General features: G+C 38.9%; 5 protein-coding genes, 2 long non-coding RNA genes and 1 other non-coding gene across 14 annotated transcripts; 5 read left to right on the forward strand and 3 right to left on the reverse strand.

The window, feature by feature from the left end:
• The first annotated feature begins 2,183 nt into the window (after positions 1-2,183).
• On the forward strand, positions 2,184-32,305 carry tex2 (testis expressed 2). 2 transcript variants are annotated; one of them, XM_058375922.1, is made up of 13 exons: positions 2,184-2,401; positions 5,900-5,988; positions 14,542-16,165; positions 18,161-18,361; positions 18,567-18,876; positions 19,398-19,633; positions 20,944-21,087; positions 21,174-21,273; positions 23,670-23,790; positions 25,818-25,922; positions 26,494-26,703; positions 28,749-28,869; positions 29,754-32,305. In XM_058375922.1, exons 3-13 carry the CDS (start codon positions 14,567-14,569, stop codon positions 29,907-29,909), a joined length of 3,303 nt encoding a protein of 1,100 aa, XP_058231905.1. In that variant the 5' UTR covers positions 2,184-2,401; positions 5,900-5,988; positions 14,542-14,566; the 3' UTR covers positions 29,910-32,305. The 2 variants fall into 2 exon arrangements, with proteins under 2 accessions (XP_058231905.1, XP_058231913.1); XM_058375930.1 differs by lacking the exon at positions 2,184-2,401 and adding an exon at positions 2,423-2,612.
• Positions 5,836-23,674, reverse strand: LOC131344035 (uncharacterized). The gene is made up of 3 exons (XR_009203275.1): positions 23,364-23,674; positions 22,387-22,503; positions 5,836-6,100 (listed from the first exon to the last, which is right to left on the reverse strand). It is a non-coding gene; the product is annotated as an uncharacterized LOC131344035 (long non-coding RNA).
• Positions 32,306-32,353: 48 nt separating the features above from the next.
• Positions 32,354-32,489, reverse strand: LOC131344830 (small nucleolar RNA SNORA50). The gene has a single exon (XR_009203396.1). It is a non-coding gene; the product is annotated as a small nucleolar RNA SNORA50 (small nucleolar RNA).
• Positions 32,490-32,520: 31 nt separating this feature from the next.
• On the reverse strand, positions 32,521-33,334 carry LOC131344026 (uncharacterized). 3 transcript variants are annotated; one of them, XR_009203274.1, is made up of 4 exons: positions 33,127-33,334; positions 32,937-33,001; positions 32,714-32,797; positions 32,521-32,604 (listed from the first exon to the last, which is right to left on the reverse strand). It is a non-coding gene; the product is annotated as an uncharacterized LOC131344026 (long non-coding RNA). The 3 variants fall into 3 exon arrangements; XR_009203273.1 differs by having other exon boundaries at positions 32,703-32,797; XR_009203272.1 differs by having other exon boundaries at positions 32,521-32,797; positions 33,127-33,327.
• Positions 33,335-33,418: 84 nt separating this feature from the next.
• LOC131344014 (serine/threonine-protein kinase/endoribonuclease IRE1-like) lies at positions 33,419-58,364 on the forward strand. Its single transcript, XM_058375940.1, has 22 exons — positions 33,419-33,654; positions 39,460-39,580; positions 42,047-42,080; positions 42,242-42,314; positions 42,599-42,671; positions 43,924-44,046; positions 44,691-44,792; positions 46,090-46,351; positions 47,817-47,895; positions 48,922-49,087; positions 50,035-50,150; positions 50,355-50,543; positions 52,375-52,633; positions 52,803-52,893; positions 53,002-53,191; positions 53,645-53,744; positions 54,115-54,314; positions 55,821-55,968; positions 56,131-56,258; positions 56,678-56,801; positions 56,938-57,005; positions 57,184-58,364. The coding sequence occupies exons 1-22, from the start codon at positions 33,580-33,582 to the stop codon at positions 57,571-57,573; spliced, it is 3,111 nt and encodes a 1,036-aa protein (XP_058231923.1). The 5' UTR covers positions 33,419-33,579; the 3' UTR covers positions 57,574-58,364.
• Positions 58,365-60,832: 2,468 nt separating this feature from the next.
• samd9l (sterile alpha motif domain containing 9 like) lies at positions 60,833-71,609 on the forward strand. 3 transcript variants are annotated; one of them, XM_058413214.1, is made up of 4 exons: positions 60,833-61,013; positions 61,092-61,190; positions 65,862-65,912; positions 66,004-71,609. In XM_058413214.1, the coding sequence occupies exons 3-4, from the start codon at positions 65,909-65,911 to the stop codon at positions 70,587-70,589; spliced, it is 4,590 nt and encodes a 1,529-aa protein (XP_058269197.1). In that variant the 5' UTR covers positions 60,833-61,013; positions 61,092-61,190; positions 65,862-65,908; the 3' UTR covers positions 70,590-71,609. The 3 variants fall into 3 exon arrangements, with proteins under 3 accessions (XP_058269197.1, XP_058269186.1, XP_058269189.1); XM_058413203.1 differs by having other exon boundaries at positions 60,834-61,013; positions 66,001-71,609; XM_058413206.1 differs by having other exon boundaries at positions 60,834-61,190; positions 66,001-71,609.
• Positions 71,610-73,519: 1,910 nt separating this feature from the next.
• On the forward strand, positions 73,520-91,492 carry LOC131361954 (transcription factor MafG-like). 2 transcript variants are annotated; one of them, XM_058403610.1, is made up of 3 exons: positions 73,520-73,823; positions 84,461-84,533; positions 84,657-91,492. In XM_058403610.1, the coding sequence occupies exons 1-3, from the start codon at positions 73,732-73,734 to the stop codon at positions 85,098-85,100; spliced, it is 609 nt and encodes a 202-aa protein (XP_058259593.1). In that variant the 5' UTR covers positions 73,520-73,731; the 3' UTR covers positions 85,101-91,492. The 2 variants fall into 2 exon arrangements, with proteins under 2 accessions (XP_058259593.1, XP_058259602.1); XM_058403619.1 differs by lacking the exon at positions 73,520-73,823 and adding an exon at positions 73,908-74,274.
• A 4,477-nt stretch (positions 91,493-95,969) lies between these two features.
• LOC131344429 (ethanolamine-phosphate cytidylyltransferase-like) lies at positions 95,970-111,710 on the forward strand. Its single transcript, XM_058376735.1, has 13 exons — positions 95,970-96,312; positions 101,431-101,519; positions 102,016-102,177; positions 103,133-103,203; positions 103,450-103,530; positions 103,630-103,671; positions 107,110-107,248; positions 107,354-107,436; positions 108,103-108,180; positions 108,306-108,371; positions 108,488-108,553; positions 109,795-109,883; positions 111,493-111,710. The coding sequence occupies exons 1-13, from the start codon at positions 96,191-96,193 to the stop codon at positions 111,605-111,607; spliced, it is 1,203 nt and encodes a 400-aa protein (XP_058232718.1). The 5' UTR covers positions 95,970-96,190; the 3' UTR covers positions 111,608-111,710.
• The last annotated feature ends 23,395 nt before the right edge of the window (positions 111,711-135,105 follow it).

Consider the following 135,105-nt stretch of genomic DNA (forward strand, 5'->3'; position numbering starts at 1 on the left):
ACAAAATATGGGTGATGGATAAAAATGGTTCATAATTTAATCATTTAAAGATGACATTAATTGTATGGGGCTCCAAAGTTCTGATAATGTAGATGAGTTCATTTTCCTTACATTTCCTTACTTCATTGCTTGCATAAAAAAGTGATGAAATTTTGACAGTGTTTAGGAGCTGTTGATCTATGTTGTGCAAGTTCTCGAAGGTGCAAGAGTGCTCAAAACTCAACAAGCATGTGTACTCTGAGTCTTCATTTCTGAGAGCTTTCTTCCAAAACTACATACAGGCACAATGTCAGGATTGTGTGATCTCCCTGAACAACTCACTGATCATTCACGGCACATGAAGCAACCGTGTCCTTTTCCTCTCACGTTGCTAATCTCACCCCGTAATGTCTCTTTCTCCTTTACAAATTTTTTATCCACCAAGGCCATTCTAGAATCTAGATCTAGAATCTAGCTTTATGACTTGTTTTCAACCTTCCCAAGTTCTTCCACACCACCACATGGCAACACTTCCTCTACTGGCTTCCTGTAGCTGCCTGCATTGGATTTTAAACACTGATGCTTGTCTACAAAGCCAAAAATGGCCCACTTACTGCAAAGCACTTGTCACACCCCACACTGTACCACACTAAACTACTCAACTGATCCCACCATCTCTCAGGGTACGAGGAAGACCTACTTCAAGACTCTTCCCTGTTCTGGCACCTTGGTGGTGAAATGAACTTCCCCTAAATGCCTGAAAGCTAAAGACAAACCTCTTCCTGAAATACATAAACAAATAAATTGTGTTGTTTTTGTGCTTTTTAATTAGAATTACTTCCCAATATAGTTTTTAGACTTATAGTATCCTTATCCTGAGGCCTCATAAACCAGTATCAAGATATATTTAGTGAGAGCGAGTGAGAGAAACACTGTAAGTTGCTCTGAATAAGGACGTCTGCCAAATGCCATGAATGTAAATGTAAATGTAAATTTAAGACATGGCCCTCTCTTAGACAGTGCATATATACACTGTGTTTGATGGGTGTGGCTTTGGAAGGAACACTAAAAGCTGTGTCCTCTTTTTTAGTACTGTACGTGGTTTTAATGCTTCTGCATTACTGTTCTATTCTATACTATTCGAAACTGTAACAGAAAGTGGCTATCAAGTTGTTAATTGGTTGATGTTATTTTGTTTGGTATGAATTTTTAATCACAGTATCTGAAATATTCTGTTACTGATTGATAACTGTGGCTGTTCTAATCTGAGAGATCTAAAGGTTTATGTAAGTGTGTATCCAGTATCTTCTTATATTACTCTGTAACTTGACTCTGTACAGTAGGCAGTTTCAGGACAGAATTGGGTACTAGTTTGTTCAGACTATCCATTAGGAAAATGTATGTAAGATAGAACGTGAAGTAGGAATTCATCCAGGTACATGCCTTTAAAAGTGTTAAAAGCACCAGCATGCTTTTTACAAACTTCCACTCCACTTCACGTCTACGTATACTGTACTGTAAAAACCAGTCACTAATCACGTCATCCCCATATGTTACACATTCTATTGCTGCTTTCACTATTCACCTAACTGTATAGTGTATTGTACAAACATTATTGTATTCTGATGTTGTTATTTAAACTACTTTGCACTCTTACAACATACTCTGTATAGTGTGCTCTTTATGTAATTCTTCTGTGTAGCATTGTCTGTACACTAAATGTACAGTGTCGTTATTTACTGTATGTCTGTGCTTCTGAGGGTCGCCAGCAGCCGGTAACAAATTTCTTGTGTGTGCAAAACATACTTTGCCAACAAACCTGATTCTGATTGTGATTAGAGGCCGGTCCATTATAAGGCACCATATGCACACATTCAATCACATCCTCCTGCCTACTGGAAAGCTCTTACACAAAGATAAATACATGAATAGTTCTCGATCTCAATGTTATGTTGAATGTTTTGTGTTTTTCTGTTGAATGCTTCTGTGTCTTAAAATCACGTAAATAAAAACAAAAACAAAAAAAAATTTATTCTGTTTACAGAGATTTGATTTCAAATGTTAACATTAAGAAAAGACCTTGATTTTTCCGTACTCCTGACAGCAGGGGGCACTGTAACTGCGCTTCATTCACCAAAATAAAACACACGCCCTGCGCACTTAATCGAGTGTCGAGCGTGTGAACACTGGTGCACTCGCATCCTCGAGCTCTGTTTCGATTAGCTTTGCCTTACAGGAACCAATCCGTTTATTCTGTCGGACTTTGCTTCCTCGAGCTGCTGTCATTTCGTTTCTGGACACAGAAATGTTTCGCCACGACGCGCGATTAATCACGGAAGAAGAATCGGATGTCACAGGAGTGAACGAGACGACATGACGAGTTTTTTATGAAACGCAAAAGACGAGATGAAGACATCGAATGGTGAGATCGCTCTCACGCCCAGTGGTCAGGCGCACATAGGAAATTCATCCATCCATCTATACATCCATCCATCCATCCATCTATCTCTCTATCCATCCATCCCTTCCTTTATCCATCGATCCTCTTCCAAGGTGGTCGTTACGAGTCTGATTAATCGGCTGAATCAGAAACGACGTGTTTGATTTCCAATATCGCCGCATGGTTTATCCGGGTAATTTATTATTCCTCTTTAAGGAAAAAAAAAAAAATACAATGCGGATCATGTCTCTGGTTGTTGAAATCAAAGCTCGAGCGCTACCTCCGACCTTTAAATAAATTATTTAACAAGAACACCAGTCTCCCATGCAAACACACATTAATACATGGTACGGATGTTGGTGTTATTGTTATTATGTCCTGCAGCGATGCATTGGGTATACATGATTACAATTAAACATTACTGGGATCCTTTTGGTCAAATAAACAGCAAGCTGATCTATTTCCTGTGATTAAATGTGAGTCTTCTGTAGGCCCTGATTTTTTTTTTTTTTCTGATTGTAATCCATGCCTCTTTTTTATTTATTTATTTATTTTTATTTATGCACAGACCCATTTAGACGTTCAGCTGCCCGTCCAGATAGAAATGATCATAAATATAACATTTGATTATTTACTTATTCATTTCAATGCAGTGATTTAAAGCAGTGGACTATGTGTGGTCCGTAAATTTTTAATCACTGTGATCGTCATTATCGAAGTTAGATTTGTTATTGAGTTATTAGCCTCTTTGACTGTTCGCTTTAATTGAATGGGTTTAATCCAGACCTCTAAAGTATCCTATAAATAATGTGAACTTGGGCTGAATTTGTGCTGCTGGATTGATGGGATATACACGGCGTCCCAAAAGTCTCCATACAAAGGGGAAATGATTAATTTTTTAGCAAAATGTAACTTTAATTACAAAAAATATCATCTAGACGATTGTCATTTCTTTGTAAACACACCTGTAGTTGTCTCTCCCAATTTCGGAAGCAGTGCTGTGTGTGATGCGCTTGCCCAGTTTCCTCGCAAAGTCCATCGCAACCTTGCGACACCTTTCTTTACCAGCCATAAGAATGATTTCAGTAAATTGTTTATTTGTCAAAAGCATACTTACAGTCTATGTGAGAAAATATATAATAATAGAAATTATGAATTTTGTAGAAGACATTTTGTCTTAATTTCGATATGTATGAAGATTTGTGGGTCTCTGGCTGCAAAAAGTTTGAGCCTCTGATTTAGAAGATCATATTCCGGTGCTAATTGCACACGTTAGGAAGTGTATTCATTATTCAAGGTTTCTAAAGCTGTTATTAATGCTGATGATACAACAACACTATGTTCATTATTCATAGCTCTAGCCAGACTGACGTGCTACTTCCTGAAGTTGCTTAAAGTGTTGTTTTCAGAGTGATTTCTCTGAGGATCATGTTGTAAAACATGGTGCTTCTATCCTAACGGTGCTGTTTATCCTAACAGTCCTATGAGACCTCAGAACAAGATCGTAGAAAATGTGGTCATTTTTTAGTTCCACGATGCCTCATTCAACTCATGCATGACTTAGTAATTAGCTGATTTGGAGAATGAAGAGTGTGATCAAGCAAATTACCAAGTGCAGTGGTTTTCTAAAGGTCTGAGAACCACCGATTTATCCAGTCTGTGAAGAGACCTAAATAAAGTTCTGCCTAAGGTGACATAAATAAATCCAGTGCAATGCTTCTACTTTTAGTAGAGCGTAGCTGTTTTTCTGCCATCATCACACACATGCACATTGCTAAATAAAAATGTATATCTGAATCATTCACTGAATCAGTTAAGCATTGGCATGATTCAATACACATATAAACTAGGAACACAAAACTAAATACTGAGCTAATTAATAGCTACTTATACTTACAAGCAGCCCCAGAACTTTGTAGTATGGCTTGTACTTGTTTATTTGATATTCTGGTCCATGTTGATGTGATTGCATCAGATAATTCCTGCAGATTTGCCAACTGCCCATTCATGTTGCAGATCACTTATTCTACCACATCCCAAAGGTACAATATTAGAATCAGATAGGGTGACTAGGGAAGGCTATTGAACTACGCTGTCATGTCACTGTCCTGTTCATGGAACCAGATAGAGATGACTTATGCTTATATCTATAACAGCCTCCTCTCCTATAGGAAGGTCTTTTACAAGATTGTGGAGTGTGTCTGTGGAAATCTGTGCCCACTCGGTCAGGAAAAAAAACCAGTTGTGAGGTAAGGCACTGAATGTAGGCCGGCCTTGCATCTGATGCTCCAGTTTGCCCCAAACATATTCAGTGAAGTTATTGTTTAGGCTCTGTGTAGGCCACAGATGTTCCACCACAACAAACTTGTCAAACCATGTCTTTATGTTCCTTGCTTTGTGCACAGGGACATTGTTATGCTGGAACAGAAAGTTCATTGAAACCAAGAAGCCTAGCCCAAACCCTGAAAAACAGACCATTATCCTTTCTCCACCAACCTTTAGTGTTGGAACTATGAAGTGAATTCCAGTAGGTAGTGTTTTCATGTTCTCATTTTATGCTGATGTTGCTTTCAGAGTCAGTTGGTACTCTGTAGTGAGGGATGCAACAGAGGATAGGTGATTCTATTATGTGCTTCAGCACTTGGTGTCTCTTGGTGGTTCTGAGTGTGTGGTCTACTGCTTCATGGCTGAGCTGGTGTTGCTGTTGGATGCTTCCATTTGCACAATAATGGCATTTCACAACATTTCTTGAACTGATTGTGGCAAATGTGGTGTCCTATGAGAGTGCCATGTTTAAATTCCCTAAGTTTTTTATTACGACCCATTCTGCTGCCACTGTTTACAGATGGAGGTTGTATGGCTATGTGCTTGATTTTATGCACCTGTTCGCAATGGGGGTGGGTGAAACTCGATAACTAGCAAGGGTGTCCGCATACTTTTCTCCATATAGTGTAGTTTTTGACATTGAAACGAAGCTCAGCTGGTATCGAGAGGCCCAACTTGTTGACATCAAATTCTGACCCTACAATCTGCATGTAGCAGCAGAAACTGAGTCAGTGCAGGCAACATTTTTTCATCCATCGCTGTCCAGCTGTCCAGTTTTGTTGAGCTTGTGCCCACTGCAGCCACAGATTCCTATTCTTGGCTGACAGGAGCCATCTCACATTGCTGTTAATGCTGGAATAGTGTTTCAGTAAGCTTTAAGAATTCTAGCTGTTTAAATTTGATTAAATACTTACTGTATATGAAACAATAAAGAAGTATGAAGAACTGTTATTTCGCAATTTGTAGTAATTGGCATTTATTTATAATCATTTTATTTTAATGTACTTTGAAACGTTGAAACAGTTGCATCCCCATAAGAATGTACCAAAAGCTGTATTTAATGTCTTGACATGTATATGTGCTTGCGTATGTAGGTTCAGTGTTTAAGTGTATTTGGTTGCAATCTTTACGTTATTGTATTTTGCTGCTTTACAGGTTGGTGGAAACCATGAGGGATGACACACTGTTGTGGCCCAATGCGGACACAGTTGCAGGGGCAGATTGAATGCTGCTGAAGTCTCAAGGTGAGTGTCCAAGGCAGCAATCTGAACTCTGTATTGATCTGGTGCCTGACTGACCACACATCGCCGGACTGATATGCTGAGGTTTGAGTGACTTCTGTTGCTGCGCTTCCTGCTGTTGTGCCATAAAGATATATTAGTGGTCTTGCAATTATACTGCATACCACACACACAAACACACACAAACATGCACAGTCTCTGAAGCACTTTGCTTGCACAGCTGATGAAGGGCTTTTGTCTGAAATGTGTCCTCAAAACCTTTTACTGCATCTGCTATTATTAGTGAGGTACCCTGCAGTTTGTTATATATATGTATGTGTGTGTGTGTGTGTGTGTGTGTGTGTGTGTGTGTGGTATGTATATATTTACAGGAAGAGTGAGAGAGGTTGTTGGGTTTCTAGATATTTGGACAGTGACATAATTTTCCTTCTTTACACAGTCACAATGGATTTAAAATAAAGCAATCATGATGTAAACTAGTCAGCTTTGATAATATTGCATTAATCATTCAGGAATTACAGACATGTTTTACATAATCCTCCATTTTCACAGGCTCAAAAGAAATTGAACAAACTGACTTAATTATAAAATAGGATGCAAATCCTTTATATGGGCAGTCAATGAAGTCTGGAACTAGTGGACATCAGAGAGGATTGAATTTCCTCCCCGACTTTTCAGTTGCTCATTGTTGGTCTTTCAGCCTCTAGTTTCTTCATTTCACCACAGTTGCACTGTGGCAAATTTACACAAATTGTGTCACTGTCCAAATATATTTTGAGTATGTCAGAGTTTCATTGTGTTGGCCTACTATGGTGATTTTCCAACAATTATTTTTCATTTATTAGAGAACGACGCCTCACACTTTTAACCATTTATAGTTAAATCCATGAAATTTTAGGACATTATTACTTTTAAGAAAATGTTTAGCACTTTGCATTTTTCATTTCCTCAGTAACCTGACAAGCAGTCAGAGAGATAGAATAGTTATAATTATATGTAATCAATCTCTGGTTATCTCTGGTGATATGCAACATCCCCCATGTAAAACACCTCCCAGCTTCCCTTTATCACAACAATAGAATTCTGTATTTGTGCATCGGGATTTGAACAAATAAAGTTGCAGCACATTAAAAATGGAAGCATTGTTTACTGCGAATATTAATAATATATGAAATTATTTATTGAACTCTTTCATCAAATGGCCTTCATTTTATAAATAAACAGTAATCTTAATCATTAAGCTATTGTTCTATTGTTTAGTAATCCTAATCATTAAACTAACAGCCAGATCATCACCTATTATGCAGCTTAGCAGAGATGTACTTCTAATGGACTAGGCCCACGTTTTGTGGTGGAAGAATTGTTTATTACAAATATTATTAATAATAAATGTAATTATTTATTCCATACTATTCCATTCATTACGTACATAGTAGCAAAAGGCACTCGAGGACATGCTTTACAGGGCTTTATAACAGCTAAGGGGTATTCAGGCACTTTGCTTTGCCTTGTTTGTAAGAATTTTTTAAATGTCTGCCTGATCTTTTCATCTGCCTGATCTATTCATATGCCACTATTCTGCATTTACTGACAGGTGATGGTTTTGTTGGATTTAGTGACAGTACTGTGATTTAGTCAGTGCATTGTCTTTGTCTTCCATTTGAGCACTCAGATCGTTTCTCATTTGCTATAGGAAACCCTAGCCGGTTTATTACTAGTAATTAGCCGAGATGTCGGGACCATGGAGCTGGAAATTCACCTTGGAGAGTGGATTAACCTTGTGTCCTTAGCCTTTTTTAGTTGCCTGCTCAGAAGCAGTAGTACATTGGCCTTACTAGTTAAATTACATTTTCGAGTCTTTTATAGGGATGCCTGTGGGGTTCTAGTGGAGTTTTCTCATTTATAATATGTCACAGAGTGAGAAGGGTTATTTCATTGATTTAATAAGGACAGTGAAGGACTTAGTGTCCTTTCAGGAGATGAAAATGACGCACTGGATTGATCTAGCTTGCTATTCTTGTTTTGTTTTTTTGTTTTTTAAACTGTTGGCCTATACAAGTTCCAGTAGTATACCACAAAAGATGTGATCTAAGGTTTTTCATATGGAATTCTCTCTTTTGCCGAATAGACAAACAAAACAAAAGCTGAATGAAAATCTTGGCTGTTCAGATGTTTGCTAGATCTGCATCACAAAAGTGCCTGAATGAAAGCAGTTGTTTCCATAGTTTCTTCACCAGGGTCATAAAATGGTCAAAAAAGAAATATCGATGAGAATGAAAAACATACTGGCTTAAAGGTAGTCCACAGTTGCAGTAACCTGGCAACCCTGTGATATTATTATTATTATTATTATTATTATTATTATTATTATTATTATTGAGAATAGCCTTCTGTTTAGATATATGATGTTTTAAATATGTAATTTGAAAGTATAGAAAAAGACTTCTAGTGTTTGCAAACCAAATAGATGATTAAGTTTCCATGCATTTGGGGGTTAGTAATTTGCATTTTGGTTTGCCTGTATGGCCATAAATCTCAGCACACTAGGTGTACCGATATCCTTCATGGAACGAGGCTATAAATAAACCATACTGCTTTTTATTTCTTCTATGTGGAGTGTGCTACTAATATATGTGCTTACAATTTCAATGAGAATTTCCTAGAATAGTTCAAAGCTTCCTGGTTAAGGGCATTACACTATTGAACCATACCTGAGCACAGCTCCCCAGGCAGCTATTAAAGAGCTCTCACAGCTATGATGAATGCTTAACTATCAACATCCGCCTCCTATACTGATTGCTAAATATGCCTTTTTCATTGTACCCATGTATAATAGGCCTACTAATGGATGATGATCTGCAGGGAGTTAAATATGCTCTCATGGCACAGTTATGACTAGAAACTGAGTTGAATTGCATTAGTGAACTGCATAGTTTGAGATGATTTGCCAGATCATGCTCAGGTTGGCGAGTATTGTTCTTTCATGCCTCCATCTTTGCATAGAAGAAGCGTAGATACTGCATTGGGCTTAAATTAGTGTCAGCCATGGTGCTTAATGGTGTGGAGGCCACTTTCCAAATTGTTCCCATTAAGGTGAGCAGCCACAGAGATTTTTGCAAAAAAAAAAGCAGATACACCGTAGTCTTGATGTTAGAATATTTGAAGAAATTTCATGGCTCATGGAAATTTATGCTAGAGTTAGGGGGAATTGTTTACAAGAACATTCACAGTGCATACAAGGCTGTAGGCTGCCCCCACCTTGGCTGCTCGGACCTTGTGTCTGTCATGCTAATCCCAGCCTATAGACCACCTCTGAAACGTGCCAGATTGCTTTAGAAACAGGTGAGAACCTGGTTGGAGGGAGCCAGCTAAGCACTTCAGGACTGCTTTGAACACACAGAATGCCATATGTTCAGAGAGGCTTCTATATACCACCACAGATTTGGAGGATTACACAGTATCAGTGACTGGCTCCCTCAGCAAGAACATAGATGATGTGACTTCCTTCAAGACCATCACCACATGTGAAAGCCAGAAACTGTGGATGACTATTGAAATGTGCTTGCTGAAACCCAAGACACTGACTACATGTCTTATGACAAGACAGTCCTCTGCACAACAAGAGCCAATCGCTGTAGCATAACTATGAAGGAAGAAATTCAATGGTCACTTTCTAAATACCCAGAACACAAAACACATGTGGGAAGGCAGTAAGGACCTCACAGACTCCTAGATGCACTGAACAATTTCTACTCACAGTTCAAAACGCAGAAAAACAATGTGAGTAGGGGCAACCACTGCAGCTTGCAGATGTCCACAAACATCTTCCCTTTGAGAGCTCTTTGAGTTAAGCAGTTGTGTGCTTTAAGATGACTAGCATCACCCCTGAGCTGAAGAAATCAGCTGTGTCTTGCCTGCATATCTACTGGCCAGTTGCACTCCACATCTTTTATTATTATATGTTTTAAGCAGCTAGTCATGAAACAGATAAAGAGCAGTCCTCCCACTACACTAGATCCATTTCAGTACGCCTACCACCTCAACCTCTCAACAGAAGACACCATATTTGTTACCATACACCCTTCTCTGAACAATTTAAACAAAAAGGACAAAACATACTGTACATAGACATCAGTGTAGCATACAAGCAATCATTCCTAAGAAAATGGTCACAAAGCTGAGCCTGCTGAGTCTGAACACCTCCCTTTGCTACTGGCTGGGAAACCCCAGTCTGTCAGGATCAGCAACTCTACCTCCAGCACCACCATACTGAACATTGGTGCTCCTCAGGGCGGTGTGCTCAGTCCACTGCTGTTTACAGTGCTGACTCATGATGGTGCTTCAAAATCCAGTCCAGATCACATTATCAAGTTTGCTGATGACACTACAATTGTGGGCAACAATGATTCATCAGACAGAGAGGAGATGAACCAAACCAGCTTTTAGAATTGTGTCGAGACAATAATCACTTAATGCCGGTAAGAGTAAAGAGGTGATTGTTGACTTCAGAAGGACCCGTTTAGACCACTCTGCACTGAACATCAGTGGAACACATGTGAAGAGAGTCAAAAGTTTCTTGGTGTGCACATGACAGAGGACCCCTCCTGGACTCTCAACATTCCCTGCCTAGCCAAGAAGACCCATCAGCACCTCCATTTCCTAGCTAGGCTAAAAAGAGCCAACATCCACTGCCCATCCTTACCACCTTCTACAGAGGGACAGTAGAGAGCTTCCTGACCTGCTGTCATAACATGTGGTAACTGGAACTGCACCACTGAATCTGACCACAAGACCCTACAGCAGATTGTAAGAACAGCTGAAAAGATCATTGGGGTCTCTCTACTACAAACAATTCACACCTCTCCACTATAACATTGTTACAGAGATAAAAGAGATAGCACAATTAAAACTTTTGTGATAGCAAAACACCACATACAATTACTACAATATAATTATCTGCAAATTCTTAAAGCCCAAAGTGTCTATTTTCATATGAGCTATTAACCTCTACTGTGGACAGTTACATCTAAAGCAAATTCAGTGGCAGACCATATCTTTTTGTTATCTAAAATCATGACCAGGTCTTTCACATGTGGATGCACATGTACTATGTGTAAAATATTGAAGCTTTGTGTGAGGGTGGTTGATGTTTCAACACTAATCCTGAGCAGTTCATATCAAAATGTTGGAAATATTATGAATGCATAATTTAGTAATAATTTGATGTAGGTCAGGCTCTGTTGTCTGTTTATCAGGCTTTGCATGAATTGTCTTTTAAATTGATATTTCATAGAAAAGGAGACAGAGGGAGAAGGCTAGTGCCTGTGGTTTGTTTATCCTGCTCCTCTGATTATCTGCGTCATCATTCTGTTGATCTTTTTCATGCTGATTTATTCTTTCCAATTTTTTTTAACTCGCCCACGTTTTCTGATTAAGGTGCTAGCCTCTCTGCATGGCCACTTTATCTTCTTTCTATAGCCCAATTCTATTCTTAGCATATGCTGAATCACAGGTATCAGTATCTATTTACTGCATCTCACTCCACAGAAATGGAGACTTCCTATGCAGATTTTGTTTTTGTGGTGTATTTCTCCTATAGAACTCCATCTGCTTACATGTAGAACAACTCACTCATACTCCTGTGGGTGTGTATGTGGGTGTTATTGTGCTGCTTTAGTGCCTGTAGTAACTGCTCCTGTGGACAGTCTATCTGCCCAACTGTGTCTACCTCCCACACACACACACACACACCGTGGATTCTGTGGGCCAGTGGCCTAGGTACTCTATACCTCTATGTAGATCTATTTCTCCTACAGCTTTTGTCATTTCGAATGTGAAATGCACCCTTGTTATTTCTACAGACATCACTGAACAATTTTTGAATTGATTTCTAGGCCCATGTGACAATTTCTTCTTGATAAATCACATTGGTGATCTTTGAATTGCTGTAAAATGGCTTTACAGCAGTTTACCTGCTCCTAAAGGAATTCTGATCAACCCCAGCACTGACATACAGAAAACAGGGCCAATTCTGCATGGATATTAGATATTATTTTCCAACAAAATGTAAAAAGAAAGAAAGGATCTGTTCATGATCTAAAACATTGAGCTCATCGCTCAAGCACTGTAGATGGTAGTGTCATGGCTTGGGCTTGCATGACTGCTTCTGGAAAAGGCACGCTAATCTTTATTGATGATGTAATTCATGATGATAGCCGTAGAATGAATCCAGAATCCAGAACATTCTGTCTGCTAATTTACAGAGGAAGAAGCAACTTCTTTGTGTAGTAAGACTGACCTAAATCACGTTCCCTGTTGCCTTAACCCCTAATCATAAGCAGGTAATGGCAATGAGACTACCAGCAGCTTTATGTTTCTTCTTGTAAATTTCACTGAGGACTTTATATGGACTGTGCACCCTGAATATGTAATGAAGATGTAGCCTTGCATCTTCATATTCTGCATTCAACAACCTTTGCCATCAAACAAGCCTTGACTGGGTGGATATGGTCCTGGTATGGGAACCTCAGCACTTTCAAGCAAAAAAAGTTGTGCTGATGCTGGTATGAACAGTTCAGTATATAACTGAAGTTGGCTTCCAACCTTCCAATCTTACTTTCTTAAGGAAACCCAAACCATGGTTCTCACTGCTGCCATCTGGCAGACAATACCAGTGCATCAGGTCCAGGTTCAGTGCATAAGAATGTGCTTGCATGTATTCCTAGAAACTTTATAAACAGTCCCACTCACGCCTTCACCATCCCACTCAGTTCTCACTCCACACATTGACCAGACATTTTTTCTGCACCTTATTGGCAATGCCATCACACTATTCACTGGATGCTACCACCTGACATCTTTTGTATTACACAGGGTTATATGGTTATTTTGTTTGAATTATGTATAGTGTGCAGTGTGCAACACATGGTATATAAATGTATAAATGTTCACTTTATTAGGAGCACCTGTAAACCTGAACATTTATGTGGTTACACAACCTGCCAATCATGTGGCAGCATTAAAAATACATAAAACCATGCAGATTCAGGATAAGAGGCTTCAGTTCATGTCAACACCAGAATGGGAAAAAGTTTTTGAGCCAGATGGGCTGGTTTGAGTATTTCAAAAACTGAAGATCGCCTGGGATTTTCTCTAGGGTTTACACAGAAACATACCATACTTTTTTATTTTTTCTGTCTCATGTTCGATGTGAACATTTAACTGAAGCTTTTGCCCTGTATCTTTATGATGATCACATGAATGGCTGATTAGATAACTGCATAAATATAATATTCTAATAAAGTGCATAGCCAGTCTGTGTATATATGTATGTATGTATGTATGTATGTATGTGTGCATAATACATCTCAGCACTTATACAATTCAATCCATCTTTAATTAAACTGAATGGTGGTGGTGTTCTTTTGGCTGCTCCCTGTTCGGGGTCGCCACAGCAGATCATTTGGTCTGCATGTTTCAGTTTGAAACAGGTTTTACTCCGGATGTCCTTCCTGATGCAACCTTCCCATTTAATCTGGGCTTGGGACCGACACTGAGAGTTATCTCTTCAGTGGCTGGGTTAGCGCCCTGCCCGGAAATCGAACCTGTGCCTCGAACCTGTGGCCTGTGGACCACCAGGAGCACTTTTAATTTAAACTGAATGACGATTAAATATTGAATTTAATGAGATTTCCACTTTAGGAGAAACTTTACCGGTTTCTTTGTAACACAACAAGTTGCATTTTTTTGTTTTATTTTAAAAGAGAGAAAAATGAGGTGAATGACTATGGCCAATCTTCCAGATCAGTTTTCCATTTTGAACCATTTCTTTTCCTTTTTTCCTCTTTTCCAATTTTCTATCATTTGATAGTATCTCTTTCACACATTGACAACAAAATAGCTCCTGTTTCATTTAATCTTATCTTATCTTAGATATCCAAGAAAACCCTATTGAATTTAATGAAAAAAATCTCAGAAATATTATCATAAACTGTATTTGCTTTTTTTGTCTAATGTCCATTTCAACAAAATAAGGTTTCATTAATGCTGTAGATTTGGGTTAGTCAAAAATGTGAGTTCAGGACTAGATTACAGAATAGGCTACAACTATAACTAGACTACGACTAACTTGTGGCACTTTAATACTATTACATGATTGTTGTGTGTAACTAGGCCTTCTTGGGTTCCCTTTATTCAGTTTTTCAGGCATACTGTGTCTAGTGTTGAGAACAGTAGATCACACAGCCATCTATTCTGATTAACTGTGATGGATGAGAGGCTCAGGGTTCACCATTTGGAGTCTTGGCCTCAGTGCCTCTTCCAGCTTTTTGTTCATTAGGTTGGCGAAAATGTTTTCTTGTCATTTTCAGTGTTGTAGTTTTGGGCTTTGTCTATTATGGGGTCTGTTAATTAAGAAAATTGGCTTGCTGTTTTGAGCTCCGTATAAATCACTGTGTAAGATTGTAAGATTGTTAGCTTGCTACAGCTGGTGGTATTTGTGATACCTGCCAGGACTTTAAATTTGTTTTCAAATGGCTATTTTTCTTTTGTCCACAGGCTCTGAGCCTTCTGGAGTGCTGCCATGACCAGTCAGGGAGGCAGCAATGTGGACACACCCAGCCACCTGCCTTCCTCGCCATCCTCATTCCTCCGGTCGTCCTCAGGTCCAAAACTACATGTGCAGCGCTCACTCTCCCGTGACACAATCACCATCCATTTCTCAACCCAGGGCAAGGAGGAGGAAGAAGAGGATGAAGAGCTCTACAAATTGGCCATGTCCACATCTGCTGTGGATGTTGATGATCAGGGCATAGTCACAGCTTTGGAGGCCAGCGAGGAGTTGCTGTTCGAAGGAACAGGTACGGGTTCAAGGGTGCCCTCTGCGTCTTCTACTATAACATCATCTTCTGCAGTCACCCATACGCAAAGCTCAGCTTTAGCCATCCAACCAACATTCACCAGCCTTGGCTCCTCCTCCGTTTATAGCCCTGCTAGCTCCTCCTGGCCCTCAGAGCACTGGTCCCAACTCCCACCACCTGCCACTTATTCTGCCTCTTCCACTTCATCACCAGTCAAGTCCACAGCTGTGCACTCAAAGCCATTCCTCAGCCTTGTGAGGTCTCTCTCCACTGAAGTGGAGCCTCGTGAAGGCATCCCTTCAGCCACTGCCCCACAGACTATGCGACACCGACATCTGATGAAGACTCTAGTCAAGTCTTTGTCCACTGACACGGCCCGTCCTGAACAGGAAGCCCCATCACACCGGCCTCTTGATTCCCGTCGCAACCTGCACCTTTTCAAACCTTTTACCCAACCTCGTGTCCCAACCAATGCCAGTGGTGACTCCAAAACAGCGCCATCTTCTCCCATTGCTTCACCCGATGGGCGTTCATTCTTCAAGGTACAGGAAGTTGAAGCACGTATTGAAGATACCAAGCGGCGCCTCTCCGAGGTAATGTGTGAACCCCTACAGCTGCTTAGCAAGATTATTGGTGAAGAAGGAGGAAGTACTGCTAGTGGAGGTTCAGTGACTGGAACATCATGGGGGCCCCAACATCCCAAAAGTCTCTCATCTAGCGCCTCAGAGCTCTGTAGTCTTACAGCCCTCAATGGCCACTTGGAAAGCAAAACTGACTATTGCATCAAAGAGGAAGATGACTTGGAGGGAGAAAGTCCACCAGGGATAGCCACCAATGTTCCGGTTATACCCAAGTCACCTTCACTAGGCCTTGACAGGTGCTTTATGTCAGTCCTGGCCAGGCAGGAAGATGAAGAGTTCTGTGAGCTTTACAGTGAAGATTTCGAGCTCTGCACAGACACGGAAGCAGATGGTGACTTTGGCACCTCCACCCAACTCCAACGGGGTAGCACAGCATGCAGTGAAGAACCAACTGAGGGGGGTGAGGAGGAAGAAGATGAGGACGAGGAAGAGGTCCCTCCGACCATACCACATAATGGACTTCTCCTGCTCATTTCTGTTGTGTATGGCTACTTTGTTTTGCCGTTGCCCACGTACATAGGTGGTGTTTTGCTTGGAGTAGCTGCAGGCTTCATGCTAGCAATACTGGTGGTGTGGTTGTCAGCTCCTCGTGGTTCTTCTTGGGGTCCTCACTTCAGACGATGTAAGAGAGAACGCTGGAATGGGGTTCCACTAGACATCAAAGAGCCAATCATCTATAAGGTAGGTCCTGGTACTATATTGTGTCTGATTTTACCTTCAGGATGTTAACAGCACAATGAATAAAGGCTAAATTTTGCCTGCCCAAAAGAAGTGTGACTGTCAACTGTGGCAGATTCCAAGACACTCCAAAAAACTGTACCAGCTAATTTTCTTATAAAACTGCAAATTTTACCAGAGACAACTAAATTGAAAAAAATAATAATAATGTTGCCACAACAAATACTGAATGTCTTTAGTTTAATACTTTTTACTTTGTTTAAGCACAGAAATGTTTAATTTCCTTAATTTTGAAGGTGTCTGTGCTTTGAATCATTTGTTTGCATTTGTCTAGTTGTGTTTATTATGTGAAAGTAAAATGGAAATAAAAATATTCTTAGTTGATAATTTGTAAATTATACTCTTACTGAGAAAAGGGGAAGAGTTGTACAGTCTGATTTACCAGTGGGAGAAAAGGTCTCCTGTGGTGTATGGTGTTTGAGGACTGTTTCCATGATGCTGAGGAGTTTCTGCACCATCCTCCTCTCACTCTCAGTTGCTCTGGCAAATCCAGGATGTGGTTTTGGGTGTTTGCCATTTGAAGCCCTGTTCATGACGGTTGTATGGCAGTTGTACTGGTTGTAGTGTATGCAGTAGTATTCTTGATGCTTTCTACCACTGGGAAAAGGTAGCAAGCAGACAACAATGTCTCTGTCAGTGCTATTACCTTTTTTTTCAACCTTGCATTTATCTTCATATGTAATACTTCCCTTTCTTTTTGTTCATTGCTCCTCCAGAGCCTAATGACCATTTCTACAGAAATGATGCAATGCTGATAATGTACATTATTCAGCACTGGTGTCATGTCATGTGTCTCTCCTAATGGCTTTCTTTTCAAGTTTGTGAGCTGTTTTGTTTGGGAAGTGACTCAAAAATACTACTCTCTTATTGTGTTTATACTGATATAATAATCCTAACAATTAGTATCCTTACCATTGATCTTCATTATTATCAGATTTGTTTTGTAATTCAATTCTGAATCGACTTTTAAACATCTGGTCTATTTTCACTTCCATTTCCACACTTCCCTGCTTCCAACTGCTGCCAGTGGAAATTAGCTCTAGCTTCATCTCTGCATTTAAAGAGTGATGCTGCAGTACTTTAATACTTTAGTATTTCCAGCTTTCTCACCTCCTCATCTGTATACTCTGCTCAAACAGATTAGGGTCCAAAACTGTCAGCCTTAATGCTAATACCACCATCAACACCACCATGCTATTCATATATTCAATTATTATATTTTTAATTTTATATTTCTATATCTTGATCTTTTTCTTTAGCTGCATTTACTGTGCTTGGTCACAATGCAAATTTTCCCATTGTGTGACGAATAAAGTATCTTATCTTATCTTATCTTATCTTATCTTATCTTATCTTATCTTATCTTATCTTATCTTATCTTATCTTATCTTATCTTATCTCATCTTATCTCATCTTATCTCATCTTATCTCTCATGATGTTGCATATCTCTTCTCTTTTGTTTTGTGTACGTTTTACATGATTTACATGTTTTTTCCCCCTTTTATTGCCACTCGAACTGTTCTACTTTCACTTCAACAGTTGACTGTAAATTGACTAAAAAGGTTCATCCATTAAACAGTCATTAAGATCAGTAAAGGTGCAATATGTTAGTTTGACGTTAACTCTAGAATAGTGTAGTAATGTCAGTACAATGTTTCAGCACTGAAGTGGTATCTAACACAACAGCAATTCAAGTAAATGAAGGCTTAAAAAGGGAAAAGGCATATGCCTGAAAATCAGAACTACCTTTTTAACATATTAGTGTCTAATCTGATTTCCGAAAAGAAATGAGGAAATAGAGATTTATGCACTATTTTCTATTAACAGCCTCATCTAAATGCACAAATCTGATCTCATTTCAACAGTCTAAACATAAACAAAGTCAATTCCTAGATGTTGACTAAACTCCATTTTTTTGTGATCTTTGCTACGTCAAGGGTTGGATGAACGAGATTTACAGCTACGACCCAGAGACGTACCACGCGACCCTAACCCATTCAGTATATGTGCGTCTTGAAGGCTCTGTGCTGCGTCTGTCCAAACCCAACCGCAATATTCCCCGCCGTGCCACCTTCAGTGAACCCAAACCTGACATCACGTACATCAGCCAGAAGATCTACGACCTGACCAACAGCAAGGTGGGACACCAGTGTCACATTCTGTGCAGCTAATGGCCCTGGTCCTTCCTTTTAAAAGAAACCATATTAAGAACTTTCATTTGTTATTCAGATGAAGCAAATAATATAACATTAGCACCATATATTATCCCAGCTGCTTGTTCTTCACATACAAACACACTACTGATATGATGGTAAGAAAAACTAATTGCACTTGTTCCCACAGATCTACCTGGTGCCCCACAGCCTGGCCAGAAAACGTGTGTGGAACAAAAAGTATCCCATTTGCATTGAGCTGGCCAAACAGGATGACTTCATGTCGAAGAGAGACCAAACTGAAGCGGAGGAAGAGAAAATCCTGGCTTCAGGTGAAAGGACTGAGGGGGTAGGGGGTAGCGAGGAAACAAAGCGCTCCACAGAGCCTGTCCTGTACCTGTTCGGGAGGACAGGAAGAGAGAAAGAAGAATGGTTCAGGAGAATGCTGCTAGCCTCCAGGCTCAAAGCTGAGATCAAGAAACCCACTGACCTGCTTGCATGTAAGACTGGAGCTTGAGTGAATGTTCACAATCATGCTTAGGGCCGATTTTAAAAATTTGGGGCAACAACTTCATCTAAAAACAATTAAACAAGATACTGCATACTCTTTAACTATTGTTACTTGCTAGTTAGAAGGAAGAAATCAAGTAAATCAAATGTATTAACATTTACAAATGCACCTTTATATTTTAGGTTTAATTTTTGGCTGATCGCCACATCTTGAAAATTAGCCGTGTAAAATGCAGTTTCTGTTATTTTTCACACCACAAGGACCTTGGAGTCTTCTCTGTAAACAAATTGCAAATTACAGTAAAATATGTTTTTTCAGTTTCTGTTTTAATAATCCTAAGCAACTGCTTATACCACTTATAGAAAGAAACGGCCCTGATAATGCTGAAGTAATATATCAAGCTACAATATTGTTGATTAATTCTATAGACGTAATGGAGTATTCTCTGTTCTTTTCCATTATGCTTGTCTGGATTATATACATAAGTTTTGATGTTCTCTTCATCCACAGCTTGCCTCCCTTCCTACAGCAGTGGGAGCAGCCAAGCAGGCGCTTTGTCTCACAGCTGCAGCAGTAGTCAGGGCAGTCTAGATGACGTGCTACAGTCTAAACCACGGCAGAAAGATGTCAAACAAAAAGTACTGGACTACAACGTCTACATGGCTAAATATATCAGCCACTCTTCAGGGAGTCCAAATCCCAGCCCTCTTCACAGTACTGACAGCAGTCCGAGGAACGTAACGAAGGTACTGATTACCTCGTACTACAATTTCATTTCAGTGTTCAATTAATCCAAATGATTGCATTTTTTTTTTTTTTTTTTTTTTAGCATTTATGGGTTCTGTCTTGTTCACAAACGCAATCCAAGCTTGCAAGCCAGTCATACAACTGCAGAAATATATTCTTTCTAACATGAAGTCTAGACGTTTTCTATTCCTGTTTTGAATTTTATTTGGTTCCTGTAGCGTTTTCATTGGGTTTAGGAAAGAGGAAACTGGAGGCTGGTTTGGGAAACTCAAAATGCGCTTTACTTTTTACTTCACTTTTCAGTGTGTGCTTGCTCACTCGCGCTGCTTTCTCTCTCTTTCTCTTTCTCTCTCTCTCTCTCTCCCTCTCTCTCTCTCTGTCTCGCTCTCTCTCTTTTCCCCTCTCCCTGGCTCTCATCTCTCCCTCTTTTATCCGTCCTCAGCTCACTACAACAGAGAGCAGTCACTAAAATAATTTTGGGTTAACCTTACCACTCACTTCTCTAGGCTCCGCCCTCTGTTGACAAACTGGCGCTCGACCACACCCCCGTTTGCACAGTTGCTACATACTATTAAAGATGGAAATAAATCTGACATGCTTTATCTTTGTCACAAAAACCTGCGTTTTTAACAGGGGTGTGTATGCATTTTATATTGACTGTATGTACATATCTTTTCTTGGTAGTTATCAAACAAACATTAACTAAAGCCTGGATCTGGTGCTCCTTAGTTCTCTGTTAAAGACCTTGGCCCAAACCAGCTCATTCGAATATATATAATTTACACAATCCTGAACATTCTTTACAGACAGTCCCTCCAGCATGTCTAAATTCTGTGATCGCAAAAGTGAACACAAATTCAAGCAAACTCTCTGATATCCAGAGGAGCTTGCAATATTTCAAAATTCATATCACAACACACATTCAGCCAATCTTCGATCCACATGTGTGAAACATGAGTACAGGCATCATAGAAAGCAATTACATGCGTCTTCACTAGTAAAAGTTTTAAAGAAGTATCCTGTGCTTGCAATGTTGCCAATTCAAGTCGTTTTCACAAAAAAGCACAAACTAAAACAAGTTGTAAGCTGCATCACACTTTTTTGGCTGCATTTTTAGCTGCAACAATCAACAGAATACTCTGCAAACTCCTGAAGGGACTGTACAGTGACACCATTGTAGTAGAGATGACTCACTGCCCAAAGCTTTCAGTATTATTTATTCAGTTCGTGATGTGATATTTTAATGTGTCAACTAATCTAGTTTGTTCTGCAAGCACTGTTCAGGATCTCTGTCTGGGCTTGTTTCCAGTTCCCAGCAGTTCCAGGCACAGAGGCTGAGTCTGAGGCCTGGGTCAACGCCCTACTGGGCCGCATCTTCTGGGACTTCCTCAGGGAGAAGTACTGGGCTGATATGGTCTCCAAAAAGATCCAAATGAAGCTGAGTAAGATCCGGGTATGTTTTTCAAAAGTTATTCCTGATTTTCTTTAGCCATTTAAATGATTTGATGGTATTTTAAAACTGGTATTTTAACATTAAAGCTGCCATACTTTATGAATGAGCTGACACTGACTGAACTGGACATGGGTATGGCCATTCCCAAGATTCTTAAGGCCTCCAAACCATCAGTGGACCATCAAGGTAAGCTTTTCATTTGAGCTTGATTCCACTCTAGATAAATTTGTATGGATTGTACGGTTTGTACGGTTCATATTAATGCAGCTTTTCATGTTCCTGACCAACTGCAATGTGCAAAGATCATACTAATCTATCATGTACAGGTATTTGGTACATGAGAATCAATAGGTTTATTTCCCTAGTGCCAGAACAATTAATTAATGCTGATATCAAGAAGGTTAAACTAATGTATATGAGCAATCTAGTTTTTTTGGTAGTTTTAACTAAGGAAGAGAGCATATTTAAAGACATAACTGCTAACTGCAATTTAGGGGGCCAAGCACTTTCTGTCCCCACTCATTAGCGATGGAAAAAGACCACTGGGACCAGCAGTGTTGGCTCTAACATTTAAAGGGATATTTATAGGGATATAAGGATATTTAAAGGGAAAAAACATCAAGCAGAAGCTGAGACATCTCACCTTAAGGTTACATCCTTTCATTATCTACAAATTTGGTTAGAATGCATCACAATGTTTACCAGGGATCCACAAAGATTGGTTGAAATATGTCATAAGTTTGCAGAGATATTCCCCTAACTTCCTATTTGGCAGCTTCATAGTCACATTTATTTGTGTTTTATGGACAAACCATTCATTATATCAAAAATCTGAGTAACACATTTTGTTCAGGTCTGTCTCAAATCGCAAATCTGTTGGAATCTTTAAGAGAATTAATTACAAACAAGATTTTGTATTTGATATTTGAGACATATTTATGAATTACAGCATCACCTAGAGGTGACATTAGAAAAGGTTTTTGAAATTGCTTTGATGAGGTCCTTCATGGATTCACCAAATCTTGTCTAGATAAAGCATAGGTTTGCTGAGATATGCACTCATGCCTCACTTCCTGTTTGGCAGCTTTGCCATTAAGTTTTTAATGGGCAGACCATACCGTATATTAAAAATCAACAGCATTGCTTGATATTTACATTTGTCCAACTTTGTTTGAAGGTAGCTGAGACTGTCCTCTGTGGCAATCATTTCATAAAGTACAAAGCATACTATGCGCAGTCATACGCTACCAGAAGAAGAAAAAGAAAAACATACAATCAGTATAGGGTGCCTATACTCACCTTTGGTCCTCGGCCCTCTAATAAGCTGATGGTGGCATTTCAGCTGTTCATGCAGGGTTGTTCTTCATCTGCATTTTGCATCTGCTTTGCCAGCAACTCCCTTTAAATCAGTTGTCACTATTAAAACAATATATTTGAACAGTGCATTAATGTCTGCCTTTCAGATTCATGCTGTTGAACAAGTACTTATTGGCTATTTAGTTACTTGGGATTAGATTATTTTAGTATATGTGGAATTATTTCTATTTTAACTTTAAAACCAGATAAAATAGAGAATCTGAGGATGACAGTAAATAAGAACATTTTGTATTGCAGTCTAAATCTATACTGCTGTATGACTCATACAACCTTGGTTAAATGAAATCATTCTGAAAAGTAGCCCTTAACAGTGTCCTTTATGGCTGGATTAGACTGTGACCGTGTCCTGCAGTGGGCACTTCCCACCTATACAGAGAATGTGAGAGGCTGTAGCTATGCTCCTGCTGGGCTGGTGAATTTATCTCTCGCTGTCCATGAAACAGCCCACAGAGATCAAAGAATCCATTCTGACTGGCTCAGAGCTGACATTTTACAGGCTCAGGGGGGTGAAGCATTGCCACAGTTAGAACAGACCCAGGGGAGCACCAGTGTGATGTCTCAATAGCATAGCCTCTACTTGTAGCTGCAAGAATAAATGTAGTAGAGTAGCAGGCCGAGCTTGTATCTTCAATAGCTTTATCAATCAATATGCATCGACTGTAGTCTTCTTATTTACATTTATAGCATTTGGCAGACGTCCTTATACAGAGCAAGTTTCAGAAATAGAGAAGTATTTCTATACATCCTGTTTCACTATGTCACAGACTAAGTATACCTAAGCACACAGACAACACTTTTTTTTTTTTTTCAAATTAAAGTTATAGTTTCAGGACATACATCAGGAAGAGGTAGGTCTTTAGATGTTGTTTGAAGACCCAGTGACTCAGCTCACCACTTACCTGAAAAGAGAAGAGTCGTGATGCATGCCTTTCTTTGTACCATTGCTGCACTGCTGATACTTGTGATGATACAGTCACATGGCAAAAATGTTTTAAGTGGCACAAGAGAAGATAATAGCGTTTGCCCTATAAGCAGGAGCTCATGATCATCATTGATAATCTCTCTGACATTACTCTCTCCTTTGACAATCACTGTGACAGTGATTGTCACAGATGATCACAGATGCAACAGAGCCGGTGGGATGGAAATTACAAAAGAAATTGCAGCATGGGTGCACTTGGTGATTATTTGTCATTCCCCTGTAGGTCTATGGTTTGACTTGGAGATCTCTTACACTGGATCTTTCCTGATGACTCTGGAGACGAAGATGAATCTGGCCAGGCTTGGGAAGGAGGGAGAGAGCATTGGAGAACAAGGAAAAGAGGGGTAAGGAACATGGAAAGGCATGTAAAAAAAATCACATATATTGTAGATGTTATGTGACTATACAGTTAGCACTGAATATGTGGGGAAAATAAACAAAAAGTACTCATATGTTTAAAAGGGTCAATACTATGAAATTATTATTAATTATTTTTATTTTAGACAATATTATGAAAATCTGCTTTTCATATCTTAGCTTTTGATATTGTGTGTGTGTGTGTGTTTCCTTCTCCCTAGTTTTACACACCCTTCAAAATAGACAAGGCCTTAATAAATCATACCATAAATCATACAAATCTACCGCATTAGTCTGCCTTAATCTAAATGTTTTGCATTTACCTAATGTTTTTGTTCATGTATCTTTATTGCCTTTCTCTCTCCTTTTTCTTTCCTGCCCCGTATGGACATGATGGATCTGTTCCTCTGATGGTGAGTCAAGCCTGGGCTCTGCCCCTCTCCTGATATCTCAGTTTTCAAAATGATTCAGCAACAATTAATAATATAAGCTATAACCATGACAAAGATGGTGTAACACTGTACCCTGAAATGCTTGGAAATCAGCAGTGAAATATGTAGCAGCCCTGGATTATATACTGTCTATTTGCTTATTATCCATGCTTCTGCTGTACAGCCTGGGATAATATAGCTGCAAGCTACTGAACAGAAGGTCCAGATGTGTGCACTAATCAAGCATATTTAGCAAATGGATCCAGAGCCAGAAAAGGAAATGGCAAATAAAATACATACACTATATTGCCAAAAGTATTCGCTCACCTGCCTTGACTCGCATATGAACTTGACATCCCATTCCTAATCCATAGGGTTCAATATGACGTTGGTCCACCCTTTGCAGCTATAACAGCTTCAACTCTTCTGGGAAGGCTGTCCACAAGGTTTAGGAGTGTGTTTATGGGTGTTTATTTTTGACCATTCTTCCAGAAGCGCATTTGTGAGGTCACACCCTGATGTTGTACGAGAAGGCCTGGCTCTCAGTCTCCGCTCTAATTCATCCCAAAGGTGTTCTGTCGGGTTGAGGTCAGGACTCTGTGCAGGCCAGTCAAGTTCATCCACACCAGACTCTGTCATCCATGTCTTTATGGACCTTGCTTTGTGCACTGGTGCACAGTCATGTTGGAAGAGGAAGGGGCCAGCTCCAAACTGTTCCCACAAAGTTGGGAGCATGGAATTGTCCAAAATGTCTTGGTATGCTGAAGCATTCAGAGTTCCTTTCACTGGAACTAAGGGGCCAAGCCCAGCTCCTGAAAAACAACCCCACACCATAATCCCCCCTCCACCAAACTTTACACTTGGCACAATGCAGTCAGACAAGTACCGTTCTCCTGGCAACCACCAAACCCAGACTCGTCCATCAGATTGCCAGATGGAGAAGCGCGATTCGTCACTCCAGAGAACGCGTCTCCACTGCTCTAGAGTCCAGTGGCGGCGTGCTTTACACCACTGCATCCGACGCTTTGCATTGCACTTGGTGATGTATGGCTTGGATGCAGCTGATCGGCCATGGAAACCCATTCCATGAAGCTCTCTGCGCACTGTTCTTGAGCTAATCTGAAGGCCACATGAAGTTTGGAGGTCTGTAGCGATTGACTCTGCAGAAAGTTGGCGATCTCTTCGCACTATGCACCTCAGCATCCGCTGACCCCGCTCCGTCAGTTTACGTGGCCTACCACTTCGTGGCTGAGTTGCTGTCGTTCCCAAACACTTCCACGTTCTTATAATACAGCTGACAGTTGACTGTGGAATATTTAGGAGCGAGGAAATTTCACGACTGGATTTGTTGCACAGGTGGCATCCTATCACAGTTCCACGCTGGAATTCACTGAGCTCCTGAGAGCGACCCATTCTTTCACAAATGTTTCTAAAAACAGTCTGCATGCCTAGGTGCTTGATTTTATACACCTGTGGCCATGGAAGTGATTGGAACACCTGATTCTGATTATTTGGATGGGTGAGCGAATACTTTTGGCAATATAGTGTATATTTGTGTGTGTGTGTGTGTGTGTTAGGCCCAGACCACGTACATACTGCCTGGCCGACAGCGATGAGGAATCCTCCAGTGCCGGATCATCTGATGAGGAGGATCCAGCAGAAGTTCCTGAAATGCCAGGGACAGAGGGGTGAGTGTGAACGTAGTTCTGATGTAACGGGCATTACTGTTTTCTCTTCGAAATAAACTACTTGAAATTAATATTAGATGTTAATCACAACCTCCTTGTGCTTTGCACTGACCTCCTTTATTTAGCAACCTTATATTATATTATCATATGATATATATGAAAAAAAGTAACATGGATAATTGCTGTTTGTACCACTAGAAAATAACTGATTCTGGGGTGCAGTAGCAGATCTATGGTTAAAATTCTATGTTAGTAACCAGAAAGTCATAGAGTGATGGAGATGTACTATTCAGCGTTTTTCAGCTAAAGTATATTACATTTCCAATATATATAGATCTTAATTGTCTGTCTCTTTGTCTCATGCTAACATGAACATCCCTCTACTCACCTTTTCTATTTTACAAATATAATAATTTATGCAACTGAATCTTATATCCAACATTATATTGCCATTAAACCCCATGGCCAGGCAGAACGCAGGCACTAGTGACCCTACAGCTTGCTCAACTTCTGCTGTAAAACCTTAGTGATTAACCTAACAGTCTATATTCTTGCTCACATTATATTGCAGGTTCGTCGGAGGACACCGGCCGAGCAAGATCATGCGCTTTGTAGACAAGATCACAAAGTCAAAGTATTTTCAGAAGGCCACCGAGACGGAGTTCATAAAGAAGAAGATGGAGGAGATGTCCAACACTCCTCTTCTCCTCACTGTGGAAGTGCAAGAGTGCAGGGGCATGCTGGCCATCAACATTCCACCTCCCCCTACAGACAGAATATGGTACAGTCTGCATTAATGCAGTTGGGGTTTCTCTTCTTTGTTTGTTTTTTGTTTTTCACAAAATATACCCCTTCCTCTTAACATTTTCTGTGTCCACCCTCTGCAGGTTGTCTATGGTACTTAAAGACCAACCATTAAATCTGTCTCAGTCAAAGTAACCTATTAGTGGAGAAATGCAAAAAGGTTTTATAAGCATTTCAAGCAAGAAATGTCTTTTTTAATTAATTTCTCAAATGAAATATTATTTTAAAATGATTTATATTACATTAAATATGTTTAGGTTATTTTGACATGAGTAAGTTCTAAACAAATTTTAGTATTATTTTAATTTCCTCCATTTTCAATGCACTTAAATCTCTGTATACTTGGTGCATCAACTGACATTAGTAGAATCACTAAGTCATAATTACCTATAAATACAATATACACTTATTAATAGGTTTGAACAGAATATGGACTTCTCTTTGAAGACTAAACACAGTCAGCTCCAGAATTATTGACACCCATGTTAAAGAAAGTTTATGAAAAAAAATCATTTTATTTATTTATTTTTTTGATTTGCTTAATTTCCTCATGAAATTGTGAGAGCAACCTAACCTACTTAGAAAAAATACACTAATCAAAATTATTTTCAACAAAGACATGCACCATAAATACTGGCACCCCGCACATAAACAAAATATTTTGTGCAACCAGAATAAAAGCAGATGACAGAGCTGTCTCCTATAATGCTTGATGTATATAGAAGAATACAGAGACTCCCCAATGCACCTTCTCTCCAGATCCTCCAGGGTCATACTGTATATCTTCTATTGTGTTGCTATACTTCATCTCACCTCACAGGTTTTCCTTGAGGTTTGGGGTATCAGGAGACTGGAATAGCCATGAGTCAGTAGTCATTTATCTATTTTTTGTGTGTGTATTTTGGTTTTAGGTCTTTGTCCTGCTAGAAAATCCAGCTGTGAACCATTGTAGCTTCCTAGCAGAGACAGACAGATTTTCATTTAAAATCTAGTGGTACTTTATGCAGTCCATAATGCCTTGCAAAGTTTCCAGGGCCTTTGGAGAGAAAGCAGCCTCACAACATCACTGATCTTTTTCAGTGGGGATTGATTTCTTTACTGGATAATAATCCTTCTTTTCAAGCCAATCCCACCTTCAGTATTTGTTGCCAGAAAGCTCTGTTTTTGTCACGTCTGACCAAGTTCCACAAATGTCTAACAAACTCTAAGTGATTCATCTTGAGCTTAGAAGAAAAGGCTTTCTTCATTTCATCTTTCAAATACTCTGTTGGCATGGATGTGGCTCTATTAGTATATTTGTTGACCCCAAAATGCCACCATCATTTACAAATCTCCAGCCATCATCTTGGAGCCAGGTTTTTGCTGCTCTGTCTATCCTTTTCTCTCTCTCTCTGTGCGTGTGTGTGTGTGTGTGTGCAATGGGCAATGGGGATATGGGCATTTTCAGCTGTGTAGCATGTATATTGCCCGATTGATCAGGTTTAACATATTTTTGTCTCATTTCATTTATGTGTTCTCTAATCTTTTTCTTGTTTTTATTGGACTAAAGGAATCAATCTTTGTCATCTCAATCTAAATGTCATCTCATATTTATACCCCAGTGACAGAAGTCGTTGATGAGTGCTGAGTTAGTAGAAACTTTATAAAAACTTGAACATACAAAAAGTAAAATCTAAACGACATGTTTTTGTTATAAAATAACAATAAAAATAAAATCAAATATAAAAAAGTAATATTTCTTGATATTGTAGTAAATTGAAGGGTGTAATTTTTTTTTATAATCTCTTATTATAATTTCTCATATTTTAAATTAGATTAAACTAATTACTATTTATTTATTTATTCAATCATTCATTCTAGAGCTGACTGTGTTATGTAGCATGCGGAGTAACAGTTACACTGCATGACTAGTTTGAACATGACTAGTTTTCTACATTGTATTTTCAAAGACCTTTCACAATGTCTATACACTTTTGGCATGTTTCTGGATAGTGAGTCTAACAGGTGCCCTTTTCTCTGCAGGTACGGCTTCAGGAGGCCTCCTCATCTCGAGCTGAAAGCCCGACCTAAACTTGGTGAGAGAGAGGTCACTTTCGCCCATGTTACTGACTGGATCGAGAAGAAACTGGATCAGGAGTTTCAGGTACTGCCAGGACCAATGCATTTCACTTTTTTAGGTGTGGCTAAACTATCCATCCATTCTCTACATCATTTATCCTACTGGGTCACAGGGAACCTGGAGGTACAAGGCAGGGTACCCCCTGGACCAGACTATCGCAGGGCACAATCACACACACACACACACACACACCCATTCACACACTACAGGCAATTTAGAGATGCTAATCAATTTAGAGTGTCTGGAGAAATATGAGTTATGGGAAGAACATACAAACTCCACACACACACACAACAGGGGCAGGAATTGAACCCCCAACCCTAGAGGTGTGAGGCAAATGTGCTCTGCACCAAGCTGATGATTTTTGTTGTATTCTATTGCTATGACAGACTGGATTATCAGGTTAATGTACAAAATTTAGTTGTAATTGTTTTAAATTTCATTGGTTTCAAATAAAAACAAGACTCTGGGATATATATTACTTAGCAAAAAAATAATTTATATAAATGCATTTATTGTTAAAAAAAGAAATAGGGGAGATATCAGGGTCAATTCAACTTGGTAAAACGACAGAATACTATTCCCAGGAATAATTGGAGATTGACTACCATGGCATGAAATGGGTGAGATTTAAATCTGCACCACATCCAGCCAGTAGAGGGCCTCAGAGACATTTTTAGAATTCCTGGTACAACATTCACCCATACATACAGCCATTGGTCTTTACTGAATTAGATTTTCTCTAGATACATATATACGAGTTGTTCCTTGTATCTATTAAAAGATATAATAACGTTTCAGTTTTCTCTCATTACATTTAGTTCTATAGTGCAAAATTTTGCTGTTCACTTAGCAACATGGAATTTACAATATGTCTTACAAAAATTCTCCTTCTGTTACTTTCACAGAAAATATTTGTCATGCCAAATATGGACGACGTGTGGTTACCCATCATGCACTCAGCCATGGACACACGGTCCAGCGTGAACTTAGCTACTGTGACGACCGATGCCTTGAAAGATGCGGCTCCTTTGGACCTTGAACAAACTGCGGATGACTTTTGAAGGCTGATAAAACTGTCATATGAGACTTTGGGGAGTCAGCCAAGGGCACTTGCTAGATTATGTTCTTAACTGAAGGTTAGCTGGAAATATATGAGTGTGTCTAAAGGCATAGTAGTAAACTAATGCATTTGTATTAGACCTTGAACTGAGTCGAGTTCTGCTGAATAATGCTTTACGAGCAGAGGCAGTTCTGGCAGTGTTTGATACATTTTTGGTAATTAAAACATACAACCTTGGATTAAAGTCAGCTATGGCTACAGCAAACGTCTGGGTTGAAGAACTCGCATACGACCACATTATTAGGAACACCTGCCCATTCAGGCTACTATTCAGTCAGACAGTCAAGTGGCAACAGCGCAAAAACATAAAATCATACAGATACAGGTCAAGAGCTTATTTTTAGCTTCAAACCAAATATCGGACTAGTGGAAAATATGATGAAGTGACTTTGAGAGTGGCAGGATTGCTGGCACTAGGCTAGTTTGAGAATTTCTGAAACTGCAGATTTCCTGGGATTTTCACAAATACTGGTCTTGCACTAGGTTAGACAGAATGAATAAATGTATGAACAAACGAATGAACAAAAGAATATCCAGTGGGCTGCATATCTGTGGTCAGAAATGTGTTGTTGATGAGAGAGGTCAGAAATGAATGGCCAGACTGGTTTGAGCTGGCAAAAAAGTGAAATATTAAATATCCACTCTGGTAATAAGCAGAAAAGCATCTCAGAACTCACAACACATCACACTTTAAGGTGGCTGGGTACAAAACCAGAAGGCTACATTGGGCTCCACTCCTGTCAGCTAAGAACTGAAACTCTCCAGTTTTGGTTATCTGAAGCTCATGCCTTTCATCTGGATGATTTTCTGAGTTGTGCTGCTGCCATGTGATTGGTCGATTGAATAATTGCATGAATGTACAAGTGTTCCTAATTAAGTGTCTGGTGAGTGTATGTGTTTGCAGCTAAAAGCTACTTTTGTGTGATAGGTAGTATCCTACTGAAGGTTTCAGGTGTGTCAGAAGCTTTTTACCTCAATCCTTTGCAAGCCAGTGTGAAAGACCAACTGAGATATTCCCATGCCACTTCTTTTAAATCATGCCCCTGCTAGTGGCTTTTGATAGGATTATCTTATCAATGGTCCTAATTGAGTTTGTGCCACTTTCAGCATTCTTTCAATAATGTAAACTAGTGTGTTTTGTGTATGCCATGAATATCAATTGCTTTGTGCAAATGTGCTTTCTCAAGGATAACCAATACCATACAGATGCCAACCCTCACAACTCTCTTTGCTGCCCGAGTCATCTGTGTCTATACGATTATGCAATTAGATCAGTTTCACTGTGTTCAAGAACACCAGCTAATACCCCATCTGCCCCAGAATTGGCGCTACCCAAGCTGGCTATTCGAGTACACACCTACAAGATGCTTTCTGTAGATTTTGACTTCTTAATCTTTCTGGAACTGGCTAGAAGATGAAATACACAGTACTGTCTTTGCCATGGACATGTATGCCATTGTGCAATATGGAGAAGCCATCTGAATGTATAAGTCATTGCCGGATCATCTCGGTTTATGAGTTTTATTATGTATGATAATGTAATTTCAAGATTTACAAAACATTTGTTTTTTTAATGTTGTGTCAGTTTGTGTTGACAGAAACTGTGTTGTTTTATCCAGATAGTAGTTGTAACTATGCTTTAATGATGTGATTGATCATGTAAAGCAGAGATGTCCAATCTCACCTACAGAAGCCTTGTATGACTGCAGGTTTCCATTCCAACCGAGCACAAGCCACACCTCACCTTCTTTAGGCTATTGCTATTGATATGAATCAATGACTAAATGTGGCTTCTGTTTGGGTGGACTGAAAGCCTACAGCGACACTGCCTATTTGCTAATATGACTGAAGGACAGACCAAGGGTTTTTAACACATTGCTAGTCCTGGATGCCAACTGTAATGCAAGATTGTGTTGCTTCAAACACACCTGATCAAGCTTATCTAACCCAGCATTATTGGTTAGCAGCACCGAGTATGAAACAAAATGGGAATCCTTGAACCACAATGGCAACATGCAAAACAACTGGACTGGTAGTCAACGTTATCTACTGATCAACACACCTGTGGTTTAGTTGTTTTTCTCAGTGATCATAATTCATTACAAAGATGTCAAAGTACTCTTGTCTATTTCTGGTAACTTAACACCATACCATGATATTTCTGTGCAATTGTTCGTAAAAACCAGGCTAATGTTAAATGATCTGTGTGCTTCTCTATGCCAACTGCTCATCATACCTTTTGCACTTTGTGAAAATGATTGCCGTTTTAAGTGATTGTTCAGCCATACTGTGACAATGGTAACGTGTGAGGATGTATAAATGCTTTTGGTAAAATGACTTTGTGTCATTTTTTATTGCAGTATTACTTTCTTTATTTTAAGGAAAAGGTGTGGTTTGTTTTTAAAAGAGCAACTTGGGTTGGGATGCCAAGAAGCCCCAGTTATAACAAGCCTTTAATTTTGCACTGTTGCTTGGCCTATGGAGCCATGAGGAGGGCTTCAAAGGTTCAAAGACAGTGCTACCAAACAAGATAAAGGACAGGAGGCAAAGTGTATGGTCGTGTACTTTAAGGTTTATTGTAGAAGCATCAAATTCACCGTCGACAATTCTTCCTTTGTCTACAAGGTCATTCAACCCTACAAAAGACCCCCCCCCCAAAAAAAAGTAGTTACATTTAGACACATTTCGCTTAGAAAAATCACAGTTGTACAAAATGTAATTCAATCTGACTGACTTTGGTCTTACTGTTAAGCAGAAGGCTTCATTTCGATCAATCCAGAGCAGATGTGCAGATTTCTTACTGTCTTCCTTCAAGGCTTCACATCTTTCCTGAAGTGAAGAAGGCAATCGAATATAAAAACGGTGAGAAAATCTTAAATTACAACAAATATACGTGTAAATACTATCTACTAAAATTGGTTCACAACATTTTTACAAAAAAAAACAAAAAAACCCCATAAAGGCTTACCCTATTCCTCGGAAATCATGTACTGCGCATGCGCCGTGCAGCAAATTTTACATTTCCATCCAAACCTGCAAAGAAAAGACAAGATGGTAAACGTTGTACATTAAATAAATCACAAAATGTTGTAAATAAATAAATACTCCCAGACTTTCCCCTGAAATTCGCAAGCTACAAAGAGATATGATCTACGTACTCTGTCCACGTGTCCTCGCGTGCATCAGGTCATTTCAGGAACATAATCTGACGGGAGGTTCGCATTTCCAGACACTGACTTAGAAACGCAATCTGTGCACAAAAATGTAATCATTTCTTTCATTTAGAGCGAAAGAAAAAAAAAAAAGCGACCACGTGTAGAATCGTCCGCACGTTTGGCCCACACACACGTGCAGCGCGAGAGCCTACTGAAACTAACTTCCCGGTGTAAGCGGAACTTACGTCAACGTTTGGTGCGCATGCGTACTGTCGGGGGGGGAAATGTTTTCGGATTTAGCCGTCACAGCTGGCGAGGAGTAAACCGAGCGGCATGGAATGGATATTCCGTCTTTATAGTTAGCTTCGGAGTAATCTATACATATATATATATTAATATTAAACCGTCGAAGTGTTGAGTTAGTTACATGTGAACTGGGTGTTTGTGTTGTGGACGATGGGCTGGGGTGTGTGTAGCAGGGCCCTTGTGTGGTGCATTTCTACAGCGCTGTTCAGTAGCCTGCTATTAGTGGTAAGTAACCTGGTGTTAATGTGTTTAATTCTGTTTCCAGAGATACATACTAGTGTACTCAGGAGTATGCTAAATATTATGCTAGCAGCCCCTTTCTTAACACGTGTGTTAGTTTATTATAGGGGGGACAAAAAAGTTCTAGATGTAGCCGTGGTTTATAAGCTAAGTAGTTATTCTCGAGTTTTGTTTTTTTAGAATCGGAAAGAATATAAACTGTTTATTTTTATTCAAAGCTCTAAATCCTTTTAAAGAGTATAGGCTTCTTAACGATAACGAGGGAAGAGTTGGAAAGATTGCAATTGTGTGTTAAGGTTAGGAGCAGCTGCATGATTGCTAGCCTCCTAATATCAGTCTGATCACTGTGAATAGCTTTTCTTTTGATAGATAGATTGACAGACAGATTGTTTGTTTGTTTGTTTGTCCCAATGGGAAATGTACAACTTCCAGCAGTATCCACAAGCAAAGGTGATAAATAAAAGAAAATAGAGATATAACAAAAAAATAAAAAATACTAGAATTTAAGGGAACAAAGAATATAACACATAAGATCAAATAAAAATCTAACAAAAAAAAAATACTAAATACAAGAAACTGAAAGTTTTAAGAGATAACAAGTAATGTGATGCGCAAAAACTAGGATTTAAAGGCGCCAGGGATAATGAGGTAATGCGCAATATCCGGGTATGTGCAAAAAAACAAAAACAAAATGCGTATATATAAAAGGTTATATTGTGAAAAAGCTTCATATGAGATGTTGAGATGTTAGGAAGTCTCAGTAAGGTGTGTTGATGAAGGCAAATCTATCTATACGTTAGCTGGAGAACTTGTTTAACGGCTAACGCTCACAACAGCGCGCCTGGCTCACCTGATGTGTCACTGTTCAGGTACACTACAGGAAATATTCTGCTTAATGCGTGATGTTAGTAACTAATATAAATGTATTTCAGGCTGGACGATGAACATTTAAATGGCTATTGTATGTCACTGAATCATTTTCCAGTGATTGTCATGCCAATTAATCAGACCCTGACTAACTACCACTGCTTTGTCATTCAGAGATAATGAATTCATCACATCATTGATTAACATCCAAAAAAAAAAGTTATTACTGGGGAAAAATCTCACTCTTCTTGTATGCTATTCATGTTGTGTAGAGTAGTAATGCTAGTTTAAGGTGTCTGATATTCTTCAGAGATCATAGCCTTTACCTGTTCCCGATTCCAAAGGTCACATTTGTTCAGTAAGAATTGAGATTTGATGATAATAGTTCTCTAAGGCTTGCTGTCTGATGGGTTTAGCACAACATTTTCCATTTTCTGTTGATTTTTAGAGAACATCACTTACAATCAAATCCAATCACCGTAATATCTCTCTCTCTCTCTCTATCTCTCTCTCTCTCTCTCTCTCTCTCTCTCTCTCTCTCTCTCTCTCTCTCTCTCTCTCTCTCTCTCTCTCTCTCTCTCTCTCTCTTCTCCCAAACTCTCTAGAGGTATTTATTTATTTTTCTCTCATAGTTTTTGGGTCTACATATCCTCTTAGATGGAAATGGTCATTGCAAATCAATACCAGGGTCTTCTCATCTTTATCCTATGCTGAAACATGTCTTTGCTGATGGTAGGAGCCTCTTCCAAGATGACCTACACACACACACACACACACACACACACCCACCCCCACCCTTTCCTGCTTCCCCAAATCCAAAGGGCACGAGAGCTCACTAAACAGTTTGATGAGTTATGGGAATGATGTAAATCAAAATCAAAAGATTTCAACACACCAGGATTATTGGACTGATGTCTCAGTGTCTCATCGTCAAAGCATCCACTGAGTGAATTTTTCTTGGAATGCCTCACAGATGCACTGCAGCTCATGTGAAGCTGTTCAGGAACACCTTTCAAAGACACTTTGTATCTAGGTTGTGGTTGTTACTTGAGATGCCAGTGATACAAGTTTCCAGAAGAAATAAGTACAACGAAAAAAAAAATTCAGGAGTCACAGAGCAGGCAGTCAAGCGAGATGGTTGTCTTCCTGCTCTCAGCCACATTAGCCACTGACTTACACAAACCAAGAAAGAGTGCTGACCGGTTTGTTCCTTGATGTTCACTTGCTTTTAAATATAGAAGGTTGAAAAATAAAACTGAGACAGATATTGAGATCATAGTGCAAATAAAGATCTTTAGATTTGGCATCATTTCACTATGACAGCAGCAAATGAATAGTTTAGTGGTTGAAAAACCATTTTCATTTTGTAAAAAAATCCTTTCCTAGCTTGTAAGATGGCTCAGAGTATTAGAGTTAGTACACTGTCATGGTGGGATCACAGGCAGATGTTAGGTTTGTTCACAGACCAGAAGCTTTATGTGCCTAAACTATAGTCGCGTATATTAGTGGAGAAGATTTCATGTAGCCTGCATTTTACTAGTGGTGGAAAAACTGACCGTTCCAGGTTCCCCTGAATATGCAACATTTTGTTGTGTGGAACAGCTCAGCACATGGCTTTGCATAAGAAATGACTTGCTCATACCCGCGAGCACATGGCTGCTGTTCTGTAAACAGGCTTCAGAGGTCTCTGTGCCAGTCTTATCACAGGTTATCAAGTCTGTGTAGACTAAGTGTGCAGAGTCAGAGTCTGGTAGTAGTATAGGTATATAAATATTGTTCAAGGATATGAGACTGTTTAATTCTGCATATCCTGTGCTTTTGGTTTTATGTGCTCTTTTTCTCTCTCACTTTTTTCCTCTCATTTCTCCCTTCCATCTGTTCAATCTGATGGCCGTTGTAGTTCTAAGCCTCAGTGATTATCTCGAAGTGTGATAACAAAAACACAGTTTGCATCTTTGTCGAAATGTTGAAGTGTCTAAACAAACATTTACCACAACTACCAGAAGTATGCGTAGTTTATTGCGAATTATGAACAGTTACAGAGACCATAACTGATTTTAGAAATAAAATTTAATACCTGCTGGTTTGTAGGTTTAACCATGGCTTCACAGTTTAACATTTTTCACTTCCCATTTTTGGGCTGCTTGCGAAATGGCTTTGTAACGTGGTGTTGTGCTTGGATCACTGTGGATCAGTCAGGCTGAGAAAAAGAAAATACTAAGAGGGATCCATGCTTGGCTAAGTCTTAAATATCGGGACAGGGATTGCTAATTACAAGCTCCATAAAGTCTCCAGCACCTAAGCATTGTGCCAAATTAGTGGGTGTGTGTACCATATCAAGAGCCTGTTTCAGTATAGTATAAAAATTAGTCAGAAAGTGTTCCATGCTATCTAGCGTGTACAGCATTATGCAATGAAGTTACGCAAAGTCTACCCGAAAAAAAAAATAAAAACACTTGACAGTGTGGATATCATCAGAGTGAGGCCCTCAGGGTTGACACCAATATGAATTGTACAGAACTAAACACATACATTTGCAGTCTCCCGATGCCGATGTGAGACGTGGAACCCACAGCTGCTTCTCTGTCATTCAGAAAGTGAGACTTTGTATTTTTCACTAGGGAAGGAGTGAATAAATTATGATCTCTCTGCAAAGTGTCCTTGCGTCAGTGTGAGGCGAGTAGAGTGGCAGAGTTTGCAGGTGTGTGTAACACCAAATCCAGAGAAGTGGAACAAAGCATGTTTTCTTCTTTCACCAGCTACACAAATAGCCATACATGAATGAGCTGACTGTTTTCTACCCGTTTGTTTATTATATTTTTTATACCACAGTGTTTTTCAATTCTTGAATCTGATTGGTCAGAGGTCACAGGTTTGTTTTAACCCACTCTTCGTAGTACATTATGGATTCCAGAAGGAATTAAATGGGGGATGCTCCATATACCCTGATTTAAAAAATCATCATATTGCTGAAACCATGAGGTTTTCAGTGAGGAAATGTTTATTTAGCATTTTTAGAAGGAGTCTCCAGTGTCAATGCTTTATACAGTTATTCATGTCTTGGCAGCAGGACAAGCAGCATATTTGTCTTATTAACTTCAAGAGAGAAAAAATAGAGATTGTGCTGAAGGAATGACTGGAAGTAGTTTCTTTTGCAGATGTGCTGCAGAATTAAATAGAACTATAAACCAAGTATGATGTCATTCTTAATAAATAAGCGATAGTACTATGTATGAAGTAGGGACACTGAGCCAGAGAGACTGTTGTTTGCTCTTGTTCCAGGTTCAATGAGGAACTTGGTCCTTTGACTCATAAATAGTATTTTTTATTTTTTTTTTTACTGTTGATCATATACCAGACTTTTTGGCTTCTCTTAGGTGGTTTTCACACTGCATGGTGCTAGTATGCTATCTTCTAAGATAAATGTGTTATTTTTAGTTTGCATGATGGTTGGTTACTAGAGAAACTGCTACAATATTCAAGTGATGTGATGCAAGTGTATGAGGTCAGTCCCCCTGACCAGTCCCCAGATGTTTTTTTTTTTGGTGTGTTTTATGTTTCTTAAAGGCTAATTGAGGATGAGTCAGCTTCAGATTCTAGTTTATTTCCCTGTAAAAGAGAATTTTATCACAGCTGTAGTCTCCATACCTGCTGCTTTTCCATCACAAAACCTCTCCTCATCTTCTTCACATGTAAGTCCAAGGTCAGTCGCAGGTGGATATTAGGAAGTGGAGATTGGGGGACTGGGAACATTGTGCAGTTGTACCACTCCACCCTTCTGCTGATCCTCGGTGCCAAAAACAAGAATGAATCAGGCGTATCAGTTAACACAGGCATTTAATATGTGCCCAACTCCCTTTGTCTGGCCCAAACCTGGGCTGTTAAGGCTGCCTGATACACGTAATACAGGCTATATTTTTTTTTCCTCTTTCGTTCATTTCGTTATCCTTTCTGTTTTCCTTTCCTGTACTCGACTGATTAAAGACTGACGTTTTCATAGTTTTTCTCTTACATCTTTCTTCATCTAGTCAACTCTTTCTCTCGCATGCTTCTTGTATCTAACAGATGTACAGATATTCCAAATGTACTCCCTCATGTCTTTTCTTTTGCCCATGTCCAGTTTCCCCCATGAGGGACCACTTGGAAGGCTTGACATCCACATGGACCTAAAAGCTCCTCAGCCCACACAGCACATGGGCTACAAAAACTCCCAAACTGATTTCATCATCTCCTTCTCTTTCATTTTAGTACTTTAATCTGAACTATTGCTACATGGTTGTTAATAACTGCTACAATCCATCTTAAGTCACCACACTTTGGGCTTGGTGCAGGGTGAAAACTGTCAGTCTAGTCTAGTTTGTGCAACTAATTCCCAGTGCTGTTTTGGAGAGCTCTTCCATAGAGTGTTGAATGACCTGCTATGTCATCGAGTAGAGGCTTTCACATGCCAACTTGTGTTTTCTAATCTTAAAGAATAACATTCTAGCTGTAATATATCTCTGGATTGTACAGTGTTTAAGTTTGACTTATATTTATAGATTCAGTCTGTTCAGTCTCTGCTAGTCCCAGTATTGTGCATGGCTCCATCTGACCATTGTAATTCAAAATGCTTTTAGATTCATTTTTATGTAGCATTTTTAAATCAGGTTACTCCTGAAAGTAAAATATGGAGAAAACCGTTTTACAAATGGTAAGCTAAATACATGCTCAACTGAGTAGACTTTTTTTAAATGTCTGTTTCACTGCGGCACACCAACCTTAACCTCATTTGCTTCCTTTCTCAACGTGGCTGTTGAGAAAGAAAGTTGAAGGTAAAGCCTAAACCAAATTTCTTTGCCTGAATTAAACCAAAGCAACATCCGATGGATTTCCCCACATATGTTTAATTAATAAATCCATGTTTTTCTGTTCTCTGTTGTGCAGGGCCACTGCAGTCGCAGCAGCGTCTCCCTGCCCGAGAGTTTACTCTTTGTTTCCACTCTGGATGGAAACCTGCATGCCGTCTGCAAACGCTCAGGTTCTATTAAATGGACACTTAAGGAAGGTAAGCACACCCTGACCAATAAGAATGAAAGTCTTTTCCTGCCCCCTGCTTTAATAATGTACACAATCATTTGCATTACCCAGAACACATGTGTAGGCAGTTGGAGATGGAGGAGGGTAAACCAGAAAGCAGAAGTTTTGGGTGGAACCCTGAACCACTGATTGGTTATAGGAACAATGTATTCGGGTTGTTAGTTCATGTTTTGCCAACTAGTCAGCTTCCTAACTACTTAGATCAATTGTATAAATGACTAAACTGCGTAGAATGATTAGTCAAGATTAAGATTAGTTTTTGTCTTCCAGTGTTTGTTGAGACCCAAATGCAGTAACTTAACTATTAGAGATTGATTTTTGGCTTTGTTCGCCTCTCAGTAGTGCCAGCTTTGGCAAGCTTTCTGCAACACATTGAAAAAATATTTGTTCAAGAAATGTAAGGTGTACTCTGAATGCCGACTGTTCCAGGAATAATGGACAGCGGCATATTTCCAGCAAGTGGGTTTTCCCAGGAAAATGCCGTGTTTGAAGGCCCTATGAAGCCAGTCAAGCTAATTGAACTTCTCAAAAAGCATCAGCCTTTAAATGAAATTAATTATAGTAATTTGTTTGTACTGTTTTTTTTTCTCGTAAACATACGGCATTAGAAGAATATTACAAATCTGATTGGTCTAAGGTAGCCGTATGATTCTAATGCTCTCATTAATACCAATATGAAGAAACCTATAAAATGAATCATTTTGTTACATGTTACTAATGACACATGATTGGATTTATTGGAGTGGTCTGTTCATTGTGAGTCTGGATTGATTATTAGTAGTGCAATCAAACGACAGGTCCTCAGTGTTTGTTTTTTTTTAAATCAGTTTTGACATAAAACTCAATTTGAACATAGCTGCTATTTGTTCTTATGTATAAAACACTAGCACATATGTAAAGCACATAGCACAATGAGTCCAGAGTTTAAATGTATATCAGGAACTTTCAAGCAAAAGCATTAGCTTTTTAGAATCTTCTCCGTCCTACACATTTTAATCACTGCGGTTTTAATTTACCTACAGTTTTACTGTCTAAACCTTCTAACTTTCATCAATAACTCAGCTGTAATCTCCTGCTTCAAGATAGTGCTTTGAATCCTTGTCCTGATTGTTGTTGATTGACATGGAGGACCTATCTTTTTATTATGATAGCTACTAGGACGTTAAAGGAAAACGCCTTTGCTCCTCCATCTTAACCAGCAGGCAGCTGAGATGCTTTGGTTCCTGAAATACAGCTGCTTATCATTCATGTATTATGTATGTGTTTTTATCTGGGTTGAAAAGTCATGGGTGAGCACTTTCAGCTAAGAGCAGCAGTTTCTAGTGCATTTACTGCAGCAGTGAATTTTCCCAAGGCTCTTTGCTGCAGCACCGCCATCACGTTTGATCACGTTCTCCTCTCGCACATGTTCACTGGTAATTATTAACCCAGGCAGTTGGACACAAACAGCATGCTGCCATCAAGGTCAGGCAGTGCACATTCGTCATGCCCACTTCCTTTCACTCTGTAAACATTTTTACCATGCATTAAAAGTGTACCTATGGCCAAGAGACCCAGCTAGCATACGTTAATTCTTTTTCAGTTATATGGTGTGGCTCAGTTGTTGTTTTAGACACTTGCAGTGGATCAGAGCATCTTGGAAACCAGATGCACTAGCTGAGCAGGTTAAAGAGGCAGGAGCAGGTAGTAATAATAATACTGGAACCCCCAGACACGCAGGCCAGACGTGATAGCAGGGCCTTGTGTGTTTGCGTTATCACCAGTCAGTGTTTGTGCAGTAGTAGCAGTGTGTACACGTGTCATTAGCATGTGTACACTTCCTCACCCAGCTACTTATGCATATGATTTGATGTATGTGTGTATTTTATGTAGGTAATTCCTAGTCACATTTCTCTGTGCTTCTGGCAAAGAAGGACATCCTGATTCTGTTATTAGCATTCAGAAATTTAGCTATTTGTCTCTGACTCTCTTTCTGTCCTTCTCTTTAAAATTGGTCACTGTATGTTTGAAGAATAGCAAGGTTTGGAAAAAAGTAGGTGTTTCTCCCTCTCTGTCTGTCTGTTCGTCTCTGTCTGGGCAGGTAGAGTCAACTGGGTCTCTCTCTCTCTCTTTCCCTCTCTCTCTCTCTCTCTCTCTCTCTCTCTCTCTCTCATATCAATCTCTAGCCCACTCCATCTTTATGCTTGAGTGTAGATTCCTATAAAAGTGAATAATAAAGAGTGCAAATATTTATGGTTAGTTAAGCTCAGCAGGAATTCCAACCAGTTAAAGATCTAATTCTCCCAGATGTATTAGTCTAACTTCAGGATGAGAGCAAAGTGTCAGTGTAAGGAACTCAGCAGAGTACAGTGTTCAGTACCTGCTGATCTGGGCACTATTATGATTGTACAATTTACACATAACTGACAAATAGCTATGTCCTTTCCCCATGCAGATCCTGTTCTTCAGGTCCCAACCCATGTGGCTGAGTAAGTACTCATCTGCTCTGTTTGTATTTTCGTTCAAGTAAGAATACAGGAACTCTGCTAAAGGAAGTTGCTGAGTTAGCACGATTCTTCCTGGGTGCAATATCATGAACGATCATTTCCGCAGATTAAAAAAAAAATCTGCCTTTTTTTTTTTTTTGCAGACCTGCGTTTCTGCCTGACCCCAATGATGGAAGCCTGTACTCACTAGGAGGAAAAAACAACGAGGGACTGACGGTGAGCAAAGGAGAGAGAGCATTTACAGAAAAATAATGCTTCCTTTTTCTGAGGAAAGCTCACATCTATAGTCACAAAATGTTACTTTAAGTGTAGGGGCTTTCAGGGAGTTCTGGTTTGCTTATGTAGTTTCACAAGCTGAAATTAAACTGTGATTCTGTCATTGATTTTATGTGGAAGCCACAAGCAAGCCAGAAACCACGTCACTGGACAGAGTTTTGCATAAATGTTGGAGGGGGCTGTTTGTGTGACCTCATCAACAATATGGTTCCTTGTCATTACAGAAACTGCCCTTCACCATTCCTGAGCTGGTCCAGGCTTCCCCCTGTCGAAGTTCTGATGGAATCCTGTACATGGGTGAGATTAACACTTTTGGTTTCTAAATGCAATTGACTACACTGGTGTGTCAGATTTTGTGCCATTAACTAAAATTCCTACATTGACCTATGTTTTAATTAGAAAGAAAGGAAGTTAGATCACATTTGTTTAGCACAATCCTGTTACATATAGCCCAAGGCTATCAATATTTACCAGAAGAGATGTAAGGTGACATGCATAAATAATTGTTTTGTTTGTTTTTTTTTGCTTGTGACAGTGGGTTTTCCCCCAGCTATATAACAGTATTTGAGTTTATCCCTTTTTGACCACATACTGCTCCCTTGTCTTCTCACTCCTGTCCCCAACATTTGCTTCTCAACCCTTTTATCATTTGTTTTAACATATTCATCTGGCATACAGTGTCCCTCAATGGCTTCAGACATTTTCTACTGTTCTACACACAAACCATGGTTAGAATAAACAGCCATTAATCATATCTGAAAGGCGGGCTAGTTCTAAGCTGTCTTAACTGTTCTTAATCATAATCTCTTAGTTCAACGTAGGCTAGACAAATCACTTCCCACCCCTCATTGTGCTTGTCTATGAGAGAGATCCAATCCACAATACATAGTGGATGTCTTAGGGATATACCTCCTCATGTACCCTTAACCCCTCACAGGGGATGTAGGTATAGTTCTCAGCAGATTAAGCCACCACCCAACAAACACAGTGAATTCTCAAAGGGTTAATGATACAATCTGTTTTCTCCTCACTATCATTCTGATATATACGCATGGTTTGTCTGTATTGCTTCCTTCGTTTCTTTTCACAGCTTAGACAATTTTACTAAGTTGAAAGTTATTTTTAGAGTTAACACACTGGGATGTATTATTGTCCAGATGAGTTGGCGCTGTGGTGGAAAATGCATACAAATTATGTATTAAAATCACACACTCTTTAACAAAGGAAAATAAGGTCATATGTCCTGAGGTAATGCTGTATGACGTTTTTCTGCATTTAAATGTGAATTTTACACCAGTGAACTTTACCAAGAGAGTGGGCAAGCAGCTGTGAAAAGCAGTTAAAATAGAAAATTACTCTGAATAGAGAAGTAGTACGCATGTATTCGTACGCACGTCTGCCCGTGTTACTTGAGTTGACTGCTATTTTGCTACATATTGCTCTAAAATAAATCCCAAATGTTTTTGGAGAGTACTCTGTAGCTAATGCTGTGGCACAAGCTGAACATCATGTCCTCACATGTGCACGCTGCATGTTTTTGTTCTTCCAGGTAAGAAACAGGACGTGTGGTATGTGGTAGATCTGCTGACAGGAGAAAAGCAGCAAACTCTCACCTCCTCTTTTGCTGAGACATTGTGCGCCTCATCCTCTCTGCTTTACCTCGGTCGCACAGGTGAGATCAGGGTCAGATATCCTGTCATACAATTTTTACATTATTACAGCTTTACAGTAATGAGAATGTATATATACTGAAGCTACATGGAAGAAATCTTGATAGCCAACTATCATCTTTGGGTGCCACTGGTTAGGGGGATTATAAATCATGAATGAGTAAATGATCATAAATCATTACAGTTGAACAGTAAAGGCAGACAGTGCTGTGTTGAATAGATGTTTGGTATAAGTATATTTTCTTAATGCTTACAGCAGCAGTTGCTGCATACAATATCTAAGTGAGATTATCCACTCAAGCAAGTTAAGGTTTTGGTGGAGTTAAGATCTTTAGAGTTTGTGCACCTGTTGTATAAATGTAGTTACGAAAGGGATTATCAGGTTGTCCCAGTGCCAGACTGTAACATTAGACCTTAATAACCAGCACACAACAGAATGCTTTGCAGTACAGAGATGGTATATCCATTAATTTTGTCTTATTATTATACAGCACTGCATTGCTTAGCCAAAGCACTACTTATCTAAAATATCTGATCTTGATAAAGAATCTGTTTTTAATAAAGCCAGATTTTTTCTGATGAATCTGTGACTGAATGTATGCATTGACTGGATTGTTGGCTATATTTATTTTTTATTTTTTTTTAGAGTACACTATCACCATGTATGACACCAAGAGCCGAGAGCTGCGGTGGAATGCCACTTACTCAGATTATGCATCCACCCTTCCTGACGATGACACCAAATACAGTGAGCCACATACTTTTGCATTCTGTTAGCTGTTAGGTTGGCATGTATAATATGATATCGGGTTCTGGTTTGACATCTCCTGGTTTGATAACCCTGGTGGATAGGGAGGGGAATGGGGACACAGACGGCAGGGGGAAGGAGAGAGCCTACACAGCTGGTCCTCTTTTATTAATGGGTGCTTTTCAGAGCACACAAACACACATGATATAGAGTGAAACAAAATCAATCACAGAGTCCTGCTGTTCAATTTCAGCCTTAGTCTGGGCAGGTAGAGTCAGCTGGGTCTCTCTCTCTCTCTCTCTCTCTCTAGCATCTGGCAACCTACAGAGAAGGGAATAAAGCACAAAAATAGGCTGCCATAAACCTCACACAGGCGAGACACTCACTTACTCATTACCTGCTCTTTCTCTGCGACTCCTTTGCTGTTTCACAGTCAGCAAATGATCACCACCTGCTCCCACAGTGATGTACAATATGGCCAAAAAACCTAGCACAATATATTTTTCTACATTTTTTATAAACCAAATTCTTGTTCTGTTTAAAATGTTGAAAAATAAAATAGTATTAGAAATAAATAGAATATTAAAATATTATTATTCAGATTATTTATAATTCAAAAATGATTGATTCATGAATTATTATATATTATATATAAAAAAGTTTTTAAATTATTATATATAAAAAGGTTTTCAAGCCTGCACATATAATAAATGTTTTAATTGTTCTACTGAGCAGGTGAATGCTTCTGTATGCTGCCCAGATTTAGATGTGCCTAGCATTAACTAGTTAACCGATGCATTAATAAAGAGACTAGGAGAAGTTTATGTACATCAAAATCCACCTCATCTTTTTACAAACAACCTTGGCTAGTATTTTGGCAATGAGCTGTGGTTTTCTCTCTGTCTTTCTAGTATCTTTATGTAATCACCCATCTTTTCATGCTAATTAATCTGCGTAGTTCTGTGGAAATGTATGGGTGTTACCACAGACCTGCATTTCCTACCTAATCAGTCAGTGAAAATATGAACCTTTTCTTAAGTTGATTGACTGTTTCATGTTAATAAATTCATTGTAATCGCTGTATATTCCCTGACAGAATGATGCAATGTGATATTGATACTGTACAGTATGTGCTTGTTTTTTTTTTTTTAAAAAATATGTTTAATTCTATTTTCACTTTATTATTGCATAATGTTATATAAATGTATTTCTGAAGAATTGGAAAACTTTGTAATCTTATTGTAGCATAATAAAATAACATACTGTAAGTAATCCATTTCTAAAATATTTTCTACAGAGATGGCTCACTTTGTTTCGAATGGAGATGGCCTGGTGGTGACTGTAGACACCGAGTCTGGCGCAGTGCAGTGGGTGCAGAACTACGACTCCCCCGTGGTGGCTATGTACATGTGGCAGCGTGAGGGCCTGCGCAAGGTACCACACACCAACGTAGCCGTGGAGACACTGCGCTACCTCACCTTCACCTCAGGCCAGATGGGACGTATCACACAGTGGAAGTATCCTTTCCCTCGAGAGAGGAAGCTTGAGGACAAACTCATGTAAGCTTCTTTTTGGAATCTTTCCTGGTTCCTAATTGATTTGAGTGGAAAACGCACACATTTTCCTTGGAAAGGCTTAATCATTTAGTACTGTTCAGTGGTGACCTATTTTTCTTTGTGGTATTGGGTATAGGAATGTATAAAGTGTTTTGCATTTCAGTAGTAACGACCAAATCACTACAGGACTCTGCAGTTACGGAAACATAATAAATGATGAGTTGATGTTCTGCATTAACACCACCAAGCTGATTATTTTACAAGAACATCATTTTTTTTTATTCCTCTTATACCAAGGCAGTTTGCCAGCAGTTATGTTTTTAATTAATTGATAAACAACAGCTCATATCTTTGATCATATTTAACATAATCCACAGTTCATGTACAGGATCATTCCCACAGGTAGTTCCTAGTATCGCATATAACAGCTATAAACAGTCTTTCCCTTACTAGAGTCTGTTTATTACATATCAAGAAAACAGAAAACCTGCAAGGACTCCTTATAGTCTCCCTAGAGAAAACTTTATATCATCTGTGATTAATGTTTTCAGTGGGTTTAATGCTTTATTTTGTTATGTTCTTATCAATTTATTATTAGTCTTATATTAATCTATTATTAGGAGTGTCAGCTGAACAAGTCTCTGTGAATAAACTGTTGCTACAGAATTATGAAGATATGCATTAATATACACTACCGCTCAAAGTTTTGGGATCACTTGCATATTTCAGCTACGGAGGAAGACTCCATCAGTTAATCCATCTTGTAGGAGATGTTCCAGGAAGCATGGGGTGAAATCTCATCAGCTTATCTTGAAAAATTGACAGCTAGAATGCCCAGGCTGTAATTGCTGCAAAAAGTGTTTTTTTTTTTTTTGATGATGGCAAAGTTTGAAGAAAACATTCATCATTTCTAACTCTGACATGTCAGTATGTCCTGTTCTTTTGCTATATTTTCTATTCAGACTAATTTTGTGTGTGTTTCCTTGGAAACAATACAATTTTTGAGTGATCCCAAACTTTTGAGCGGTAGTGTATTTCTGATTTGATGATCAGATTGAACTGGCATAAGATAATCTAAATGCCTGTGGCTGTGAAATGTCCTTGGAAGTCTTTAGTAATGTGGGAAATGTTGAAATATTGAAGCTGATTGGATGTGTGGTCTAGTCTTCAAGACATTTCGACACTTTGCATTGAATGGATGATGCGCGTGCCACAAGTCCCATCTTGAATCTTTTAATAGCCGTTAGAGTACATAAATTGTTGCTCAATATTAGGTGGTTAATGTTCGTATGTGGCAACATCCGCATTACACATGCATCCCAGCAAAGTTTTACATACTGATTTTCATTGAGTGTGCTTATAGCATGCTTATATGAATAAACAAGTCTCTGAGTTCATTGCTCATAGTTTGAAAAGAATCCTGGAATCTAAATGGGATTTTTATTTATTTATTTGTTTGTTTTAACAGGTCCACACTCTATGTGGGAAGGTACTCAACAAGCCTCTACGCATCGCCCTCTCTGGTGCATGATGGAGTTACTGTAGTGGTGAGTAAAACGTATCAGGATTTAGGGAAGTGTTTGGTTGGCTGGTGGTCGAGCTGAGCACTGTGACTCAGTGGAGCAGTGAAATTCTGTTCTAAACATTCAACAGCAAATGAAGGGAGTGAACATTTCTTATTGTTCACTTGTGCCTGCTTATCTCACATAGTCAGAGTGACTGTGTCCTCACTGCTCTGGGTCAGTAGTTTGGCTCCAGAGTACATGGACTTGCGATGAGGCAGATAGAAGTCTGTGTTTAGATTGCAGCCCATGAAAAACAATCACTGAATTTTCTAATTCCAGTACAGCTGAAGAGTAGTGTTCTTGACTGAATGCAGTGAGATGCCTGACTAACTACCAGCTGGGTTTTATTTATTGTATTTTTGCACTTGTTAAACTGTTGGTTAGAATCACATTGGCTATTAGGATCTCTGTGTGTAAACACCTCCATACTTCTTTTTTTAGTCCAACAAGGAACAGCCCAATACTGCTGTTTCTTACATTCCCATTACCTAATCATGATCTTGCTCACATTAAGACACAAGTAATGTCGTTAGTCCAGCAGGTTAATGTACAATAAAGAGTTTAAATCCTGTAGAAAAGGTTGTACTGTTTTTTGTTTTTTCTGTCTTTTTCAATCAAATGTGTTTTTATGAAGTGACGTGCCGCAGCATGCTTCATACCACAGTTCAGATAGCCAATAAAATTGTTTGCCAACTAATTTTCTTATACATTTTTTGATTATTTTGATTACTGTCACATTGTTTTCTTAGAGAGGAAATTGACTAGTTGCTATACTGATCATGATGCTTTCTGCACTGAGAACATCCTTCATTTTGCCTAGTGAAGAATTGCAGCATTGCCTTGTTGCTACTTTAGTAAAAAAAAAACAAAAAAAAAAAAACTAAGGTTCAGGTAGTTATCTTTCTCAGCACTTAAGAAGTAAAGGGATATAGCATACTATGTACAAACACCTTTGCTGATAATAACAATAACATTCCCATCAGCATCATATTTGTGTGTGTTCCTCAGCCACGTGGTAGCACTTTTCCAATGTTGGAGGGTCCCAGTAGCCAGGAGGGCAATATGGAGGAGGACCAAGAGTGTGTCATCACTCCCAGCACCAGTGTTAAATTCAATGCTGCCCTGAAGGAGCGGAACCGTGTCAACTACATGAGGGACTACCTCCTACTTATAGGTATCTTCTATACTTATTGTTGTGGTTTATCAGTATTATCATATATCATATGGCAAAACATTTAGAAAGCAAGACGCCATCTTGTTCAGTGATCGAAAATCCTATTAGCTGGCTAACTCGCTACATGTTCACTAGACAAGATTTTATGGAGGTCCATGTTCTTCCTCACTTTATAGCTTGAATGCACCAAGATCAATAAAGATATAATTCAAAGATCTTAAATCACAGTTTTTCTGCTCATTCCTCTGTGAGTAGTCAAGTTAATATTATGTGAATGCAGTCTTATGCCATGTTCACACATACAGCAACTCGCAGCATTAAAGCATACATTTTCGACTTCCGGTGACATGAGGTACAGCGGCCATCGGTGACTAGATGTGTGCGTGTTTAGCAACAACAAAGTTGAGTGGAGTGAAGACAGGAGGGTGCTTGTGATCTGTGGCAAAGAGCACACACTGCTTCTCCTTCATCTCTCATGATATGATGCATATACACACTGGTGAAATTTGTGTACAGAAGACAACAGGTTTGTGAATGCTAGTTAAACCACCTGCTGATAAATGTTACTATGGCAGACAGTAGTGCGAATGCCTACTGGGGGCTTCATTGTACAGCATCTGGTGACTTGCAGCGATAAAATCACTGTATGTGTGAATGTAGCATTATCATTTAATTGGTCTCTGATCGTTTACCCCGGGAGGCACATTTGCAGAGAACAGTGTAGCCATACTGCCCTCTGGTGGACATAAATGAGGGTTATCTGTGCTTGCTCGTTTTTTTTCTTGATTGTTTTGTTATAACGTAAGATATGTGCCTATAATGATTGCATATGAACAGCACTGAAAATGTTAGCTATGTATGTTTTATTCAAATTTCTAGTCAAATTTGGATTTGAGTTCCCTGTTTTGCTTTGCTTTTTTTTAACAAATATGTTTTCTGTTTTGTAGGTCATCATGAGACTCCACCTGAGGCTCATAAGAAGATTCTGGAAAGATTTCCGGACAGTTTTCCTCGTCAGCACAGCAATGTTATCCCTCCTGCTACAGAGCAAACTATTGAGGAGGTGAGGCCGTGAGGTTGTTCATTCAATGAGCTTTTTTCAAAAAAAAAAAAACAAAAAAAAACAAACCCTGCATGCAGTAGCAAAATCATTAGAATTGTACTTCTCATGGTAATGTGCATAAAAATAGTTGGCAGTAAAGTTGTCAGGCATTTCCGTGTGCACTCACTGATTCATGGTTTCTCATTTTTCTTTTCCCTGAAACAGAAGGTGAATGAAAGCGGGATGGAGGATAGCAGCCCCTTGCCCCCTCCTATCCGTTCTCTTCAGGAGAAACATCCACGTCCATCTCGCTCTGAAGCACCTGTGGACTCTATGCTCAAAGACATGGCCACCATTATCTTCAGCACTTTCCTCCTGGCGGGCTGGGTAGCCTTTATCATCACTTACCCCAAGGTAAAAAAAAAAAAAAATTGTAAAATGTGGTACATTCATAGTGGAAATTGCACAGTATAAAGTGTCTGATTAAACATTCACATAATTTGCAGACTCATGTAGTCCAAACCCAGAAAACATTCACCACAATATCTAATATTTATTCATTAGTGTAGTTGTGTGTCATGTGGACAGTAAACATGCATAAACTGTTTATACACTATATTGCCAAAAGTATTCGCTCACCCATCCAAATAATCAGAATCAGGTGTTCCAATCACTTCCATGGCCACAGGTGTATAAAATCAAGCACCTAGGCATGCAGACTGTTTTTACAAACATTTGTGAAAGAATGGGTCGCTCTCAGGAGCTCAGTGAATTCCAGCGTGGAACTGTGATAGGATGCCACCTGTGCAACAAATCCAGTCGTGAAATTTCCTCGCTCCTAAATATTCCACAGTCAACTGTCAGCTGTATTATAAGAACGTGGAAGTGTTTGGGAACGACAACAACTCAGCCACGAAGTGGTAGGCCACGTAAACTGACGGAGCGGGGTCAGCGGATGCTGAGGCGCATAGTGCGAAGAGGTCGCCAACTTTCTGCAGAGTCAATCGCTACAGACCTCCAAACTTCATGTGGCCTTCAGATTAGCTCAAGAACAGTGCGCAGAGAGCTTCATGGAATGGGTTTCCATGGCCAAGCAGCTGCATCCAAGCCATACATCACCAAGTGCAATGCAAAGCGTTGGATGCAGTGGTGTAAAGCACGCCGCCACTGGACTCTAGAGCAGTGGAGACGCGTTCTCTGGAGTGACGAATCGTGCTTCTCTGGCAATCTGATGGACGAGTCTGGGTTTGGCGGTTGCCAGGAGAACGGTACTTGTCTGACTGCATTGTGCCAAGTGTAAAGTTTGGTGGAGGGGGGATTATGGTGTGGGGTTGTTTTTCAGGAGCTGGGCTTGGCCCCTTAGTTCCAGTGAAAGGAACTCTGAATGCTTCAGCATACCAAGACATTTTGGACAATTCCATGCTCCCAACTTTGTGGGAACAGTTTGGAGCTGGCCCCTTCCTCTTCCAACATGACTGTGCACCAGTGCACAAAGCAAGGTCCATAAAGACATGGATGACAGAGTCTGGTGTGGATGAACTTGACTGGCCTGCACAGAGTCCTGACCTCAACCCGATAGAACACCTTTGGGATGAATTAGAGCGGAGACTGAGAGCCAGGCCTTCTCGTCCAACATCAGTGTGTGACCTCACAAATGCGCTTCTTGAAGAATGGTCAAAAATTCCCATAAACTCACTCCTAAACCTTGTGGACAGCCTTCCCAGAAGAGTTGAAGCTGTTATAGCTGCAAAGGGTGGACCGACGTCATATTGAACCCTATGGATTAGGAATGGGATGTCACTTAAGTTCATATGCGAGTCAAGGCAGGTGAGCGAATACTTTTGGCAATATAGTGTATGTAGTATCATAACACAAGAAAGGTGTCTTCATCTGTACCTCATTTTGTCTGGATTTGAAGGCAACATTCCAGGTATGCTAAGATATAGTTTAATATATAGTTTAATCTGCCAGATATAGTTTGAAGAACCTATGTAGCTGTATGTGAGTTGGCCCCTACAACCGGAAGATTTTACTATTCATGAAAAGAGCCAAAAAAATTATTTAAAAAAATGTTTCGACCAAAATTGAGCTATGATAGAATTTGACTTTTCCACTTTAAGAAAATGTTTCTATTTTCCAACCTTGCCTTGGCTGGGTAAATGCAATCAGTGTGCTTGAACATGTCTACAAACCTTTACCGAATGGATGTGAAAATGAAATGATCACATGTCCTGTCGGTATGCAGAGCATGCAGAAGCAACAGCAGCTGCAGCATCAACAGTTCCAGAAGCAAATGGAGGAGAAGTTGGAGCTCCTACAGAAACAGCAGCTGCTCTTCCAGCCACCGAGCGACCTGCTGCCTGACGGTGACTTCCTGGAGGTGGCACGTGGTCGTGCTGAGAGCTCCGGCCAAAGCAGCGCTAATGCCACACCACGTGCTTCCAATCATTCCAACCTGTCTCACTCTGAACCAGGAGGTTCTGCAGCTGAGCATGACGATGGAGGTGAGCTTGACTCTGCGTGTGTCTGCAGTGATCAGTTTTATCCAAACACTTGAATCATCTTAAGAGCTTTGGTGTGTCTGTATATCTGTTAAAGCACTGAGGTTCATAAAGTCTTAGATTTTTGTGATTTATCTGATTTTCTAACTGGAAGTTTGTTTCCTCTCTCCAGAGGATGAGTCCAACATTGTTCGTGTTGGAAACATCACCTTTAATCCCAGGAATGTTCTGGGACATGGTGCTGAGGGCACCATTGTATACAGGTAATCATTTCTGATTCTGATGTTTTCAGAAGTGTTCACACTCTGTAGTCTTGTGTTTGATACGTAAAGGTAAACACATCTGCCTTTTTTTTTTCCTCTCCTCTCCAGGGGTCATTTTGATAACCGGCAGGTGGCGGTGAAGAGAATTCTCCCAGAATGCTTTAGCTTTGCTGACCGGGAGGTGCAGCTGCTGCGTGAGTCAGACGAGCACCCCAATGTCATCCGCTACTTCTGCACCGAGCGTGACCGCCAGTTCCAGTACATTGCTATCGAGCTGTGTAGCGCTACTTTACAGGAGGTATAGCACACATTGCACTACTTTATTTAAAAACACTTAAAAATATATAACTGAAATCTTAAAGAATGTTTAGGGATAAGTCATAAGACACCAAGCTTCTGAACAAATTCTATTTTATGAGTTGAGTGGAGATCGAATAGAGTCTCTGCAAATGTACTGTACAATGTGTTTGTGTGTAGAAATATGTATGTGTAGCACATATAATGCAGCAGAGGACAGGCAGTGTTGTGCAGTCGTTTGCTATCTATGTAAATTAGGAATATTATGTAGACTAGAAGAGATCTTCCCTGGTCACCATATTGTAATAATGAGATGTATTAAGATGTATCCTACCTCCGGCTACATGATCTGATGTGTTAAAATTAACTCTCTAGTTTAACTTGTGGTTTAGTTCAAAGTTAGGAAATTTGTCAGGTGTTTGTATTAAATAAAACGCTCTCTTTTTCTTGGCAGTATGTAGAGCAGAAAGATTTTAATCGCCATGGGCTGGAACCAGTGACCTTGCTGCAGCAAACCATGTCTGGCCTGGCACACCTGCATTCGCTCAATATAGGTATTTATAAATATAAATGTCCAGTTGCTCAAATGTGCCATGGAATTTTGTGTAGGATAAAATGATATGCACCATTGCTTTTATGACATGCACGTTATTCAATTCAGTTTTAAGTCCAAAAACATTGTATTTTAGAATAAAGTTAAACCTGATACACAACTGAACTAGTGAACATTCAGAAATTAAAAGAATGATTGTATCTTGTTTCGCTATAGTTTATTTTTATTTTTGTAGTTGATTTGAATGCAGTTTACTTTCAGATCAACCTTTGAAGAAGTCAGAAGTGCCTTATGGGTGACTTGGAATTTCTTGTTTCTGCAGGCGTGTCTAGGTTTTACTTCCTCGTGCTTCATTTTTTGTTTATCTGCAGTTCATAGAGATCTGAAGCCACACAACATCCTGGTATCTATGCCGAATGCTCATGGGCGAGTCCGGGCCATGATCTCAGACTTTGGCCTGTGTAAGAAGCTGGCTGCGGGCAGACACAGTTTCAGCAGGAGGTCTGGTGTACCTGGCACCGAGGGGTGGATAGCCCCTGAAGTGCTTAGTGAAGATGCCAAGCACAACCCAGTGAGTGCTAGCAAACACATTTGTGTCAGTATTTAAATTCTTGCCAGACTAATTCTTTCAGATAGCTCACTTAGTTTTTAAACAATGTTGGGCCAGCTGTATTTAAAACACAATCCACTCACAAATACCAGAAATCAGAAAAGCCACATAGTTGTGCTTCTTCTGATTATCACTGATTATCATTATTTTGCAAACAGTTCAGTTTGCAGCTACATGACATGATTTTATTTAAAACATATAGTTTATAGTTATAAAAATATATAGTTCACAAAAGTGGAAGTAGTTAACACATCTTTATGGACTTAAATTGATTTAGACACAGGTCTAGCATGCCTTCATGAATCCTGGAATGTCTGAGTACAATGAAAAAGGGATGCTATATGTGTAAATTTTATTCGATGCTAGATGTACAAAGTGGTTTCTGGTGTGGTGTCAGCATAAATAATATACACAATTGTCAAAGAATTGTGATCAGCCATAACATTATGAGCAGTGAGAGGTGACGTGAATAACACTGATTATCTCCTCGTCATGGCACCTGTTACTTGGAATATATTAGAGGCAGCAAGTGAACATTTTGTCCTTAAAGTTGATGTGTTAGAAGCAGGAAAAATGGGCAAGTGTAAGGATTTGAGTGAGTTTGACAAGGACTAAATTGTGATGGCTAGATGACTGGATCAGAGCATCTCCAAAACTGCAGCTCTTGTGGGGTGTTCCCGGTCTGCAGTGGTCAGTATCTATCAAAAGTGTTCCAAGGAAGGAACAGTGGTGAAACAGACAGGGTCATGGGCGGCCAAGGCTCATTGATGCACGTGGGGAGTGAAGGCTGGCCCGTGTGATCCGATCCAACAGACGAGCTACTGTTGCTCAAACTGCTGAAGAAGTTAATTCTGGTTCTGATAGAAAGGTGTCAGAATACACAGTGCATGATGGGTCAGGGCTGTTTTGGCAGCAAAAGGGGGACCAACACAATATTAGACAGGTGGTCATAATGTTATGCCTGATCACTGTATAACCCGTTTAATTTTTTTTTTTTTTCCAGACATGAAATGTTGTTGTATATTTTATATTTGAATTAAGTGTTTGGTCTAGTTATACCACATGTACCACAAATTTCACCTACTATTACAATCTCAATACAACATACATTTTATCCTGTTATCAGTTGTTTGCAGACCAGCCTCTTTTCAAGGCAAAAAAAATCCACATCATTTTCAGTTCAAGTTGTCGTAGCTGGCACTAAGTTTTTTCTTCCTACTGTAAGAAAGTGTTAACACTGGACAGTCCTTTCAGAAATGCCAGCTAAACTTGAAGGTCACTACTAAAGAATTAATATAGTGTATTAATATATTCCTTTGTAGCCAGAACTACAGTGAAGGCTGCTCTTGCAGAAAATTGATCAACACTTTCTGACCAATCAGAATTAAGCATTCAGGAGCACTGAGGTATTTAAGTCATGTAACGTCATGACCGACTTCAGTCATCTGTGGCTTTTCTCAATTTCAGACATGCACAGTGGACATCTTTTCTGCCGGCTGTGTGTTTTACTACGTGGTGTCACAGGGCTGTCATCCCTTTGGAAAGTCCCTGCAGCGACAAGCTAACATTCTCCTGGGAGTCTATTCACTGGACCACTTGCAGCCAGACAGGCATGGTATGGCTCTCCTTCCCTGTGCATATCCATTATCTTTGTACATCAAAATAAACAAGAAGCAATAATGATAGATAAATCAGGATAAGCTCTGTTCTCCTCTTGTACTCCTAACAAAGCAAATCGTTATATGATTACATTAAGAGACAAATTTGGTCTTTGCAGAAGACATTGTGGCCATGAACCTGATCGAGCAGATGCTGAGCGTGGAGCCTGAGAAGAGGCCGTCAGCAGAACGTGTGCTCAAGCATCCCTTTTTCTGGAGCCTTGAAAAACAGCTGCAGTTCTTCCAGGTACCGAACAGCATTCTCTTTAGAAATATGGAATGTGCTGAATGATTTATCATCTAATATGATTATATTTTATATAAGATTTCTTCTTGTAAAATGTTACTAGATCTTTTTTTCTGTTTATCAAACATTTTCCACACTGCTTGTTTCTCTAGGAATATATCAGATTGCCAATTTGCATATTGAAGAACCTGACACTGTTCTTCTGCAGAATTTGCCTTACTTTTATATCATTTTTTAATTTATATAAATGTAAATTTTTTTCAACAAGATTGATACAGAATTTGTAAGATTACTGATAATCACAGAATCACATTTACACAGAAGACCTGATGCCAGAAGTTCTGATGCCTGATGCTATTTCACAGATCTTAATAGAAAGTAAAACCAATCCATGACATGAGGTCACCTCTTTCTCCTAGGACGTGAGTGACCGGATAGAGAAGGAGCCACTAGATGGACCAATCGTGAGACAGCTGGAAAGAGGAGGACGGGCCGTGGTGAAAGGAGACTGGAGGGAACATATCACAGTGCCTTTACAAACAGGTGCGGGTTTGAGAGATTTTATTACCTGGTTATTCATGATACTCTATTCTTCTTATCCCTGTGCACTGTCTTTAATAGACATGTCTCTGCTGTGAAAATATTTTAGCATAAACTTATCCTAGCATTCTTTTGACAGATCTCCGCAAATTCCGCTCCTACAAAGGCGGCTCTGTCCGAGATCTTCTGCGTGCCATGAGAAACAAGGCAAGTCTGCTTGTCTTTTTCTTTTTGAGGACATTGTTTACTTTATCGCATTTTATGAACTCTGTGTACAATTTCATTATTTCTAACTGTAACTTTTATCAAGTTAGCTTAAATCATCAGTTACATTCTTCTTAAGCAAAATTTGCTAACACCGTCTGAAAACGCTCTTTTCCCACAGAAGCACCATTACCGTGAGTTACCTGAGGAGGTTCGGGAAACACTGGGCTCCGTTCCAGACGACTTTATCACCTACTTCACGTCCCGCTTTCCCCAGCTTCTGCTCCACACGCACATGGCAATGCGGTTGTGTGCCCACGAGCGCCCATTTCTGCCCTACTACCACAGCTCAGAGCTACCTTCACGGACCATTAACACACAGCCTGAGCCCAAACCCCCAGAGCAAAGTCAAGCGGACTTGTCTTCATTCACACATTCAGAACAACTGCCATTAGACACAAATTTGTCCCCACCATTAGATTCCCCAGTGCTGCCTGAACACACTGAACATGTGCAGCAGGAGCAAAATGCCTTCTCCATGCCATCCATAAAAGAAGATACTGCACCATAGAAGAAAGGGGTCAGTTCTGAATGGACACATCTCTCTGAATTTGTACAGTCCAGGCCTGCAGTGCCTGAGCTGTGTTACTTACGTGAGGTGTCATGCCATCTCAAAGTGCCTTATCTATTTAAGACAAAATGGCTCTTTTCGGAGCTGCCTAGTTCCAGGTGAAGCTTGGCTAGTCTGGATTCGATGCTGTTATTTGGACCACGGTATTATAATAAGGAGCTGAAGTTTTTTTATTATTATTATTATTATTATAACTCTTTTGTAAAGGCAGAAAACTGTGATGCTCGCACACGCATGAGTTGAGGATTATTTCTAATGAACTCTTAAAGTCAAGAGCTATTCTACTGTGCGATGTCAGTGATACTCAGTCAGAGACCTTGCTGTTAAATATATATTTTTGTACATATCTTGATTGGTGATCATCAGTCAGCGTGGCCAGTGTGCCTTTTAATTCTCGCTGTTCTCTGTGTCTTGGCTGTGTGAAGTCAGGGGAGATAACTGTTCCTGCCTGTTTCTATGTTGCTGCTGACCTCAGTTGTATCCAAAGGGAACTGGAATATTCATCTTCTGATATGCATTTCCGTTTTATAATCATAGCTTATCAGTTGTCATTGCAAATTTTGTTGTACAGTTTGTCATCACATTACATAATTGATATAAAATCAAATGTATTTTTAAAATTTTATCTATGGCTGTTAAAACATTTTTAGACAGAAATTTTAATAGGTGAAATTTTCAAAAACAAACTCCTTCTCTCCCCTGCCATTGAATGTATGCACACTTGGGCCACTTTCATGCACAGACTAAATGAAAGCAGGTCCAGCATTAATTGTAGACCATATTCCCCAATTTTAATGCATTAAATGGGAACAGTAGCCACACATTTAACTTTATATGTACAAATTTATTTGTGAATTTCCATGGGGGGGCATATTAATTTATTTAATTTTTTTGAAAAAGTTGAAAAAATTCCAAGAATATGATTTAAATCTTTTTTTATTGTTAAAAGCTGCTATTGTACAATGCTAAACTTCTAAATAAAGCATTACAACCTAATGTCTGGAACTGAGACAACCAGTGTGCTCTGTTTATATAGTCATTGGAAAAAGAAAGTACACCATTTAATTCTATATTTTTTATTGTTCAGGGCCTTAACCACAACTGTCCTCAACAACTTTGATAAGCAAACCAAAAACAGGTGACAACACACACACACACACACACAAACCCAACAGATTTCAATATATAATCATTTTTCTCAAAAAGTAAACCAACATTCAGAAACATGGTGAGGAAATAATGTCACCCTTCCTACTTCCTCAATTATTAAGTGAGTAATTAGCTTAAAAAGCAGAACTTTGGGGATTTTGGTGTTCTCGAGCACTCTGATATGTTTTTACAACATGCTAAAAAGAGAGGACCTCAGAGAAGCAACTGTTTCATCAATTGGTGAGGGGTTATAAGGCTTTCTCCAAACAATATGATGATCTTTCTATACTGAGAATTACAAATGGGGAGTCTTCAAGACCGTTCCAAATCTTCCCAGGAGTTGACATTTTAAATACTTCAGGCATTTAATGCTCAGAGATATACAGAAAAACCCAAGACCTACATCAAGTGTAATAGAGATCTCTGTAAACGTTGATGTTCATGATCAGATAAAGACTAAACAAATTAGACATGGAAGGGGGGCTAAGAAAAAGCCCCTTTTCTCCAAACTTAATATGGCAGTCAAGGTTTGTAAAACAGCATCTGAACAAACCACAAAGGTTCTGGACCAAAATCCTTTGGACTGATGAGACCAAGGTGGAGTTTTTTGGTCATTAGCCATGTTATAAAAGAATATTACTGAGACAAATGTGAGGCCATCTGTCCAGCAGCTTAAGCAGGGCTGACATTTGGTTGTGCAACATAACCAAGCACATGAGCAAATTTAAATGGCTAAAGAAAAAAGAAATCACAGTGCTGCAATGGCAATGTCCAGGTTCAGACCTCAACCTCATTCAGATGCTGTGATATGATCTGCCCAGCAAGCAATTTTTTTTTAAGTCTACAAGGTCAAAAGTCTAACTCAGATATTTCTATGATTTGATCTTGGCTAGAAGTCCTGGATTAAACTACAAACTCCAGAGATATCTGGTTACCAATTCATATAAAGCAAGCTCGTTGCCAATGGGTGCCCAATGCAGGGCACCTAGGACACAGTGGCAAAAGGTATAGCATACCAGTAATATGTCTATGGGAGCCCAGAGAGATAGCATCTATGATGCTGTGGAGTACTGTCATAGCTTCCATATGCACCCTTGAGGTAGACTGTGATTTCTTGTTGTTCAGCAATACCCAAAGGAAGGCAAAGAATGTAGGATCTTGGAAAATGAACACTATTTGCATAACAAATTTTGCTTAAGCTCATACAGTACATGGCCTGTGTTCTAAGGGCCCTAGGGTTCAGAAACTAAGAGTTTTTTTTTTTCCCAGGGCAATTTAGCATCTGGCTGTGAGACAATATGAGGAAGAAACCTTGAGAGGAACCAGACACAAAAGGGAACTCATCCTCATCTGTGTAACACTTTAGAGTGTGATTATACAACAAAGGTCAACATGGACAAAATCCAAGAAATTCATTCTAGTTTTAATATGAAGACTCTCTATCATATTTCAAGTTAACAACCGTTCACTGATGGAGACTTGAGTGCAAAACTGTTGGTAGTCCTAAGCCATCTTCATGGTGTTTTAGTCCAGAGCAATTCCATGTATACGATATTGCCAAAGGTTTTGGGACAAATCTTTGAAGTCAGGGGTTGGGCCTGCCCCCTTAGTTCCGGTGAAGGGAACTCTTAATGTTTCAGCATACCAAGACATTTTGGACAATTTCATGCTCCCAACGTTGTGGGGACAGTTTGGGGATGACCCCTTCCTGTTCAGTATAAGTGTATATAGACTGTTTGTGCGGGTTGATTCTCAGCAGCAGTGAGCAGCCTCCAAGTGAAATATAATATAATAATATCTCTGTATTAACAGTGATATTGTTTCCCTGAACACATGGAGCCCCGGGCCTCATTCAGGTGGCTACAGGAGCTAATCCACCTAGCAGCTACTCAGCTAATAATTACGCAATATAGGATACTTCCCGGCGTGTTTGCCAACCCAGTTCACACAATCACCTGAAAATAGCTGTTTTATTTATATATATAGTGATTCCAACCGTTGCTTAGAAATGTGTGGGTAAGACTGTACTAGGGGGCAGCAGGTGAGCTCACGGCTTGTTCGCCAATAACTTTCACTTTCACATAAATGAAAGTTATATTTTTGAGACTCGAGGCGCTGTGGAAAGCGGGCGGGACCAGAAACATGATGCTAGTTTTACTCCCTCCATCTTCGCCATTACAAGAATATTGGTACTGACGAACTACAGAGAGCGCAGACATCTGTTAATGAAGGTGCGATTATCATGATAAAGTAATGACTGATGTTCTAAATGTGACACGGAGTTACAACCCGGTTACTTCTTCCTACAGTTTCTGCTCCAAATGGACCGGAGGAAGTAAGCAAGTCGGATTTTATGAAGGAAACGGGCGTCGTCCTTAAAACAACTGGCGCAGAATCTATAGCCTGCTGTAAGTCCGGGTTTTTATTCCGGTTACTTTTTTCTGGAGAATGTTAAATTGGCAGAAACCGCAGTTAGCGTTTTTATTTACAAATAACACTTCCTTACGAAAATATACGCGGTTCATTACTTCACATGCGTTTATGTAATTTCGTTTAAATTCTACAGACAAACAATTTAAAAAAAGAAGAAGAAAAGAAATATATGTAAATAATAATTAATAATTTGGCGTAATAAGCGTTTTTAAAACATCCGGTGCAGTTAAGCGGACAAGCCGATTCCTGCAGGGCGGAAGTGTAGCCCATATAAGGTAAAAAAAACCAAATTCTGTTAAGTGTATCCTAATGAACAAGAAACAATCTTTTAGAATCGGTGTTTACTTTCAATGGGCTACTATTAATTCTGTAATATCACATTTATTTTCTGTATTATTTATCTATTTGTCTAATTTTGTATTTTATGTAGACATGCACTGTACACACACTAAAGGGGAAAAGGTCCTACTTGCAAGCTATAGTGTTACTCACACCAGCCATCAGCCATAACATTATGACCAAGTAATATTTTGTTGGTCCCCCTTTTGCTGCCAAAACAGCCCTGACCCATCATGGCATGGACTCCACTAGATCCCTGAAGGTGTTCTGTGGTATCTGGCACCATGTTAGCAGCAGATCCTTTAAGTCCTGTAAGTTGTGAGGTGGATTGATATCTTGGGAAATTGGAGGTCAAGTCAACACCTCAAACTCGTTGTTGTGCTCATCAAACCATGCGTGAACCATTATTGCTTTGTGGCCTGGCGCATTATCCTGCTGAAAGAGGCCACAGCTATCAGGGAATACCGTTTCCATGAAAGGGTGTACATGGTCTGCAACAGTGCTTAGGTGGGTGGTACATGTCAAAGTAATATCCACATGGATGGCAGGACCCAAGGTTTCTCAGCAGAACATTGTCCAAAGCATGACACTGCTTCCACCGGCTTGCCCTCTTCCCACAGTATATCCTGGTGCCATGTGTTCCCCAGGTAAGCAACGCACACGCACCCGGCTATCCACATGATGTAAAAGAAAATGTGATTAATCAGACCAGGCCACCTTCTTCCATTGCTCTGTGGTTCAGTTTTGATGCTCACGTGCCCACTGTTGCTGCTTTTGGTGGTGCACAGGGGTCAGCATGGGCATCCTGACAGGTCTGCAGCTCTGTAGCCCCATACACAACAAACTGAAATGCACTGTGTATTCTGACACCTTTCTGTCAGAACCAGCATTAACTTCTTCGGAAATTTGAGCAACAGTAGCTCGTCTGTTGGATCAGACTAGACAGTCCATGACCCTGTCGCCATTTCACCACTGTTTCTTCCTTGGACCACTTTTGATAGATACTGACCATGAACCAGAAACACCCCACAAGAGCTGCAGTTTTGGAGATGCTCTGATCCAGTCGTCGAGCCATCACAATTTGGCCCTTGTCAAACTCGCTTTTTCCTGCTTCTAACACATCAACTTTAAGGACAAAATGTTCACTTGCTGCCTAATATATCCCACCCACTAACTTCCCATGTCAGTGCTCATAATGTTATGCCTGATCGGTGTATGTTGTTTATTGTTTCTTTGATGATCTGATGTCTCTTTATCCATAGAGGTCGCTGTTGCTAATGCTCAATGATTAAACACACACACACACACACACTCTGCTGAACATTTTTTCTTAATTACTTAATACTACCATTTACCCCGCGTAAAAAAAACCTGAACATGTAGCATTCAAATTGTGAAAATGATTTTTTCCCACAATATTAATTTATAATCAAGTGGAACTCCATGTCCTATCAATTCCTGCTGCACTGTGGAAAAGGTTCTTTTAAGTTTTTATGTTAAGTCACCCATAAAAGTAATACAATGTTTTTTTTTCTTCCTTGTGGTGTTTCTCTTTGTTCTCAAGTATATTTGTAGAAATCATAGGAAAAGATAAGTAATATCATAGGGATATCATTCACAGTGAATCAGATAATAAGATATTTAGAAATATTTAGATAATATTTAGAAATATTTAGATAAGAAAAATAAGGACAACCACTTCAAACACTTCCTATTCTAACACTTTCTAACAAAGGGCTGCAAGCAACTTACGTGCTTGGACGCATAAAAACATTCTTGTACTTATAAACTGAGCACAACTAGCATGTAGCATGTTTTCTCTGCTCTGATATTCCTATTGATGCCTCCTTGGTATATTCAGTGCACACAATCTATTCTATAAACTAGAATGCTAGAAAACTGCATTAATGAATCTGATGGCATGGAAGGCAATGATGATGACAAATATAACATGCCCAGTGATGCAAGACTGATGTTTTATGCAGTTATGCAAATTGTGGTTTATTTTGTGCTGCTGTATTTTGAGCTCGAATACCCTACCATCCAGTTTCTGGTTAGGTCCTAGTGTATTGACATGAGTCAAAATGAGTGACCTAGGGCGGAGTTTGTTCTACTTAAGAAAGTAATCCATTTATACAAAAGTTAATCTTTGTTTTTTGTATGTTTCCTCTATATTCAAGAATCTTCAGTAGATTTTTCTGCACTTCTGAACTAGTGTTCAGATTAGACAACATAAACCTACATAGCAATTAAACTGAGGTACAACAAACAATGGGCCTTATTTATCAGAGTAAAAATTATTTGCAGTGAGTCAGACATAAAACTCTATAAAGTAAAATGCAAGGGCTTGATACACGGAATATCATTCAGCACCAATCAAGCAATCAATTATAACTAGAATGGTGGTATTACCTGAGGACTTGAAGAGATAGGTGAAGAAGGTGATGGCAATGTGGGACATTGGGGTGTGGGCAGCAGTATTATTTTACCAGCTCTCAGGGTTCTTGGGACTTGCAAGCAGTAAGTTGCAAGCAGTGCAGAAGGTGATGTCAGTAAAGAAACTTGTAGTCTCCATTGCTTTTTCTGTAACGGGTGGTAAGTATGCTGGACACCCAAGTGGAATGAAGGGGCTATATGAGTCAGTGAAAGGGGAGATCAAAATTGTAGGTGACTTTGCTAGCAAGCTAACTGATTCAGTTAAGTGGCTGACATACATGTGGCTGAGTTCTTGCATGCAGTTGTAGTTGTCTGAGTTGCCAGTCATACCTTGTCCCGAGGTTCATACTGTGGGGTAGGCTCCCTGCATCAGTCAGAGGGCGCTTTTCGGGTTTGGGCGGCTTGCTCACTTCTTCGGCGGGAGGCCTCCCACACTTGTTCACTGCACTTGAAGCATTCCATGGGAACAGTGCTTTCTGGTAGTCAAGCACACACTGGAAAGTGGTGAGTTGGGTGGCAAAGAAATTCAATGTAGGGAGTTTTGGGCATATTCAGCCATAGAGGTAACCACATGGTGGGTGTCATATGGCCACTAGTACTTTATTCTCAGCAGGTAGTAAGTGTACTTAATGTCCAGGTGGCCAGTGGCCACAAGAGATGACTCTGTTTTTCAGGGGGTTAGGCATAAAGCCTTTACTGGGAGGATAGGAGGAGGCCACTTGTCTTCATGGACTGGGAGCTATAGCCTGGTCTAGCTGTCACTGGACAGCCCACACTACAAATCATGGGTGGTGAGGGATGGAAAGGAGTCAGCTCATATTGGGGCTCGGCAGAGTGAATGTGTGACAGGGCATTGGCCTTCCTTGAGATTACGTTACTTGTCCGGGATCTTGCACTATGTGCCTTGTGGCTTAATGGAGGTTGATGCTAGCATGAGCTCAGGCTTATTATGATAGCTGCGGGTTATGAAGTGGTGACTAGCAGCCGTATATGCTTATAGTAACGCATGCTGACCCACAGGAGAAGAGGTTAGGTACATCTGGTGATGGTGCCACCTGAGACCCCCATCAATGGCTTTGATACATAGAGGCTGGGGCATGAGACTGGGTCATAGGAAATAGGAATGTCAAGATGGACTCCCTTAAAGAAGTTACTTGCTGCCTCAGAGTCAATTAATGATGTAAAAATAGAAATGGTGCTGTAGTGTTGTATCCTCTGTGAATACATGTTATGACAATGACATGACAGTGAACTAGCATGAGGATCTATTTCTGAAAAAGACTACAAATCACTCTGGATGAGGTTGTCAGCTAAGTGCAAAGAGCAATTTAAACTGTAAAAAATCTGTATATAAACGTGCAATAATCCATTCAAACTATTTGGTCAGTCAAGGTTTACATAAGATTACATTACATTAACACAACTAGGAGCACAAGCAAGATACTAATTATTTTTTGAAATTACAAGGTCTGAATACTGTGAACAGTTGACAAATAAATCACTTGTATCTCAGCTTGATAAATGAGGTGCATAGGTTTACAAATAAGAGCAACAAGAAAAACTGCTGAAAAGGTATATGGATAAATCAGTCAATATCAACCGTCATGTAACACATCCATGTAGTCTGGTTTTGGTAAACAGATCTCTATGTCAAGTCTGAAATGTCCATGAAATAACAACTCAAGAGCAACCCAAAATTCAAAACATTTTGTATACACTGGATTGTATATAATAAAAGTATCTCGTTGTTGGACTATATGATTAAGCATGGATATAGTCCACTACTGTATCACCTCAAAATTTTAAAATATACCTATTTTATTTAACAAACTGTATGTTGTATTGTAATAATATGTATACATTTTTTTTAGGTGCCTTGAGATGAATCTTGGAGCATATTGACTGTGCAGAAGATATCATGGGCAAGTATTAAGATATGAAAATAAACATTTCTTCACCAACGTTTTTTGCTTAGATATTGTTGTGATTTGATTTATTATTTTTCTACAGAAGACCTTCACAGTACTCCAATTGAAAAATGGACAGAGTCCATGGTAAGCACGTGGTTAACCTCAATAGGAGTTAAAGAAACATACATTAAAAAACTTGATGAAGAAGAAGTAGATGGCCGGATACTCCTTGAAATCACAGAGGAATTTCTGAGGAAAGAAACTGGAATGAAATCTGGCCCAGCACTTTTGATAATTAACAAAAGAAATGAGTTAGTCAATACTTTACAAAAGGTTCAGAAGCAGAAGGATGAAAACAATGCTAAAAACGTGGATCAAGGAGCAGCATCCATCAAGACTCATACAATGTCCAGCAGTCCACAGCCAGGAGAGGAAAAAGAAGTTTCTTTGATTGTACCAACAACTAAAAGGGATTCAAAGCCACGACCTTTTGGTAGAACGGGCACTGACTACACATATGTGAAGCACAATGTTCTTCATCCTGAAACAGGTGTTATTGATCTTATAACACCATGTCATGAGTACAAGGCATTTACTATTGCTGCTACTTTAGACCGCCAAAGACTTCAAGCAAAGCTGGCAAGGGAAGTTTTAAAATTTGCCATGGGGTGCCTAAACATTAGATCAAATGGTACAATACACTTTGGTATAATGGACAGTCGGGAAAATTCTGGCTATGTGCATGGTGAAATCATTGGCATTCCCATTGAGGAAAAGGACATGTATGTTGATGCGCTGGATCACATTGAACGGAGTTTTTCCACCTTTGACAGCGAGCTTGTAAGGCAGTGTATTCGACCACCTGAGTTCATTCTGGTAGCAGACCCAAATAGCAAAGGTGAACACTATGTAGTTGAATTCGACATCGTACCTTCTGTGAGCATCGTGAGAAATAGGGTTTTTTCTGTCCGCTTGCCCAACTTCAAAGAGAAGTCCAATAAAGTTGAATATGAAAAAGCAACAATTTATCGCAGAGTTGGCTCCAAAACAGAACCAGTTGTTGAATCAAATGAATTTTATCAAGCAGTCCATATAAGGGATGATCAAAGAGAAAAGGCAGAGCAAGCACACTGTTTCACAAGCCCAGACCTTTGCCAAGATCTTGGAAGAAAACTTATCATGCTTGTAACAAGTGGGAAGAAACTAATAGAAAAGGAGAAATGGTACATACTTGTCACAAACAAGATTCCAAAGGAAGATCTAAACCACATTGATTTCTTACTAAACATGAAGCTATTCTGTGTGTTTGACTTTGACCCAGATTCTATGGTCTCTGGATTATGTCATGAATATGTTAAGCATCACGCTGTGAACCTTCATTTTATGCAAAACTACAAAATTCCAAGTGGCATGAGCATCAGAGAATTTGAGAACCACCTCCATTTGTTTGAACAAATCAGCTGGATATTTTGTAATGGACGAAATGATTTCAAAGGAAATGAGGTGCCTTGTGATGAAAATACTTGGTCTAAAACAAGGAGGACATACCTCAAGGACTGTGTTTCACTGATCTGCAAGGATATCTTGCCCAAAGGCACCTTTGTTGTGATCTTCCTTCTTACCTCGTCTGTTGCAACACCTCTTCTGAACACATTCTATGAGTTTTTCACTGACATGGAAGGTCATGAAGACATCATATGCATCTCAGATTCGGAAGAGAACTTTCAAAAATGGCAGGCGTTTGCTCTTGGATCCTGTGACATCGAAACTGTTAACGTTTCAAGTGTAGTAGGGATGAAAATGAGCCACGTCAATGCAACACTCCAGAGAGTCCAGACCAACACCACTCGTATAACCAAGAACTTACCTGTTTATGTTAAAGGGGAATGCTGTCTTGAGACATGTGAAGAGGAAAGGATGTGTTCCTTGGAGATTTTAGGTGTCAACCAGTGTGATGACACCAGCCCTGAGTTCATTGAATCAGAGAAAAATGAAATTGAGAGACAGTTTTACCTTGGAGGAAAAGTGACATGGATGAACTTTTGGCTTGCAGAGAAGAAGTATGTTGGGGAGATGATTGAAAGAGATGCCTATCATGAAGTTACCAAACTTCTAGGGGACATTCTTAAATGGAGTTTAGATCAGATGCCCATTGATAACATCAATATATACCATCATCCGGGCAGTGGTGGAAGTACAGTAGCAAGGCAGGTTCTTTGGAACCAAAGAAAGGATCTAAGGTGTGCAGTGGTGAAATCATCTTATGCTCCTGGCAAAGTTGCAGAACATGCTGTTAATCTTCGGGAGTATGAGGAAAAGGATCCACAGAAGTGCTTACCTGTGCTCTTACTTATTGAGGATTGTGACAAAGAGTATTTGGAAGACTTGAAAAACGAGTTAGAAGTAGCTGTCTACACCAAGAAAATTGCACAGAGAATACCGTGCTTCATTCTCCTCAGCTGTAGACGATCCTATATTCCAGAGAAACTGTGTAAGGGGTCACCCTTACTAAATGTCTCAGTAACTCACAAACTTTCAGCAGAAGAGAAAAGACAATTTGCAGGTAAACGACGAATGCTTGAGAAACAGTTCCAGCCAGAGTTCATCCTGACATTCATTTTGATGAGTGAGGAATTTGAACATCAGGTCATTGCCGAATACGTAAAGCAGTTTGTAGGGCATTTACTACAAGACATTGATCATGCGTCTGTTGTCACCCAACTCACTCGCTATGTAGCTCTGCTCAACACCTATGTTCAGAACTCGTTCATTTCTCAGTCACATTGTGAAGCGCTGCTTGCTTTATCTATCCACGTGGACAGATTTCGACAACAAGCATTTGAGGGATCTCTGAGTGAGCAGGCTAAACTGGTCTTTATACATTTGAGAGATGAAAGGACCTACATTAAATCTATCAGAATCATTCATCCACTGGTTGCAAAGGAAATTCTCCATCAGCTTCTGGGTGACAGACAACAACAAAGTGATCTTGCACTTGATCTTCTCAAAAATGATGTCCTCTTTGAACACAGGTTTGGGAGAGAAGATTACATGAAGTTCCTTCGTGATTTGTTCATGAGACGCTACAGGATTAGCAAAGGTGATGAATCAGACAGCTTTTTCTCTCCCCTCATTGAACATGTAAGAGAAAATGAAGAGCCAGAAAAAGCAATTGAGCTTCTCAATGAAGCATACAAAAGATTCAACAAAGATGCATTATTTGCTCAGCAGCTAGCTCGTCTCACTTACAGACATGAAAGATTTGAAGAGGCAGAACGTTGGGCAGACATTGCAGCAAGTAAAATGCCTAACAACTCCTACATTCTTGACACCAAAGGCCAGGTGTACAGAAGATGGTTCACAACGAAATGCAAAGCCCTGGATAAAACTCGCAAAACAGCAGAGAACACAGCAGATGCCATTGTAACAGCACTTAAAGCAATTGAATGCTTCCAAGAGTGTGAGAAGGCAGCAGTTGCAGACATTGAATCAATGAACAATTCAGGATTCTTTGCAGTTGTGGAGGTGGGATGCAGCTTGTTAAAGCTGATTTCTTCACTTCCTTTGTTTTCAAACAGGAGTGATGGTCATTCTGAATGCCTGAAATACCTTATCACAGATTACATACCCAGAGGTATTGAAAAACCATGGGAACACTTTCACAGCAAACTGAAAAATCTTCAGAGCACAATGCGTGAAGCATTGGAGTGGATATCCGAAGACTTGAGTTATTTTCAGACAGACCTAAATACAGATGAGGCCGAAACCTCTGTAAGCTGTGAGATGACAGTAACTCACCCAAAGCATTGGTTGGTAACCAAGTCTTCTGTTTATGGCAAGTTTTTCAGTGAGGCTTCACTCGGCACAGTGCCAAGTCACTGGCAGTCAAATCCAGCTAATATGACTCCCTTTATTAAACGCATGATTATTTACAGACTTGGTGGGGGAAACCTCACAACAATCTTTTCCCTCCTTGACCATAAAGACAAGGACAAGGTCAAAATTTTAGAGGACATCATTTCACTGTATCCAAAGAATCCAATGGGTGCCAAAATGCACCAAGTAGATCTTGTCAACTACATAGCATCACATTTTGCTTTAAGTTCAGTCTCACCCATGTCACCTAAACTGGCTGCCCTAAGTGATTTGCAAAAACTCAGCAACCTTTTCCCACATGATCAGTCAAGATGCCTGTCAAGTGCTCTGTTTTTATGCATCTTGTTGTTTTGGCCAGATGAGCATGACAGTGATCGTGAAAAAGAAGACAAATATGAAATCGTTTTGTCTGCTCTCAAATACCTCCAGCAAACATACTGGACCAAAATGAAGGATATCCCTCATAGACGCAGGAGGATTTACACCCACTTCTTCCTGGGAAATGGACTTGGGTACGAGAAATTTGTCCACAAGAGTAGGATTGAAAGTATCACAAAACTTCCCACAGTTTCAGAAAAGCGTATGAAATGGTTCAGGGGTGAATTATGGAAAACGCCAGAAATTGCTGGAGTGCTCAAACGTGTGACCGGCTGGACCGAGGACGGAACTGTTTACCTTGCGGGACCTAAGAAAAAGTTCCCAGTTCATGCTCTTTATGTACACTCAGTGCCTTACGGTAATGAGAATGTCACCTTTTATCTGGGCTTCACATTCAGAGGTCCTGTAGCATACAATGTCACAGTAAGAAAGTAGTGAAATTTTAACCCAACAGGGGGCGACAGTTAAATGAAGAAACCCATTCGACTGAATGCAAGGATGTTTTCATAATGTTTTACAAAACAATGACCTCCAAGCAAACTAAACTTTTAATAATTACCATGATATTTTGGTAATATTTTAATGTCAATATCTAGTCAAGAATATTCAACTCGAGTTCCTTGATGCATGGAAAACAAGGAGCCCATTATTGTTCAGTCCCTCCAGGAGTTGTGATTGTTATAGTCAAAAATTCTTAATTTTCCTGAAGTTTTTTTTTTATTTATTGTGATGCTACTTGCAGAGTTGTTTGTGCTTTTTTGCGGAAAACATGATGACATCGCACGGTGCATCTTGAACCAAGTTTGTGGTCATTTTAAGAAATTGCAAGCTTCTCTGACTAGCGCTGCATTTGCTTGATTTTGCATTCATTTCTTTAAATGCAAAATTGTAAAATCCTGGATTGTTCATTAAAATGAGACCAAAGTGTTTAGTAAGATTCTGCATTCTAAGCACTATTAGAGAGCCTTTATTTGGGCCTTGAACAAAGCTCTTAAACATCACTACAGTTCAGTAGGTTGGAAAAAGCCATTTGGGATTGAAGGGTCCATCAGATGAATCAATGTATGTGAATGATAATGTTTACTTGTTCTGTCTGTTGATACCATGCTGTTTTGTTGTTGTTTTTTTTGCTTGCCTTGCTGACATTGTTGATGTCATTAATGTTTTACCTCCAGCTTAAGATATGATTGTGAGTGCAATACTTTTACTTGGAAAAGTGTAGTTTTTATGAGCATTCTGGAAAACAGATCTTTTGGTGATGGTGAACATATGTATCAATAATGTTCAATACATATTTTTCAGTACATTTCATGTCTTGAAACAACATTTATACTGTAGTTATTTTAATGTATATCCTAAATAAAATCTCCCTATTTTTTTATTCATCACTTTTTGCTATTATTTGTATTTAGATATGTATTTGTTGTACCATAATAAAGAAACATTTCAACTTTGCATTGTTTTAGTTTATTTTTAGTCTTGCATGTCCTTCAAAAATGTTGTAGTCACTCAAAAATTAAACTCATGCAAAAGAATATAAAGGAAATCTGACTTATTATGCTCTTGTAATCTTTAATTAATAGGTAATAAATGTTTTGTAAGCATGTAAGTTTCCTTTTTGTTTAGCTGATAGTGGCTGCATTCATTTGTCTTCCTATTATATACAGAAAGAATATGAAATAACATTTTACTATATTAAATAAATGGTTGAAAGTATCATGCTTTTTTGACTACTGTTCACAAAAATACACTTTTAATTTCAAGGTTCAGTAAGAACAGGGGATATCCAAAATTAAATTTACGTAACTACATGAAAAATGAACGCCACTAAACAGACATGAATGTAGTCAAATTTTTGTTCAAAGAAGACTAAATCAGATTTGCACAGTGAAAAGCTTTGCAATTCTGGGAATATCTGAAAACTCAGTTACTGAATCTGAATTTGTTTGTGCTAAAAAAGAAAAAAATATTTGGAAAATCTAAATGTAAATCTTTGAAAAGTGAAATTAAACTAGGGTGAATATATATGTCTAAGCTTTCATGCCTTTTCATGACATTTCTGAGGCCTTACAAGGTGTTTACTATTTTTACACCTTTGTCACCTTGCTACAATAACAATCATTTATTGCAACAATTAAAACAAACTTCAATAACAGGATTTGAAAAATGATCTCCAGATTCATCATCAACATATTCTAATATTGTATAAAGTAAAGACACTGACCTGGGCAACATTGTATAATTAATTTCAACAATATCAGGGTTTTGGAAAATCTGCAGTAGTTTCCAAGTTCACGGCGGATCTTTTCTTTAAATAATAAATAAATTAACAAACAAATAAACAAACAAAAAAAGCAAGCATGTACAAATCACAAATGTTATTTCCCAGTTTACATTATCCCCATGCTTCTTAATATGCTTCATAAAACACATAAAATCCGTCACTGGATCATTTGAAGTTGTGGGATGTTTAATACATCCATTTATACATCTGTTTTAACAATTTACTTTTTCTCTCTCCGCTTGTGTTTTAAGACAGTCCCAATTAACCTGAACTATGCTGTCCAAAAAATCTATCTATCTATCTATCTATCTATCTATCTATCTATCTATCTATCTATCTATCTATCTATCTATCTATCTATCTATATGTAAGTATGTATAATGCATATTTTTGCTACAGTAGCACACTGTGTGCATTATTAATATTTTATTATTAGAATATTTGTAAATTATTAAGGTTCCTCTTTAATGATATCCACACTCCTTTATACGTGAAAGTCATATTATTTCCAAAGAGCAAATACATTGCAAAAGTTTAGTAACAAGTTGTAACTTTCATTTACCAGGCCAGAAAACAAATGCTGCTAATTTAAACTGTCTCACTTTAAGCTATTTCATGTTCCAGTATACACCTGAATTCACCCTATTAATGTAAACTAATTCAAAACAAATAAATCCAGATGTGTGGGACTACTGTACACTCATCATGAACACCAGTACACCTATTTATTCAGATCAGCCAATAGACTGGCAGCAGCTCAATGAACAAAGTCATGAGGCTCATGCTGCCACGCGACTGGCTGATTGGATAGTTGGAAAAATGCGCGTGTTCCTATTAAAGTGGCCGGGGAGTGTATTTCCATGCAGTGAATACCATGATTTCTCGATTCTCATGTCTCAGTCCTACAACAAAGCAACCGTGGCTTCACATTTACCACAATCCTTCATCCTCACACTTTCAACTTTCAGAAAACCACGCGGATTAATATTGTACAGAAATGCGTCTCTCCACGTATGAACACAACACTGTACCGGTTCCGTATTCTCCACAATGCAGTGACAGCGTGAAGTCACTGATGTGAACGGCCTCGTCTCCGTCCGCTGTGCGTTTCCCTCCTTTAAATTAACCGGGTGCGTATAGCCTTTCATGAATGAACCCACGTGACCGAACATCATATGACGTCTGGCGTCGAAACAAGAGAAAGGGAAATCAACACCGGGGACAACAACCGCGCTCCCGCAACAACAACAACAACAACAACAACGAAATAATAATAAGACAACAACGCATCCTATGCACGCGCTTGGCATCCCGAGCGGACCCGGTGACTCCCATTTCTCCCCACAGCCGGGAGTCAGAATATTGGAGCATCTTCTCTTACGCGGGTGAGTCAAATCAAGTCGGAGCCGAAGCAGTAAGCGGTGCATTGTTAAATGCTGAGTGTGCACGCGCGCTGCCGTCTATTCACAGCTGCCGCGCGCGCTTTCCACCTGCTTCACTAAATGTAGCTGATTCATCCCTAAACGAAGCGCTTCCGTTTCGACGGAAGCGACGGGATTTACGGAGCCGGGTAGCAGTTGCAGGAGGTTGTGGGGGATTCCCTTTATCCGTTCGTTCAACACGAGCGGGCGGGAGGCAGGCGGCGAAGTACATCTGGTCTGGAATCGAAATCACGAGCGTGTATAGTGACAGCTAGGGGGCTCGTGGTCGAGAGAAAAAAAAAATGTGTAACCGGATCGGCGCGTTAGTTTGCTAGCTCATGCACACGCGCAGCACACGAGCGCTGCTGTTTCATCAAATCCAATCGACGCTCCTGCTTTTAAAGAGCGCCATCAGGTAGGCTGCCTCTCGCTTTATTCGGGGTAATAATGCAGAAACCTGAGACTGACCGGTAGCCTGCTTTAATCAGGTGTTTGTCCGATGATGTCTGGGGGAGAGAGAGAGAGAGAGAGAGAGGGAGAGAGAGAAAGAGAGAAAAGGACGCGGGTAGTTGTGTCAGATATTGCCATGGCGTTTTCCGTTCTTCCCGTTGTGATCAGCTGAAGGTTAATCAGCGATTTACACTCCGATCGGATTCCATTGTTTGAAAGGATGCGAGCTTTTTTTTCTTTTTTTGTACCGTCTGCTGATTCATCATAACGATCAGGAATTAACAGGAGGGATCGATGTCTATCAGCTGTCTCAAAGCCTTCCATTCGAACATTATCGATCAGCTCAGCCTGTATGGTGAATATCTGGTGCGACCTGGTGCTTTATTTCTCCTCGATTTTCTCTTCAACCGACTGATTGTGTGTGGTCATGCGCTACTGGCATCATTTTATAAACAAATGGAGGAGACCTGTTAGAATGCTATTCCATTTTTAGTTACTATGCGTCCTTCTTTTTCCTAAATGATCGAGATCCATATTCACTGGTGAAAAGCAAAAGAAGTGACAAGCTTCTGGTTACTATAATGATGGGCATCAGTTCCCTTTTTTTTTTCGTCCACGGTGTCTATGTTTACTCTTAAACATATGATAATCATAAAACAAACATCTCTCTCTCTCTCTCTCTCTCTCTCTCTCTCTCTGGTGACCACAGACTCTCACTAGCTGCATTAACTCCCATCACTTTGCATCCCTCTCAATTAAGATGAATCTAATCTATTTTAGCTTGTGGTCACACTTAAAAGCTCAGGACCAGATGCATTACGCTTTACTCTAAGCATTCTGACCCTGGCAGGAATAAGGGAATTGTAACCCATATTGGCATTGTGATCTAAATAATGGTGCCTTTCACAACCTAGTGATGATTAACAAGATCATTTAACGTGAGCGTCAAAATGAAGATGCAAAGCAGTCTTAAAATTGCCTCTCATCTCAGATCAGCTGCATTCTTTAGGGCACTCTTTTGTGTCAGGAGGCCCTGGGCCACGTTCTGTAATTTCTCTTTCTCCTGCCACAGAAGGTAACAAGAACAGATGAGGGCCTTCTACGTGCAGCAGGGGGTGGTGTGGCTAGAAAACGGAGTGTGTGTGCATGTGTGTGTGTGGACTTGGATTTGAGGGAGGTGGGGGGTAGGGGGGTTGAATAGATGTTGGGCATTGGCTGAGAGATTTATAGTCCATCAGATCCAAGTGGCTACCATTTGACCAATCCCAGTGCATCATGTGTGTATTGGCCTATATGTTGTCCCTGCTTCCTGATGCTCATTGGATAAGGTGTGTTCAGGCAGATAGATAGAAGTGGGGGGAGTGTCGGGGGGAGTTGATGAAACCAGGAGAAAGAGTTGAGCGCACAGAGAAAACATCTTGGACGGCTGTTGCAGCATGTTTATAAGTTACTAGACCACAGAGAGTCCTTGAGAAATTGTGTTTGTTTAGAGGGGGCGGGGCATGTCCTCAAAAGCAATCTGCATAGAGAATTGGGAGAGCCTAGAGCTAAAGCCATGAAGAGGAAAAAAAAAGGAAAAGGAAAAAGAATTTTAAGGGGGTGTTGGGAGAGAGATGCTGATGATGAAACTCGCTGCAAGTGTGGACTTTCAGTGCTTCGCCCCGCGGAGTCGTATGTGCTTTAGATGCAGATGCTGGATTTGCAAGAGTGCTTCACTTGTGTTCATTTACCTTCTGTTTTCTTTAACAATTTTGCAGCATTTGTGAAGTGATTTGCTTATAATTGATATATAGCATGAAAGATTTTCATCAAATTTGAAACCCCGCAAATACCTAGTTGTTAGCATTATTAATTATTATAAATTACTCATTACTGAAGGAAGTGATTAATGGCTTTTAGACCATTTTAAAGAAACATTTCTCGCCACATGTGCATATATGTATATATTGATAGATTCTTACTGTGCTTTTGTCCAGTTATTTTCCGAAGACTATTTATAAGTAAGCTACAGTTAATAGTAGCATATACACGTATTATTATTTCAACAGTTTCACATTTTCCCAGTCTTTATAAGTAAGTAATGTATACACTGATAAGCCAACATTTAGCCAAAATTTTGCTGTTTGGAGAACAGTTAAGCTCTCCTACTCTGTTAAACGGATGAAATGCTATTAAATCATAGCTTATAGACAATAAAGAGACAGCTTGTGATTGTAAAAAAAAACCAGAAAAACAGCTATGCTTGTGACTGTTGTTTTACTGAAGGCAGAAGGTTTGGCGTTTTCTGCCCGTAAAATATAGCACTGAAGCCGATCATGAATAAAATACTGGAATAGCTGAGCTTACCAAAGTAATACGTGATCACTTTTTATTGTGGCTAACCAAATGTACTTTTCTTCTCAAAGTAGAGCTGTGGTACATGTAGACCATTTTGCCAGCGTGTGGGTTGAAAGCATAGATTTCTTTGCCAGGTCTGTTTGCTCTCAATCCGGTGCTTGAGGCAGAATATTAAAAAAAAAAGTGTTGTGAAAGCCTCGTATCTTACTGCACTTGAGAATCTGGAGGTTATCACACTGCACTGGGTTACATTGGCTAGTTCAGCATTTTATTACCAACAAACCTCTTGCACCTTTACTTTAAAACAGCAGCTAGATATTTAAAGCAGCTACTCCCACTAATTTCAGGCGTATATGCAGAAGGTTCAAGTCTTCATTTGGTCTCCAAAAGGAATGGATCGCTTTCTCATGCTGAGGGCAGCAGATACTATGAATCCAATATGGCATGAAAAATAAATCTGATCTTTTACAACTATCAAATGTTTGATATAGGACTCAAAGATCGCTACTGAATATAGCATGTATGCCAATTTTCAGAGGAAGAAGAAAAATCTACAAAACAAAAAGCTTGTCCTTGAAAGTCCGTTCCATCAGCATAACTCACTTGTGAATACCTGTGAACCTGCACTGACTGGAAACTCTCATTCGCAAATAAACAGTACTGGTGGTATCCTGACATTTAATGAATGAGGGAGATACAATTTTTATTTTATTCCGTGATAACGGCCCATCATTGCTTCCTTTTTCTTCCATGCGAAACGATTGTATAATTTCCTCCCTCTCTTTCTATCACTCTTATTTCACGCTCCGAATACCTGCTACTTGATGGCTTCCCTGCCTTTCTAGCACTTAGTGTTTACTTCGATACATAAATTGATGCCAGCCTCCCTCCCTTACCCCGGCAGGCATCAGCGGAGCCTGATTTTTAATTCGCAGTTAAATGGCGCTCGACACACGCAGCTTGTTTGATAATTGACTTCAGTCTACTGAAGGGAGGGATGATTAGATTCAAATGTCATTGCTGGTGTGTGTATGTGAGGTGTTTTATTTTTTTTTTTTTTGGGGCGGGGGGGGGTGGTGATTTTTTTTGTTCCTTCAGCATCTGATGGATGTACGGAAAGGGAAGGGCTGGGATACACATTAATATCAGGTGCGGATCATGCATGAAATTAAATACAGAAAGTTGCCTAAGCGTTTGCTGATGGTCTGTCTTAATTAGTGAGCTGAGTTTTCTTGGAGTTCTGAAATTATTCGTGTAGAACTGGTTTCTGAAGCTTAGCAGCTGACAGTGTTACAACAGAAAGAAAAAAGTTAGTTATGCTGATTTCAGGATCATTGCTGCTGATTGGTTGCATATTTCTACAGCCTCTGAATGCAGTTCAACATTTTAGTTGTTTTTAGCACCAAAAGCTCAGCATGATAAATTTGGCATGGGCTTTATTGCTACTTAGAAAGCTTTATTAAACCATTACTAAAAATGTTTCAGAGGGAAAATTTGTGAAAACACTGCAGTCATATATGCAGGAGTCCCCCAGAGTTCATCCAGCCAGAAGTAGTATTTTCCTATACCAATATTTCTCTCCACATATTCGGACAGGAAGGGTAGGTGTCTATGAAGATTTTCAGTCATCCAGGTAACTTCTTTGAAATGTCAAGGACTATTTGTAATATTTATCTATAAGATCTATAATATAGTAAAGTTCTAGGGTCAAGCTGATTTTGCGCTGGTGTTTAGTATTTGATGTGTAGTGATGCTGGGTTTAGGATTCTTCATGCTGATGGACAGCTATTGTTTGCATGTACTCCACATGCCTCCGGTTTTTCCCCAGTCCCAAGACATGCGGTGTAGGATGACTGGCATCTCTAAAATTGTCTGTAGTCTGAGTGTGTGTGTGTGTGTGTGTGTGATTGTGCCTGCAATGGACTGGCATCCTGTCTAGGGTACCCTGCCTTGTGCCTCAAGTCTCCTGAGGTTCCACTGACCCAGTAGGATAAGCAGTGTAGAGAATGGATAGAAGCCTCATTTCAGGCTTTTTACAGTTTACAGTGGCTTTATAAATGATTAAAAACATAAGAGCATAACAAACCTGTTACACCTTATTTGTTCTTCACTTTCTATAAGTAGAAAAACTTGAAAAGCTCTGCTGTAATTTTTGTAGTTAATTAAGAGAGAATGTACACCTCCAACTTGCTCTGAACAAAGTGACCTAAATGCACCTGACATCAAAATTATGACTTCTCAACTCTTTAATAGGAACTTCTCAACTTTAACAACTCAGGAAGATGTTAAATAGCTGATTAGTTCAATCAGCTGTGTTGGGAACAGAATAAACTTTACCTCTGCAGGTGTGGGTGGTGCATAAAGGACCCTTAGAGGCACAATCATTCTCTCCTGACAGAAGGTCCAAAAGGCTACAAGTACTCATGAGAGATTAACACTGATAATCCACATTTACAGTTTCATGATCATCATTTGTATCTTTAGACCTCGACAGTCCTAAACAGTCTGGGAGATTTATACAAGAGTCTGAAAGTGTGAAAATGATGGCTCTGGTCATATTAGTTGAACTTTTAGTTCTTTAATTGGTGCCTTGGTTGTGGTCCTTGCTGAGATCAGGGTTTTTCCTCCCCCTCCTCTTTCTGAGCACCTCCAAATGTGTCGAGGGTGCATTTTTCACAAGGCTGCTTCTCTCTCTGTTTCTCTCACTTTATCTCTCTCTCTCTCTCTCTCTCTCTCTCTCTTTCTACTCAACATCCTCACTCAGCGCTTTGTATTTTCCTGTGGGTGTGATGTCTCTCCTCTGCAAGTAATCAGCCCTGATTTGTCAGCGTTCTTCCTGGTGATTCATAAAAATTCAGCTTGCGCCTGCAAAAGACAGTGCCTTCACCTCCCCAAACCCCTCAGCACTGCTCCCCTGAGCCCCTGCACCCTTAACTAAGCAGCCACAAATGAGAGAAAAACATTTAGGAGAGGCAATGCATTAGTTCTTCTCTGGGGTAAGAGAAAGCACTTTGCCCCATCATCTCTCAGGGTAAAAGGTAGGTATACATCTAGACTCTTCTCTGTTCTGGCACCAAGGTGGTGGAATGAACTTCCCCTAGATGTCCGTACAGCCGAGTCACTGAACGACGTCTGAAGACCTACCTTTTCCTGAAGCACTTAAACTAGCTCTTATTTTTCCCTGTTTTTATGTATTGTTATATGTTTAAAAAACAAAAAAAAAAACCCAATTTTAGGCTAATGGTATCCTAAGTCAGTAACCTATTGAACCAATGTTAATATATTCATTGATAGAGACTGAAAGCACTTTTGTACGTCACTCTGGATAAGAGCGTCAGGCAAATGCCAGAAATGTAAATGTAAACTTTAACTGGACGGTTACAAGCTCTTGTCTTGGGTTTTTGCACAGAAATACAATCCGTCGCCGAATATTGGATTTGACACATATTAACGTTGAGCATCTCAGCACTGATCTTGCATTGAGCACATGACAACAATTCTGACTCCAGTGTGTTTTGCATAAATTGGCAAAAGTCACTTGTAGGAAATATTTCAGTACCAGACCAAAGTCAGGCATCGTTATATAGTCAAATCAGTATTGTGTTGGAACAGAATTGGAAAAAGTTGGAAATTTGTGCATTTGTAGTTGTCTTTATTTATTCCAAAACACACTCATCAGCCACTTTATGAGTAAAACCTGTACAACTGCTCATTCATGCAATCATCAAACCAGCCAATCATGTGGCAACAGCACAATAAATACAATCATACAGGTGCAGGTCCAGAGCTTCATGTTCACATCACTTGGGCTGGTTTGGGTATTTCAGAAATCTCCTAGGATTTTCATGCACAAAAGTCTCTAGAGCTTACAGCAAATTGGGCAGAGAAATAAAAAAACATCCAATGAGTGACATTTCTGTGTGTGTGGAAACATCTTGCTGATAACAGAAGTCAGTGGACAATAGACAGGCTTGTACTACCTGCGAGGAAGGCTATAGTAACACCAAGTAATCACTCTATACAACCGTAGTGAGTAGAAAAGCATCTCGGAACACAGATGGGCTCAAACAGCTGTCAGGTAAGAACAGGAATCTTAGGCTGTACAGTGGATACAAACACACTGAAATGGTAAAAAGTGGGGGTATTGTTGCATATTTGTTGCATATTCTTTAACTGTCTAGTTGCAGTGAGCAGGTGCATGAATGAGCAGGTCTAACTTTATACCCAAGTGGCCTAAGTGGTTAGTATTAACTACTCAAGGATTCGCATACAATTCTAACAATGTTTGTTATGTGTTGGTTAAAAACTATAGAAATACATTTGCTTTCAAAAAAAGTTGAAGACTAGCCTTGAATTGGCATTTTTGCACCAAATAAATCATAAACCTCCAAATAAGATCATTATTTGGCAAGTCTAATAGTAGAGAAACATGTTAAATAATACAACTTTTAATCTCTGAATACAAATATAGAGATTCCTTTCTCACGAAGAGATTCCTTTCTCTCTGTCTTTTCAAATGTGGAGAAAATACCTGTTTGCGATTGATTTTGAGATGGACATGATACAATAACATTTCAGTAAACTGACTCATATGGCATATTCTGCAAAACATCATAAACATAGATTCCGGGTTAGATTTGATCTCTCCCAATAATCAGAACAAACAATTATAACCCACCAATATATATAACATGATCAGCTCAAACATGCATACACATTATTGGTGTTCTGAATCGACTGTGAGTTTGTCATAACAAATCAGATAAAAATACTGCAACCCCCCCCCACCCCACCCCATTGCACAAGTTGGTATTGCCCAACTGTTGCCTCAGCACACAAGAACTGATACCTTCTGTTGGACTGGGAGAGAGCACAGGTAACTTTGAAGATGAAGACAAGCGCTGCTCAGAAGACTCAGAGAGGGAGAGTAAAAAAAAAATCCAAAACATTTACTCAGATATAATATAATATACTATAAAATACATAATATAGCTAGCTGAATCATTGCAATATAACCATAACTGTCGACATAATAAAAAACAGCCTTGTATTATATTAGCTAAATTCAGTAGTTCCCATTAATGTCAACAGCAAGGATCATCACATTGCACTGTTTTCTTTACTGATCCAAGTTCTGTTTAATATAATATATACCGTCAGGTATCTGAACCTTCTGAGGTGATGTGAAGCTTTAATGGAAAAGAAAGATAGATAAGCAATTCTAAGGAAATCCGTAATGATGCCACAGATATAACAAAGCTGATCATTTTCAATGAGTCTTAAAAATACACAAAATGCACTGAGCTGTTTCTTTAAATAATACCTGTAATACACATATAATATACAGGTATTTTCAAGCAATAAAATGCTTTTTACTCCAGGTTAGCTTGAGAACATCAGATTTAGATGTGTCTCATCTTGCTGTTGTTGCGAATGACTCAGACATCTGTGCAACTTATTGTTTATGTAACCGTGTCTACACTCTCGCTCACTCACTCACTTACATTTAATAACTACTTTATCCTGCTCATGGTCTTGGTGAATCCAGTGTCTGAGACCAGGAGAACTGGCCAAGAGGTGGGAATACACCTTAGATGGAACACCAGTCCACCATTCTCACACACAATCACACACACAGACTCCTTCTAACATTCATTCATACATTTATCCTAGTCTACATATTTTATATAAATCATTGTATGATTTTTATAAAGATAATACTGTCAATGACAAAACTCAGCATCGTGGCTAAATATGTAACTTTGTCACTGCAGGCTTGTTAACCAAAGATGGCTGACATATATCTGAACCAGAATGTGATCGCTGCTACGTTGCACAATGCATTAATACATCGTAGGTTTGTAAATTAGAATTAATTATAATCTGACTTGCAGCACTCATGAACATAACTGATATTACAGAGTCTGTACAGAAACTGACCAAGATTTTATGTCTTCATCTTGTAAAAGTGGCACATAAGACCTTTTGCTCACCCTGATGGTGCCACTATGCTTCTCTCTCTATGTACAGTATTCTTTCTCTGTGTTATTTTTAGGTTAACTGGTTGCTGTATCCTCCTGTTTGGCTGTGGTGAATGCCACACCTATGCTTCTTTGTTGACAATAGCAGGGTTCAGGTCATCTCTGGGGCAGCCTTTTATTGGATTACACTGGGGAATTACTGTGTAACGTGACCTAGAGTCCGCTCCTTTTTTTGTACTGGTAGTACTAAATGGAAGATCAGCTTGCTTAGCCAGTTTTATGACTGTCCTCTATATAATTTCATGGCCACAGTTGCAGATGCTGGGTGTCTGATACACACAGGTGCAGTGGGATGCATGGAGTCCAGCAGTGAACTGCTGGTGACTGTGCGTTTGGCAGCTAGTGCAGTGGTGTGAATATGCTGAGCCAGCATACCCGTGTTTGTGTGTGTGTGAGTGTGTGTGTTTGTGTCTGTGGGGTTGGGTGGCTGAATGCTTTTAAATCTTGGTGGGAACCAATTGTCCCGACAATATTAGGAATATCTGATAGTTTTGACCTTGTAAGTTCATTTTGCTGGTCTCCTTGAGGAAAACATTTAGCTTTTTTTTGCTTTATTAATAAAAATATTGCAGTTTTTATTATTTATTTATTTATTTTAAAGAGTTTCATTTTGGATCCTGGGGTTAAAGTTTGGGTTAAGCTTTGGTGTGGCATAGCAATAGTTATTTGCATTAATAATCATGTCATTTGGAGGTCCTTACAAGGGTAAAAAGACAAATGTGTGTGTGTGTGTGTGTGTGTGTTCACAAAACCTTGGTGCCACAACTGCTGGTTTGGCCTGTGTGATTCCACTCCTGCTGTGACCCAGCTGTATCAGCTCCATCCAATACCACACACACACACACACACACACACACAGACAGACACACACACACACACCAGCTCACCGCAGCCCATTAGATAAGCTTTCTCTCACACATACCCAGAATTCTCCTACAGCACTAATACCAGGTAAGACAACCTCACACACAGGATGCTCAGACAGTCATGAGACCACCACAGTGATGTGTAACCATAATACTGTAATACATCAATGATTAATAAATGCCTTCTGTGTTTCGAATGATCACAAATAAAACGGTTCTTCTTAACGCCTGAAGCTGTCTCACACTGGCCTAACTAGCCCACGGTGAAAGACATCCTCTATTTTCAGCGCTATTTTGACGCTGATGCCACATTGAATTTGACTTCACCAGACTTTAGAAGCATCACTGATTCAGCTGTGTGTGGCTCTGTGTGTGTGGTAGCACATTTTAAAGAGCCTGTGGTGCAGCGAGTTTCTGTGCAACATGGCTTTGCACTTATCTACCAGAGATGCTGTGCCAAATGTCACTGAGTTTACTTTGTAAAAAAAATAAAAAATCTTTCAATGCAGCATTGTTCCCAAAGACTATGGAAAGCTGAACTTGCTATTTATTGCATCTTATTGCACCATCAGAAGTCCTGCATGCTTGCTGATCTGCTCTTTTTCAAACATCCGCATCATTAGTGTAATTGAATGACTGCAAATGTCATATCTACAAGCCACTGAATTGAGGCATCACGAATGGTCTGATGCTTCATGTATTAATATTTGATTAAATATTGTACTCTGCTGCTATTATGCATGATTTTCTGCATCCGTTTTCGGTGAAATGAGAATACCTGGATTTTACAACCCCAATGATTGACAATCTAGCGTCTTTCATTACACTGGAATAAATGTGGATGTGTAAAGACCATAAATAAAGCACATTTTATTTAATGTGTGCATTCTCTTCTTTGTCCCAGCAGACAGTCTTCCAGGATAGTCACGTGTGGCTCTCGTGGCATGACTACTACAAGTAAGGGAAACAAAGCCCTGAAGGCAAGTGTCAATAGCTTATTTCAGTTCTCTGGTTTTCTGATAGATTCGATTTGTCAGGTTTTTGGTTTTCTGTGTCTCCAACCTTATTTATTTGGACATTTCTTTCTCCCCAAATGGCTTTAGGTGAAGCGGGAGCCAGGAGAGAATGGCACGAGCCTTACGGACGATGAGCTAGTGTCGATGTCAGTGCGCGAGCTGAACCAACACCTTCGCGGCCTAACCAAGGAGGAGATTGCACAACTAAAGCAGCGGCGGCGCACGCTAAAGAACCGCGGCTATGCCGCCAGCTGTCGCGTCAAGCGCGTCACGCAGAAGGAAGAACTAGAGAAGCAAAAAGCTGAGCTGCAGCAAGAGGTGGAGAAACTCGCTTCCGAGAATGCCAGCATGAAGGTTGAGCTAGACGTGCTGCGCTCCAAGTATGAGGCGCTGCAAAGCTTCGCCAGGACTGTGGCACGCAGCCCTGTACCAGCTGCCAGGGGCGCAATCACGCCAATCATCGTACCAGGCAAGGTGGCTGCAACGAGTGTCATCACCATCGTCAAGTCCAAAACGGAGGCACGCTCGTAATGCACAATGCCTTTGGTCAGTGAATCATTATCAAGCACAGATCTGCAACATCTGCTTTAAACAATACAGCAGTTAAATATGCTCTGCCTAGCAGTGTGCTTATTAAGGCGGCATGTATGGTGAGGTTTGGTTGTTAACCTCTATTAAGGCCTTCTGGCTTTGCATAACTGTTTTTTGTTTTGTTTTTTTTTACATTAACCTCAAGTGTTATACATTCCCAGATTTAGCACAACCTTCTATGCACCATAGTAGGGATTATTAGTCCATAATACAAAAATAACACAACAGGCAGAGCTATAGTGTCTACATATTTCATTTCAACTAATGATTCTGTCTTAAAAGGTTCTCAATTAGCTGATTTATGTGTGAAAGGGCAAGCAAACATGGCACAGGTTAAACACGTGCAGCAGAACAATGCAGTTCAACAGATACCACTGACTTTGGTTGGCAGCATAATTGCAACATTGCACTGAGAGTTTTGTTTACTGATATCTAGCAACCTGGTATTTTCTCGGTATAACAGGGAAAATATTAGACATTTGTTTTCATGTTTCAGATTCGTGTGCTTGATATTATCCACTGACCACCTCTTAGATGGGCTAGAAAAGCCAACGTTGCAAGTGATGATGAAATCAATTAATGAAAGTGTCAGCATTTAAAAACAACAACATCTTATGCTTACCTTAAAGATGAGCCAAGTATGGGGGTCAGGAGTAGTTTTCAGACGTTGCATTGGCTGAGTCAAATCACAGCCGATTAATTGTGGTTGAAATTTGAGTATTTGAGACTGTTTCTTGGTGTCATGCTATTCTCAATTCAGTCCAAGTACAACCTCAACTTTTTTTTATATGGAACAACTCTGCTAAAATGAATGTCTTATTAAGAAACCAAACAAAGGAGTTCTAAATTAATATTAATATCCGTAAACATACTATTCTAATTATAGGATTTCTGGGAAATTGGAAAGAAAAAGGAAGGTTAGCTTTGGAAATATTCTCTGTAATAATATTAATGCTAGCAGTTTGACACTCAGTCAGTGCAATAGGATGAAAACCACAAACTCTCATTTTTGGCTTTAAAACAAAATTGGGGGAAATATCCAATTTACACAAATTTTCTTCTTTAGGCAAAACTGATCAGCCAAGACATGATTAGTATCCAAATTTCTCTTCTTTATTTTTGTTCTGGGGCTAAATTGCTAACAGAAGTACTAAGCATTGGCAGTCTGTGACCACCCATTTGCATCATGCAAACACCATGCTGGGGTTTTTAGGCATTTGTCTGAAACATAACTGGAAATAAGTGGTTCAAAAATGGATACAGGATGTAGGAGACACTTCAAGAATTTATAGCTATACATTAAATGAATGGGTCTAAATGGCTGCAGTTTTCAACTACACAGTGTATGCTAATTTTTGAGAAGTTCTCTAATTTATAAATGCAATGTTAGACAAAGGTAATCTCAAAAAGCCTTAAATGGCAGATTGACACGGTTTGATGCTAGATTTTGGCCATGTTTTTTGTATCAGGCCTAGATTCTTGCTTCTATTACTCGTGAGATGGCCTCATGCCAGCTTCAGATTAGGTCTACCAGAAAAAAAAAACAAAAAAACAGACAACAAACATGTCACGGCTGATGCACAATGTTTTACAGACAGATCATTTGTATCAATTTGAATTTCCCCTAAAACGTTTCCTTTATAGATGAAAGTTTGGTGTTCCATGCCATGCCATGCTAACACATAAAAAAATCAACAAAATAACCCCCAATTGTTAGTTTTTTGTGCCCTGTTTTGTTTAATTCCATTTGTGGAATGATGTTTACAAGTTATATTCTGATGAATATGACAAGGAGAGGCAATAAACTACCGTATTTATGCATGGAAAAGGAGAAATCCGGTAACTGTCTCCGAGGGTGATGTTCACCTTTCATAGACACAAGTTATATCACGTTTGTTATGAGAGAGCCTGTCCATAGAACATAGCAAACTCCTTCCTTGTTTGATTGAATTCTGTTTTATGTGTTTTTAAAACTGGTTTGATGTAGAAGTTCATTGGCAAACGTGAAGTATCGAGTGGTTTCGTTTCGTTCGACTTTCTAGAGCTTAATACTGTGGATGGACTGGTCATAGTTGCCTAAACACAAATCCACACAAGCTTTATCGTTTACTTATTATTAGCAAGTGTTCTTTGATGTCTTTGTCCAGCTAAAGGTTTAGCTCTATCTTTGTTATTTTCTGGTAAGAGATGTTTTGTTATTTATAACAGAGGTGTCCAACTCATGTGCTAGAAGGTTAGAGTTCAACACAGTTTGGTCATTTGCCTGCACTAACACACCTATTAGTCATGGCTAAAAAAAACAAACAAAAAAAAAACCTGGAGTTTTTCCATCAGGTGTCTTTCAGCAGGTAAATAACTACTAAACTGTATGCCTGCCTTTTGACCGGTTGAGTTAGACACCTCTCATTTATAGGGAAAAAAATGTCTGGGAAAAATACAAACCTTGAACTTGTTTGATATTGACTTTGCAATTGTACCAAAAGTGGCTTATTATTGAAGTCTGATAGCTTTTTTAGTGACTAGGCGCGTGGCGTGCTGTGAAAGTGATCAGGTGGCAGTGTCGTCCACTCTATTGGTGTCATTCTGTACTATTTACATGAATATATTTAGAAGAATTTGTAGAAGACAGGCAATGTATAGAAGAGAGTTAACCATCTGTTTCGGTCCCTTCCATATAACTGATGCAGATTTTTTTTAACACCATCTCAATTTCGTTGTGCAGCGCGAAACTGAATTCTTCCGCCTCTGTGGTTTCTCCCAAATAACGGACTTCCATAACGCAAGATGTCGCTGAAGGTGCTATCCAGGGCAAATGTTAAGCAAGATATTTTATAACTTTGGCAAGGCTTTTTTCAAACACATATATGGGTTAAATTAATAGGAACTTCTTTATGATCATTGGATTTTGCTTTATTTTGCTTATCAGGTTTCCGTAATAAACAACAGCCTGATTATGAAAAAAAAAAAGTCAGCAGTGAAGTTCAGTTAAATCAATTGTGCCATCCTTTTGCCTGATTGGCTGCTCATTGTGGTGCCAACATTCCCCTTTTTCCATACAGTCTGACATACTGTATGGTTGAACCGAATAAATCTGTGCATCATACTGAACTTACACTGTCTATTAACAACATATTGCAAATATTAATAGATTTATTGATGAATACTGCCGTAACTGTGGAACTCCAAAACTGATTATTGATAATTAGCACAAAAGAAAGGTTAGGTTTAACGCTATATAAAATAATTCTCAGCCAAGAGCTTACTTCCATTACTTTCATACGAGCTGTGTCAGACTGACCATGGTAGTAGATGAAGTGTTACATTCAAGAAGCAGCAAAGTGCTTTCATAAGCATATGAAATAATCCTGTTCAATATATTGACCCTTCTCATCATTGATTTACGAGAGTTGCGCTGGTGAGATAGGTATATTTGCTCAGGACAAAAAAAATTCAGCTTCCAACTGTAGGGTGAAAGAGCGGCACAGTAGGTCAGAGGGTAGTGTTAAAGCAGCACAGCTCTAGGACGTTTGGTTCAGTCCTGAGATGTTGTTACTGTGTAAAAGTTCTGGCCAAATGAGTTTCCTACAGGTTCTCCCAGGGCTGAACAAATCATAAATTCATTAACTAGTCCACCAGGCAAGTGAACACTCTGACATGCAAAAATGTCAGTAAGTTGTTGGAAAACACTTTGGCTAGAAGATCTAGGGCTCTGTCCTCGCATTGCATGAAGTGTGTATTTTCACACGGTGTGTTTTCTTGCCAGGTGACTCTTACTTACAGTCTTGCGTGGTTTTCACACTGGGCATGTTCGCTGCAGTCTGACTCTGAGTGTGTTTGTTTCTGCAGCATTGGTCTGATTTCAGACTTACTTGCTTCTATCGATCCCTGGTGCATTTGCGTTCATCTTACATCATATCGAGCATGGAGAACATAACATGACTCATCGTATTTTTTATTTAGATATTGTGTCATTCTATTATGTGTTATTATTATTACAGTGTTATAATGTGCAGCAGGACATCTCACCTCTTCTTTGTCCCACAGTGTTCCTCTGTCACACATGGTACTCATGTGTTGTGAAAAGTAATGATGTCGTCATCTGCTAAAACACATGCGTAGGTTACTTTTCTTCCTGAACAAGTTCAGACTCGAGTACGAGTTCACATTCACTAAAATCGTGGCACAGTTCCAGCACAACCGATCTCACACCACCTCCTAGTCTCGGGTTTGGGACCGTAGTACTTTAACATTACCAATGTTACATTCACATTTCCAACGAATAATACTCTGTTTCAGACTGAACTACCAGCGTGAAAGCCACATAAGTGCACCTTAAACAAAAGCTTTGCACTACAAGTGTTGCTGATTCTAAGCTTTCATCCACGTACTCAAATTAATCCACCTAGCACAAATCATTCCACCACAATCAGATCTTGCCTTGGCTGAGCAAGGTGTGTTACACCACAATGAAGTGCATTAAGTGTAATCCGACGCACCAAAACGACAACTTAAACAATAAGCAGTGTTTTTTTTCCCCACTATTTTGTTGTTCTTGATCTGACTTGTCCACTGCGCTATTGATTCGTCCGTTCCTGTTTCCGGTTTCCTGTGACCTCCCAAAAACACAACTGTCATAGGTGTGAATGAGTGTATGAACATGTGTGGGCAGGGTGCAGTCCAGTCTCATGCCCAGTGTTCCCAGCATAGTCTCTCGATCCACTGTGACCATGACCAGGATAAAGTTGAAGCTGAATGAAGTGGCACTCTGTCTGAGGGAAAAGGCAAAATTATTATTTAGGTCCTGGTGCAAATTCGGAGAGTCCTGAACTCCTGTTTTAGAACGTTTGCCAAGAAGTTAAAATGTCTTGCACTATATGGTTCCTGGGAAATAGGCATGCAGGGTAACTTGCGGTAAGTCGCTGTGTAACGCCACATTTATTGCACTGAATAATAGGGATGCGATCAGTTAGCTGGTTTACAATGAGGAAATGAAATAGATGGCAGTTATTAAACAGCCTACTTTTTAGTAGAAAATCTGAGAAAACACACCTTTTTGCTTTCTTTCAATAACATGAAAAGGCAAAAGCTTACTCTTTTAACAAGATAAAAAAATATCTATTGTAGCAATTATGCTAAAAAAAAATACTGTGGTTACATAGTACTGTCTATTTCCTCTTTGAAAATGCTATGTTACATCAAAATACTTGGCTGCTGGTTTATCATACAGTTTATCATTCTCAAAGTCTATAATAGTCTGAATTTAGATTCCAGGTTTTTTTGGGGGAAAAAAACACAAAAACATTTCAGGCTCTCAGAGGTTTCTCGTGTGTTTACTGCATACCGGTCTCCTCTGTGGTGTTTAAATGGAGTTCTTGGACAAATGCCCCACTTTATCCTTTTGTGGATATAAATTATTGATCTGAGCCATTTCACAGTCTGACATCCATGATAGTTATGACAATAGAGCAGTTGTAGGATTGACAGGAGGAGGGAGCGAGATCACACTGAGCCTTGAATGATAAAGAATTGTCCATTTTTTGTGCTTTGAGTAAGAGCATCAGGAATATAAGCTTTTTTGTCACTTAGTCAGTTCATAAATTGGCATGTCTAACAGCTCTGTGGGAGGCCTTGTCATTTTATACATAGATCACACTATGCATCCAGGAGAGCCGCCTTTAATCCCTGCCATCGTCTTTCCAGAGATTCAGAGGTTCACTCACTTGATCAGCACTTAATGTGACAAACTCTATTAGCTTTAGGCTAACCGGGCTTTGTTCGTCATGTTCTTTGTTCGTTTGAGCAGGTTCAAACACCAGGTTCATATATGACTAGTTTGTTGTCTCAAAATTGTTAAATCAGAAAAAAAAAGCTTATGAAATGTGAGGTGGTAATCGGTGAATAGAATGTGCTGTTTTGGATATATATGAGTACTTTGTACGAAATACAGTAACAAAATGGGTGAACTGTAACTTTATTAATTAAATTATTGTACTTTTTTGCAATCTGTACATACAAAAGTGATGATGTATTAATATCTATATTCATATATAAGAACTGTGGATTTTAACCATGCAGATAGTCTTTCTTGGGTTTGACTAAGTTATTGATGTACTGTTGTATATATTGTATGTTTGGTGATATACAGCTTCCTTTATTTTATATATGATCAATAAAAAGGTTTTGAGAGATGTCCAGAAGGTCTTGACTTTGGTGAGCATGACTTTTATTTTGCATTTGGCTATATTCCGTGGCATAGTCATTGACCCAGTTTGATGGGAGTAAAAATAAAACTGGTGAAGGCTTTTTGCCATCGGAGTAGGTTTTAGGAGAGTGCGATCATTTAGCTGGCACGCTTTTCTCCCTCTGTGATCCAAAAAAAGGCACCCGTCGACCTAGTTCCAGCAACCTCCATGCATGCATTTTTTGGCCTGACGTGAGTGGGGGACGTTGTGGCGTGCCTGCCCTAAATTTGGCCAGACAAGGCCCCCATACATATACCTTTCAAATCTGCTCTCACTTGGTTATACATCCTCATTCTATTATAGTCAACACCATAGTGGGTACATGCAGAGGTTTCTTTTTCCACTGTGGACAAAATGCATGTCTAAAATAAACATCTTCTCTTGTTAAAGTCATTATAAGCGATAAATATGGAAAACGTAAATGATACTTGATTGACTCATTTATGTTATTCTGATTATTCCATGTTCTGATTTATATATAAAGCAGCATCAGGGAGGTATTGTGTACGTAACACTCGCTCCTTTAGACACACACACACTTGCTGCTGTACCTGACCCGTCTGCACAACAAGAAGAGAAAGCCCATGGCCTCCAGGTTTGATTAATTTGCTACGCAGAGGCGAGAGGTGAGCCGATGGCCAATATAGGACGGCATTTGTCATTCGTACCCACTTCTGCAGCAGGTGCCTGGCCCAATTCTCTCAGCCTGGCAGAATTAATGTGGCCTTTGCTGCCATTAACCAGGCTTTCACTCTGCCCCCCAAATGCGATGCCTGTGGCTCTAAGCTAATATCAAATTAGCGTGCCCTCATAGGGGATAGCTCTCTGAGTCCGGAGAATTAAATGACTGCTGCCAATTTCCACAGCAATCTTCACTTGTTGCTAGCATTTGTGCTGAAGTAAAAAGAATCCAGCCATTCAAATAGAAACTAAATCAATAGTTATTCAATTAAATGACTATTGTATTCTATTCTCTGTGTACTACAGCATAAAAACACATAAACAATAATCAGAGTGACATTTTTGTTGACATTTCCTGCTTTTAGAAACCCAAACCAACTTGAATTTGTTATTGCATTTTACATTTAAATGTGCATAAGATAATTCACCTTATTACAAGTATATATATATATATATATATATATATATATATATATATATATATATATATTTTACTTGAATACTTGAGCCTGTCTACAGCCATGCTCACAAAGCTTTTTTTTTGCCCGCTTGACCTTTCACCTGCTTGAAAGCACAGTTATAGGACTAGATACACGAAACTTGACTCACACTGAATCATGAGGATGGTTAATCATGCCTCCACTGCACAGTCGTGTCTTTATAAAGAGCTCTCAGTCATTGTTAAACTAAACCTATTGCTATTAACATTTACATTTATAGCATTTGGCAGATGCCTTTATCCAGAGTGACCTATGTTTAGCTCATTTGTGCATATCATTATGTATATATCCATGAAGCTAGCTTATCCAGAAATTGTCTTAATTAGCTCTTGGGGCTGATTTATTAAAATTTGCTGTTAGCATTGTCAGCATGGCTACATTTCAAGATAATCCATCAAAAGAATTTTATTAAAGGACTCTTTAAGTAAGTAATCCTGTGCCTGCTTGATTCATTATGTAAAGCAGGACATTCAAACAATTTAAAGCATTGTAAAGATGTCTGTTTACATACCTGTCCAGAAGCAGCACTGCTAACTCCGTGTCCCTATCACTAGCAAAAAATGACTCCATCTTGGAAAAGCACTACTGGGATTATTGTGTTCCTTATCTTTATTATTATTTTTTTTTGCTAAGACAATAATTATCTGTCTGGCTGTGCTGAATATACTAGTGATGTGCCTTCTGTGTAATTTTATTATATAAATATCTGTAAAAGTTAATGAACAGATGTTTGGTTAACTGCTAGGCTTTTGGTGTTGATCCCATGTTTATCTGTTTGTCAGCCTTGCTACATCACAGGAGAAGCTTTCCAGCATGTTAGCTCCATATATTAGTCTGTAGCTCTCTCATAGCACTGAGTTCAAGGATAAAGGTCTACAACCACACTTTACACATTTGATTCACAAACTATATAATCTACAGTTCAAAATGTATATCTAATTATATATATATATATATATATATATATATATATATATATATATATATATATATATATATATATATATATATATATATATATATATATATATATATATATATATATGTATATTAAACCAATCAATGAAATGAATGCAACAGTGTCACAACAGTGACCACTGTAAATAATATGCATCACAGAGACCAGTATCGTTTCTGACGTATATCCAGTTTGGCCTGACCATTTACCAGCTGCCAAAACACAAGCCTAGCTGATCAAGCTGCTAGACCATCTTCACCAGCTGGTAAGTGATTCTCCAGCTTCCTTTTTATTTGATTAAATCAGTTAATAAATGTTTCAGATTTTTTATTTGCCTTACAGTTGATTATTTTCTCAATACTAACCTAGCATGAGTGGTGGTTTTTCAAAAACTTCCTGAACTGACAAACTGCCAAAGAGGATCTTCTAGCAGTATTAAAATGGGCGTAATCTTCAAACTTCAGCTTCCTGGTTTGTGTCAATTGACATTTTAATACTTTTAATGTAGTAATTCATATTGCCTGTGTAAGTGAGTCCTGATATACACCATGACAGCACTGCTCTTTGCAATAAAATATTATCTGATATTATTTCACTGACCTTATGTGGGCATAAAAATAATTAGCCAGGTATTTCACTATTTGTGCACATCCCTAGTCGGTAGACCCAAAAAAGGTTCAGGATGGTAGGTGTGGTTTTTCATTTACAACTTTGAGGCCCTTGTAGCACTAAATGCAGAGGTGAAGCCCAGCTAGATGCCATATTCTCTTAACAAATGTATCTAGATAAATGTATCTATTATAGACAACACTTCAATACCATTGTGGTCTAGGTATATAGCATGTAGGTTTGTTAAAGCAATATAAATTAGGCATGATAGCTATCTAGCAAGTTACGCCTGTTAGAGTCTTAGTATGTCAGCTTCACAGATATGACATTTATCTATTAAGATGAAATGATGTTGGTACTGCAAAGACGGAGCTCTTCAGACCAATTATTTCCCATAATTGCCTCTGTTGCCTTAGAAAGCTGCCTATTTTAATAGTATGTGATAAAAATTGATGTATTTGGATTTTGACATCCAACAGCACAATGTGACATTTTAGATAACTAATTGTATTATAAATAAATTCAGATAATCTAAAAATGTTCAAATTAGAAAAATCTTAACTCTACACATGCATAACAGTGTTTTAAATCTCCTTGAATATCCCTTTTTTCCTTAAATAGCCTTTTCTGTTTAGGTAAAGGTTCAATTAGGTCAAAATAAATATATATTTTTTGTATAGATAATAATAATAATAATAATAATAATAATAATAATAATAACATTAACTTGATAAAAAAAATAAAATAAAAAAAAAAGACCAGTATCAGCTTTCGCTCTAATCACAGCACTCTTACAGCTCTAATTCCTCAGGTTTCCATGCAAAACCTTTATACAGAGGTAAGAATTTATCATCAGAACCCTTAAAGGACCCTCACAGCAACTCTTTTTAGTATTTATGAAGGAGTGTGTGCTTACAAAAACACTGTGACTTTCATACTTTGAGTTTGGTCTCCATCTGCTGGCGCCGGAAGAAGGAGCACCGATCTGTGGAAATCTGCTGTAGTAAATTCAACATTACTGGGTTCTTACTATACTTAATATAGATTTTTTAATATAGGTGCATTTAATGCACGTCTTGAATGCCATGCAGATACAGCACACTATTCTGTGTATACGCGACATTTTCCAGACCAAAATGATAAGCATTATATATATATATATATATATATATATATATATATATATATATATATATATATATATATATATATATAGTAAGTACAAGGTAATACATACAGACATTAGACAGTATATTTAAACTTCTTACACACTTCCATTATTCTTCAGGTGTAGAACATATTATCATGTGTGCTTATTACACCTTTGAGAGCCCTTTATGTAAACGTAGATTATGTGAATCAATTTAAAACCACTGTTTAATGTTTTATCACTGCTATCTCATATTGTTAAACTTTGCATCAAAACAAGAGTCTTATAGTGTTATATGTAATAAATCAATGTAATAAACACAGCTGCTCTTAATATGCGAGAAACTGTTTTGTTAGGTTTGTAAGAACACACTGCTTGAACTAAGCATCTTCCTTTCTAATGTCTGAAGAAGTGATCAGGTGCTAATTATCAGATATCATTAATTTAATCTTTAACAGGTTACTTAGATCCTTCTAGACCGCCGCAGAACACGGTGGCTGTGATCACGTGATTGTGGAGCCATCAATAAATAAGTCTCGTTCACAGTCGCGTACTATCTAGTGTAAAAAAGCAACCAATCACGGCGGATTATTTAGGCATACTGTGTAGTACGCTAGTGTGCACGCGCAGCCAGGGCGCTATTGGCTCGGTTTTGACTGGAGGCGCTTATCGTACGACTCCGTGTCCTCGTGACGCCATTTCCCCGGCACGAAGAGGAGGCGTTGCCGCGCGGCTCCGGAGCGTCACTGCCGTAAATGCCGAAAACCCGGCTATCCTGCTATAAGGGACGTACGAGCTGTTCACTCTAACACGGTCAACATTTGACATTAGTACCATTAGTACCAGTAGGTAAGCAACATAGTGAATAGAAATTTCTAGACGTTAAGGCGATGATGAAAAACGGACACCATCAGGCGCTCCCAGCGCGCGAGGAGGCGGAGGGTAAGCCGGTGACGGTCGCCTGCAGTCCCGAGAAGAGGAGACGGATCGTGCGCGTGTGGTGTGACGGATGGTAAGTTCATTAACAACGGATCATTTCTCTACATTTCCTAGCACCACATTTCCACAGAGTACGCATTACATTAGGAGGCTTTTTAAACCGCTTTGCTTCACTAAGCTTTCCCAAAGTATGAAATGGTTTAGAGGTCAAATGCGATAGTTTAGTGAGCCTCGTGATGCCTTTCACTGCGGTACTTCCTTCAGGACCCGACGCGCGGGGTTTATCTGCTCTCTGAATAACAGTGCTTATATACATAAATCTCCCCACATAGGGATTAGTAGACGTATCTAGTTCATGATATGGCGGGGAAGATCACTTTTTACAGCATTCAGTTGCTGTTATTCCTCATTCCTAATTTTCTGCACAAATCCCAGGACTGACTGCATTAATAAAGACACCCTCGGAGAAATAAACTTTACTTTGACATTGCATTTCTGTGCTACTCTGTGCCTTTACTATGTGTCTTTTACATGGTAAATTGTATGTAGTGCACCTTTTAAATAATTCACAATCCTTAAGGACCACTGTAGTACCATCATTATCTTTTGGAGTGGTCTTGCATCTTTTCAGGTAAAAGATACTCACAAAAGTTACAAAAAAAAAAAAGATGTACCCGAAAGGCTGGCACCCCAGTAGTACCCTTATTTTCTGAGGGTGTAGGTTACTACATAGCATAGTAGAGCCAATGTGAAGCAATTTTTTTTTTGCAGAAATTTTACAGGCAAGATCAATTTAGCAGGATTTCTTACAAATAAATTCATCAGGTAACACATGAGCCCATCAGCCGCACCTTTTCCCCCTTTTCTGTGAGTCCAATAATTAAATGTTAAGTTTGGGAAAGATACCCAAAGAAAGAGTGAAGCATTTTCCCTGTACAGATCAGGAAACACTTGCGCCTCAAGAAACTATTCTATAATTTGTCCAAATCCTTTTATTCCCTGATCTATTTGATCTATTTTTGTGTTGAATGAGAGTGCAATCACACCATAACATGCACAGAGACATATAGTGGGTTTTCATGCCACAGGCAAGGTTGAACTGTGCCACATTTACATGTGCTTATAGACCGAAATGCACATTATAAAGATATATATCAGTCGGAATGGGTAACAAAATGCTAACAAAGTGCTTATTATAAAATTATTACATATTCTGATGTGGGCATCTGCTTATTACACAGACATCAGACAGATGCATGTGAATATAAGTTCAATGAATGTTTACATTTTTACCCTTGTAATAGCCTCTCACAAACAATAGCAGAAATATCACCTTGGGCGTTCATTCAGCTCCAGGGAATTTGCTGTGTTTGTGGTAGGGATTTACAGGAGAATTTCAGGCAAGTCACATTGTCTCAAGACACTAGATCAAGTCCATTTCTTCAGTGAGCAATGAACACAGCCCATAATGCTTAATATATATTACAACACATGGAAAACACATTGAGAACAAATCATATGTGTGGCATATTTTTACAGGGTGGGATTGAAACTTCAGTTTTTGAATGTTTGATGTTATTCATCATATTTAAAAGCGTGGCTTTTCGCTGTCTTGGCCCACAGTGAAAACACTAACAAGTGAGCCATTGTTTACAGAATGTGTTTGTGTCAGGACGGCCCATGTGGAAATGAATGTCACAGTGATCTGAGGGCAAGCTGTTTCACGCTCACCTGGGTCGGCTGCTCCTATATGAAACACCAAAAAAAGTAGGGGAAATTCTTTGAATTCATGTGCATGCCCACCAGGATTATGGTGGCTTTCTCTTGGAGAATTCCAGCCATTTCTCTCTGCCTCCCTATTGTACATCAGTGGAATGTTGCGGAATTTTACACATGCCGTAATATTAAGCGGTGGAATCAGCAGAGTAAACATGGAGCATCAGTATACCTTCAGGGTCTGTTGATGGTATTTGGCTCTTTAAAAAAACCCAGATATATTTTTTTTTGTTTTTTCCAGGCACAGGGTTGACATGAGTCTGTAGAGTTAATACCAGTTTATGACTGCAGGATAAATGTTATTATAGAAAGTCTTGAGGATTGAATTTAAGATTTATTTAACAGTTTGTTGATTTAGTCCACAACAGGTTTTAGTCAGACTGACTTGGTTTTGAATCCCTTAGTGAAAGTTTAGTGGCGTTCATTTTCAGACAACAACATAGACATTATCCATTAACAACAACAGTAACGACAACAATGTAAAGTAGAAAGTACAGGTTTAATAAAAAATTAGATGACTTTCTTACAGTCATGGTCATTTTAAAATGTATAGTAAAGAAGTGCAATAAGAAGAGGATGACTGGCCAGGAGGAAAAGTGATAGTGTTTGAGAACAAATCTCAGAAATGTGAACAGTGTTAAACCGTGAATGAAATTTCAAGTTCATGGGAAATTCTTATCAACTATATCTTATCAAGATGTGACACAAAACTAGTCACTAATCACTAAATTCTCTTGCCACACCTATCAAAACATGCTTGGGGTGAATATCTTTTTTTTTTTTAGATAAACTGTTCCTCAGCTCTTTTTTAACTCCATGGTCTTGACACAGACTGACCAGTACAAGATGTTTTGATACACAGAGCTTTCAGCACCTGACTACTTCACATGGCATGTGTATTACATAATATATTCATTTGGGTTCACAAAACATTCAGGGTCAAAGTCTGTATCACAGTGACAGAAACATCCAGAAGACCAAAGTCTGCTCATCCTAAACAAGCCTTTTTCCTGTGCTGATGTAATCAGGTCTGTGCAAAGTGCAGGATGAGGTGACATTGACAAGTTATTAAGTAAGTAAGATGGTTAATAAGAGAATTTCTCCTTGTTCAGTTCTGGCTCAACTCTGTGATTGGAAGGAAACTGGACTGTCATGAGTCCTGTTAAACCTAGACCAGAGAATTTGTAAATCTGTAATGTACCCTTAAATAATCTTGCATGTACAATTACATTTTACATGTAAAAGCAGCTGAGGAGCCTGGGTAAAGTGTTCAGATTTTAATGTCTAATTTTCCCCCTGCTGTTTCTGAAGCCATAAACGTATTCAATATCAGTTACCTGATTATTGTGCAAAGCTTTCATTGGTCTTCCTGTAGGTGATCTTTTTCTTGATTAGTGGAGCACAGAGCTCGGGTGCTGTTTGGGTGTCTGCTAACCAGTTCCATACTTAATATTTCATGGTCATCTAATGATGCTGTTGTGATCATGAGCCTTCTTAAAGAAACAGCGGAACAGTGGAACGTCTTACACTCCATGATATATATATATATAAAACGCACACACACAAATACCAACCGTAACAAAGCACCAGTTTCATCCAACCCCTCCCATTCAATTCTCACCCTCTAAACAACTCTTCATATAGGGCTGGATCTGCCATGTAGAACCAAATCTTTTTTTTTTTTTATGTTGATTCACTATCACATGAGCAGAATGACTCCTGCATTACACATTTAGCCCAGTTTGTCTTACCAAGGCAGTAAGTTGTATAGGAAGTTTAAAGATACTTAACCAGAAAATGCACATTTTCTTGCAAAGTGATGAAACCATATGGGAAACATCACCAGCTTATAGCGAAAGTGCCGTGTAGTGCTTGTGGTGGTGTAGATAACATGCCCCAAGATAGCATAAAAACTCCTTGGCCTGTCAGGTGATGTTTCTTGTGTTTGTAAGAATAAAATGTATATAAAATGATGTGAGGATTCAACAGTTATTGCTTTATTTTAGTGCAACACAATTGCGTAATATGAAGTGACACATTTTGAAGTGATTCTACTTCATCTCCCCTAACCTCCAAGTGCAGTGAATCATATGGATACTTTTTTTCCTGTGTGTGTGTGTGTGTGTTATTAGAAAAAAATGGCTATGAGAAATCATAAAATTATGTTTGATTCAAGATTTTAAATAAATACCAATGACAACCTTATTACCATGACTCAACAATAAGGAGCTATAAACATTTCAGTTTGCAAGTCATCTTTAAAAATTAAAACTAGAGTTGTTGCTCTTTTCCATGTGCCTTTTGATTGATGAAGAGAAATTTAACCCTGCATTGCGGTGCCAAACGTGTACAGTGTGAAACGATGCAGTGTTAGAACATTAGGGCTAGATGGTTAGTAGCAAACAGGCTCTCAGAAATTCACGTGCCTCATTTCATTCAGAGAAATCAGATAATAATGCTACTACACAAGTAAACCCAAGCCAGCCTAGGTTTAAATATAATTTGCTCCTTTCTGTGTCATGTGTGGCAATATTTTTTAGCACTGAAGTGAAAGCACAAGAAAAGCCATTATTTAAACCGGTCATGTGCTGTATTTATAAAGTCATGGTCTTTGACACTGCAAATTTGCAAAGAAGCACATTAAGTAAGGGAATGTCCAGTGTGAAACGTCAGATTATGAAGAGCCAGGACTACCTGTTAACCCCTGGTAATGTATGTACAGTGTGATACATGAAACAACATAACCAAGGATTGTGTTTACCTGGAGTTTACAGTGAGCCAGGATTCATCATAAAGTTTCTGTACACCCTGGAGTTACAAAGAAGGGCAGTGGTTTTTCATTCAATTCTATCTTAAAGGGTACTGAGCAAGTTCCCAAACATGGTTTCTCACCTCCAGAAAACATGCCTGTAGACAGACTGGCTGTTCTAAATTGCCCATGAATGTGTGAATGTGTGTGTATAGGTGTACATGGCATTGAGGGTGTATTTCAGCCTCTGTCCTAGTGTTCTTAGAGAAGACTCCAGATGCACAGCAGACCTGACCAGAGTAAAGTGTATGAACATACTTCATCACTAGCTGTTGATATTTGCCATAATATCTAGAACCCAGTCTAGCTAATCTGATTGGGACATCTGGCTAATCTAGATGTAAGGGATCCATGCTTCAGGAAATCTTTGTGTTTAGATTCCACAGAGGTCCGTGTCATTCAGGTGTGGTTTGTTACAAACTAAATTTATTTTAGGATCTGTCAAGTAACAAAATGTAATAGCATTTAGGACTTGAGGTACAGAGTGACTGTATGGTAAAAAAGTCTTTATAGAAAAGCTTTGTGTTGTCGGATGGTTTTTGGACTGTGTGTGTGTGTGTGTGTGTGTTATGATTTAGTAACTGTCCTTGTTTGACTTCCTCTTAGCTATGACATGGTCCATTATGGACACTCAAACCAACTACGACAAGCCAAGGCTATGGGGGATCATCTCATAGTGGGAGTGCATACTGATGGTAAGTGACACACCACACAAACATTAAGTAACCAACATCTACACTCGAGGTCATAAGTTTACTTCCCCCCTTACTCAATCTAAAAATAAAGTTAATAATTTAAAAGGGGGAAAGTAAAAATATATAAATTGCAGTTTGTTTTCTATTTAGTTCTCCTTTGATTAAGCTATTTCACATAACAGATGTTTATATATAGTCCACAAGACAAAAATAATAGCAGAATTTATGAATGAACTGGTAAAAAATTTGATTCTTTGGATTCAAGCATTTTAATTCATAACATTGTTCATCCTGACTGTAATCCAAAACGAACAACTTCATAAATACATTAAGTGATAAAACGTTGTCTTAGCATCTTACCCATCTTTTTAGAGATGATCTAGACTCTAAGACTAAAATAAACCTCTGAGCCTTTGTCACATTTTTCTCTTGAATGGCATTATGTCACATGTCCATTCCACACATAATCAATTACTCTGTCCTCTTTTACCCACAGAGGAGATCTCCAAGCACAAGGGCCCACCTGTCTTCACACAGGCTGAGAGGTACAAGATGGTGCGCGCCATTAAATGGGTGGATGACATAGTGGAGGGTGCACCCTATGTTACCACTCTGGAGACTCTGGACAAGTACAACTGTGACTTCTGTGTACACGGAGGTATAAGTTATCTATGTTCATGTTTGCAGCAGCCTGCAGCAATTAACAGTCGCAGTGATGAATTAATCAGTATTTTCCGATATTTTCCCAAAAGTTTTAAACACATACCTTGATAGTATGCATGTTCGGCTAAATGACTGTTGGATTCAAGGAATACTGTGAAAACACACAAAGATTAGGCTGAGCAGCTGTTAATAGCACTGAACACTCTATGCACATATATATCCACAGAATTCATATTGATTATTGACTGTTAATTACATGCCATATGACTATAATACTTGACTATTAATATATATTGACTCTAAACATTTGTGGAAAGGACATTTAATTATTTAATCTCACTCTCCAATGTCACCCAGATGAGGATGAGTTCTGCTTCTTTCAAGGGTTCTTCCTCATATCATCTTAGGGTGATTTTCTTGCCACCGTTGCCTTTGGCTTGCTCATTAGGGATATCATTATAAAATATAATCAGGGAATTTTTATATTCCTGTAAAGCTGCTTTGAGATAATGGCAGTTGTTAAAAGTGATTTACAAGTAAAATGTAATTAAACTAAGCAGAAAACTGTCAGTCAGCAGACTCGGAAAAGTCAGACAAAGTTGCTCAGATCCTTGTGCTAGTTTCCAACACCTACTTTATCCCATTGTATGATATGATCTGGGTTTTGAACAGTTCATGAAACAGGTTGCATATTAAAGTAAATTATTCATTATAAAAAATCACTTAGAATATGTGTGGTGTAACAAACATTTAAATTTAATACACAATTAATTTTAGTTTTTATAATTTACAGTAATATACTATACATATGTCATCTTGGATGCCTGAGTATAAAGGTGATTATTGAGGTCTGTTTCTCAGGATTTGTTAGCTATGGAATATTTTATTTTGTGGTGAATATTGTATTTTACATTTGTACTTAATATTTGAACAATTCTCCTTCCTTCCAGATGACATCACTCTGACAGTAGACGGAAAGGACACATATGAAGAGGTGAAAAAGTCAGGCAGATACAGGCAAGTGTCAAACTGGTCAATGGTATAAAAGTCATGCTTGTGATAACACTTCAATCCAATATCACGCTAGTTATCCAGGATGCATGATCCACATCCATTCGTTTAGTAATTCATCTCCAGTAACTGCTTTATGTTGGTCATGGTTGCAGTGGATTTAAAGCCTTATCCTGGGAACACTGGGAATGAGGCATACTTGATCTTGATCTTGAAGCGTCTTGCAAGTCCTGAACTAAATGTCTTTTACAGAGAGTGTAAGAGGACTCAGGGTGTGTCCACAACAGACCTGGTTGGCCGCATGCTCCTGATGACTAAAGCTCATCACAGCAACATAGTGAGTCTCCCTTTCTTCTTCATATCATTCCAGTCTGCATTCTTTAATGCGTTCGCTAAAGTAATGATTGATCTGTCCTGTTTTTTGCTCTCCTTTCAGGGAAGTTCAGATTATCAGCAACACACGGACAACTTTGGAAGGGTGAGTGTACGACAGGATTAGAAGGATGGGAACTCATTCATGACATTTTAATTCTGCCTAATTCTGTGTGTCCAGCTGTAATGGAGAAGAAAATACTGTATATATTTGGTCTTGAGATGGGAGGCATTGTTTTTCTGTGGGTATTTCGGCCTTTCAGATACATTGCCTCCACTTTATTGCATCTAGCTGAGAGTTAGGGTGTGAATGTGTATGCATTGTGCCCTGCGTCATATCCTGAGTGCATCCAGAAGGTGTAATCTGGCATTTGTCAGAATATCATAAAACTTATCAAAATCTTGTTTGTTTGTAGATTATTTGTACACATTTCCAGATGTATGATCTCATTTGTGCTCATTCAGCCACAAGAGCATTAGTGAAGTCTGGTACTGATGGTACTGAGGCCTGGGATGTAGTTTCAGTTCATCCCACAAGTGTCTAGTGGGGTTGAGGTCAGTGCTCTGTGCAGGCAAACCATGTCTTCATGGACCTTGCTTTGTGCACATGGGCATTGTAATACTGGAACAGGTTTGGGCTGCTTAGTCCCAGTGAAATTATAATGTTACAGCATACACAGTCATTCTTGAAAATTTGTGTGCTTCCAGCTTTGGCGCAACCATTTGGGGACAGCTCACATATGGGTATGCTGATCAGATGTCCACAAAAGCTCATATAGTGTATATGCCAAGTTCACCCCAGGCCTTCTTTGCCTGACAGTACCTTACTTCAATGTATTTCAGTATCTTACTTACTAGTCTTTTGTCAGAATCAGGAAATCCCCACAGTCATGCTCCAAAATCTTGTCTAAAGCCTTCCCAGTAGAGTTGCGATTATGATCATAGTGGGGTTGGTGGGTAAAATAGGAAGTTCACACGTAAGTGTGTGATGATCAGATGTCCACAAACGTTTGGCCAAGTATTGTCAGTTTTATCTTTTGTAGAGATTATATTTGTGTATTTGCATGTGTCTAGCTCCCTAAGCAAATTCAAATTCAAATTCAAATTTTATTTGTCACATACAAAAACATACACAGTAACAAATATAAAAGTGTAAAAATATAAAAGTATAAAAGCAAAAACAAAAAATATATATGTATATATATATATATATATATATATATATAGTACAATATAGTATATGTATAGTATATGTGAAAAATAAAACAATATAAATAAATATATGTGTAGACTCTATAATGTACAGAAGATACAGTATATGAATATATGTAGATAAAAAGGTCTGCTAAAGTCAACATTGAAATGGTGTTGAAAAAGAGTATAGTATGTACAGTGTGCATATTTAAGATAAATATATAAATATATTGTAGAAGTGTATATGAGGCAAAATATAATGTCCAGTTTAACAGGGAGTAAAGTGACCGTGCAGTGCACACACAAAGATGTACAGGGAAGATGTACAGTGAGTGTTATTGTGTGTACAGAGTAGTGCAATATTAGCATGTGCAACAATCAGCTGAGGTAGAATGTTATGTTATGTTGTGTGGGGGTAAGACCAGAGAGTCCAGATCCTAGGTGTACTGGTTGAGGGCCCGAATGGCCTGCGGGAAGAAGCTCCTCCTCATTCTCTCTGTGTTCGCCTTCAAGGAACAGAAACGTTTCCCTGACCTCAACAGAGAGAAGAGTCCATTGTTGGGATGGCTGCGGTCCTTCATAATCTTCCTGGCTTTGGTCCAGCACCGCTTACTGTATATGGTGTCCAGGTCAGGAAGCTCGGTGCGGATGGTGCGCTCGGCTGATCGCACCACCCTCTGGAGAGCTTGCCTGTCCTGTTTGGTGCTGTTCCCAAACCAGGCAGTGATACTTCCCGTCAGGATGCTCTCAATGGTGCAGGTGTAGAATGTCTTTAGCACCTTTGAGGGCAGTTTAAAGTCCTTCAGGCGTCTGAGATGATAAAGACGCTGCCGGGCCTTCTTCACCAGGGTGTTAACGTGACAGGACCATGTCAGGTCCTGCGTGATGTAGACACCTAGGTAACGGAAACTGTCCACTCTCTCCACTGGGGTCCCATTGATGGTGAGGGGCTGGTAATTCCTCTCCTGCTTTGTGCTAAAGTCCACTATCAGCTCCTTAGTCTTGCTGACATTCAGGAGGAGATTGTTGACCTGGCACCATGTCTCCAGGTTTTTAATCTCCTCTAGGTAGGCCGTCTCGTCGTTATTGGAGATCAGGCCCACCACCACAGTATCGTCCGCAAACTTCACGATGTTGGTGGAGCTGGAAGTGGCCACACAGTCAAAGGTGTACAGAGAGTACAGCAGGGGGCTCAGAACACAACCCTGGGGGCTCCAGTGCTGAGGGATGCATTACACATAAGGGTTTAGCAGAGATTTCACATCACATTTGTGTTACTTTTTATCGTGTTTAGACATCACAGGCCTTTTCTTGCTCTGTTGTACTTTTTGTCTTTCTGGTCCCGTATTCTCTCTTTCCTCCTTATCCATCCATCTTTGCATTGTGCTTTCACACAAGAGTGCCAACTTGGCATAACACTGGACTTTTTTGTGGCATGGGTTGCTGCTAGAACGACATGAAGACCACAGCTGTGATTCAGATTGAGCAGTGTTCCCAAACAGGACACTTGCTGAATTGCTTTAGTTGCGTAAAACTGGCAGTTCATTAATAACTCTATAAAGGGAGAGAACAAAGTGACAGCAGGACTGGGATGTTTTCCTAGAGAATTCAGTCTTTATTAAATCTGTCCAGCTTCAGAGCCTTTGACAGTATATTTTCAGTTCTCGGAAAATCTAGAGAATTAGCCTGACATCAAGGGGGTAAGTGATAAAAAACATGGACTTTGATGCATTTAAATTCAGGTAAAAGTGACAAATCTGATTTTCTGGCTTAATGTGAAACAGTTTTTTCCAGAACTGCTTGGACACACAAATCCCTTCTTTTCAAATTAGACTTGAGCCACTTTTGCATTTGTTTCTAAAATGCAGACATATTTCATAAGTAGAGAAAAGTGAGATCAGAATTCACATCACATATAACTGCATATAACTGTCATTAGAAGAAGACACCTTTATTTGTTCATATACGTTGTGTCACAGTGAAATTCTTTTCTTTTGCACATCCCAGCTTGTTATGGAATTCAGATTGCATGGTAGGCCATGATACATCAGCCATGGAGGAAACTGGGGACTGTGTTATTGATGTGTGGGGTATTGTATGGGACAAGTGCGTTCTCCTTAAAGACAGAAACAGACATTCTTTTGTGAACATTTATCCAGGTCTCACTGTGATAAACCTAATCTCCTGTACATGATCACATTAATAAAGGAACATTGCTTAAGCTTAATAAAGAGTATGATATAAAGCAAAGATTTTACAGATTGTATTCAAGTTTAATCAACATTAAGCTTCCTTGATATACTGTATGTAGCACAGGAAGACAACTGACAATTTCATTTTCATCCTGCAGGGTCCAAAGGGTCATAGTCCATGGACAGGGGTGTCTCAGTTTCTGCAGACGTCCCAAAAAATCATCCAGTTCGCCTCGGGGAAGGAGCCGCAGCCGGGGGACACCATTATATATGTGGCTGGAGCCTTTGACCTTTTCCGTATCCTAACAGACTCACAAGAAATCCATATGTACTTGAGTCGAGAGATTTTTACTTTTATTATCTTCTTTCTATTTGAAATAAATTTGACTTAACTTTCTTCAGATATTGGTCATGTGGATTTTCTGGAGGCAGTCTACAAGCTTTCAGACAAGCCATACGTTATTGTCGGGTTACATTTTGATCAGGTAAGGGTGATATCATAGCATTTGAGTACTTTCTTGCAGTAAAGCATTAAATTTTACACCACAGTGAAGTTGAATTCTCTGAATAATCTGATTAATCAGAAGGTTTTGAATCATTTTCTTTATTTTATATTTCTGTCTATTGCTTTACCAGTAAAGTCTGAATTTCAAATAACAGTTACATCAATGTGCTTGATCTAATACATTATTTCTGTAGCAGCAGTTAATTCACAGTAACCCACTACACCTAATCTTAGACTAATAATTCATGTAAAAAAAAGACTTCAGTAAATGAGCAAAGTAAATGTCTCACGGACGATAACATTAAGCTTGTATACAGAGAAGTGTTTTTAACATTTATGGAAGCTGTCTGCACTTTTATAAAGTTTTCCACGATGGTAGAGTCTTCAGGACAGAGGATGTTTTTCAGTAACATGACTAGCAGACTGTTTATAGCTACAATAAAACATAAAAACAGAAACTAAACTGTTTTGTGGAAGTTCATAGCATTAAATATAACTATAAATGTGTAGAAATGTGAGTATCAACCTTATAAACTATTAATAATTAGCACTGCTATTGTTTCCATGCATTAGTGTTCCATTATTTATGGTATACAATAGAATAGTATACACTATTTTATTTCTATATTTATTTATTTCATTTTAGGAGGTGAATCGCTACAAAGGAAAGAATTATCCCATCATGAACATCCATGAGCGGACACTGAGTGTTTTGGCGTGTCGGGTAAGTCTGCTAACATTTCACACTCGTTTGATACTTGCTGAAGCTTGTCTTGTTGAGGCTAGTTATGTTACATTTATCTATTTATTCACGCATTTTTAATATGTAATTGTTTGCATTTTTTGCAGTATGTCTCAGAGGTGGTCATTGGAGCTCCCTACACAGTTTCAAAGGATTTGCTAGACCATTTTAAGGTATGAGTCAACTAGTTCTTGGGGGAAAAAAGCAAAAGATATGTGCATTGCAGTCACTGTGTGCAGAGTTTTGTCTGTTTGGGTTTGAGGATATGCCTAATCCTTTCCTTGTGCAGGTGGATCTTGTTTGTCATGGAAAGACTGAAGTGTTTCCAGACAGAGATGGCTCAGACCCCTATGCAGTAAGTACTCAATACCTAACGAACACGTTTCACTACATTTCATCACTGCCAACTCCCCAGATCACGCAGTGGTTTGTCTTCAGTGAGATGAGGTGTATGAACCAACCGCTCCTTCAAGAAAAACAAAGGACTGTTTAGGGAAGGTGCTCTATGCAGTAAAGCCAGAATACGAAGATCCAATTATCCAATCAGCCAATCATGTGGCAGCAGTAATGTATGAATCCATGCTTATACAGATCAAAAGATTTAGATCATTTGGAGAAAAACTTGATGGCTTTAACATTGGCATGTATGTTGGTGGCAGATGGGCTGGTTTGAGTATTTCAGAAACTGCTGATCCCCTGGGATTTTCACACACAACAGTCTCTAGAGTTTACACAGAAAGATATAAAAACACTGACTATGTGACACTTCTGTGGGTTGAATTGCCTTGTTAATAAGAAAGATCAGAGGAGAATGGCTAGATTGTTTTGAGATGCCACAAATGATATAATAGCTCAAATAGTCATGCTTTACAACAGCAGAAAAGCCTGAACCTTGGGGTGGACGAGCTCCAACAGCAGAAGATCTTATCAGGTTCTACTCCAACCAAGAATCTAAAGCTAAAAATGGAGCAGCTAAAGTAGACAACTGAAAATTTGAGAACAAAAAAATCACATGCTCTTTTTCCAGCATTCAGCTGTCCAGTTCCAGTCTGAAAAGGTTTCAGCCTGCAGACACTACACACTCAGGATGTTTCTTGTTTTTCGCACCAATCTGTGTAAACTCTAGAGACTGTTATGCGTAAAATTTCCGAGGACATCTGACACCAACAACCATGCCAAAGTTAAAGTCACAGAGATGACACTTTTTCTGATGTTTGATGTGAACATTAACAGAAGCTCTTGTATGAAGTTAACGCATTGTGCCGCTGCTGCATCATCGGCTGATTGGACAACTGCATAAATGAGCAAGTGTTCAGGTGTGCCTAATAAAGTGGACGGTGCGCATACTACCTTCTGGAATAAATCAATATACCAATAAATCCAGTGTGATGCAGTAGATTAGTTATAAATATATTTATTATCCTCTCCATGCTTTATAAATATATTTATTATCCTCTCCATGCTTTACTCACATCAGGTCTGATATTTATATAGTGTTGCATTGTACCAGTGCATTTTATTGTTCAATGTGTCTCTATGTGTAACTTCAACTATGTAGTTTTTTGACGTGGATGTGTGTAATGGCTTGCTGCACAGGTACCTAGGAGAAAAGGTATACTAAGGATTGTGGATAGCGGAAACACCCTCACCACCGATGACATCGTGCAAAGGATAATAAAAAACAGGTGGGTTTTTTTTTTCTTTTTTTCTTTTCTACTGATACGCTGTATGCTGACGTGAAGATGGCCGTGTGCACTGATTAGTCCCAGCATGTGCTTTACTGAAAAACACAGCAATGGAGACACAGCATGATGAAGAAAATAACTACTTACTTACTTACTTTATGTCAGTGTGTGTGCTCTCTGATGGTGCTCTGTATCCCCACCTCACATCCCAAGGCTTATATGAAAATTACTGTACACAATTAAACTTCATGTTTATTGATGATCCTACTTTTACTGATGCATCATTTGAGGTTATGCAGCTTTGTTCTTGTGTTTATTTGGCTACAAGCCTAAAATGTCATTAAAATAAGCAAATGAAATGTATGTACTATATTCACTAAATGGCTGTAAGTTTGTGGACACGCCTATATGTGTTGGAAGCACACAGCTGTGTAGGATGTCTTTAGATTTTCCCTTCACTTGAACTAAGGTGTCAGGAACTACTGGGATAATTCCCTGCCAGACCACTAGAGGGGGTGCTACTAGGTATATTACTATACCTTGGTTATGTCATGTGCCCTGTCACATGTTTTCAATTTGCTTCTAATGTGTTGCTTTATATATACCTGCGTCTGTCTTTGTCAAGTCATTGTTTGCTGTTGCGTTTGGTTCCTTGGGGTTTTATTAGGTTTTTTGAGATTGAGTCTTTGTTTTCAGTGGCGCCTTCAGGTATTTGTGTTTTGTTTATTTCATGTTATTTGATACGTTGTGTGGTTTCTGTCATTTTTAGTTAATAAACACAAGGACTGTTTTTATCCTGCACGTGGGTCTGACCTGCTGCATCCTTCCGAACCGTGACATAAGGTTGAAACAAACCTGCTTTACAAAGTAAAGTGCATGGAGACCTGATTTACTTCAAGACTGGATTAAAAAGAACTTGAATATTGTACACACCCACATTAATATCTATGTTTTTGTGGCTAAATGGGCAAATCCCCAAAGCCGTACTTCAAACTCTAGAAAGGCCTCCCTAGATGATTGGAGGTTATTATAAAGCAAAGGAGGTGTTCAAAAAACACATACATGTGCATCCTCTATTTTAAAAACCACCAGCTGCCACTATTTACAGTTTAGTTCAAATGTGCATGTTTTGCCCTGTTGTGTAAATGTGTACACTACTTCATCACTCTGTCAGCATTTTAGATCCTTTTGAAAAAGCATCACAATATAAATAATTGTCTTTTAATGTGTGTGTGTGTGTGTGTGTGTGTGTGTGTGTGTGTGTGTGTATATATATATATATATATATATATATATATATATATATATATATATATATATATATATATATATATATATATATATATATATATATATATAAAAATTAGTATGTGTGTATAAAATTCTTATATTCTTCTTTTTTATTACATTATTTATTAATCTTAATTTTACATTTAAAAGCATTTTTTTAAAAACAGTTTCATATAAAACAAAACAAAATTAATCTTTAAATATGGAGCAGTTTTACCATGAATGAGACAAGGCTTCGATAGTCTGCATTGCTTTTTGAAAGTAATTGTACAAAGAGTTCTTTAAAACCATTCACAAAGCAAACTGTTTCTTCTGCCAGGCTGCTGTTTGAGGCCAGGAACCAGAAGAAGGAGGCGAAGGAGATGGCAGTGATCCAGGCCATGAAGCGGCGAGAGGAGGAAAAGGCTAAAGAGAGATCTCAGGCTGTTCTATAGAAAAGCTCGATTTCAAGTGCAAAACTCTTGACTCCAAAACCTCCCCATGAATCTCCTCTGCAGATGTGTCCTTACACACTTTTTTTTTTTTTTTTTTTTTTTTTTTTTTTTTTAAACACAATCATGTGAATGTTGCCTGTGTAACTCTGCCTGCTCCTTGTAGCCATTCCTCTGTGTTAAAACTGTACAAAAGGCCTGAAAATACTTCATATGAACACTATATGAAGCCTTCATATGTTAGAAGGGATTCCTATTGTTTTAAGGTTAAGATTTTTTTTAATGGTGGCATTCCTGCATGAACAGTACGTGAGATTTAGCATTTAGGACAATTTGGGTCAAGCTGAATTCATGTTAATGAGAATGTCTTTTTAATGATGTGTGTAGGAGCGAGAAGGGTTTTGTGTGTGTGTGTGTGTGTTTAGAAAGACATCAGAAGGTTTGTGACCCTCACTGGCACTCCGGATTTAGTGTGTCTAAATCTGTCATCACAACACTTACAACATGTCATCATACTGTAAATATGTATTTTATGTAACATGTACCTAATATAATAGAGCTCTTTATTTGACTCAGATTTAAATAAGCTAAGATGGCAGAAGTTTTTTTTTTTTCTGCATGAATCACTGTAAGATTATTCAAATAATCTGAATGATCGTCTAATTCCAGTCATTTTTAATGGCACAAACATAAACCAGAAGACTCTACATCATGTCTCAGGATGGTTTTACTGTCCTTTTTACCGTTTTTCTTATTTATATACATTACTTTTGTTTCCCACACATTGTCTAAATTGATCTAATCTAAGACACAAGAAGGCAATTGTCTCAGAGTCTAATTTTTAACAATATTTATAATGAATAATTTACATAGAAGTGTGTCACTGCTGTGGATGATATATAGCTATATAATTCTGCTAACTTGGGCCATCTAAAACTAATTTCAGGTGTATTGATGGATTTGTTTTCCCACAATAAATGATTAATGTATGTGTTTATGTTTCTTGTTCCTAAAAACAAGCTGGTCACTATGTAGTGTACCCTTTTTGTGTAGGTATGACTAAAAGTATGATACACCGTGCAGTTTGAAGACCACATCGTATAGCAGGAGCGTCCAAAGCCGTGAGATTAAATGGGTGGAATTGAGCGTGGCTTCTGCTTGATTGAAATGAAAACCTGCACACAAATCAGCTCTTACCGGACAAGACTGGACAACCCTACTTTATAAGAAGTAGCATATAATTCGTGAATATATCCAGTGCTCTTTTAATTATGCCAACTTGTTGAAGCCTTTCTGATTCTTAAAAATAACAGCAGTTGGTGTAACACTAAATGATTTGCATTTACATTTGCCCCTCTAAAAAAGTCCGGGGAACTGAAACTAGTGCATACAGTATGTTCATAATAAGCTGAGGAAGCTTTTAACCTTAATCTGGACACAAGGATCTGTCAGCATCTTCAAAAAAAGACCCAACTCTTCCATGAACACTTAACTAACTCCTAAGTTGTCCCCAATGTGAAAAACAAACAAACAAAAACCTTTATTCTAGCTCTTGCACATGTTCTCTGGTAGTATAGCATTCTATTTAAAATCTTGTATCGTAGCAGCACTTCATCCTCAGCTTGATATAGGGGAACCACTTGAGGTTCAGATCATTTTTCTTTTTTCACATTATTTTTATATATGTCTGTAACAAAATATGTGGGTGGGTAGGTAGGCAGGTAGATAGATAAGCAGGTATAGACAATGGATGGATGGATAGATAGACAGACAGACAGACAGACAGACAGACCCCGTGAGGGAAATTCTTGTGTTACAGCAACTTACACATTTACAAGATACAACACACACAAAAATATAAAATGTATATGCAGTCATGTGAAAAAATTAGGACACCTCATTGAATATTTAGTTCTTTATTGAGAAATGCCAACATGCCAATTTCTGATCTTGTTTTAATTTGTACCTGTAGATGAAAGTGATGTAATTGCATGTAAAGAACAAAAATATTGCTTTGTTTTCACTTATTAAACAAATGAAATAAACAAAAATGAGTATTTCACTTGAGGAAAAAGTTAGGACACCCTATGCCCTACTAGCTAGTGTTTCCCCCATTGGCTGAAATAACCTCAATGAGACGTTTCTTGTAGTCATCTGGAAGAAAGTTTCCCCCACTGATGATTGCCATTTCTTTGTGAACACACACAAAGTCACCATTCCTAACTTTCCCAGTTTGGCAACAGTTTCTTGTATGACCTGCTCGCTGTGTTTCCTGTTAAACTTGAGACGGCTTCCTGATCAGGTCATGAGAATGATTTCAATACGTTCTTTTTTTTGTCAAAGATGCCTCTCTCGCTATCTATATATGTCTATATATGTAAATTAAAGGCTTTCTTTCAGCATTAATGAATTTTGTTGGCCCAGCATAATGTGCTTAGGTTCAGTCAACTTAATTAATTAGGTTTCATTTAACTTATTTACTACAGTTGGGTCCAACATAATTTAATAGTGTTGAACCTATTAAGGTCGAACTTATTAAGGTTGATCCAACTTAAATGAATAGGGTTTGTACAACAAATTTTACAGTTGTAAATGAAGTTGATCCAACCCGAGTAAATTTAGTTGGCACAACAGAATTGCCTAATGCATTTACATTTCTGGCATTTTAGCATAAGCCCTTTTCCAGAGTGACTTAAATTTTATACACTTGAGCATTAAGGGCCTTGCTCAGGGGTCCAGCAATAGTAGCTTAGTGGACCTGGGATTCAAACTCACAACTTTCCAATCACCAGTCCAACACCAACATCTCAACATGATTGAATCTAATAAATGTGAGGTTGTTGAATTTCATACAAATACAACATGTTTTAAACACATTCATCTTGGAAACATGAAATTGTTGTCTACAAAACACACATTTCACTTTCGTACATGTAACAGAAAGCCAGTTTCCTTTTTTTGAGTGTACAGTGACAATAATAAAGGACTAGGCTGGGTATGTTAGAGTTTATGAATAACTTGTTGCTTAATTCAGGCTAGTTTGCAGCCATATGTACACATTATGGTTCTAATTACATGAAGCAAACAATGTTGTTCGGTTTCTCTGTGGATTGAGGATTAGCAGTTCATTTTAAGGACCCCTATTTCAGGCACAGTGGCTTAGCGGTTTAGCACATTTGCCTCACACCTCCTGGGTTTGGGGTTTGATTCCTGCCCCTGCCCTGTGTGTGTGAAAATGCATGTTTCCTCCCCAGTCCAAAGATGTGGTCGGAGTCTCTAAATTGTCTATGATTGTGTCCCGTCCAGGGTGTTCCTTTCCTTGTGCCTCCCAAAACTAATATAGTGTAGGTCACTGAAGTTCCAGAGAGTGACTACAGTGAAGTAACATCTTTCATCATCTGAAAGGACTGGAATCCAAGACAGTTTGGTGATTTGGTCCTGCTCTAACACTCTTCCTAAAGAGTCTTGCTTGCCTGCTGCTGCACTCTTCAACTGCTGGGTGCTCTGAGGTTCCCTTCTTACGCCGTTCCATGAATATACTGACCCCCACACCTTCCCTTTCACAGGGGGACGTGTCAAAACCTGGAAGAGACGATGGTTCATTCGCACAGACAACTGCCTCTACTACTTTGAGTACACTACAGTAAGTGCACTTTAATCAGGGAATACACATTTTGATGTTGTTTACCTGTGCTACTATGCTTTAGGATTGTTTATGAAATATATTAACAGAAACTGCTTTGTAACACAATCCAGCAAATTGAACATATCACATAATGTGCCTTTGATTAGTCTTCTTTCACTAGATCATGTGATCTAAAGTGTCTTAAACAGACATAAACATGTTTATACTCACAATAGTAAGTTATGGCAAATTCATTGTGTAGTAATAAGGAATATTTCTTTGGTAAATTAAAGTTCTATGACAAGTAAATAAATACATTTTTAATTTCCTAGCCTTCCACTTTTTAACCCTAAGTTAACCCTGTTTTTTAACCAGTTGGTAAATAAACATATGCTTCTCTATAAGTATTGGAATACAGTTAAAATGTTACATGGTGTTTTAATGATACTAAAGATGTTATTCAATAGCTTGAAAATTGAAGCTACTGAAGACTGTAAAGACTGGCATTAGAGTTGTTTAATAAGAGAAAACTCAGCATTTTAATCAGCACAAAGTACCTGGAAAGAGCCTTATTTGTAGGCACAATATGCATGCTATATATATATATATATATATATATATATATATATATATATATATATATATATATATATATATATGTTCACCACTAGAGGGAGCACTCACACAGCCTTTCACACAAAAAGGTTTAGAGAGTAAGATTTAGCAAGAGAATAAGATTTTTAAAAAAGCTTGCCATCACCCATGTTGCAGGAAGTCACACATCTCTTGTTAATTATGACCGGTTTCCAGTCGCTTTGCCAATGCAAGCAGCTGTATGTGTGAATTTAGCATAACATGGATAATTCATTTTTACACAAACTTTTGAAGTCCATTACGAGTCTGATGTTCTAAGATTCAAGTTCTTGCTGACAACAAAACCGGAAAAATTTTTAGTAGAAGAAACATTTTCAGTAGTGGTCTCAGATTTTGGAGCTCTTTATACTGTACATATAACAAGAGTCTGTACTACTAGCTGTGTAAGGTCTTGAAAGTGGAATCCATTAAGGTAGAAAACATGTTGTAAAATACAATATACACTTTTCGTGTAGTTTTCTGTGGACAAAATCTGCAAAAACTGTTTCCCATTATTAAATCTTTGTAGAGTATCTGTGCTTTAGTACAGGGAAGTAAGTAGTGCTGATTGTCAGTATTATCACATTCACTACATTCATTTCTCAAATAACTTGAAATACAGTAAAACCTACACTTTCAACACATGCACATTATGCCAAAGTATGAAGTGCACACATCCTCACATGTTCTCACATACACAGATGCAGAAGTATAAATCAAATGTGGCTTTATATGTCATTATTTCTATTTGTCCTCTTCAGAACTGCTTTGCGCTCTTTATATCAGACAATAAGGATCAGGTGATTAAGGCGTGTAAAACCAAGGAAGATGGCTGTGTGGTAGACGGCAATCACACCTTTTACCACAGTAAGGATGGCTCCTTCCTGTTCCAACATGACTGTGCACCAAGCAAGGTCCATAAAGACATGGATGAGCGAGTTGGGTGTGGAGGAACTTGACTGGCCTACACAGAGTCTTGACCTGAACCTGATAGAACACCTTTGGTCTCAAGGTTTTAAAAAAAACATAAAAAATTGCCCTTCTTCTGACAGTATGGCATGTATCTCTCAGATGACGTGTATGATCTTCTGTATATACATATACATCTGACATCTGTATTTTGATCTCTTGGATACTTTAAAAAATGGTAAATGGATAGTTTTAGAAATATAAGTTTAGGGCAGGAATATGGATCATGTGTTGAGTCATGGCAGAGATAAAACTCTAAAATAAATGTTAACAAATTGTTTAAAAAGTGTCTTAGGTTACTTCCTGTTAATTTTAGTCCACTGACTAAAAAGTCTTTCATCTGCTGTTCCAAATAATAATCTTACATGTTTCTCTGAAATTCATGTCTAGTCAGTGAAAGCTTGTGATAGTATGTGTTTGTCTCCCTCAGGGCGGAGATCAGCAGGGACCCATTCTATGAGATGCTGGCTGCCAGGAAGAAGAAAGTCTCCTCTATGAAGAGGCATTAAATCTGCTCAGGGTGATTCAGGGCTGTGTGAGAGAACTGACACTTGCAATGGGAAGATGAGACTGGTCTCCTTCCCACTGCTTCCCCCCCTTTCAATAATGTAGTGTCCTTATGGGGACAGAATGAGGTTTTTGGACTAAGTAGGACATTAGACCTTGGACAAAGCCAGGACTAGGCTCTATTTTGCCCAGCAGGAACAACCTTCTTGTCTATCTAGGCCATCTTAGACTATCCAGATAAAAGTATGTGGACACATGACTGTCACAACCATATATAGGTTTTCCACCAAAAACTGTTGACACAAAGTGTGACGCACACAATTGTCTAGAATTTCTTTGAGTGCGATCTCAGTACCCGTTTCAGTATGACAATGCCACTAGGAATGTAGATAAGACAACAGGGCATCAGATTAAGTGCTTTTGCCCTTGTATTTGAATGAGTAGTAATTCATTCAGCTCTGCTCCAAGTTCCCAGAAGTCTGTAAAGAAGAGAGCAACTCCATATAACTGCTGCTTGATTTAGAATGGAATTTTCAGAATATGGGTAAAAACCAGTGGTGGGCCATGCATTTCACACCTAGGCCTTCACTGGTGTCCTTCTTGAATTAATCCACCTCTATACCATCGTTATGATGCCACCATGGGCGTCGCTAGGCCATTTTCTACACAGCCCTCCTATAAATTCTGCGATTCTCGATAAACTGTACACAAATTAGTGATCTCCTCAGTCCCCTTTAAATTTCATATGAAAACGGCGGCAGACTTTCGGCTCCTCCCCGACTTTCAGTGCGATCTTCAATCCGCAGACCGCGGCGTCGCAGAGGATCAGAGGACGTGTGTGTGTGTGTGTGTGTGTGTGGTCAGGAAGACTCGTATTTGGCTTGTTCAGCACTCAAATGTTATACACATCTATGCAATACAGTGGAATGCTGCAATAATTTGACCACCCTACCCTGTTAGTCAAAACTTTATTTTATTTATCTAGAATCGCACCTGGACGCCACAGCAATAGATACTAATCAACCGTTAAATAGCAAAGTAAAAAAGAAATTAGTCTACAGTATTTCACACCTCACAAGGAATAGTCAATTTTATTACGGTTACTTTTCTCAAAAAAGACATTCTTGATGCCGTATGCAGCAAACTGCAATCTCCGGAGGACGCAGCATCCGAAATGAGATGCAAAGAATATAGAAACAATGTATAAGGGCGGGTCGCTGCCTCTGACTACTCCAATTATCCAATCAAAGGACGGGAAATTGCAGACGTAATCGTATGCCTGCTAGATGACCCCAGTGATGCCAACACGAAAACTGATTGGCTAATGGAACAGTTTCATTGCCACGTATTTTAATCTACGGGCGCCTGCACTATTAATTCTGAAGGCCTTACAGCTGGGCAACACATGATGTCAGCCACTGGCTGAAATACGATTGGATAAATACTCTTATCATAAATATACACTACTGGAAGCAGCGCAACCAAGAGAAAAGCTATGGAATGTAGAGAGTAGACTATTGGGAATAATTTAATACACATTCATGGAAAAATATATTAAATATATTAAAATGCAAGTCAGTGATTCAGATCACTCAGAGCACTGCTGTTTAGGCCAGCAGAGAAGGCCTTGAGAGGCATTAAATCTGCTCAGGGTGATTCAGGGCTGTGTGAAAGAACTGACACTTGCAGTGGGAGGATGAGACTGGTCTCCTTCCCACTGCTTCCCCCTTTCAATAACGTAGTGTCTTTACGGGGACAGAATGAGGTTTTAGGACTAAGTAGGACATTAGAGATTGGACAAAGCCAGGACTAGGCTCTATCGTGCCCAGCAGGTACTGTGCCTCTGCTCCTCTTCCTGTTTAAATGCCCTCACCTCTCTTTCACCTCAATGTGTGTCTCAGCGTGTGTGTGTATACAGGCTCTTCTCTTACAAACCCCTCCAAATATCAATCTCAGTCTGAATGTGAAACCAAAATGCACACTTTCTCTACCCTCTCTCTGTCTCTGTCCTTCTCTCTGTCTAGAATTTCTTTGAGTGCGATCTCATTACCCGTTTTGGTATGACAATGCCACTAGGAATGTAGAAAAGACAACAGGGCATCAGATTCAGTGCTTTTGCCCTTTGTGCCCCCCCACTTTATAAATTTGTTTGTTATGATTTTTTAACCACACTGCGTCATCGCCACGGAGGAGCAGGACCGAGCAGGACACAGAGAGTCTGCTTGTGTCGATGCGCGTCTGCATCCAGGAACATTGCGTGCACACTCTAACACTATCTCATTGAAAGGTGTAATGAAAAGGTATCGTGGTTGCAGCACAGTCAGCAATAAAACGCCAGAAGCAGCAACAGATGACTTTAATGTCATCATGGATGAAAAGAAAGAAAGGAGATTTGAGTTGATTTATTCAGTAAATTAGCTCAGGTCAGGATAATCATATTTTCATGAACATTCTGTGTAGCATGAAAACGAGTTGACTTTAAACCGCGCATTTTCTCTCAGCAATGTATGACAAGCAGACTCTGGATGTTAGTTTAATGTTAGACTCAATATGATCATAACTCAGTCATTTTCATATCAGAGGATGGATAAGGTGGACAGTTAGGATACATGGAGAGATTCGATTGAATGGATAGATGGAGGACAATGTTTATATTTTTGATATGACAAGCTTGCATCCTATGTACCAAATAAATACAATTGTGTTAGCAATTCCCCCATCCTATTGGATTACAGAAGTAATGATTACAGATGGCTTCCTACCCTGCTATAATACAATGTTGGAGGCATAAAAATGATCTATTTTAGTTATTTGTGCTGCACAGAAAATTAGCACCAGGAATATAAATATTTTAATTTGTTCATTAACTAAGGGTGGTTGTTTATGCATGAAAGACAATTATTAAAGTAATGATCAACATTTTCATATTATTCCATATTAATGTTGCTGCTATCTATCTGCACTTGATATTAGACAATAGTGCTGTAACACAGTTCATAAAAGCTTTCTGCTTTTTCTATTCTAAACCCCTGCGGTTTGGTGGATGTGTCTCTGACAGACGTCCTGTGCAACTGATTTATTTTACATTTTCAGGCACAGGTACAGGGGTTAGTTTAAAATAATAGTTTCTTTAACACTGGAAATTGAGTCTCACTTTATTTAAATTTTACTCACACACAAAACATTAATGGTGAACAATTTGAAATAATTCTCTCAAGTCTTGGCGATAGGCCCCTATTAAACAATAAAGAAAGTAAGACATCTTTTTTTATATACATAGTTTAATAGCCTACTATTCTTTTTGGCAGAATTTATCATCATAATCAACTTAATTATTTCCTGGATTTTGTATCACCGTAGTCCCTAAATGTATGTAAATGCAGGAAATGGGATTCAAATCAGAAACATTTTCCCCCATTTCGTGTCCCCTCCACTTCTCAAACCAAAGTTACACCCTTGTGTATGTCAAACTAGGAATGCTGGCGTAGGCTTTGTGTGTGTGTGTGTGTGTGTGTGTATACTTGCAAACCTTATAATGTGGGGACACTGACCTGAATACACACCATGTGTACAAACCTGTGTGAATGTGGGGACCTAAAATCGAGTCCCCACATTAGTAAGCATGGCAACATCTCATCGATAGCCCCCCCCCCCACCACCACCACCACCAGGGGTGTTCCTAGGATTTGAAAACATCAGGGGCTAAGCCTGAAACATCAGGGGCTAATTATGGAGAGGGGGTAAACAAGAATAACACGTTTCGTGAGAGCATTTTTATGTAAAATTGTTTGTACAGTATTTATTATTCTTTGTTTATTTTTTATAGCCTCTCTTCTCTTCTCTTATTGTTCTCTCATTCTCTCACCTGTCTTGCTGCTTGTATCTTGTCTACAGTACTTTATGCTCTTGGTGACTTTTCTGTCCTATTTCTTTGAGGGTGGAATCATCAGAGTGTATCTCCGAGACTTGACTTGGGCAAAACGGTCAATTACCATACTAGTATTTCTAGTTCTGAGAATTTTTTCAATAGACAGAACAGCGAATGATGGAGTCTGTTCTGGTCCACTGTCCACCTAGGCCATGTCTGTATTTTAACTTAAATACTGCATTAGTTGAATAATAGAAAGTCATGGTGTTCAGACTGTAATGTCTTAGCACTTTAACAGTTTATATTTAATTTAGATCTTTAGGCTTATTTAATTTAAGGCTTTTGTACATACTGGGTATGGAATAATATTCAAAAGGGTCCTATATGTCAGGGGTTTTCAGAATCAAAGACAGTGGACCTCCTTTCTGACAAAACATACATTTGTTTGCCTACTTTTATCAATTGTGTTAACAATAAAAATGAAAAGTTAGACTATTATCTGAATAATAAGATTGTTGTGTATTCTGACAGTTTTTTTTATTGCCATCGTGTTCAAGGGCTGTAAAGTATGTTAGTCACATGGTGTGTGAGTGTGTATAGGTGTATATTTTAGTCACGTGGTGTGTGTGTGTATAGGTGTGTATTTTAGTCACGTGGTGTGTGAGTGTGTATAGGTGTGTTTGACTTAAAGTGGCGCTGTGCAGACCGATAGGTGTATGACTTTAAAGTATCACGAGAGCGGTTCTAGAGCATATTCGTGTGCACACTCTCACAGCAACAGTGCTCACTAAACCGATAAACATTTACTTTACCTCCTCTACACTCCGGTGGCAAAATTCAGGATAAAACATTCGGGGCTAGATTAAAATCCTGCCCCCCTTCCCCGCCACAACCACCAAAAATCTTGTTAGAGGGATTAAAGTAGCCATACATTGAATATAATGTGAAAATTGCTGGAAATATTTAAATTTGGAAAAGGAGGCACCATGGGACGCCTGAGGTATAAGAAGAGGGGAATTTTTGGGGTTTTTTTAGACCAGCTGCTCTCTTCAGAAATGCATGTGATTGACTGCATCTCTGAATAAAGAAACCTGCTTCTTCTCATCTGCTGACTGAGATCTCCGTTATTTTGGCTAAGTATTTGATAGTTTATCGAGTTCATTGGGTAAGATTATGGAAATAATAGAAATAGACACAATCTAAAATTCCACCCTGTGATATGTCCACTCGGAGGGGACTCTGAGTTCCGACATATTTATTGGTGCCGAAACCCGGGAATCTTGCATGGGAAGGCTGACGTGAGTCCGAAACCTGAGCTAGGACCGCGACTACAGATCGCCGGCACTAAAACAGACAGGTAAGCAGACACCTGTTATATTCAAGGTCTGCATTAAATCTGTATCTGTAGTCTGAGAGGAGCAGCCCTGGGGAGGGTGTAGGCAGTTGGTCTCATGCCGAGAATTAGAGGGTGGAAGTGAAAATAGAAAAAGCAGATGAGAATGGGCAGAAAGACGTCTTGAAGTTTCAAGGTTTAATATAAGAGAAAATTCCTGTGCAGGTGGATGCTCAGAGAGTCACTGCGGTTAGTTATTGGGATGCAGGGTGGGACCCGAGGTCGGAGAGTCACTGCAGGAAACAGTATATTTAGTTTCCGATGCAGGGTGGGAACCGAATCAGAGAGTCACTGCAGAAAACGGGAAAAGTTTTCAGATGCAGGGTGGGACCCGAGGAAATGTTTTAAAGTGTTAATGTATTTTTAAGATGATATTGTGAACTGTTGCAATATGACTTGATGGAGAATGTGGTGTTAAAGGAGGAAGAGAAGCTAGCAGCGAAGGTTGTTGTGTATTTGGGAATTAGTTAGGAGATATTGAAGTAGAAGTAGTGGTGTGGATAAGTAAGTAGATGATTGATGTGGATAAGCAGAAACGGTGAGGGGAAAAAAAGAGAGAAGAAAAGTAAAGTTGGTAAGTATACTCACACACATACATACACACACACACACACATACATACACACATACATAGACACGCGCATATAAACAGGGGAAAACCCCATCACATAGCTGGAGAGTTGAGGTGAGAAAATTAAAGTGAAAGGTTAGAGAGTAGCAGCGGTGTGTGTGGTGTGATGTGACAGATTTAGCAATAGAAACAAGGGGTTGAGAGTGCATTTTTGGGAAAGAACAGACAAAGACAGAGACGGGTTGAAAGGAGATCAGTGATAAATTGTGAGCATTGATGGCATTTGATAAGTTGGGCTAATAATAATATAATAAATAATAAATATAGTAATATTACATAAATAAATATAAATAAAAAGGAAAAAGAAAACATTTGGTAGCTGAGTGTGTTGAGCCCAATACACTTTAAAAAGGTTGACCACTGGTTACTCAAAAAATTGTGGCAACAAAGTGACACTTAATACAATTGGTAGATTGTAAGCGTCAGACTTATGAGTTGTAATAAATAAGTTATGTAAATTTAATCAAAACATTAGGTCAACTGTGATAAAAGCAATAGCTAAATTGTGTTGCATTTATTAATAATATAGTAAATTATGAGTTGATATAAGTAAATATATTTAGTAAATTTGAAGCAATTTAAACAAAAACAAGCGTTACACTTACTCATTATTCTGACTATTTCAATCTACTAAGAATTTTGGCCCTTGTTAAAATTTAAATGATATTTACTAAATATCTAAGCTAAACTAAGTTACACTGCCTTTTGAATGAAATCCACTTTTTTCCTTTTTTGGAGAATTTAATTTTCCTTACTTAAATTCTGCTCAGTATATTTTGTCAAAAATAAATAAAATAGATGGTATTTTCAACAAAGTTGAGTAAAATACATTAAATATATATTTAAGTTTGCTGAATTAAGCTTAATGTTTTTTCAAACTAGTTGCACTTTTTTAATTGTATTAAATTTTACTTCATCCCAATCTCAGTTTTTACAGTGTACTATGTGCATTGGTGGAATCTCCAAAACCCCCTACAGATCGTAATTTCAGTGTTTGAGTTTATCGATGATTCATAAAAAGCAGACAGTGGCGAGGTGCGTTTGCTTGAGTACTGTACTTAAGTACATTTTTTTAAGTTTGGCTAATTTGAACATAGTACGATTTCTCTCTACTAGTGATCTGTGAGACAGTATCATTGTCATGACTGATGTTTTGAAATTTTTGTTTTTATGGCAAATAAGTCTTTCTGTTTTGCTCTTTGTTAAAGCAGTGTTGTTGTTGGACAGTTATACCGATATAGTTGTGTACCTGGGTTCTAAAGCAGGTTGGATTTTTTTCCTGACCAGTCTGCATTACAGACCACTTGATTGAAATGTGCATGAAAAAATAAAAATAAAAATTGTGCATAAAAATTTTAAATGATTTTCATTATATCTGTTTTTTTGTCAGTTCAGTCGGTCAGTCGGTTAATTTCTATAGGTTTTGTAATATTGTAAAAGCTCTTAATTCCACAGATATTACAAACTGGTCAGTATATTCACTAGGTTACTCCAAAGTGTTGCATACAACAATGCAAACAAAACAATGCATTGACATTTAGTTTTACTTTTGATACTTAAATACTTTTAAGAACCAAATACTCCTATACTTTTACTTAAGAAAAAATCTGTCTTTACAATTGTTACTTGTAATGGAGTAATGCTTGACCAGTAGTATTTGTACTTTCACTCAAGTAGGGAAGTGGTGTACTTTGAGCAGGGGCATCGTAAGTGGGGGGAAAAGGGTGACTGAGTGCATAGGGCCCTGGTATCAGTGGCATGTGAGGGGCCCTGGCCACCCTGCCCTCAAAGATCCTCAAATAGTACTATTATTATTGTGAAATTGAGTGTACAGTGCCTGTGCTTGCACGCAATATTCTGATCCTCGCTGTTTTAGCAAGATTCGGGGGGGGGGGGGGGGGGCACGCCCCCCATCACCCTGTCAGGTGAGGGAGTTCAAACACCCTCACCTGACACTCATTATCTCACACACTACATATCTCCCTCTCACCACACGAGCAGCGGCTAGTATTAACGTTACTAGGTGATACTCCTGTCTGCTTTCCCCCAAGCCCTACGTCGTGCTAGCCGCTGCTTCTGCCCCGTCTCACCATGTGGAAACACATCTTCAGTTCTCCATCCACTTGCACAGATAAGACTCTTTAAGTTATGTTTTCAGTTTGCTTTCAGTTTTGCACTTCTTGGATAAATAAAGCATCACGTTACTCACCATCTGCTCTCTGGTCTCTGTTCCTGGATCCAGTGTGACAACAGTTGTGTGTTAACAAATAGTTTATCCTCTGTTTCGGCAGGGAAAAATTTGGTTTATCCTTTGTCTGACCAAAAAAAAAAAGAAAAAAAATAGGGTTTGTCCTCTGTTTTCTCAGAGAAAATTTTGGTTCATCCTCTGTTTTAGTAAGAACAGAAAGTAAGATTTTAATTGAAACTCTGCTTTGCCAAGGAAAAAAAGACATGGACTCATGTCTCACATTGCAAACTAGTTCCATCACCCATAGGACACACGGACCAGTGAGGACCCCAAGGAAGAACCAAAGTGCAATAGGCCTCGGGGGCCAACCCAAAGGCGAAGACTTCCACATAGTCGCACCGCTAGCTGAACCATCTACATCTATAGAGAACCATCTGGAGAACTTAATGCTGCCCGGATTAATGAAAGATACTGAAGAACAGAGCAGCACTGGATTGCCTGGTTGCCTGCATAGTTGTTGGACATGAATGTTACAAAGGTCTGGTTGACCCAGTCAAGGGACTAGACCAACTGCAAAAGGATATTAGCACTATATTTATAAAACTGTATAATATAACCATGGAAAATTCCTCATTGCTTGGAAGCCTTTTTGGCCAGTCATGGTCAAGGTTTAGCAAAATAGTTGTTTTAGTCAGTTTTATTATATTAATATTCATAACAGACTACTAATCTTCAGCACAAAGGCATGGCAATAGCTCGGGTCAAGAACTACACCCCTTAAATGCTAAGACCTATTACGAGAGTGTAAACTAACAACAAGCTGATAAAATGTTATGTTTACGAATTGTGAGAGTTATTTAGATAGATAGATAGATAGATAGATAGATAGATAGATAGATAGATAGATAGATAGATAGATAGATAGATAGATAGATAGACAGAAAAATACTAAATATAGAGATTTATGAATAAATATGGAGAATGAGATGAAAAACAAGATAAGTAATGTGCAAAACAAGTTTATCGACAAGTTTATTAAGAGTTTATTGAGAATTCTGTATAAACCGGAGTGTATCGTTTGTAGTGTGTGGTTTATTGTACAGTCCAGTACAGAGAGAAGAGTAGTGTCAGCACTGACTCCTCCCACCCCATGTGGAATTAAAGAGTCGCATGGCATGGGGGAGGAACGACCTCCTCAGTCTGACAGTGGAGCAGGGCAGTGACAGCAACCTGTCACTGAAGTTGCTTCTCTGTCTGGAGATGATGTTGTACAGTGGATGCAGTGGATTGTCCATGATGGACAGGAGCCTGCTCAGTGCCCTCCCCTCTGCCACTGATGTCAGGCTTTCCAGTTCTGAGCCCACAATTGAGCCCGCCTTCCTCACCAGCTTGTCCAGACGTGAAGTGTCCTTCTTCTTTATGCTGCCTCCCCAGCACACTGCCACATAGAAGAGGGCACTCACCACAACAGTCTGATAGAACATCTGCAGCAGCTTTTTGCAGATGTTAAAGGAAGCCAGCCTTCTTAGGAAGTACAGCCGGCTCTGTCCTTTCCTACACAGAGCGTCTGTGTTGGCAGTCCAGTCCATTCTTTCATCCAGCTGTACTCCAAGGTATTTGTAGGTCTTGACAAACTCCACACAGTCACCATTGGTAGTCACAGGCTCAGGTTGAGGCCTGGGCCTCCTGAAGTCCACAATCATCTCCCTGGTCTTTGTAGTGTTGAGGTGCAGATGGTTAACGTCACACCATGCAACGAAGTCCTGTATCAGTTTTCTGTACTCTTCCTCCTGTCCCTTCCTGATACAGCCAACGATAGCAGTATCGTCCGCAAACTTTTGCACGTGGCAGAGCTCTGAGTTATACTAGAATTTAGAACTCTCAAAGGGGGGATTCAAATTCAAATTCAAATTTTGTTGGTCACATACGAAATCATACACAATACGACATGTAGTGAAATGCTTTTTACGACTGTCTTACATAAAAAAAAAGAAAGAGTAAAAAAATGGAAAAATTTTAGTGACATGAAAGTAGTATCACGAGTGTAGTATCAATATAGCAGTATATTATAAATAATGAAAAATAAAATAAAATAAAAATAATAATAATAAAAATAGTAACAAAAAAGTAATATAATATATATTGTAGGAAAACATATTTTGAGGTCACTCTAGAATCTACTGTAACATACATTTCTCTTTGAATAATTATTTACATATCCCAGCTCTCACCACCAAATGGTGATCAAACCAGACAGTGATCAGGAACTGTGAACTAGCCTACAGTTGGGGGGTCAACTATGGGTATCTTTCTCCCATTCAATGCTTTATTTAAGAGTATCACCTCTAAGCTTTTGTAGTGTCACACCTTCAAGCCCTACCCACTCAAGGCCTTTAAAACTGTAACACATGTTTCTTTACAGCAGTGTGTTCTGATCTACAATAAAACATTCCTGCTGAACACAACTACCGAGTCCACTGGTCTGCTTCGGTGAATTCACAACAATGGCCTGACCTGGCCATGTGTTGGGAGTTGTTTTAAATGTTCTCCACTTGTAAATGATTTTCCTGACAATGGAGTGGCTGATTACAAATTCTTTTGAGATCTTTTTATATCACCAGACTCATAAGCATCAACGATCTTCTTTCTGAAGGCCTCAGAGAGCTCTTTGGATCTCACCATGGTGATACCTCTCACTTCAACAATTAAGAGCAAACCAAGCTAAATGTCTGACGTTTAAATAGGGCAAGCCTCCTTCAAAATGCTCTGTAACAATGTTCTAATAATTTGCACCTGATGTGATAGACCTGTAGGTCATTTTATCCATTTTAAGTACAAATAAATGTGGGGGTATCCTTACTTTTTCCTCACAAGAATTTGGATTTTTCAAAATTACATTTTACGGATCATTTGAAAAAGACATTTTTTTGGTTTTATGTGTTTAGTTATATTACTTGAATCTTTCAGTATTGTTGAAATGAAGATCAAATGCCCAGATGTTTAGCTATGTTAAAAAAGTACAAGTTGTAACATTTGAGGGGAACATGACCATATTCCAGCTTAAAATACCCTTAAAAAACAAAACAAAACAAGATAAATTATGGTAATATGTTAGTAAGTGCATTTATTAACTTATCAATAGATTATAAATTTGTATAAAGAATAAGCAGAGGTAGTTTATTTGTTTCTTTTTATTTATTTATTTACTTGCTGCTAATTATCTGTCGGTGTAGGATATCTCTGAATTAGTTTAGGTATACATGATGCTTTCACTGTTTTACCCGCCTCTCTAGGACACAAGCCAAAGTACATGGCAGATGCTGTCTAAAGGCTTAATATCTTGAACATAAGTACCTTCTGATCTTTTCTGAAAACTTGCTCATGATGGGAGTAACCTGCAGAGGACTTCTCCATCACTCCTGCTTCCCCATTTTTTTCTTAAGTGTGATAAATCTCTGGTGCATCACGATAGCCATGGAAAGCTCCTAGACTCACCTCTTATTGCCATATCCCTCATTACTTTGTGCCCTGCAGGTTACACCCCTGTCTGTTTTTCTTGACCTGTTTCTCCTACTGGAGTAAATAAAATAACTAAAAAGGGAATTGTTTGAATTCACATGGCTAACTGCACATAGTAGCAGTGGATTCGGGCATGACAACTCAACTCTGCAGCCTATATAAGCTTTTAGAGAATATGTAAGATTATAACTGAGAGATTACAGAAAAAAGTGATAGTAAATTTTTTTAGTGAACACTAAGCACAAAGTTAAAACATCCATGTAAAACGTTACTTTAGCTATAGTGAACTGAGCTTCCTTTAATATTTTCTAAACACAGTGTTGGTAAGGCAACCAGTTCATACAGAAAGTGTCATCATACCAGTGTATGTGCAAAATACTAAATGAAGTCTGGTACAACATGCCCTGCTTGCATTTTCTCATCTTTGGATAAAGGTGTCTGCTAAATGACTAAATGGAAATGCTGCTGAGTTCAGTCACTAGAGGGCGCTGTGTGTCTTTATTAAAATATTTTTAAAAAGCTCATTAAATTCTGCTAAATAAACAAACTAACAAACTAAATCTGTAAAAGAAAATCTTGTAAATAAAGCATGTAACTGCTATAAATTGTTTCACTCTAGTAATCATTTGCGTTTATACATTATTAGGTCATAATTAATGTTAAATAATCATTAGTCTAGTTCTGTGTATGTTGTCAGCAATGTCAGGTATATTTATGTATATACTATCTCTCTGTACAGTTATTCAAAATCGTGTGTTCATGACACACAACTACAGTGGGGTCCAAAAGTCTCAGACCATACTGAAATTTGATATTTAATATTTAATATGTAATGTTTCTTTGTCCCTGATTAAATGTGAGGAAATGTGTGATATTGACTATGCTTTGTACAAAAGGATTTTCTCAGATGTTCCTCGTCTCTAATCTTTCTACTGAAGCATGTCTTCAGACAAACACTCATAAGGTTTTGCACAAAGTCCATGTCAGACTGAGTGCACACTGTCATTAAGGCAAAAAGGAGGCAAAAATATACTAATAACTTCTACTTTTCACTCAATTCAGAAATTCTAAATCTATTTGTAATAAATTCTAAAATGATGCAATATTCAGTAGAAGCCTTTTCACTAGCGTTCTCAGACTTTTGGACCACATTGTATGTTTAAGCAGAAGCAGATGACTGATAGCTTAATAATGATGAATAATGATAATAAATAAAATTAAACACTGGATATTGAGTAACTTCCTCCTACTTTGATGTTCCAGTAAGCACATTAACAAACTTTAGTTAGTACAGAATAAAACTTATCCATGCTGTATTGGCTCTCTTTAAAGTTCTAAGTTGCACCAATAAGATACACATAAGGAATATAGTTATTAGCATTTTGTAAAATCACTCTGCTACTGAATGAGATCATAGCTAGAAGTGAGATTACTTAACTATATAACAACTGTATTGGCTCAGTTCAATCAGGCATAACATTATGAGCAGTGACAGGTGAAGTGAATAACACTGATTATCTCCTCATCATGGCGCCTGTTAGTGGGTGGGATATATTAGGCAACAAATGAACATTTTGTACTCAAAGTTGATGTGTTAGAAACAGGAAAAATGGGCAAGTGTAAGGATTTGAGAGAGTTTGACAAGGGCCAAATTGTGATGGTTAGATGACTGGATCAGAGCATCTCCAAAACTGCAGCTCTTGTGGGGTGTTCCCGGTCTGCAGCGGCCAGTATCTATCAAAAGTGGTCCAAGGAAGGAACAGTGGTGAACCAGCGACAGGGTCATGGGTCATTAATGTACGTGGGGAGTGAAGACTGTGTGACCCGATCCAACAGACGAGCTACTGTTGCTCAAATTGCTGAAGAAGTTAATGCTGGTTCTGATAGAAAGGTGTCAGAATACACAGTGCATGATGGGTCAGGGCTGTTTTGTCAGCAAAACAGGGACCAGCACAATATTAGGCTGGTGGTCATAATGTTATGCCTGGTATCATTATATGATTAATGCTATGCCAGTAGAGAAAATCTCACAATAATATTTAAAGTGTTGTTCTTTCCTTGCTACAAGGCTTTTAAAGCATGATAAATTCAAGAAGATTTATAAAAGTAATGATCATGATTTTGATACCGAAATCTACAAGTGATTTTTTTTTAAAATGTAATATGATTATAATAATTATAATAATTAACTACTACAAAAGCTGTATTGCAGTGTAATGCTTTTTATTTTAATTGTCTAAGCACAAAGCTGCAAACAAACCCGCTGATTAGGTTCATACCACTCTACTGTGAAGTGTAGCATTATGTCTATAGAACATCCTTGAACTCTGTTGTACTTCCGTTCCTGTACAACTCATTCAGTTTCTCTCCAACTGAAGAGCAATGGAAAAGACTGAAGCCCTAGGTACCATGCAGTACATTTAACACTTTATGTGTGTGTAGGAGGAGAGAAGTGGAAAAGGTCTTTTGTGATCTCTTACCTTCTAATGAGCTGTGGGCATTTCAGCAATGGTTGGTCTGATCAGTGGGTCGAGCTGCTGCGTAGGCTACGATGAGCACTCTTCAAACTGCTGACATTATGCAGAGGCCCCTCATGTCAAACCACACAAGGTTTGTTACTCACTGTGATCTTCGGATGCTAATGCTGTCTCTTTCATGCCTGTTTTTAGAGTTTTCTTTTTAGTACTGGACTTCCCACCATGCTGTTTTTCACTGTTTATCACATAGAACTAGCATGATAACAATCTCTTTGAATGTTGGTCAAGAGACATGGTGTAACTCACAATTCAGTTCCTATCACTGATTAATTAGCTCCCCCTTTTCGCTTTTCTGTCTTTTAAAATGACGTCAGATGTGTTCAAACTTCCTCAAAAGCTTTTCTGATTCAAGGAGTGATGGTAATCGAACTAATATCAGAAACGTCTACTGCTGTTTCTCTAAGATAAAGTAATCATTGAGCCACACTGCTCACATTTTAAAGCTGTTTGATGGACAGATGGATAATCCATGCACTAAGACCTGTGGCCTTGTCAGCGTAGTGATCAGAACTTGATAAATTTTCATTGCTTAGGATTAACTCTTTTTTAACACCCTTGTATGTCCACAAACTCAAAATCACTTAATAAATTATATAGGAATTTGAATGCTTTGTGAGCACTGCCATAGACCATAGTGATCAAAAAGTCTGCCCTTTATCTTCTTCCCATCTTCTTAAACTAATCAAATTATTTAAATATCTTCTCATTTCTACAGTAATAACTATTTCACAAAGATCTGTATTCAAGAAGCTACACATAAATTGATTGGAAAATTGTACATAATGATTGTTGGTGAGATTTCCTATGAGAAGGTAGGAGTTTGGTGTGGAGGAACTTCACAGAGTCCTGATCTCAACCCTACAGAACACCTTTGGGATGAATTAGAGTGTAGACTGTGAGCCAGGCCTTCTTGCCCAACAACAGTGCCTAACCTTACAAATGTGCTTCTAGAGGAATGGTCAGAAATTCCCATAAACACACTCCTAAACCATGTGGAAAGCCTTCGCAGATGAGTTAAAGCTAATATAGCTACAATGGGTGGGCCAACTCCATATTACATTCATGTGCATGTTAAGGTAGACATAGCAGTTTTGGCCTCGCTCGCAGTGTGTAGGTAGGTAGGTAGGTACCTAGAGACCTGCACAGACTCAAGACTGTGCAGGCCAGTTCCTCCACACCAAACTCACTCATCCATCTTTATAGACCTTGCTTTGTGCACTGTTGAGCAGTCATGTTGGAACAGGAAGGGGTCATCCCCAAACATCCCCACAAAGCTGCAAGCATGAAATTATCCAAAATGTTTTGGTACACTGAAGCATTAAGAGTTCCTTTCACTGGAATTAAGGGGCCAAGCTCAACCCCTGAAAAACAACACCTGAATTCATTGATTTGGAGGGGTGTCCCAAAACTTTTGGCAATATTGTGTATGTGTTAAGCTTTAATTAAAAAAATTTTTTTTGCTGTTCTTGGAAAATAACGAACAGACTTGTTGGGCTCATTGTCAGAACATCACAGCTCCCAGATATTGATCATTATATCCTGAAATATCACTGAGCCTGACATCTTCTGCTCTCCAGACCTGCCTGATCCATCCTAATGTCCTACTTCTGGTTGGAGTCACATCACTTGGAGGCTCTCGCTGCTGCTGAGGATAATCCCAGATGAACATCCTGGAGATACATGGGATTGCTGTGGATAGAAACATTTACAAACCATGAAGATGGCTTTGGACTCCAATTGATAAGGAAAGTTTTGCATTCAAGTCTACATCAATAAACAGCTGATAACTTCAACAAGACACACTTCATATTCAAGCTAGAATGAAGTTCTTGGTAAAATACAGTATATTTCTGCAAAGTTGCTTTGTGACAGTGTCCTTTGTTTACAATACAACTGAATTTAATTAAACTGAATTATTTTTTTACATCAAGATGTTTTGTTGTGTTTTAATTTCTTATGTTACTCTCCCCTCTTCACTTTTTCCTGTTTATTGACAAACAAGGGAATGAGTAGTGGTGGTTAGTAATGTTTTAACTGTTGGCTTTTAATTTCTCACATCTTCTACAAAGTTGTTATACTTGAGCAATAGTCTTTACTAATTTACTAATTCTGAAAAAAAAAAAATCCACACACACACACACACACACACACTTTTGTGAATTTGTACTCATCAGTGTAAACCTACTAAAGAGTCTGTGATCTTTGGCTTATAAACTCACAGATGGAGAGTTGAAGTTTCGAAAATGGAAAGCGTGAGAGATTGCGAAAATGTCAAGCGTCATGCAGTTTGTTGCCAATTTGCGTACCAGGCAGGTGCTGTTTCTCTCTAATGTGCTAATTGTCTTCAGCTGCATGCAGTTAGCATTAAAATGATGCAGCACTTTCAGGGTGCTTAAAATATTCTACATTGTAATTACACTTAAAGTCTCTAAACAGATTCATTTTGTGTTAAGACAAAAAGGATAATGTGACTCTCATAATTGCGTATGTCACAAGATGTAATGATTCAACAATTTGGATCAATAGACTGATTTGAAAGGCTATGATTAAAATTAATTACAATTACAAAGAGGCAATAAACATAAATTGATTATTATCCATTTGGATTTATGATAAATAATTTATTTTTAATTATAATCCATTATAATTGATGTATTAGTAGGTGAGATTTCTGGAACTCTGATTTTAAAATAGTCATTCATGAATTAACAGTATTCTTACCCCAGATTCACTGAAAATGGACAACTTGTCTTTTTCCAACCTTCGACTGTCCAGCTTGGGTGAGTCTGTGCTCATAATAGTTTAGTGGACCCTGATGTGGTCTTCTGCTGTTGTAGCTCCTCCATCTCAAGGTTCGATGCAGTGTGAGTTTCTGAAATACTCAAACCAGCCCATCTGGTAGCAGCAACTGTGCTACAGTTAAAGTCACAGAGATCACACTATTTCCCTCTTCTGTTTGATGTGACCATTACCTCATGTGACCATTACCTTTCACCAGGGTATACTAGACTTTGTATGGGGATATAGTAACATAGTAGTTAAGAGGTCGGACTGCTAGTTGGAAGGTTGTGAGTTCAAATCTCAGGTGCACCAAGCTGCCACTGCTGGGTCCTTGAGGAAGGCCCTCAATTGCTTGGTTGTAATAAAATTAATGAGATAAATTGTAAGTTGTGCTATAAATAAATAAATACATGTTGATTTTGATTCATGTGCTGTTTTTTTTTTACTTTATGTCAATAAAAATATGCAAATTTCCTTGTTTTCCCATAGAAATAGGTATGTTTAAGGAACTAAGAGGCCTAGTCCAACATGACCTTACTAATGCTCTTGTGGTTGAATAAGCAAATCCCCAAAGCCAAAACTTGAGAGTGGAGGTTATTATAAGAGTGAAGGGGACTAAATATGGAATTACTGTACATATGAGTGTGATCACGTGTGGTCAGGTGTCCACAAACTGTGTCCATCCACGTTGGATATGTTTTAAAGCCTTTTAGCTCATTTTTTAGAATTTGATTCCACAAGAGATCCGTGAAATAATTGCAAGCTGCATTGTATGTGATAATTGGAATGGTGAAATTGTGGGAAAAAGTGAAATGAAAAAAACAAAAAACAACCACCATTTAATATGTCA

Source organism: Hemibagrus wyckioides, linkage group LG02 (assembly GCF_019097595.1).
Source record: "Hemibagrus wyckioides isolate EC202008001 linkage group LG02, SWU_Hwy_1.0, whole genome shotgun sequence".
Taxonomy (NCBI): Eukaryota; Metazoa; Chordata; class Actinopteri; order Siluriformes; family Bagridae; genus Hemibagrus; species Hemibagrus wyckioides.

Bases quoted from the DNA above. Each gene is read 5' to 3' on its own strand.
- tex2 (XM_058375922.1), top strand. From the start codon at position 14,567: ATGACCAGTCAGGGAGGCAGCAATGTGGACACACCCAGCCACCTGCCT. The intron at 21,088-21,173 runs GTATGTTTTTCA...TTAACATTAAAG, and splicing joins TGAAGCTGAGTAAGATCCGG to CTGCCATACTTTATGAATGA. The intron at 25,923-26,493 runs GTGAGTGTGAAC...ATTATATTGCAG, and splicing joins GAAATGCCAGGGACAGAGGG to GTTCGTCGGAGGACACCGGC.
- LOC131344014 (XM_058375940.1), top strand. From the start codon at position 33,580: ATGGGCTGGGGTGTGTGTAGCAGGGCCCTTGTGTGGTGCATTTCTACA. The intron at 44,793-46,089 runs GTGAGCCACATA...TATTTTCTACAG, and splicing joins TGACGATGACACCAAATACA to AGATGGCTCACTTTGTTTCG. The intron at 56,259-56,677 runs GTACCGAACAGC...TCTTTCTCCTAG, and splicing joins AACAGCTGCAGTTCTTCCAG to GACGTGAGTGACCGGATAGA.
- LOC131361954 (XM_058403610.1), top strand. From the start codon at position 73,732: ATGCACGCGCTTGGCATCCCGAGCGGACCCGGTGACTCCCATTTCTCC. The intron at 73,824-84,460 runs GTGAGTCAAATC...TTGTCCCAGCAG, and splicing joins GAGCATCTTCTCTTACGCGG to ACAGTCTTCCAGGATAGTCA. The intron at 84,534-84,656 runs GCAAGTGTCAAT...AAATGGCTTTAG, and splicing joins AGGGAAACAAAGCCCTGAAG to GTGAAGCGGGAGCCAGGAGA.
- LOC131344429 (XM_058376735.1), top strand. From the start codon at position 96,191: ATGATGAAAAACGGACACCATCAGGCGCTCCCAGCGCGCGAGGAGGCG. The intron at 102,178-103,132 runs GTATAAGTTATC...CCTTCCTTCCAG, and splicing joins TGACTTCTGTGTACACGGAG to ATGACATCACTCTGACAGTA. The intron at 107,249-107,353 runs GTATCCTAACAG...AACTTTCTTCAG, and splicing joins TGGAGCCTTTGACCTTTTCC to ATATTGGTCATGTGGATTTT.